At 40.3% G+C, this 144179-nt stretch overlaps 1 protein-coding gene across 1 annotated transcript; it reads left to right on the forward strand.

Moving 5' to 3' along the window:
• The first annotated feature begins 132771 nt into the window (after positions 1–132771).
• LOC107819218 (ribosome-binding factor PSRP1, chloroplastic-like) lies at positions 132772–136707 on the forward strand. Its single transcript, XM_075241479.1, has 5 exons — positions 132772–133331; positions 133703–133846; positions 133940–134206; positions 135981–136089; positions 136188–136707. The coding sequence occupies exons 1-5, from the start codon at positions 133062–133064 to the stop codon at positions 136313–136315; spliced, it is 918 nt and encodes a 305-aa protein (XP_075097580.1). The 5' UTR covers positions 132772–133061; the 3' UTR covers positions 136316–136707.
• The last annotated feature ends 7472 nt before the right edge of the window (positions 136708–144179 follow it).

Here is a 144179-nt window from a genome sequence, read left to right on the forward strand (position 1 = left end):
GTTTTGAAATTTGTGACCGAAATCTGATATTTGAGTTGCCTACATATCTCGGGTTGCACAAGAATCAGGTCGCGTGTAGTTCTGGAAGACTGAGTACTACTTATGAATCGTAGCCTCAAGGAGTGGGAGGAAAATGTTCGAGGATGAAAAGATTAGTGTGATCTTGACATTGCTACCAAGATTGCCCCAGTGTCGGACTGTGGTGACACTGGGACGTGGAAAGTGAATTGGCTTGAATGGATTTTGATGTGGGTACGGCCGGGCTCAGTGTTTAATTTTCGTAAATATCTCGATTATAACAAGAATCAGGCCGATTGTAGTTCGAGAAGGCGATGTGATAATTTTTGCATTTTGAAAGTTGCCCCAACGTCAAGCTGTGATGATACTGGGTTTATTATGAATATGAGGGTTCGGATTACCTATACACCCATGTCAATGGGACGTAAGAACGATACTTGGGACATGCTATCGATTGCTGTTTGAAAGCTCGACGTCCTTCCTCAAAATCTGCCCAGTTTATTTGCTAGAAGATAGTTCCACGTTGTGTCGCGTCTTTGAACAGTAGAGTCGACAAGGTGTGGACTATGATTCCGTTTGACTTAAGAAAGATGGATATGTGATTTTTGAACGAAATAGGGTCCCAGGTTGGAACTCTAATTCGAAGAGATCCGGGCTAGATAACAGTTCAAAGTGATCAGAGCACTTTGGATTTTGAAGAAAATACGGGTTGTGTACCGGTCCGAAGCGATATCAGAGCATTTTTATTTGAAGAAATCACGGGCTGTGTACCAGTCCGAAGCGATATCAGAGCATTTTTATTCGAAGGAAACTCGGGTTTTGTACTGGTCCGAAGCAATATCAGAGTATTTTTTTATTGAAAGAAATCCGGTCTGTATACCGGTCTGAAGCGATATCGGAGCATTTGAATGTAAAACGGAAATTCGGGATGTCTACTGGTCCGAAGCGATATCGGAACACTTTTATTTGAAGAAAATCCGGGCCGTGTACCGGTCAGAAGCGATATCAGAGCACTTTAGATTATTGAAGGAAATCTAGCTTGTGTACCAGTGTGAAGCGATATCAGAGCACTTGAAAACAAAAAAAATCCCATATTAGAAGGTGGGTGTGTGTAAAATTTGACTTATAAATGAAATGCCCATTGTTCAGGAACGCGCTTGAAAAAGCAAGAAACTATTTTTCCTATGTAAGAAAATTAATAAAAAATAGTTCTGCTATAATGACTCGGGCAGCCTACGTATCCAAATGGAATCATGCCAAAACATAGCTCAATTGCAATAGATGCAAAATGATAGAATTTTGAAATGATATGCCCAGGTCTAACTTAGACTGCCTACATATCCAAATGGAATCAGGCCAAAACGTACTTCGATTGCAAAAGATGACTGAATTCGATGTGGATTGCCTACGTATTCCTACCAAATAAAATCAAGTCGCGGTGTAGTTTCGAATATATAGAAATAGTTTTTTATTTTCTATTACAAGAGAGGGAACGGACCCTGCGTGGGTTGCTTATGTGGGAAGTCAGGTTGGGCATAATTCTATTACAACAAAATCTAACTATACCATCAAAGAAACTTGACTCTTTTGTTTTATGTATTTTTGCTGTTTTGTAGCTTTTGTAGAGAATTTTTGAAGATTTGAGAAGTAAAGAAAGACTGTGATTTATTGTCCGATCATCATTTTTTGACTTGGCTTTGGATGGTACCAACAATAGTTTTGTGCATAAGAATTTCCACCATACCTTCGAGGAAACTGAGATCAGCTTATGGGTAATTGCTATACTGCGAGTGATACCTCATGTATACCAAAGTATCGACAAGCTTTGTTCGTCTTTCTTAAATCAAAGGTTTTGAATTCTACCTATCCTCATGTTTCAAGTGCCCTCATCAAAATAAATTCCTAATTTCACACATTTTGAAGTGTTTTTCTATTTTGACTTTTAGGACATTTTTGAGAAGTGCACTCACTCAGAAAGATATTCAATGCATGCGTATGAGAAACCATATGCTTGACCCTTATGCGAGTATTCACTAATGTGAGAACACTTGGAGTAGGATCGTGTAGGGCTTGTTATTGGCTTGTAATGTAGGCTTGGGGACGAGTAGGATGTTTATTTGGTTTAAAAGTGACTAATCTCTCCTTGAGTTGCACTGTATTCGTGCCTTTGGTGTTCAAACCATGCTTCGGCGCTTGTTATTGTTCAGCTCGATGTCCCTTTATTTTGTTTGACTTCTTTTGAACTTGTCTTCTTGTTGGAGTTTCTTTTTACTTTTCAGAGATTTTTTTTTCTTTTTTTTTCTTTTTCTTTTGATGTTTCTCCTGCTTTGCAAGAGTTTTTCTTTCTTTTTGTTAGAGTTCCTCCTCTTTGAATTTGTGGAGTCTTCTCCTGTTGTGGGGCTTTTCTTCGAATTTGCGGAAGTTCCTCCTTTTGTTGAGATCCTCTTTTGAATTTGTGGAGTTTTCGCATCCCTTTTATTTGAAATCATCTCTTTGATTATCTTGGACTTTGCATCTTTTTCTTTTTCAATGCTTGTCGCCTTCGCGTCGGTCTTTGTCCGAAACTACACGTTCCCAGTGCGCTCAAGGAGGTCGGGCCAAGAGGGCGGGGGAGGGGGTAGTGCTCTTGAGCACAAAGAATGGGTATGGGTTAAGACGTGTTTGTCCAAGAAAAAGGCTTAAGGCTCAAAGGGATAATGCTAGGGATTGATGTCGTTTGGTAGGCTTGAAAGGCTCAAAGTAGTCAAAGAAGGCCAACAATCCTTTCACTTTTGCCTCAACAAACATTCGGGCCAAGTTCTAGATGAGTAATGCTATGAAGTGAATTCTAATCTAAAGCTCACCACATAACGCACATGAAACAATGAGGTCGACTTTGTTCTTATCCTGACTTTAAGCATGAGAATTTTTCGAGTGTCACTAAGGTATAACCTAAGAGGTTCCACAAGAATCTATGGTTTACCCGTAGCTGGTCCTCTCCATAATACCAATTAACATTTGTTCTTTCCCATGCACACTCCTAACTGTGTTGGTACCAACCAAGTCAAACTTCGATGATGATTTTTTCTTTTTTTTTTCCCTTTTTTCTTTTGAATTTTTGACTTAATAATTTTTTTTTTCTTTTTGTGTATGGATAGACGGGACCAAACCCGAGGAAAGGTTCCCATTTTTAGGATTTTGTTTATGGATTTTGACTTAATAAGTTTTTGTAATTTTTGATAAATAGAATCGAACCCAAGAGAAGTTCTTGTTCGATTTTTTTTATTTTAATTTTTCAGATAAGATATGTGACCGAACCCGAAGATTGGCTACATATCATGCTGAAATAAGAATTAGGTCAAGTGTAGTTCAAGAAGATAAATAAAAAGAAAATATTTTTAGATTTTCATTTTATATTTTTAAAAATTTTGATCAATCTTTTTGATTTTTGATAGAGAGCATTGAATGTAAAACGGGCTTTGTAATTACTGTTCCAAAGCGATATCAGAGCATTGAGTGTTACACATGCTTTGGTCCTGTTCCAAAGAGATATCAAAGCATTGAAAGTTAGACAGGCTTTGGTACCGTTCCGAAGCGATATCAGAGCATTGAAAGGTATGTAAGTCTCCACGCGATGGGATTGACAGGAAAGAAAATTTGAATCTCCACGCGATGGGAGTATTCGATGGGCTGTAATACCATTCCGATGGGATATCGGAGCATTGAAAGAAAGTAAATCTTCGCACAATGGGAGTGACCGGAAAGAAAATTTGAATCTCCATGTAATGGGAGTATTCGGCGGACTGTAGTACCATTCCGATGCGATATCAGAGTATTGACAAGGAAGTAAATCTCCGCACAATGGGAGTAATAGAAAAATAACTCTCCGCACGATGGGAGTGACAGGAAATGAAATCTCCACGCGATAGGAGTAACAAAAATGAAAAATCCCCACACGATGGGAGTAACTGAAATGAAAATCTCCACATGATGGGAGTATTTTTTATTTTTTCTAAAAATGAGATCGAACCCGGGAAGGGTCCTTGATTGATTTTTTTTTATTTAAAAAAAATGTGACCGAACCCGATGGTTTCCTACGTATCTCATTGAAACGAAAATCGGCTTAGGCGTAGTTCGGGAAGATCAGAGATAAAGGGAAGATATTTTGGATTTTTGAATTTCCTCACGGTTAGAGGATATTATTTTTGGATTTTGATGTTGATGTCTTAGGGGGAGACTTGTAGAGAAGCAACAGAGGAAGATGTATATATGTTTATTATTATTTTTTAATGTTTTTGAGAAATGATCTTTTCACAAAGATCTTTGGTCAATTGTGACCCAAGTGGCCAGAATTGACCGACTCGTCCAGCCAAGGAAGAGGAAAACTGAACCCATAACAGGTTGCCTACGTATCTTGATACACGGTCAAGCGTCAGGTACGCGTAGTTCGTGAAGGTTGGAGAGTATAAGATGTATGGTTTTCAACACTTCTTTTATGTAACGACTCGAACAGTCATTTTGAGTATTGTAGCCCCGTTCCCAATTTATTTCTTATTCTATGTTCATTTGTGGCTATTTGACTTGATTGGGTGGTTGAATTGGTTTCACAGAGGTTTCAGAGTGAATTGGGACACTTAGTCCCAAGATTGAAGGCTTAAGTTGAAAGAGTTGTCCGAAGTTTGACTTTTGTGTAGACGACTCCTAAATGGAGTTTTGATTTTTCTGATAGTTTGATATGGTGATTTTGGACTTAGGAGTATGTCCGGATATTGATTTTGGAGGTTCGTAGGTCGTTTTGGCATGAATTGGCGAAAGTTAGAAAGTTGAAGGTTTGGAAGGGTAAGAAGTTTGACCGAGAGTTGACTTGGTGGATACTAGAATTGGATCGTTGTTCCGGAAGTTAGAATAGGTCCGTTGTATGATTTATGACTTGTGTGCAAAATTTGAGGTCAATTGGAGTTGGTTTGATATGATTCGGAATTGGTTTTAGAAGTTAGAAATTCATTAGTTTCATTAGGCTTGAATTGGGGTGCGATTCATGATTCTGATGTTGTTCGAGGTAATTTGAGGCTTCGAATAAGTTCGTATCATGTTTTAGGATATTTTCGTATGCTTGGATGGGGTCTCGGGGGACTCAGGTTTGATTCAGATTGAAATCGCAGTGAGAATTGGACTTATACAATTTCTGTTGGCAGCAGTTCTGGTGTAACCGGACATGCGAGGTTTTGGCCGTAGGTGTGGAGCCGCAGAAGCGTCCATGAAGGAGCAGATGTGGGCAATGGGAAGGAAGCCTTTGAGCGTAGGTGTGGAGGAGAATCCGCAAAAGCGGACGCGCTCCTGCGCAAGAAGATCCGCAGAAGCAGTTTTTGACAGAAGGACTAGGGATCGCTGAAGCAGAAGGACTCCGCAGGTGCGATAGCGCAGAAGCGATGGAGTGACCGCAGGAGCCGACCCGCAGAAGCGGGGTTTTTGGCCGCATAAGTGGAAGGTCAGGATTTTAATTAACCTCGCAGAAGCGAAGCTTTTTCCGGAAGAGTGGAATCACATGTGAGCTTATTTTGTCCGAAGAAGTAGAATCGATGATCGTGATTTAAAATGGAGGGTTTGAGTCTTTCTTTCATTTTGGGAATTTTGGAGTTCATACTAGGGCGATTATTGGAGAGGTTTTCACCTAGATTGAATAGGTAAGTGTCTTTTAATCACTTTTGTCGATAAATATTGAGAAACCATTGATTATTTCACCTATTTCTCATGAATCTAAGTTAGAATTTGGGAATTTTTGGACTATGTTATTGGAGAGTAAGATTTTGTATTTGAGGGGCGATTTGTTGTTGGAATTGGATGATTTCGGTATGGTTGGACTCATAATTGAATGGGTGTTAGAAATTTGTGATTTTTGTCAGGTTCCGAGGTGTGTGCCCGGGATTGACTTTTAGATTTTGATAAAGATCGAAACTTTATTGTTTGAAATTGATTCCTACATCATTATTTGTTGATATTGAGTTATTTGTGACTAGATTGGAGTCGTTTGGAGGCCGATACGCATAGGAAGGGCTTGTTATAGTTGTGATTTGCACATTTTGAGGTAAGTAACACATCTAAACCATCTAAACTTGTATTTGAAGGTATTTAACCCTAAGGACTACGTTATATGAAAGATATTGGGGTGACATGCGAGCTTGGTGATGGGCGTGTGTGCGTGCATCGGCTTGTTCATGGTTTGGGGAGGCCTTTGGGTAACATCGGGCTTGTTTTGCTATCATATCATGTTATCCCCGCGTCCCTTCTACTTGTTTTTTTATTTGAATTATGAATCATGTTAGACATCATTTCTAGGCTATGTGCTAATTGTTGAGACTTGATATGGCTATTCTTGTTGTTTCTGAGTTATATACCTTAATTGCACACATTTCTCAGTCATGATACTATACACGTGTATGATATCTCTATCTCAGTACTTCTTACTTGATTCCTCACATGTTATTGATACCGCTTAAGGGTAGATTATTAAACTAAGTATTTTAGATGTGTTTATCTGAGACTTGAATGTAAATGAGCGAGTATGGGCCTTAGAGCCGGTTTGGTACTGATTTTGAGGAGACGCGTATGCTAGGCCCATATTGGGCTAAGTGTTATTGTATCGGGGCGACGCGTGCACCTGCCCTTATTATTGGGCTAAATGATAATAATTAGCGCTTGGGCAGGATCCGCCCTTCCGGAGTCTGACATGCCAGCTATGGGCGTAGGTTTTGATACCCAATTTTGCTCTCATATCTTTTCAAATAGTATATATACACTTTCAAAATATCATTTTGCATCATTATTTAACTAACAAGATTTATGCAAGTAGTTTCTATAATTTTTATAGTTTTTAAAGCTTTAAAATTAATTTTCTTAATTTTAAATTATTTGAATATTTATTTATTATCCCTTTAAATTACTTATGATGATTTAATCATCCAAATTTTATCATTTTATATCCATGTGTGTGTTTAATAATATTTTAGTTCATTTTACATAATTACATTTATATTTTTAGTTATTTACGTAATTTTTGCAATAATAGCCTATATTCATGCATAATTATATTTTATTTACATTATTTGTGCCAAAATAGCCTTTTTATATTTTATAATTATAAGTTATTATTTTCAATCATTTTAGTGTATAAAAAATATTTTTATTATTTATTATTTATTATATTTATTTAAACAATTTTGTATTTAAAAGATAGCCTAAGTTATACATATTTGGACCACATTACGGGCCCAAAACTACTCAAATCCCTTGCCCGATCTCCCCAGCCCAAGCCAAACGACCCCTTAACCTCAATCCAGTTGGTACTCGCTTAAACGACCCGTCCCACTCCCATTTCGATCCTGGCCGTTGATTTCAAATGATCAACGACCCATAATAATTCCCCCAACTTTCCTTATATCCCCATAACCCTAACCCTAGAGACCACTCATGTTAGCCAGCCGCCTCTATACTCTCTCAAACCTTCCCATTTCTTCTCCAAACTCTAGTATCAGTTGCCTGATTCTCTCCAATTCTGACCTAGATATGGAATCCACCTGTGATTTACTTACCTTATTAGCCCTGTCCCGTTATTGGTCGTCCGTTTACGGTATCACATAGGTACTTGCCTAACTATGCAAGTACCACTTCAAAGATCGGACTGGAATGGCTCGAATCTTTGGATTTTAGGCGGTTTTCCGTCTATATACACTCTACAATGGACGACTCTTGCATTATTGGTTCGATTCAAGACTGTTGGATCCAACTAGGGTTTGAGATTTTCCTTTTTCATTACTAATTTTGATTGCATTTGATATATTCTTACCTTTCTTGTGTTTGACTGATGAATTTTCATGTTCGTCCGCTCAATTTGAACACTAAATAAACCCCTCCCCAATTTCCCCTCTGGAGACGGATGTTTGGCTGCTATTACTCTCACTATACTCTTCTCTCGCTCGTTGACTTCTTCTGAGACACTAGAATATTTCTGGAATTGCCTTAAGAACTATCCCCTCACTCTCACTTATTCGATACTATCCTAAAATTGAGCCCTTGGCCGGCTACAAGCCAAGGCCACCATATTCTGTCGACCTTCTCCAGTGCAAGCATTGCTCGGGATCCATTTCGAGGACCTTGTGAACTCAGAAGCACTGGGGTTTGGGGTCTTTCATCACTCACTTGCAATTGCTACTGTTTTTGAGATTTTCTTTATTCATTTGTTTGCAACTGGTTAGTTCCCTGTCCTATGGTAACTTTACTCCTTTTGTTTGTGTTATGCGTACTAGTGTTGTTTAGATTTCTATGAGTTAATTATGATATTATGCTACAGCGTATACAATTCTGCTTATTCTAGCACCGCTATGCAATTTCACTAGCTTTAATGCTGTGCAAGTTTTGATCTTAACTTACATGAGGATAGCTAAGTTGATTTGTGATGATTGTCTTGCTTTGCTAAAACCCTTTTGAGACTATGTTTTTCTCTGCAAGTTTTGTGACAATGATGTCTAAGTGCTTAGCTTAACATGTCAGCCTTAGTGCATGCCCGTTATAAGTGTCCAACTTGATTAATTTCTCACCTCATGTTTAAGTATAAACTGGTATGTTGTTTGTCATGACTTAGATCCTCTTAAGGAATCAATGCATGCCTAGAACCCATTGGAGTGTGTCTTTGTCAAGTCTTTCATGTACAAACTACCACTTCTATAAAGTCACCATGGGATTATATGAATTCTATATGCTAATAGTGTTACAATTCATAGACAAACTTGTTACTTTGCTTTCGTGTGCTCACTGACCATTTCAAGACTCCTAGGTTAAGATCTAACATATGCCTAGTATATTCTATCTTTCTTCGTGTGATGCCTGCTTGCCTTATGAATGCTCATCTGTTGATTGTAAAACCTGGTGTGATGGTTGGTACTTACCTAAACAATCCACTTGCTAAGCCTTGCAAATTAGCTGTCCTTATTAGGCTCTTGCATTGAAGTTTCTATGTTAAGTCTATATAGTCTTTCCCATGACACTGTTAGGTTCCCATGTTTGAACCCTGTTTAAGGCTCATCAGGATAGTTCTAGACTAGGCTGATGTCTGAAACTTAGTTTGAAATAATCCTACTACTTTTAAACTCTATTTCCGGTGTGATAAACATGAGCTTGCCTCATATGTGTCTTATATGTTTTCCCAATTCAAGCATGATCTTGCTTATAATAGTTTGCTAATTACAATTTAAGACAAGTCCTGTTACTTGTGAGTTCGAACTTAGCTTCCCCTAGCTTAATCATTAGCATCATTTTGGCCTGGTATGTTGGGCCTGCCTTTGTTCTTGAGGTTTTCAAAGTATACTTGCTACGCTTGGAGTTTGGGCCTGCTATCTGCATGAAGTCTTGAGCCTATTCGAAGGCCCAGATGTACTGTTGGGTTATCCTATATTGTGTTTGGGCCAGTAATTATTTAATAGTGATCTGTAATAGCTTGTAAAATTGAATGATGGGGAAATTAGTAAAAAGGGAGCTGGGGTATTCTAATACTTGTATAAAAGGGTAGAGAATATGTCTATAGGGTCTATGTGCTCTACTTGTTGTTTAGCATGTTTTATTTCTATATACTGATAGACATCATGCCTATAGGAGTCATGCACACACTTCACTTAACTTGTCAAACATATTAGTTCTGATATCTGCTACACCTATTCCCATGTCTGCTATTCAACACTCTTAGATAACATGTCTATAGGGTGCAATAATGCAATATTTTTCACTTACCTAGATAGCATGCCTATAGGACATCAAATAATCTGTGTATCAATTACGTCAATTATTTTTGTGTACCGCTCATCTAGATATCATGTCTATAGGGTTCTAATACTCTAATCTACCATTCCCGTTTTTTTCTATTACACTGTCACCTGTTAAGATGCATGCTTATAAAACCAGCCTGAGTAATTCATAATTATGATTGTTTTCACTAACTTTTACACAAAAAACGATTGGATATCATGTCTATAGGACTTGCAACATTCAATTTGCCTATGTGTTATTTCAGAAATTACCACGCTGCCTATGTATTACTGGAAATTAGAATCATTTAGAGACCATGCCTATAGGATTTATAACAATTTAATATGTCCGTACATTAGCCTAAAAAATGCAGCATTACTTGTTTGATACTGAAATCACATAGAGATCATGCCTGCCGGACCAAAGGACTTTAAGTCTTAAGTTTGAAATATTCCACTGCTTAAATCTGAAAATCGGTCTGCGTGCTTCTTTGTTTATGTGTGAAGTCTAATATGAGCACTTTTTGCTATTATGTGCAGTCCTATTTGTTTTTGTATGCGCGATTAGTTTTTATCATTTTGAGCAACCTAAGTAAGTCTAGAATCACCCAAATAGAGGTCCAAAGCAACGTGGACCATAGGCATGGGACGAGTAGTGCACGTATAGGCCGCGACTTAGAACTGAATTAGAACGCTTTAGGTAAACAACTTCAACATAGTAATCGGTTAGCAGGAGATGATAGTCTGTGCCCGCTGGATAATATGAGCAACCCTATTTAAAAGAAGTTTGCGAAGTATTATTTATGTTGAACGGGGTGATCCTTTAGGCTAAAGGACTTAGGACCCCTCCCTTTATATACTTGCTATTCACACTTAGTCATTTAATGTAGATCATTGTAGTCGTATCCTTGTAGTCCTTAAGATGTGTACCAATTCACTTTGTGTTTTAATGAAATTCTTTGAATTTTATATTCCTTGTTTATCTGATCACTTAGCCTAATTACGTAATCCACATAGTTTTAAGTTTGGCCGGGATCCACAGTTGTGGACCTCAAAGAGTGCCTAACACTTTCTCTTTGAGGTAATTTGAGCCCTTACCCGACCTTTAGTGGCGTTGACTAGTCAAACAGAGGTATTTGCATAATAAGTGCCCAAACGCACCTTAAAACCATTAGGTGGTGACTCTTTTCATTTAACACCCTTCCTTTAAAAGAATTGTCCCACGTTGAAGCCTGCTTTCGCGAGAAAATGGGGCGCGACAGCATGGCGACTGTGCTGGGGATTTACACTTAGGATCTTACCATAATGAACTTGGTTTATGTGGATTACTTTCTTTGTTACATGCACATCCCTTCCCCTACTCACCTTTATTTGTTTAAATCTGCTATGACATGCACATCCCTTCCCCATATTCAAAATTGTTATATCATGCCTACTTCCTTAATTTATTACATTATTGCATATATTCTACGAACTAAACTGACTTCTTCCTTTTGTCTTTCTTTTCTATTCCTTCCACGATTACTTTTGCTATCTTATTTACTGCTTTTACATATTTTATCATGCCAATACTTGGCAATGTGTTATTATCTCTGCATAAAGCATGCTTTACATCATACTCCACTCGTGCATATTATCAACATAGCGGCGCTTGATGAGTGCCCGCGCTCTTCCAAAATTACCCTTGTAAAATCAGAAAGGCTTATTTGTGGCAGACTAGTCGATCAGCGGTGCAATCGACATTCCCGTGCCTTTCCCTATCAAGTTGTCTACTTTGGAGTACCAGTCTAGACCATTCTAGAAACCCTAGTCCAACTCAAAATGTACATGCATCATGCTAAACCTAGCACAGATTGGAACGTTATTAATGTAACAACCCGCTAAGATAAACCTTGTCCAAAGTCCGACGGGATTTCCACAATCCTAATGGACACTGTCATATTATGTGCATTCTTGGAGAAAATGAGCCAATGCATTGATCATTATTGTGTCAATAGTTAAATTTGGAGGGGGAAAGGGGCTAACTTTTGTTTGTTTGCAGAAAATGAGGCACGAAGTCCCCAGGTTCGATATGGTCCAAAACATTCCACCTTTGCAAATTGACTGGTGGAAAGACCTTGCACCTTGCGACAAGAACCATGTGAGAAGAGTATTGGGTAACCTGCCATCCTTGCTAAACATTCAGCCAAATAGGTCATTGATTGAGGCCGCTACCATGTTCTGGGATGAGAAAAAGGTCGTCTTTCGATTTGGCGACATAGAAAGGACTCATCTCCTAGAAGAAATAGGAGGCTTTGCTAAGTTGCCATGGGATAGTCCGGGATTACTAGTGCCAGAGAATCACACCCCCGTAGTTTTCTAAAGATGCTGGGTTTCAAGAAAAATGATGAGCTGCTCTGTTTAAAGAAGTCATACATCCCTTTCAAATTTCTTTACGAACGGTATGGGCATAGCAAGTCAGATCGTCTTCATCATGATGAACTTGCCATTACTTCCTTAGGTTGGATGCACCGTCGGGTTTATGTGTTCATCGTCTGCTTCTTCGGGTTGTTGATATTTCTAATGAAAGGGGGAAGGATCCATACTCGCTTAGCCATGGTCGCTAGGACTTTGATGGAAGTCATCAAAGGACAAAATTATACCATTATCCCAATGATCTTTGCTGAAATGTACCGCGCTCTAGATCGATGCAAGCAGGGATTTGGACACTTTGAAGGCTGTAATATGTTACTAAAAGTTTGGTTATTGGAACACTTTCAGAGAGGAGAATATCGTTAAGAGCTTCTGCGACGGCCGTTGAATAACTACATAGCTTACCATAACCCAAAGAAAATGACGTTTATCCCAGACAGGTTTGCACAACCTGGAAATGCTGTAAGTTGGGTACGTTTCTTCAGCAATCTCACGGACGAACAGGTACATTGGATGTTCGAGTGGTTTCCTGGCAGTAAGTTCATCATCAGGTCAGGGAGACTACTCATATGGTACTGATAGGGTTGCGATGCATCTATCCTTATGCTCCTATAAGGGTATTGAGAGAAGCGGGAAGAAAATAGGTCATACCTCGGGTTTCCAAAATGGTCCAATACAAGGCAGATTTCAAAGGGGACATCATTCCATTCAAGTTCGAGGCGCAACATATGTGGAACCAGAACATCATTGTGGAAAAGGAAACCATTAAGCCAGACAGGTTTTATGCCAATCATGTGTACTTCTATCCATCGTGGTTGGTGGACGATATAGCGAGAGACGTCAAGCCAGTAGTCAATCTGAAAGACATGATCATAGATGACGCTGCTGAGGCACATGTTAAGTATAAAAGGCTGTGCAAAAGGGTTTTTGAGTCTGAGGCCAAATATTTGGAACAACACAAAGTGAATATGGAAGCAATAAAAGAATGGAAATAAATTGCCACTAAGTCAACAGAGAGGATGGAATACTTGGAACAAGGATTGATGAAGCTTGAAGGAAAGATAAGGAAGCGACTCTCCGATTTTCAAAGCACGGATGGCATTGAAGGAGGGAATATAGCAAAGGCTTACCTACTATTGGATATGCGCGATCTGGGGAACCTGATTGATGGAGTCAAAAGAGCCAAGCACGGGGAAGGTCCTTCAGGGACTAAGTAGACTAGGAAATGATATTCTTTACTGCTTTGTAGCTTAGCTTTAGATTTCGATTGTATTAAGGCTAAATGCCATTAGTAACTTTACTATTATTGTTGATTTAGTAAAGGTTTGGCTCATTTTCTCATTAATAAAATGACACAATTATTGGCATCAATTTTCTCCAAGTCAATGTGTCGCTTAGGCCTACCTTAGGCATAATGAGGTGCCCTAAATTAGGACACGAATTATTACATGACTTTGCAAAACATGTTTTAATACCGCAAGCATTCTTTCAATATTTCTTACTAACTTGGATACCTTTTGTTTTGTTTTTCTTTCTTTTGATTATTCCCATTCCCCAAGGTTGGTTCGTGCATACTGGCATCGTCAGCATATTACACTAGATCTAGAGGTCCTCCACCTCCTCCTCCACCAAGCGATCCTAAAGGCAAAGGAAAAGGGAAGATGGATGATTTTAGTGGTATCAGAAAAGACAATGCTACCATGGCAGAAAATGTTGAAACCTCGGATGGTCGAAGTACTCCAGTGCAGAATGAATTGGTCTTACGTCTGGAACAGAAAATCTTGGAACTACAAGGAAAACTTGAGCAGGTCCAAAACCTGGAAAACCTTTCCCTTACTCTCAATGTCCCCGACATTAACCCACAAAATCCGACTACCCAGAACTAGACACCACCACAAAATACACAAAACCAAAACCCACCACCAAATCCTCCTGCAACACACCAGTATCCCACACCTCCTCAGAACCTTAATCTTCCACCAGTACCAACTCCTCAACAGCACCCTCATCATCCATCTCAATACCCACAAACCACTACTTATCACACTCCCCATAATGCACCACAACCTACTCCTGATCCCCAAAACTCAACCAATGACCACCCTTATACCCAAGTTCCCGGAGTCCACCGAAGTAATGCGATATATGTGGAAGCTTTACCCCATACTCCGCAACAAGCCCTATACATACCTCAATCGACCAAAAAAGACATGCTTATTAAGAACATGGCGGAGGAACTCAAAAATCTCACTGGTAGAGTTCAGAATGTTAAAGTCGGTAAAGGCGTTGAAGGTCTAAACTATGAGGACTTATATATTTAGCCGGATGTGGAACTGCCGGAGGGTTACAAACCTCCCAAGTTCGAAATCTTCGACGGGACTGGTGATCTGAAAGTGCATCTGAGAATATACTGTGACAAACTTGTAGGAGTAGGCAAGAATGAACCAACCCGTATGAAGCTGTTCATGCGAAGCCTCACAAGAGATGCTTTGTGTTGGTACATCAGTCAAGACCCGAAGAAGTGGTTTAGTTGGGTAAGCATGGCATCAGACTTCATGGAAAGATTCAGATTCAACGCGGAAAACACGCCAGATGTTTTCTACATTCAAAACCTCAAGAAGAAGCTAACATAAACCTTCCTCGAGTATGCTACTCGTTGGAGATCAGAAGCTGCAAAAGTAAGGCCAGCACTTGAAAAAGAACAAATGAATAAGTTCTTCGCCAGAGATCAAGACCCGTAGTATTATGAAAGGTTGATGGTTATTGAAAATCACAAATTCTCCGACATCATCAAGCTAAGAGAAAGAATAGAAGAAGGGATTAAGAGTAGGATGGTAACCAACTTTGAGGCGCTGTAGGCCACGAACAAAGCTTTGCAATCGGGAGATAATTCGAAAAATAAAGAAGTAGGTGCCGTAATGGTAGCCCAGGGTCCCATGTCTCCTCTCACATACCAAACACCTCCACCCACATACCAACCCTCACCCCCCCGGATACCGACAACTTGCTACCACCTATCATGCCTATAATGCTCAACCTTCATATTACCACTCTCCACCACCCTCCCGCCAAAACTACAAAAAACCATGACCAAATTTTGACCGAAGGCCACCTAGACAATACACCCCAATTGCCGAACCCATACACTAACTATACAAAAGATTGAAGGTTGCTGGTTATGTCACACCTATTCTTTCCATTGCTATGGAGAATTCTTCCTAGTGGATTAACCTCAACAAAACATGTGCCTACCATTCAGGCATGAAGGGTCATACCATTGATGAGTGTCGCACCCTGAAAGACAAGATTCAGTCACTGATCGACACTAAGGTCATACAAGAAAAGGGAAATGCACCAAATGTTCGTAACAACCCTCTCCCGGATCACAGAGGTGAGGGAGTGGATGTGATAGAGACTGGCGAGGAATGGGATCCAGAAGGGTCAATCAGACTCATTCGAGAGGGAGATGATCCTCAAACATCTCCGGTCACCCTCACACCAGTTGTGGTACAAACCCAAGCACCGTTTAAAGTCGAGGTAACCACACCCTTCACTATGATGGTAGCTCCCCCACCATCGTACAAGTTTGATGCCATCCCGTGGGACTATGTTGCGGAAGCAAGGAGAAAGGGAAAAGCAAAAATGGAGGAAATAGGTGCAGCACAAGGCATGACTAGAACCGGCATAGTTTATACACCTGATAACTTGGGAGGAACAAGCAAGGAAGTTGCATCTAAGCCGCCTGTTGTCGAGACTGGCACCGATGATCTTTGGAGAAAAGTACAAGCAAGAGAATACTATGTTGTTGACCACTTGAACAAAACTCCCTCTCAGATATCCATCTTGTCACTGCTGCAAAACTCTAACACACACAGGAATGCTTTGATGAAAGTGCTAAGTGAAGCTTATGTACCCACCAACATCACTAATGGAGAGATGTCTAACATGGTCGGGTAGGTATTGGAAAGCCACAAAATCACCTTTCATGAGGATGAATTACCACCATAAGGACTAAGTCACAATAGGGCACTACACATCACAGTGCAATTTGAGGATAAGTTCATCGCTAAGGTCCTGATAGATGGGGGTTCAAGTCTCAATATATGCCCACTGACTACTCTGAAGAGATTAGGTAAAGGCCTGCATGAGATACAAATGGGAAGCATGAATGTGAAGGCGTTTGATGGATCTCAAAGAGCCACCATCGAAGAAATCAACCTCAGCCTACAGATTGGCCCAACCTAGTTTGATGTCGAGTTCCAAGTGATAGATATATCTGCTACTTACAACCTATTGTTGGGACGACCATGGATACATGCTGCCAGGGCAGTGGCTTCAACCCTGCATCAGGCTGTGAAGTTCGAATGAAATCATCGGGAAGTGATTATTCATGGAGATAGAAGTAATCCCATCTACACCAATCAGACCGTTCCAGTAATCGAAAACAAGAAGAAGCTGGGTGGAGAAACATACCATCGCATTGAGCGAGTCAACACAATTGAAAAAGACCGATGGTGGAGCAACAAGATAGAAAGCATACTGCTATGGACAAGGTATGAAACTGGCAAAGGTCTCGGCAAAAACCTTTAAGGGATCACCAAACCCATACAACCACAACGTCACGGCACGACTTTTGGACTCAGATATGAATACATGTGGCAGGAATACCAGGATTGGTCACCACCATGGCATGTTCCTTATTATTCGCTAGAATAACCGGTACCACCTCTGCACCAGACATTCCATCAAGATGACATGATATGGGGATCTGAGGAAGATGAAGTCATAGATGGCATGAGGAAGCTGTTTCTAGATAAAGAAGATATGGATTGCAGCGCAATAGTTGAGGAGGAGGAGGAGGAGGAGGAGGAAGACCTTACCATTCAGACCGTGGAGAAATGAGCTATTCCCGAGAACTGGACTGCTGCACCATCCCGGGCCCGTCAAGTTCCTGGGTAGCTTGGCAAATTAGCATCAATTATTTAAAAAAAAATAGTTTTGAGCATTTGAGACATTTTCAGTATTTTGTTTTGAAATAATTGCTCGAGTCATCGAGCCGCACTTGTTGACGTTTTTTTAATATTTTACTAATGCATTAGCACTTTTCGTATTTGTATTATTCTCTATATTTTTTCTTTACAGCATTATTATTACCTATCCCGATGAACCTACGACTGTGACATGTAATGAGACAACGCAACATAAGGATAATGATTCAGAGGATCTGGAAGATGATATAATACCTGAGGAAATCGTCAAAGAAGTGGAAAACTTTGAAAACAAAACAAAGTCTAACTTGGAGGAAACTGAGTTAGTTAACTTAGGGGATTCCGAAACGGTCAAGGAAACACGTATAAGCATTCATCTATCACCATCAGAGAAGGAAAAGTACATCAGATTCCTAAAAGAATATGAAGATATCTTTGCATGGTCCTACGACAATATGACTGGTTTGAGCATGTCTATAGTGGCTCACAAGCTACCCACTAATCCCATGTGTCCCCCGGTAAAGCAGAAGCTCAGAAAGTTCAAGCCGGATATGATTTTGAAGATAAAACAGAGGGTCACCAAGAAAATCAAAGCCAAGGTTCTTAGAGTGGTCGAATACCTGACTTGGTTGGCCAACATTGTGTTAGTTAAGAAGAAAGACGGGAAGGTTTGAGTATGTGTTGATTACTGATATCTAAACAGAGCAAATCCTAAAGACGATTTCCCGTTGCCTAATATACACATATTGATTGACAACTATTCCAAGCATGAACTCCAATCCTTTGTGGATTATTTTGCAGGATACCATCAGATCTGGATGGATAAAGAGGATGCTGAAAAGATGGCCTTCATCACACCATGGGGGATATATTGTTACAAAATGATGTCGTTTGGTTTGAAGAACGTTGGAGCCAGTTACATGAGAGCCATGACAACAATATTCCATGACATGATACACAAGGAAATAGAGGTGTACGTGGATGACGTTATCATCAAAGCTAAAAGGAATTTGGATCATATAGCAGACATGAAGAAATTTTTCGACCGGCGTCAAAAATACAATTTGAAGTTGAATCCTGCAAAATATGCCTACGGAGTCCCTGCGGGAAAATTATTTGGATTCATCGTTAGTTGCCGAGGGATTGAGTTGGACCCATCAAAGGTCAAAGCTATCCAAGACCTACCACATCCGAAGAGTAAGAAAGATATGATGAGCTTTTTAGGGCGTCTATATTACATCAGCCGCTTCATAGCACATTCAACTTTGATATGTGAGCCAATCTTCAGGATGCTGAGGAAAGATGCTGCAACAAGTTGGACTGAAGAATGCCAGAAAGCCTTCGACAAAATCAAGGAGTATTTATCTAAACCACCTGTTCTGGTCCCACCAGAACCAGGAAGGCCTCTGCTGCTTTATTTGTCCGTATTGGATGGAGCTTTTGGTTGTGTTTTGGGACAACATGATAAAACTGGAAGAAATGAGCAGGCGATATATTATCTGAACAAGACATTCACGCCTTACAAATCCCGGTACTCTTTGCTGGAATGCATCTGCTGTGCTCTGACATGGATAGCTCAGAAACTGAGGCATTATATTTGTGCATACACTATGTATCTCATATCAAGGATGTATCCGCTAACATACATCTTTCAAAAACACATGCCTACAGGTAAGTTAGCAAAGTGGCAAATACTATTGAGTGAGTTCGACATCGTCTATATAACTCAGAAGGCGATCAAAGGGCAAGCATTGGTAGATCACCTGTCAGAAATTCCCGTAGATAGAGAATACAAACCATTGAAAACGTATTTCCCCGATGAGGAGGTGTCATTTGTGGGAGAAGATATCATCGAGGCATATGATGGTTGGATAATGTTCTTCGACAAAGCAGCAAACTTCAAAGGAGTGGGTATCAGGGCTGTCTTAGTATTAGAAATAGGCCAACACTATCCGGTATCCGCAAAACTCAGGTTTCCATGCACCAATAATATGGAAGAATATGAGGCTTGCATTTTGGGGCTTAGGTTGGCCATTGACATGAATGTTCAGGAGCTGTTGGTAATCGGAGATTCAGATCTTTGGTGCACCAGGTTCTAGGGGAATGGGCTACAAAGAACACCAAAATATTGCCATATTTGTACTATGTACAAGAGCTGATCAAGAGGTTCACAAAGATAGAATTCAAACATGTTCTGAGGATTTAGAATGAGTTTGCAGATGCGTTAGCTACTCTGTCTTCCATGATACAGCACCTAGAGAAGAATTTTATTGTGCTCATGTTGAAGCAGAAATAGACCGCTTATTGTGCTCATGTTGAAGCAGAGATTGATGGAAATCCATGGTTCCACGACATCAAGAAGTACCCGGGAAAGGGAGAATACCCAGAGACTGCTACCCATACTCAGAAGCGCATGCTTCGAAGATTAGCCAACCATTTCTTTCAAAGCGGGGGAATTCTATATAGAAGGACTCCTGACCTGGTGTTACTACGGTGTGTCGATGCCAAGGAGGCATCCAGATTGCTTGAGGAAATACATGCTGGAACTTGCGGACCCCACATGAATGGTTTTATCTTAGCCAAAAAGATACTAAGAGCAGGGTATTTCTGGATGACTATGGAAACAAACTGCATCAAGTATGTTCAGAAGTGTCACCAATGCCGGACACATTTTGACATGATATGAGTACCACCCAATAAACTCAATGCGACAAGTTCGCCCTGGCCTTTCTCGGCTTGGGGTATGGATGTCATCGGCCCAATCGAACCCGCTGCTTCAAACAGGCATAGGTTCATTATGGTGGCCATAGACTACTTCACAAAATGGGTTGAAGCTGCATCTTATAAAGCTGTAACTAAAAAGGTCGTGGTGGATTTTGTTCGGGACCACATCGTTTGTCAGTTTGGAATACCAGAGTCAATCATCACTGACAACACATCCAATCTTAATAGTGATCTGATGAAGGACATGTGTGAGACATTCAAGATCAAGCATAAGAACACCATATCATACAGGCCGCAAATGAACGGAGCTATAGAAGCTGCCAACAAGAACATCAAGAAAATATTGAGGAAACTGGTAGACAATTACAAACAATGGCACGAGAAGCTGCCATTTGGTTTGGTTGGATATCGTACCACAGTTCGCACATCAACTGGGGAAACTCCCTACCTACTGGTTTATGGTACTGAAGCGGTTATTCCTACCGAAGTAGAAATCCCTTCCCCAAAAATCATACAAGAAGCTGAGCTCAGCGATGCAAAATGGGTACAAAGCCACTATGAACAACTAGCTCTCATTGATGAGAAAAGAATGAATACGGTATGTCACAGTCAGCTCTACTAGAACAGAATGACGAGGGCCTTCAACAAAAAGGTCAGGTCAAGGCAGTTCACACCGGGGCAATTGGTGCTAAAGCCAATCTTCCTACATCAGGATGAAGCCAAGGGGAAGTTCTCACCCAACTGGCAAGGTCCCTACATGGTTCATCGGGTACTAACAGGAGGAGCACTTATACTTGCAGAAATGGGCGGAGAAATTTAGCCGAAACCTATCAATTCAGACGTAGTCAAGAAATACTATGTTTAAGATTGTTTGCATTTTTCCATTTGATGTAACTGAACTACGCTTGACCTGATTCCCGTTGAAGAGGGGATACGTAGACAGCCCTGTGCGTTTGGTCACATCCTAATAAAATCTTCATTTCTCCATGATCAGAAAATTAGGGCAAGATTGCGAGTTCGTCCGACTTCATCACATACAGAACATCCACGAAACGTGTTGTCAGGAGTATGCACTTAAATTGGGGCAGAATTTTGAGTAGGACCCTCAAAAGCTTAAAGCAAGGAGGTTGCAATGTCTCTAAAATGCATCACAGTCATCGGTTCATCTAAATTATTTGATCTCAGGCACTATCATACGTTTTAAACAACTACATTTCTACAAATAATTTGTCAAATGCATACATGTTTTTCGAAAAACTTTGTTTTTATGATAGCCAGGTGCTACCCAAGGTCACAAGGCAAAAGTCAAAGAAAAGAGATAGAGAGCACGAACTAACCGTCCCCCACAAAACTCACAATTTTTCTTTGAATACAGGCACAAAGAACACAACAGGAATATTTGCAAATAGATACACACAGCAAAATGACTAAACATTGTCTCCATTCTTGCATGAGGCTAAGCATTGCCTCCGTAATCGCATAAGACTAAGCATTGCCTCCGTAATTGCATAAGGCTAAGCACTGCCTTTCTTTGCATGAGACTAAGCATTGTCTCCATTTCTTGCATGAGGCTAAGCATTGCCTCCGTAATTGTATAAGGCTAAGCACTGCCTTTTATTGCATAAGGCTAAGCACTGCCTTTCTTTACATGAGACTAAGAATTATCTCCATTTCTTGCATGAAGCTAAGCATTGCCTCGGTAATTGCATAAGGCTAAGCACTGCCTTTCATTGCTTAAGGCTAAGCACTGCCTTTCATTGCATAAGGCTAAGAACTGCCTTTCTTTGCATGAGACTAAGCATTGTCTCCATTTCTTGCATGAGTCTAAGCATTGCCTCCGTAATTGCATAAGGCTAAGCACTGCCTTTCATCGCATGAGACTAAGCATTACCTCCATTTCTTGCATGAGGCTAAGCATTGCCTCCGTAATTGCATAAGGCTAAGCACTGCCTTTCATTGCATAAGGCTAAGCACCGCCTTTCCTTGCATGGGACTAAGCACTGTCTCCACTTCTCGCATGAGGCTAAGCATTTCCTCCGTAATTGCATAAGGCTAAGCACTTCCTTTCATTGCATAAGGCTAAGCACTGCCTTTGCTTGCATGGGACTAAGCACTATCTCTACTTCTCACATGAGGCTAAGCATTGCCTCCATAATTGCATAAGGCTAAGCACCACCTTTCATTGCATAAGGCTAAGCACTGTCTTTCTTTGCATGGGACTAAGCACTGTCTCCACTTCTCGCATGAGACTAAGCATTGCCTCCGTAATTGCATAAGGATAAGCACTTCCTTTCCTTTGCATGAGACTAAGCACGTCTCCTTTCCTTTTCATGAGATTAAGCATTATCTATATTCCTTGCATGAGGCTAAGTATTGTCTTTCCTTGTCAGAGACTAAGCATTGTCTCCTTTCCTTATATGCGACTAAACACTGTCTCTACTACACTGCATAAGGTTAAGCACTACCCACTTCCTTCGCATAGGGCTAAGCACTGCCCTCATCTCATATAGGACTAAACCTTGTCTTGTCTCGTCCTCGCATACAACTAAGCATCATATCTTTGCATTTCATAGGCTAAAATATCAACATATTATCCGAAGGCGTCATGGTCTGAGGGCATCATCCTTATAGCCCGAAGACATCATGCCATGGCCGGACGATATCTCAGTATTGCACATCATTATTCAAAGGTGTCATAGTGCAGAGGCACCATCCTCATAGCCCGAGGACACCATTTCATGGCATGCGAATCCCTTATCACATGCTTTATGGACCAGGACGTCAGGGTCTAAGGACATCATCCTCATCGTCCGAAGACAACCTTCACGGTCCAAAGGGAATTTGCATCATGTTTAAATTTTTGTAATAACCCATATATTATCGTATGTGCTGTGTTTTGAGTTTTACAAGTAACTCGGGAGGTAACTATTCTATAAACAGGAGCAATCTTCGCTCTGGTTTCCGTTCAAAACGTTCACATCCTTTGACTACCTCAAACGCAACCGACTACCAATAATTAACTACCTTTTCTATGACCGTTTGAATATCTGCCTCATACACCCGTAACATCCAAAATTCGCATTCATGGCTCCACCTAAAATTGTCTGTTACTTACAACACTATGCTACCCAAAGAACCTCTTTGAAATATACGACCATTCTTATAGCAACTGCATCGGTTTTGTTTGTCGTTGGATCCAGAACTACACACGACCTGATTCCCATAACACCAGGGATATGTAGGCAACTCAGGAACCAGGTTTCGACCCCCATTTTTCATAATCCCATCATTCCCCACTCAATTCGGCCAAAATTAGTCATCATTTTCTTTACCCGACAACTCTTTCATCATTCCCCGATAAAGAGGGGCAGCTGTTGATACCCAATTTTGCCCTCATATCTTTTTAAATAGTATATATATACTTTCAAAATATCATTTTTCATCATTATTTAACTTACAAGATTTATGCAAGTAGTTTCTATAATTTGTATAATTTTTAAAGCTTTAAAATTAATTTTCTTGCATTTAAATTACCTGAATATTAATTAATTATCCCTTCAAATTATTTACGATGACTTAATCATCCAAATTTTATCATTTTATATCCATGTGTATGTTTAATAATATTTTACTTTATTTTATATAATTACATCTATATTTTAGTTATTTACGTAATTTTTGCAATAATAGCCTATATTCATGCATAATTATATTTTATTTACATTATTTGTGCCAAAATAGCCTTTTTATATTTTATAATTATAAGTTATTATTTTCAATCATTTTAGTGTATAAAAAATATTTTTATTATTTATTATTTATTATATTTATTTAAACAATCTTGTATTTAAAAGATAGCCTGAGTTATACATATTTGGACCACATTACGGGCCCAAAACTACTCAAATCCCTGGCCCGATCTCCCCAGCCCAAGCCAAACGACCCCTTAACCTCAATCCAGTCGGTACTCGCTTAAACGACCCGTCCCACTCCCATTTCGATCCTGGCCGTTGATTTCAAATGATCAACGACCCATAATAATTCCCCCAACTTTCCTTATATCCCCATAACCCTAACCCTAGAGACCACTCCATGTTAGCCAGCCGCCTCTATACTCTCTCAAACCTTCCCATTTCTTCTCCAAACTCTAGTATCAGTTGCCTGATTCTCTCCAATTCTGACCTAGATATGGAATCCACCTGTGATTTACTTACCTTATTAGCCCTGTCCCGTTATTGGTCGTCCGTTTATGGTATCACATAGGTACTTGCCTAACGATGGCAAGTACCACTTCAAAGATCGGACTGGAACGACTCGAATCTTTGGATTTTAGGCGGTTTTCTGTCTATATACACTCTACAATGGATGACTCTTACATTATTGGTTCAATTCAAGATCGTTGGACCCAACTAGGGTTTGAGATTTTCCTTTTTCCTTATTGATTTCGATTGCAAGTGATATATTCTTTCCTTTATTGTGTTTGACTGATGATTTTCCATGTTTGTCCACTAAATTTGAACACTATATAAACCCCTCCCCAATTCCCCCTCTGGAGACGGATTTTTGACTGCTATTACTCTCACTATACTCTTCTCTCACTCGTTCACTTCTTCTGAGACACTTGAATATTTCTGTAATCGCCTTAAGAACTATCCCCCCACTCTCACTTATTCGATACTATCCTAAAATTGAGCTCTTGGCTGGCTGGAAGCCAAGGCCACCATATTCTGTCGACCTTCTCCAGTGCAAGCTCTGCTCGGGGTCCATTTCGAGGCCCTTGTGAACTCTGAAGCACTGGGGTTTGGGGTCTTTCGTCACTCACCTGCAATTGCTGTTGTTTCTAAGATTTTCTTTATTTGTTTGTTTGCAACTAGTTAGTGCTTTGTCCTCTGGTAACTTTAATCCTTTTGTTTGTGTTATGCGTACTAGTGTTGTTTGGATTTCTCTGAGTTAATTATGATATTTTGCTACTGCGTATACAATTCTGCTTGTTCTAGCACCACTCTGTAGTTTCACTAGTTTCAATCCTGTGCAAGTTTTGATGTTAACTCACATGAGGATAGCTAAGTTGATTCATGATGATTGCCTTGCTTTGCTAAAACCCTTTTGAGACTATGTTCTTGGTCAAATTACTCACTTCATGTTGAATCCTCCTATGTGTAATTTGCTATTTCTCTGCAAGTTTTGTGACAATGATGTCTAAGGGCTTACCTTAACATGTAAGCCTTAGTGCATGCCCATTATAAGTGTCCAGCTTGATTAATTGCTCACCTTCATGTTTATCATGACTTAGATCCTCTTAAGGAACCAATGCATGCCTAGAACCCATTGGAGTGTGTCTTTGCTAAGACTTTCATGTACAAACTGCCACTTTTCTAAAGTCACCCTGTGATTATATGAATTCTATATGCCAATACTATTACAATTCATAGACAAACTTGTTGCTTTGCTTTCGTGTGATGACTGATCATTTCAAGACTCCTAGGGTAAGATCCGACATATGCCTAGTATATTCTATCTTTCTTCGTGTGATGCCTGCTTGCCTTATGAATGCTCATCTGTTGATTGTAAAACCTTGTGTGATGGTTGGTACTTACCTGAACAGTCCACTTGTTAAGCCTTGCAAATTAGTTGTCCTTATTAGTCTATTGCATTGAAGTTTCTATGTTAAATCTATATAGTCTTTCCCATGACACTGTTAGGTTCCCATGTTTGAACCCTTGTTTAAGGCTCCTCACGATAGTTCTGGAGCAGGCTGATTTCTGAAACATAGTTTGAAATAATCGTACTGTTTTAAACTCTGTTTCTGGTGTGATAAACATGAGCTTGCCTCATATGTGTCTTATATGTTTTCCCAATTCAAGCATGATCTTGCTTAGAATAGTTTGCTAATTACAGTTTAAGACTAGTCCTGTTACTTGTGCGTCCGAACTTTAACATCCCTTAGCTTAGTCATTAGCATCGTTTGGGCATGGTATGTTGGGCCTGCCTTTGTTCTTGAGGTTTCGAAGTATACTGGTTGCGCTTGGAGTTTGGTCTTGCTATCTGCATAAAGTCTTGAGCCTATTCGAAGGCCCAGATGTACTGTTGGGTTATCCTCTATTGTATTTGGGCCTGTAATTATTTAATAGTGATTTGTAATAGCTTGTCAAATTGAATGATGGGGAAATTAGTAAAAAGGGAGCTGGGGTATTCTAATACTTGTATGAAAGGGTAGAGAATATGTCTATAGGGTCTATGTGCTCCACTTGTTGTTTAGCAAGTTTTATTTCTATACACTGATAGACATCATGCCTATAGGAGTCATATACACACTTCACTTAACTTGTCAAACATGTTAGTTCTGATAACTGCTACACCTGTTCCCATGTCTGCTATTCAAACCTCTTAGATAACATGTATATAGGGCGCATAAATGCAATATTTTTCACTTACCTAGATAGCATGCCTATAGGACATCAAATAATTTGTCTATCAATTACGTCAATTATTTTGGTGTACCGCTCATCTAGATATCATGGCTATAGGGTTCTAATACTTTAATCGACCATTCCCATTGTTTTCTATTACACTGTCGCCTATTAAGATATTTCAAAAACAACCTCTCTACCTCTTCGGGGTAGGGGTAAGGTCTGCATACACACTACTCTCTCTAGACCCCACTAGTGGGATTTCACTGGGTTGTTGTTGTTGTCTCCTGTTAAGATGCATGCTTATAAAACCAGCTTGAATAATTCAAAACTATGATTATTTTCACTAACTTTTACGCAAAAAACGATTAGATATCATGTCTATAGGACTTGCAAGATTCAATTTGCCTATGCGTTAATCCATAAATTACCACACTGCCTATGTATTACTGGATATTAGAATCATTTAGAGACATTGCCTATAGGATTTATAACGATTTAATCTGTCCGTACATTAGCCTAAAAAATGCAGCGTTACATGTTTGATACCGGAATCACATAGAGATCATGCCTGTAGGACCAAAGGACTCTTAAGTCTTAAGTTTGAAATGTTCCACTGCTTAAATCTGAAAATTGGTCTGCGTGCTTCTTTGTTTATGTGTGGAGGCTAATATGAGCCACTTTTTGCTATAATGTGCAGTCCTATTTGTTTTTGTATGCGCGATTAGTTTTTATCATTTTGAGAAACCTAAGTAAGTATAGAACCACCCAAATAGAGGTCCAAAGCCTCCTGGACCATAGGCACGGGACGGGTAGTGCACGTATAGGCCGCGACTTAGAATTGAATTAGAACGCTTTAAGTAAACAACTTCAACATAGTAATCAGATAGCAGGATATGATAGACTGTGCCCGCTGGATAATATGAGCAACCCTATTCAAAAGAAGTTTGTGAAGTATTATTTATGTTGCACGGGGTGATCCATTAGGCTAAACAACTTAGGACCCCCCTCCTTTATATACTTGCTATTCACACTTAGTCATTTAATGTAGATCATTATAGTCGTATCCTTGTAGTCCTTAAGATTTGTACCAATTCTCATTGTGTTATAATGAAATTCTTTGACTTTTATATTCCTTGTTTATCTGATCACTTAGCCTAATTACGTAATCCACACGGTTTTAAGTTCGCCCGGGATACATAGTTGTGGACCTCGAAGAGTGCCTAACACCTTCTCTTTGAGGTAATTTGATCCCTCACCCGACCTTTGGTGGCGTTGACTAGTCAAACAGAGTTATTTGCATAACGCACCTTAAACCTGTTAGGTGGCGACTCTTCTCTTTTAACACCCTTCCTTTGAAAGAGTTGTCCCACGTCGAAGCCTATTTTCGCAAGAAAAATGGGGCGCTACAGCAGACACAGTGTTTTCTTATATGTGCTTGATGATGGGCAGTTATGCCAGGCACCCATACAGTACTAAGTGTAAATACTAATGATGGATCCACTGTGATACTGTTGATTTACGTGTATACTTGACATGTAGGCATAGGGATGTATTTTCCTCATGCTAACTGATAATTGACCTTCTTTGTTTGTGTTGGGTTTTAAACTGTTATACTCAAAAACATTCCTAAATATCTGAAATGACAACGTGTTATACTTGATATCATTGAGCTAATGTTTCTACAGATTATCCTTTATATTCTGAACTATTATTTATTATTGGTATTGGCATTTGACTATTGTTCTGAGCTCGTCACTACTTTCAACCCAATGTTAGTGTTGTTACTTATTGAGTACATTGGGTCGGTTGTATTCATACTACACTCTGCACTTCGTGTATAGTTCTAGGTACATCCGGTCGAGGTGATTTTCAGACTTGAGTTGTTGCCAGCTTTTGAGAGACTACGAGGTAGATCCCATATCGTCTGAAGTCCTTTCTGTTATCTATCTTTACTGTTCTTATATTCAGACAGTTGTATTAGAGGACTTCGCTTGTACCTTGTTTTTCAGTAGTGCTCGTGTACTCGTTGACACCGGGTTTTGGGGTTGGTTGTTGTCACACCCCAACCTCGAGGAGCGTGACCGGTGCTCAAACGATGTTGAGTTATTAGACCATGTTATTACATTTTTATTGATATCATGTGACCGTTGACTTACCAATCGGGTTGGATTAGGTGCCATCACGACTTGTGGATTTTGAGTCATGACAAGTTGGTAACAGATCACTAGGTTGCTTAGGTTTCACGCATCACGAGCAAGTTTAGTAGATTCTTGCGGATCGGTATGGAGATGTCTGTACTTATAATCGAGAGGCTACCGAACCATTAGAAAACTTCACTTTCTTGCATTCTTATCATGCATATTTGTTAATTCCGAAGTTTGAACTTGAATTTTCTATTCTTTCACTGATGGTGAGGATACGTGCAATCGAATCAGGCAGACATCCACCAGTACCACCAGCTAGGGGCGCGAGAGGCTGAGGCCGTGGTAGAGGCCGAGGTGTGGCTCATGCTACAGCTAGAGTAGCACATGTAGAGCCACTAGTTGCTCCAACTGAGGAGAAAATACCAGATGTTGAGCGTGTGGGACCAGCTCAGGCACCAGTTGTGCCTATTGTGATTCCAGGCCATTAGGAGGCCTTATCCCAAATTTTGACAGTGTGCACGAGCCTAGCATAGGTGCTCTTAGTTCCAGCTACACCAGCCACTTCACAGGCCGGGAGAGGTGCTCAGACTCCCACTGCTCGTACTCAGAGCAGGTAGATCAGGGACTCCAAACACCGGGGGTGCTACCAGCCTAGCCGGTTTCTGCTGTTCGGGCTAAGGTTGGACCATCTATGATTGATGAGAAGCCATTCCGTGACAGTTCAAAAGATGATGTCATCCCTCCTACGTCCGAATTTGGGAGGTTTAAGCCTCCAGAGTTCAGCGGGGAGGAGTCAGACAATGCTCAGGATTTCGTAGACCGGTGTCAGCAGATTCTTCGCACAACGGGTATTTTGGAGACCAGTAGAGTTGGATTTACTACTTTTCATCTGATAGAGGAAGCCTATAGATGGTGGCAGGCCTATGAGTTGAGAAGGCCAGTTGGCGCAGCGCCACTTTCATGGCATGAGTTCTCCATTCTCGTTTTAGAGAAGTTTCTCCCACATTTTCGTAGGGAGGAGCTGAGTAGAAATTTTTAGCAACTACACTAGAGAGATATGACTGTGACCCAGTATGAGATGGGATTCGCATATTTGGCCCGTCATGCTATATGGTTGGTACCCACATAGAGAGAGAGGATCATCAGGTTCATTGATGGCCTCAACTATGGCCTACATTATAGTTTGGCCCGAGAGGCTGAGATGGATGCTAGGTCGAGATTTCTTGGCGCTTGGAGTCAGTTCGCAGGCTTGAGTGCAAGGGCAAGAGGCCCTGTGGGCTTGGTATTTTTGTGGTACCTCATCTGGAGGTCAGTCATATCATAACAGAGGTCGTGCTTACAGGCCTTCTTAGATAGCTCATCCAGCTTATCGGGGTGCATCAGCTAGTCATGGTCCATATAGTACTCACTCGGGGCACTCATCTCTCATTGCACTTCCAGCTCAGAGCTTGTATCGTTCTTCATCAGTTCAGGGTTCATCAGCACTGGGTTCTTCCGGTGGCTATTCTAGTTCCCGGGGTCCGATGCAGGCCACATCACTATTTTTGGCTCGAGAATGTTATGATTGTGGAGAGTTGGGGCATGTGAGACGGTATTTTCCCTGTTATCATAGAGGTCCAGTGCAGCAAGGAGGCCAGTTTATGAACCCTGCACCAGTTTCTACACCACCCGCTCAGTCAGCTCGGGGTGGAAGTCGTACGGGTCGAGGTCGCCCTAGAGGGGGAGGTCAGACAGGTGGTGGTCAGGATCGATGCTATGCTTTTGCCACTAAGCTAGAGGCAATTGCTTCAGACGTAGTGATACAAGCATTATTTCAGTGTGCCACAAGGATACTTTCATATTATTTGACCTTGGTTTATTCACATGTATCATCGTACTTTGCTCATTATTTGGATATGCCTCGTGATTCCTTAGTTATGCATATTCATGTATCTACGCCGGTGGGTGATTCTATTATTTTGGACCGTGTATATCGGTCGTGTGTGGTGACTATTGGGGGATTGGAGATGAGAGTTGATCTCTTACTGCTTAATATGGTTGATTTTAACGTGATTTTAGGCATGGATTGGTTGTCACCATATCATGCTATTCTAGATTGTCATGCTAAGACTGTGACATTGGCGATGCTGGGATTGCCTAAGGTTGAGTGGTGAGGTTCTCTGGACTATGTTCCCAGTAGAGTGATTTCATATTTGAAGGCCCAACGGATAGTTGGGAAGGGATGTCTGGCATATTTGGCCTTTGTGAGGGATGTTAGTGATGATACTCCTACCATTGAGTCTGTTCTGCTAGTGAGCGACTTTCTAGATGTGTTTCCTGCAGACATGTTGGCATACCACCCGGAAGGGACATTGATTTTGGTATTGACTTTATGCCGGGCACTCATCCTATCTCTATTCTTCTGTATCGTATGGCACCAACATAGTTGAAGGAATTGAAAGAACAACTTTAGGAGCTACTTGATAAGGGATTCATTAGGCTTAGTGTATAGTGTATCGCCTTGGGGTGCACTGGTTCTGTTTGTGAAGAAGAATGATGGTACTATGCGGATGTGCATTTATTATAGAGAGTTGAACAAAGTTACAATTAAGAATAAGTACCCACTACCGTACATTGATGACTTATCTGACCAGCTTCAAGGTGCTAGAGTGTTCTCTAAGATTGATTTGAGATCTAGGTATCACCAGTTGAAGATTCGAGATTCAGATATCCTGAAGATGGCATTCAGGACCCGCTATGGTCACTACGAGTTCCTTGTGATGTCTTTTGGGCTGACCAATGCCCCAACAACATTTATGCATCTGATGAACAGTGTATTCCAGCCATATCTTGATTCTTTTATCATAGTATTCTTTTATGATATACTGGTGTACTCAGGCAGCCAGGAGGATCATGAGCAATATATGAGGGTTGTACTCCAGAAGTTGAGGGAGAAGAAGCTTTATGCTAAATTCTGCAAGTGTGAGTTTTGGCTTGACTTTGTGGCATTCTTGAGGCACGTGGTGTCCAGTGAGGGTATCAAGGTTTATCCGAAAGAAGACTAAGGCTGTTCAAAGTTAGCCCGGACTAACTTCAGCTACTAAGATCCGGAGTTTTCTTTGTTTGGTCGGATATTATCGCCGTTTTGTGGAGGGTTTCTCGTCTATTGCTGCACCTTTGATTAGATTGACCTAGAAGGGTGCCCCATTCAGATGGTCTAATGAGTGTGAGGAGAGCTTTCAGAAGCTCAAGACTGCCTTGACCACAACTCCAGTTCTAGTTTTGCCTTCATCATTGGGATCATATACGGTTTATTGTGATGCTTCTAGGATTGGTATTGGGTGTGTCTTGATGCAGGAGGGTAGGGTGATTGCTTATGATTCACGCCAGTTGAATCCCCATGAGAAGAACTACCTCGTTCATTATTTAAAGTTGGAAGCCATTGTTCATGCATTGAAGATTTGGAGGCATTATCTCTACAGCGTGTCTTGTGAGGTATTTATAGATCATCGAAGTATACAACACTTGTTTAAGTAAAAGGATCAAAATTTGAGGCAACGAAGATGGTTGGAGTTTTTAAAAGACTATGATATCACCATTTTGTATCATCCCAGGAAGGCCAATGTGGTGGCCGATGCCTCGAGAAGAAAGGCTATGAGTATGGGTAGCCTGGCATATATTCCAGTTAGTGAGAGACCGCTAGCATAATATTTTCAAGCCTTGGCCAATGAGTTCATGAGGTTAGATATTTCAGAGCCTAGTCGAGTTCTAGCTTGCGCGGTGTCTCGGTCTTCTTTGTATGAGCTCATCAGAAAACGTCAGTATGACGACCCCTATTTGCTTATCCTTAAGGACAAAGTGTAGCACGGTGATGCTAAGGAGGTTTCTATTGGAGATGATGGGGTTTGCGGATGCAGGATTGGATTTGTGTGCTCAATGTGGATGGGCTGCGTGAGTTGATTCTTGAGGAGGCCCACAGTCGTGGTATGCTATTCATTCGGGTGCTGTGAAAGATGTATTAGGAATTGAGGCAACACTATTGGTGGAGAAGAATGAAGAAAGATATAGTGGAGTATGTGGCTCGATGCTTGAACTGTCAGTAGGTAAAGTACGAGCATCAGACGCCGAGCGGTTTGCTTCAGAGACTTGAGATTCCCGAGTGGAAATATTGCCTTCTCTGTGTTATACTGTGGTTACGTGACTTGCCGCGAGGTTTGGTTTTTGGTTTCGGAGTGAAATGGGACACATAGTCCATAAACTGGAAGTCTAAGTCGTAGGAGTTAACCGTAGTTTCACTTGTGTGGAGACGACTCCAGAATAGAGTTTTTACTGTTCCAATAACTCTGTAGGGTGATTTTGGTATTAGGAGCGTGTCTGGATGTTGATTTGGCGGTCCATAGGTCATTTTGGCGTTAATTGGCAAAATTTGGAAAGTTAGAAGATTTTGGAAAGTTTGACCTAGAGTGGACATTTTGTTATCAGGGTCGGATTCTGATTCCGGATGTTGGAGTAGGTCCGTAATGTCATTTATGACTTGGGTGCAAAATTTGAGGTCAATCGGAATTGATTTAATAGGGTTCGGCATCGAATGTAGAAGTTAAAAGTTTATAAGTTCATTAGGCTTGAATTGGGGTGCAATTTGTATTTTTGTTGTTGTCGGATGTGATTTAAGGCCTCGACTAAGTTTGTATCGTGTTTTAGGACTTGTTAGTATATTCGAACAGGGTCCCGGGGGCCCTGGATGTGAATCGGTTGGAAATCGGATCATTTTTGGACTTAGGGAATTTGCTGATGCTGGGCTGGTTCTGGTGTCTTTGCACCTGTGGAGGGATTGGCCACAGGTGTGGGCTCGCAAATGCGAGCCATTGGTCATAGGAGAGGATTTGGTATTGCCTGGCTGGGATCGCAGGAGCGATCATGTGTCCGCAGGAGCAGACTTGCGGATGCAGAATTTCCCTCGTAGAAGCAGAACTGGGGAAACAACCTTGGGGCTTGATCGTAGGTGCGATCCTTTTCCCACAAATGCGGTCTCGCAGAAGTGAACCCTCATTCGTAGAAGCAGAAGCCCTGGATTTAAGTTTGGACCGCACCTGCGATGGTTTTTCCGCAGGTGCGGGACCGCAGAAGCGACCCAAAGGCAGCAGATGCGAAAGTCGCTAGGCAGAAAAAAGGAAAAATGAGGGTATGATTTAATTTTCACTTTGAGAGCTCCGATCAAGGCAAGATTTTGAGGGATTTTCAGAGGAAGCATTTTTGTAAAATTCTTGACTCGTTTTTGATTAATTCCCATGAATCTACTGTTAATTAAACCTTTTAATTATTGTGTCAGAGTTTAAAATTGGGGAAAAGGTGTAGAAGTTCTTAGACCAAGTTTTTGGGTTTTGTAAGGCTAAATGAGGTCGAATTTGGATAATTCTTGTATGGATAGACTCTAGATTGAATGGGTGTTTGGATTTTATAATTTTGGTTGGGTTCCGAGACGCGGGCCCGGGGTGACTTTTTGGAGCGATTTTTCCAATTCTTGCAAAACTCGTGATTACATTATTTAAACTAGTTTCTTATAGTTATATTTATAGTATGAAATTATTTTGGCTTGATTCGAGCTGTTCGGAGTTGGAAAATTGAGGGAAAGGCCTTCTAATTGATTGATTGAGCATGGTTTGAGGTAAGTGACTTGTCTAACCTTGTGTGGGGGAAATTCCCCTTAGGATTTGGTATTTGGTGATAATTTGTGATATGTGAAGGCCATGTACATGAGGTGAATAGTGCATACCCGGGACTAAATGTTGAAATTCGGATTTTAGCTACGTAGTTTCCTTTTCATGCCTTAATTGAGTTACTTTAGCCAGTTTTGGTCATCATGTTTACCCTAATTTCCCATGTCTACTTGTCTTATCTTTTATTTGCAACTTGTATCACATGTTTAGTTGAATTATTTCCTTTTCTTGATTTTCGTATTCATTACTTAACCGTGGAAATTCTTTACTTGAAATTGCTTTACTTGAAATATCTTGCTCAAAACAAGCTCTCAGGGGATGTGGCTGCTGAGGCTGGCTCGGGCTTGATCGGCTAGACTGACCACTGAAAGCACCCCGTGCAGGAGGTGCACTAGATAATGGCGGTGCATAATAGGGAGCATGAGGCCTAGGAGTGGCCGGAATACCACTAGAAGCCGGAAGTGCGGAATGAATAGGACGACTCACATAGCCACTATCATGACGAGATGCAATTGGAGCACGGGTACCACTATATGTGCCAGACTCTCGAGACCTCTCCTCTCTCCCGGGTCAGAATACCCTCCAATCTCCTAGCGATCCCCACTACCTTCTGGTATGCGATATCCATCTCCAACTCTCGGGCCATGCTAAATTTGATACTGGGGTTGAGCACCTCGATAAATCAATGAACCCGCTCTATAACAGTAGCAACTAAGACTGGTGCATGCGTAGCCAAATCACTGAACTGGACCGCATACTCCGACACGGTCATAGAACCCTGGCGCAACTGTTCAAACTCTACGCACCATGCTTCTCTGATACTCTGGGGAACATTCTCCCTTAAGAACATATCCGAGAACTAAGTCCAAGTGAGTGAAGCTGCCTCAGCCGGACTACCCAACTCATATGCACGCTACCACTGATAAGCCACTCCCCTAAGTTGGAACGTAGTGAAAGCAACCACATTAGACTCTGCAATACCCATAGTACGGAAGGGGTTTGTGCTGCCCGCGGCCTGAGATATGGCAAGAGCAAGTAGGATCAACCATGCCTGAGCTAAAGTACCGAACATGCTCAGAAACTGGGCGAGAGTCTCCTGGAGAGCTGGTGCAGTAACAGGCATCTCAGGTGCCTACCCTCCAACTGGAGCTACTGGTGGCTCCTCTGTAGAGCTCGTAGGGGTTCTATGTCTGCACTACGTGGACGTCCTCAACCTCTACCCCGGCCTCGGCCTCTCGCGGCTCTAGCAGGGGCGCGGGTGTCTAGTCATCTCATTCAGATGTACATGTCCTCACCATCTGTGAGAGAATAGAAAGACAGAAATTTAGAATCCGAAGTTAAAGGTTTTGCATGATAAGAAATCAAAGAAGTGAAGCTTTTCCTAATAGTTCCATAGCCTCCGAGGATAAGTAGAGACGTCTCCGTACCGATCCGCGAGACTCTACTAAACCTGCTTGTGACTCATAACACCTATGAACATAGAGCTATGATACCAACTTGTCACAACCCAAAATCCCCTCCGTAGGATGTCGTGACGGCACCTAGTCTCTAAGACTAGGTAAGCCTAAAAATATGCGGAAACATCAAATAAAAACTTAAAATTTCAAAAACTTTAACAACTATATATATAAAGGAAATCTGCAACCCAACATGTACATCTCCCAAAATCTAGTGAAGTATAAGTCACAAGCCCTAGATATAGTACGGAACGCTCCTATACACCACTATCTACAAAATATAAAGGAACAAGAAAAAAATAGGATAGAAGGGGTCTTTAAGGCCTACGGACGCGGGCAGGTGTACCTTGAAGTCTCTACGCAGCAACACAATGCACTAATATCGAGGCTGATAGGATGTACATGGATTTGCACAAACATATGTGCAAAAGCGTAGTATGAGTACACCACAACGGTACCCAGTAAGTACCAAGCCTAACCTCGGCAGGGTAGTAACGAGGTCAGGTCAAGGCCCTACTGGAGATAATAAGAAACAAGATAAAAGATAGGATGATATAATGAAAATGACAGGGAAGTGAACAATAAAGAATTTACGAGAAATAACAACACAGAATCAAGGAAAGCTAATACAAAACGAAAGGAAAACAAGCATTTTACATGTTAAGGAAACAAGAACCAAACAATACAGCAAATAAAGAATATCAACGGGGCACTCCTGAGGTACAACCTCGTAGTCCCAAATCGTAAAAACAAATCACAGTCTTTCCTTATATCACCGCGACAGCCTTTATATTTGGTTTTGAAAATTATTTTCCCGAAATAACATCCCGCGTTTTAGCCCACCTTATCACACCTCATGGCTTCTAGTATTTCCCCTACTAGCCACACGTATCAAGCCCACCTTATCTCACCGCATGTGTTTGAACACCCAGACCCTATACTATCTCATGTGTATTAATAATCACAATGGCACGACAGAAACCCTGTGCAACAATAACAACCGCATGGCAAACACCTCATGCAACAATGATATGCGTTGCCGTTATCCTCATCTTTTCACCACTTCAGGTATGTCTCTATACTTGTTCGAGGATGAACATTTGTTTTAATAGGGGGAGGATGTAATGACCTGGCCGGTCGTTTTAAGTGTATTAGCCCCGACCCCCTATTTATTACCTTCTCTGTGTTATATTGTGGTTACGTGACTTTTCGGGAGGTTTGACTTTTGGTTTCGGAGTGAAATGGGACACACAGTCCCAAAACTGGAAGTTTAAGTCGTAGGAGTTGACCGTAGTTTGACTTGTATGGAGACGACTCCGAAATGGAGTTCTAACAGTTCCAATAGCTCCGCATGGTAATTTTGATCTTAGGAGCGTGTCTGGATGTTGATTTGGAGGTCCGTAGGTCATTTCGGCGTTAATTGGCAAAAGTTGGAAAGTTGGAAGATTTTGGAAAGTTTGACCGGGAGTCGACTTTTTGTTATCGGGGTCGAATTTTGATTCCAAAGGTTGGAGTAGATCTGTAATGTCATTTATACCTTGTGTGCAAAATTTGAGTTCAATCGAAATTGATTTTATAGGATTCGGCATCGAATTACGAGTTTATAAGTTCATTAGGCTTGAATTGGGGTGCAATTCATGTTTTTGATGTTGTTGTATGTGATTTAAGGCCTCAAATAAGTTCGTATCATGTTTTAGGACTTGTTGGTATATTCATACTGGATCCCGGGGGCCCCGGATGTGAATCGGATGGATATCAGATCATTTTTGGACTTAGGGAATTTGCTGATGTTGGGCTGGTTCTGGTGTCTTCGCACCTGCGGAGGGATTGGCAGCAGGTGCGGGCTCGCGAATGTGAGCCATTGGTCATAGGAGCAGATTTAGTCTAGCCTAGCTGGGATCGTAGGTGTGATCATGTGTCCGCAGGAGCGGACTTGCGGATGCGAAAGTTCCCTCGCAGAAGCGGAACTGGGGAAACAACCTTGGGGCTTGATTGCAGGTGCGATCCATTTTCCCGCAGAAGCGGTCTCGCAGAAGCGAGCCCTCATCCGCAGAAGCATTTAAGTTGGGACCGCACCTATGATGGTTTTTCCACAGGTGCGGCACCGCAGAAGCGGCCCAAAGGTCGTAGATGCGGAAGTCGCTAGGCAGAAAAGAGAAAAATCGAGGGTTTGATTTCATTTTCATTTTAAGAGCTCGGATTGAGGAAATAGTTTGAGGGATTTACAGAGGAAGCATTTGGGTAAGGATTCTTGACTCATTTTTTTATTAATTCTCATGAATCTAGTGTTAATTACACATTTTAATTATTGTTTTGGAGTTTAAAATTGGGGAAAAAGTGTAGAAGTTCTTATATTTATAGTATGAAATTGTTTTGGCTCGATTCAAGCAGTTCGGAGTTGGAAAATCGAGGAAAAGGCCTTCTAATTGATTGATTGAGAGTGGTTTGAGGTAAGTGACTTGTCTACCCTTGTGTGGGGGAAATTACCTTTAGGATTTGTTATTATTGTGATAATTTATGATATGTAAAGGCTGTGTACGCGAGGTGATGAGTGCATACCAGGGGCTAAATGTTGAAATTCTGGTTTTATCTACGTAGTTTCCTTTTCATGCCTTAATTGAGTTACTTTAGCATGTTATGGTCATCATGTTTAGCCTAATTTCCCATGTCTACTTCTCTTATCTCCTATTTTCAACTTGTATCACATGTTTAGTTGAATTGTTTGCTTTTCTTGATTTCCGTATTCATTACTTAATCGTGAAAATTCTTTACTTGAAATTGCTATCCTTGAAATATTTTGTTGTTGAGTTTGGTGTTGAATTCCAAGGTTGTGGTTCTTTTGAGGCAAGGTGTAAGTCGTGAAATATCATTTATTTAGTTGTTGTATTTTGGCTTTCATGTTATTGTTGAGGTGATTGTTTGGTTGTTCACGCGAGGTTTCTATCGTGCTGTTGTTATTGTTGCACGAGGTTTCTGTCGTGCCTTTGTTATTGTTGTCCGAGGTTTCTACCGTGTCGTTATGATTATTGATACGCATGCGGTGATATAAGGTCTGGGTGTTATAATGCATGCGGTGAGAAAAGGTGGGCTTGATACGCGTGGCTAGTAGGGAAACTACTAGAAGCCATGTGGTATGATAAGGTGGCCTGAAACGTGAGATGCTATTTCGGGAAAAATGATTTTCAAAACCAAATATAAAGGCTCCCGCGGTGATATAAGGAAAGACTGTGATTTGTTTTTACGATTTGGGACTATGAGGCTGTACCTCGGGAGTGCCCTGTTGATATTTTTTATTTGCTGTATTGTTTGGTTCTTGTTTCCTTAACATGTAAAATTCTTTTTTTCCTTTCGTGTTGTATTAGCTTTCCTTGATTCCGTGTTATTATTTCCCGTAAATTCTTTATTGTTCACTTCCCTGTCATTTTCATTATATCATTATATCTTCTATCTTGTTTCTTATTATCTCCAGTAGGGCCTTGACCTGACCTCGTCACTACCCTACCGAGGTTAGGCTTGGCATTTATACTGGGTACCGTTGTGGTGTACTCAAACTGTGTTTCTATACATGTTTTTGTGCAGATCCAGGTACATCCTATTAGCCTCGATATTAGTGGGTTGTGTTGCTGCTTAGAGACTTCAAGGTACACCTGCCCGCGTCCGCAGGCCTCGGATACCCCTTTTATCCTATTCTTTTCTTGTTCCTTTATATTTTGTAGACAGTGATGTATAGGAGTGTTCCGTACTGTATCTAGAGCTTATGACTTATACTTCACCGGATTTTGGGAGATGTACATGTTGGGTTGTAGGTTTCCTTTATATAATAGTTGAAGTTTTTGAAATTTTAAGTTTTTATTTGATGTTTCCGCATATTGTTAGGCTTACCTAGTCTTAGAGACTAGGTGCCGTCATGACATCCTACAGAAGGGATTTGGGGTCGTGACAATATCTTTCAAGTGGCGAGAAAGGTGGTAAAGTTGATTCGCGTCGTGCCCCGACGTTAAATGCGGTGCTTGGCGGGAGGTAACCCATCGTTTTCAAAATGTTTAGTCGTTTTTCAAATTTTCTTTCTTAGAATAGCTTAGTATATTATTTTTGACTAATATGCCAAGTTTTAGATTTTTTGGAGTTGAATTGAGGAGTTTGAGTTGTTGGAACAAGACAAAATAGTGGCTGCCCAGATCTGTCGCGACCCAAAACCCACTATAGGTCGGGATGGCGCCCAACGTCGCCGTTAGGCAGGCCAACGGTGAACTAACAACTTAATTAATCATTTTATTATTTTCAAAATCATAATTATAATTAAGTAAGGAGGCTTACAGCTCTAAAATCACGGGTACGTACATAACTAGTAGTCTGGAAAAAAAATGAAAGGAGATAATAATATACAAATCTTTAGTCATCAACTAGAATATCCCAAAACTCGGTGTCACAAGTGCATGAGCATTTACTAAGGAGTACAATAATAATACAACATCTGTCTGGAATATAAATAAGATTGGATAAAGTAAGTAATACGATAGAGACTCTATGCGCTGCGATACGTAGCCTGGAATTTGTAGCTCACCATACAGTCCCCTAAGAAGCTGCGCCTATGCGCCACGGTGACCACCAAATAAACTTGTTAGATCCTGCACATTTAGTGTAGAAGTGCAGCATGAGTACATAAATCAGCGCGTACCCAGTAAGTATCTAGCCTAACCCCGGAGAAGTAGTGACGAGGGGTCGACATCGACACTTACTAGAGGTCCAATAAAGCAATATAATAAATCATAAACAGATATGAAGCACACAACAATAATAGAGTAAATATGCAAGTTACATAATCTTTCAAAAATTTCTTTTAAAGGTATGAATTTCCTAGTCTTGTATTCTTCCTCAACAGCTCAGATGTATCAAGTACCAGTATCAAATAGATAAGAAATACCATATAAAATGCCAGGCATCACTGGAAGGATAATCTCGTGAATATTCGGACTGCCAGCGAAATAACGCATGATTATGCCGAGGTCGTTCGGCCCGATGCAGAATAATGTGTACACTACCGAGGGTCGAGCAGCACGAACCATAGATACATCTATTATACTGCTGAGGCATTAGTCCCGCTCCATAAGAAAGGAAGGAAATTATCGAATTACGAGACACGTGCTTACAATACAGTACATGAGCACAAAATGAATATAACCTTTACCGTTTCTCAAATACCTTGCCAACAACTCAAGGTGATAAGGCTCGGCCTAATGTGTGTGTGTGTGTGTATATATAATTAATTAAACCCACAGAATGAGTTCAAGTAATTCAAATATGACATGGTAAAGTCCTAAGTCTTGCCGGACATAAACATGCTTTAGGTAAGTACAGACTCTCATCACCTCGTGCGTACGTAGCACCCACAACTAGTAGCACATAACAATTACATCACCTAGGGGGTAGTTCCCCCCTCACAAGGTTAGACAGGAGATTTACCTCGCTCCAAAGTTCCATAACCGGCTCCAACGCCTATCTAACTCTTCAATTCAAAGCCAGACGATCCAAAACTAGTCAAACAGTGTACAACTCCATCAAAATATACTCCAAATGCGTATAATTTAGCAATTTATAATGATTCTCACTCCACTCGAAAAGTCAACAAAGTCAAACCCTTGAGCCCACGTGCCCGAATTCCAAAAATGCTTGAAGATTAACATTACCCATAACACGACAAACTCAATTATATAATTTATTCCTAATTCCATGTCCAATTTCGTGGTCAAAACCCAAAAATACCAAATTCTAGGTTTTCTATGAAAATCCCACAATTTCTACTAATTTTCATGTTACAATCCATATATAATTGAGTATTTAACTTGTAATAGGTAGGAATCACTTACCTCGTGCTGCTTTATGAAAATCCCCTCAAAATAGCTCCCCAAATTCGGCCAACCCAAGTGAAAAATGAATGAAGGAGAGCCAAATCCCGTTCTTAAAACAATTCTGCACAGCGATATTTTCGCACATACAGAAAAATACATCGCAGGTGCGGTCCCCCCTAAGCTCAGGAAAATCCTCTTCTGTGGACAAAATCCTCTCTTGCGGTCACACTTCTGCGGAGCATTGACCGCTCCTGCGAGCCCGCATCTGCGGCGTACGACCGCACTTGCGGTTTTGTAGCAAAGGCCCAGATTCCGCATATGCGGCGCCTTCTTCGCTTCTGTGGATGCGCATCTGTGAACCCAAACTCTGCACCTACCACCCTTCCCTTGGCTGGCCTTCTTCGCTTTTGCGATGACCTCCCTCGCTCCTGGGTGTCCGCACCTGCGGCCAAACCCTCCGCAGGTGCGATGACATAAGACCTTCAGCAACTCCAGCAATAACCTAGATCCAACATTAATCTGACTTAAAACCTACTCAAACCATGGGCCCCCGGGACCCCTCCTGAACATACAAACAAGTCCCAAAACACATGGCGAACCTACTCAAGGCCTAAAATCACATCAACAACATCAAATCTTATGAATCGACGGCCCAAACCTTTCTTTTAACTTTCAAACCTCCATACTTCGATGAACGCGTCTGAATCCTATCAAAACATTTTGGAATGATGCCAACCTTTGTGTACAAGTCATAAATCATGATACAAACCTGTTCCAAGGCTCAGAACTTTAAACAGATATCAATAACATCAAATTCCACTTCAAACCAAACTTATGGAATTCTTAAACTTTCAAAATGCCAACTTTCTACAAAAAGTGCCGAAATGCTTCCGGACCACCCGATACTCAAACCTAACATGCGCCCAAGTTCGAAATCATCATACTAACCTATTGGAACCTTCAAATCCTGATTTCGAGGTCGTTTACACAAAAGTGAAACCTTGGTCAACTCTTCCAACTTAAAGCTTCCCGAATTTAGAATTTTCTTTCCAAATCAACTCCAAACATCCGGAATTTAATTCCAACCACACGTACAAGTCATAATACCTGAAGTGAAGCTACTCAATGTCTCAAACCGCCGAACTACATGCTAGAGCTCAAAATGACCGATCGGGTCGTTACAAGATCTTTCCAGTAGAACTTTGGTGCAACCGCACCTGCAGAAAAATGCATGCAGGTGCATTTTCGCAGAAGCAGGGTATGGGTCACAGATGCGTATTTTGTGCAGAAGTGATCTCTTCGTCGCAAAAGCGGCTCCGCGGAAGCTCTTCTTTTGCCGCAGGTGCGTAAGTCGGGCAAATTTAATGAACCAAGCCCTCATTTCATAAGGTAACACTCTAACCCCTTCTTCCCCCAAACTCTAACTCCTCTCATCTCTCTCACAATATGTTGCTCTCACTCAAATGCGTGCACAAAGGCAACACAGGTATAATATTCATCTCCCCTCGTCTTCTCTCTTCTCCTTCTCTCATTTTCTTCCCTTTCTTCATCCTTATGTTCTCACATTACTGTCTTTCCCACAACCCTTGTTTTCCCTACTCGATCATTGTTAGCTTTAGGGGTGAGGGAAATTGGTTGAGTGAAATCGTGTGTGCTGAATCTTGTTGAATAACAGAATTTGGGGAAGTCTGAGTACCCATTTAATTTAAAGAAGTATAACATTCTCAGTGCTCACTAAATGTTCGACAAATTGTCCGAAGGAAATTGTATTGCTAAGTATTGTAAAATAATGTTTAATCAAGTCGTATAATCATGTAGAGCACAAATTTAGAAGTCTTGACTATAAATTTTGTGCCAAAAATGTGATTTAAATTAAAAAGAGTCGGCAGTTTCTGGGCTTTTGAACCCCCTGATGAACACCGCAGAAGAGAATAAATTGCCACAGATGTGGCCTCGTACCTGCGATGCGTCTTCCACATGCGCAAATTTTGTTCAGAAGTGATAGTTCGCAGAAGCGGAGCCGCACCTGCGGCGAGTATTCCGCAGGTGCGATGACTGGCAGCATTGTGCAATTCCAGTAGCTTTGTAACTGGAGCTTCAAGAGCCTGTTTGGCTCAGTTCTTTGGCCTAGTTTATGTGCTTATAATTGCTTAACATACTCTAGTGCCCGACTAACTTTGTTTTGATTTGTTTAGGTACTTTGAGCTTAAAATGGACCCAAACATGAACGAAAATACGGCGCTTGATCATGAAATTGAAGAAGTGGCTGAGGATTTGAACTATGATACCAACATATTCATATCTTCTGATTTCCTAAACCGGTATTATGATAATCTCCTCACGAAGAAGCTCAAACTTGAGAAAGGAATTGCCGAAGACAAAATGGTCGATCTTCTTTCGGATTTCCATGGCCGGCTAGTTTCAAACGGCTGGACCTGCTTCATCCCCACTCCATGCAATTCCAATATGGAATGGGTGAGGGAATTTTATGCTAACTTAAAGCGTACACATTTTCAAAACCATGAACTTACAATAAGGGAAAAGATTGTGAAATTTGGAGCTAAAGAGATAAATGATGTCTATGGGCTTCAAAATCATCCGCTCGAGCCAATGCGAGAAAGAGATACATGCGACACTGGTGATTGGCTAGTCTCAAAGCTTTGTCCTACATGTTAAACAGTGACTTGGGCCAAAAAGAAAAAGGGCATCAAATGTGGTGATTTCACAGCTGAAGAAAAAATGTGGTTGTATATCATTACGAGCAGAGTGTCTCCTTGTAGGAACATGTCTGATGTCACATACACTAGGGCCCTAATAATTTCTTGCATCCTTGATGGCATTCCAGTGAATGTTGGTTACTACATCGTTCGGGAGCTGAAGGAGTATGTGCTTCAAGGTGGCTCAACATTGATATTTCCATCATTGATTACAGAGTTATGCCGGCATGCGCAGGTTAAGGAATTGGTATGGGATGGAGATTGACAGGAGAGGTTAGTGTGCTAAAGAGCCAGAAGAGGAAGATGGAGATTGCTATAGGTGAGGGGTCCTTCTCACAAGCTACTCAGGCCGAGGTACCATTTGGGGTGCTAAATTCCCGGCTTGCCTCCATTCGTGACCTAGTGTCATAGCTCCCTCGTGGGCCCTCACACTCCTAGCCTATGCCCGAGTATTTTACTAGGGAAGAAATGAAGACCTACCTGGAGGCCTAGAAAAAGTAGGCAGAGTCTCATGAGAAATTGGCAGCTTCTGTTAGCAGGCTCGAGGCAACCTATGGCAATATGGCCAAGGCACATGTAGATCTTCAGGTAGAATTTCAAAAGGAGAAAGAGAGAAATAAGAAGAAGGGTAAGTTCATGATAAATATGTGGAGAGGCATCAATGTCATTTTCAAATGGGGGCAGCCGAACAGGAAGATACCGACCGAGGACAAAGATGATAGTGAAGAGTATTCCTTCTTGTCGAATATTGTTGATGCTGATACTGATGATACCGATGATGAGGCTGAGGCTGAGAGCTCTACACGACAGTGATGAGCCATTTCCCGCAGTCTAATAGTTTGATGCAAACCTCAGGGAGACCTTTAAACTACTCTTATTTTATTCTGATACTGTGCAGTGAGGACACGACGGTGTTTTCAGTTGGGATGGCTTTAGGGAGTATACTTTATTTTTACATTGATGCTTGACTTGTGCCCTTGCCGGACTTATGCTTTTCTATGGATATTGTGTACCCTTATCAAGCTTGTCTTACTATTGTTTATCAAGTGCTCTTGTGGGGCGTAATTTGTGATTGGTGATATATTTGTGGGTTAGTCGCTTTTGTTATTCTATTTTATTTTTCTCTATTTATTTATTTATTTTCTCTAGTAGTTTTTAGTTTATGTTATTTGTATTCCTTTAGTATTAGTTGCTTTTGTTATTTTATTTTCTGTAGTAGTTTTTAGTTATTTTATGTTTATTCCTTTTAGGGTTTATTTTATTCCTTTGTGCTGAACCAAGTGACTTTTCCCTATGATGGATGGCGTGACAACTTTCTCTTGGGAATTAGTCTTGTTTTGTTATGTGGAGACGTTTTGATTATTTGGTACTAATAAAATTAGTCTTTTGTATGTGATGTGTGAATTAAGAATACCCCTCCGAATTTCGGTTGTAAATTTAAAAAGTAAGTTGCATGGGGAAGAATAATTTTTGCGATCATGTTTTGGCTCATTTTGTGACTGTTTGCCCACTAATTGACATTATATTGCTCTAATTATTCTTACTAAGATGTAAAATTGATCCGTCTTGATTAGTTCATGTGCCATGTGTGTTAGTTTTTGTTAAAAATAATTCTTGCGCATACTTTTAACATCTAGAACTTTCCCAATTGGTCTTTCAATGCTAATGTTAATTATGTTTGGTTGGAGGGATGACCTTAGGCATTCTTTATGATCTTTGAAAAAGCCTCTTTAGCCTTTTGAGCCTACCATTCATAAATATTATCACTAGTTAACCCCATTTGTGCCTCTAACCTTTTCTTTGGCTAACACATTACAAATCTTTATCCCGTTTCTGAAATAATTCCCTCTTTTGAACACGTCCTTCCGTGAATGTTAAGAATGAGGCTAAAAGCCTAAGTTGGGGTATTGGTGTTAATTGGGAATTGGTGAAGTTGTACATTGTGTGTAGAAGCAAATACCTCAAAGTTGTATTTATGAAGATATTAAATCTCCAAAAGAAAAACAATATATATATATATATATATATATATATATATATATATATATATATATATATATATATATATATATATATATATATATATATATATATATATGGAGTCTTGAGAAAGTTAGAGAGGTACTTCAAGGTGGTTCTATGTTGATAACTAGATGTTAATAAGGGCTATGTGGTTTAAAAAGAAGCAAAGTGCAAAAAGAAAGACAAATGTGAGTAGTGTTCAAGGAGGGTGTAGTCACTTGTATCCCAAATGCTTATCCTACCCTTTTCTAAACTTACATTATAAGCTTAAAAAGTCCTTATGGGATCTCCAACCTAATGTTCTTAAATTGGTGGCAAATTAAAATAAGGGCAAGCTTATGGCATGATATTTGTAACACTTGAAATTCTTTGTTGAGAGTGAGTGTCTTTGTGCATTTTTCCATTTTGTTGTTATTGTAAATATGGTGATTTTGGGACGTTCTTTCTTGTTAGGGCACATGGATTATGATGGATTGGTGACATTGATATATTCCGAATTGAGTAAATTGAGCATATGTAGTAGACTAGTGCTTTTGACTCATTTCTTGAGGCTTGGTTGTTGTCACTTGATAAATTTGAAACTCAATTGCATTCTTGAGGTTAAGTTTTAAATGATGGGGTTATTTGGTTGAGTCACATGCTTGAGCCTAATTATTAGTACCAACCAAAGTTATAAGTTTTATGCTTAATTGGAAAATGTGATTTGAAAATAATAGCGATGCTAATTGTGCTTTAAATGGTAGAGCCTCATTGAATTTTTGGTTTTGATTTGCTTGAGGACAAGCAAAAACTTTAAGTTGGGGGTGTTGATGAGTGGTGATTTTGCAATTTATTCTAGTCTCTTTTCTTTAGTTTTTGCATCTGTTAATTAGAATATGAGGTTGTTTAAGGTGTGTATTGCTAGATTTTCAGTTAAATGATGTCTTGAAGAGAGTTGAGATCAAATGAATTGTAATTGTGCAAAAAGAGTAAAAGTAGTGAAAATATCTCCAGTGGAATCGCATCTGCACAGAATGGTCTGCATATGCAGTCTCGCGTATGCGAGAAAAGGTCCGCATCTGTGGAAGAAGGCATGTGAGGCAAAAAATGCATCTACGATTGATTAACCGCATCTGCGGTCGCGCTTCTGCGCTTGAAGACCGCTTCTGCGTCCTTTTGTCCGCTTCTGTGGATTAGCCATTTTCACCAAAAATCGCTTCTACGAGCAGGTATCTGCATCTGCGGAACTGCACATACGAGGATTGTTTTGCAGGTGCGGCCAATGGGTTACAACCTGGGTAAGTTAGGCATTTCAATTTTCTCCATTCCAAACCCACAAATACATGACCTAGCTTATTGGAAATAGATCTTTGGCTTATGTTTCAGTCTCTTTACTAAAGAAGACAAGTTATGGGAGCTAGGGTTCTTACACACACACACACTTGGGTCTTGAAGATTCGAAACTTTTGTTTGAGAATTTCTTACCCATTTATGTTCATTTATTCATTTCCTCGCTTTGTATTGAATCTCTAAGTGTGTAGTATTTTTTCCAACACTTGAAAAAAAAATGATTAAAAAAAAAGATAGAAAGAAAAAAAAATGAAAAACATTGTTCCCTAAGTACTTAAAGTAGGCCTTTTTACTTGGTATGATATTGATTCACTTTTGAGTTAAATACTTGGAAGGAGAATTTGTGTTTTGATTGCTTGAGGACAAGCAACAGTTTAAGTTTGGGGGTTTGATAAGTTGGTAATTTACCAACTTATCTCGTCTTTAATCATAGATTTTTGCTATTTTTGGTTGATAAAATAGTGTTTTTAATGTCGCTTACTTCTATTTTACAGGTTTTATATAATTTAGAAGTGATCGGGAAGAAACCAAGCGAAAACAAGTCAAAAAGGGGCTCAAAAGCAGAAATCTGGAAATTGGACTCATGGGTCGCAAATACGAGCAGAATCTCGCAATTGCGACGTCAACTAAGTCAAACATTGTTCGCTACTTCGAAAAGAGGGTCGCAAATGCGAAGTCAAACCAGACAGTCAACCTTCGCAAATGCGAAGTCCTCCATCGCAAATGCGATTCTCAACATAAAAGCCATGGTTCGCAAATGCGAAGATCGCGCTTCAGTTTTAGGCACTTTTGTAATTTTACATTTTTTGGCCCCAAACCCTTAAATACACGACCTAGCTCATCTTTGGCATATCTTTGGCTTGTTTTTCCGTCTCTTGACTAGAGAAGAGAAGTTTGGGAGCTAGGGTTCTTGCACACACTTGGGTCTTGAAGATTTGAAACTTTTGGTTTAGAATATCTTACCCATTTATGTTCATTACTTCATTTCCTTGATTTGTATTGAAAATATATGTGTGTAGTATTTTTGCAAACACTTGAATCTTGTTTATGGGAATATTCATATTTAAAGTGTGGATTAAATATCTTGTTGTGCTTATGTATTGAATGATTTTTATTTAAATTAAAGTGAGTTATTGTTTCTTTGATTATTCTTGTTCTTTAATGCTTCCAAAGGGATCAGATAACCCTATGACTCACCCATTAACTTCGAATTAATTTTGAAAAAGAAAATTTGGGGTTGGAAAAGATTAATTAACAAGAACTTGAGGCGTTAACCCTCACTTTATAGATTCTACCTAGGGATATGATTGAACTACTTGTAGCCGCATCGGGTGCTCTTATTCTCTTAATTGTTTTAGGGATAATTCAATTAGGAAGTCTTGTTAGTCTTCGGAAAAAGCTAATATAAAATTATTATCCAAGGCTAATTAACATAAACTCGCTTATATTTGTAAAATCGTGAAGTACATTGAATCATTACTTGAGTGTAATTCCCCATGTATCCATGCTTGTAGCCATTGATCATTTTACTTGCTTTCTAGGTTAATTTGTATTTTCCATTTAGTTATAAATATTTTCTCAAAACCTTTCTATGTGTTTGTCTTAGTATAACAAGCGATAATTTTGTTATACGCCTAATCGCCTACATATTATTCTCTGGGGGATTCGATCCGGACTCATAGTTGGGTATATTATATTACATGCGACCGTGTCTGTTTACTTTTTAGTAGTAGATTTGAACGCCATCAACGACCATCTCGCCCTCCAAAGGTCATTGGTTCATCGTGTTCTCCTCTTTTATTTTCCGATGTTTATCATCACCGCTTCTTTATTTTCGAGTCTAGTCCGGAGGGTCATTCGGGGCATCGTGGCCTCAAAAAAATTATTCTCATCGGCCTAAAACCCGATAGTATAGTATTTGTCCAAATAAATACTACCAATATCGAGGGGGACCAACTGACTACGTTCAGAGACGACTATCCAACCAACGAAAATCAGAGATTCAAGACCAAAAACGTTAACAACTTTGCTCAGCCAAGACCCAACAGTGGTCAAACTGTTTTCACCAAAGAAATAACATCTAAAGGAGGCACAAAGCATCGCCGGAGGTCCGGTCAAAGCCCGCCGGAGAGCTTATGGCTAGATTCCGGCCAACGAAAGTAGGGATGTTTTCCCCCATTTTTATACCCTATGAAGAAGCAGATAATGAGAAGAAACAAGAGAGTCGTCGGAAAATAACCTGGGGTCTGTCAGAAAATATATATCAACACAAAGTAGTAACCAACTGAAACAACAATAAACATAGTCCCGTGTGGGTCCAATAGAAATGATAAATAGGAATAACGACTGTAATATATAGCTCGCCAGAGTTTGATTTCTCCAGCCAGATCTGGACTATTTCAGTGAATCGCCAGTGATGAGGAGCCCCAACAGTAGCAATAACACCATGACGGGTGAGAGACAGAGCATTCAATCAAGACCAACCGGACGGCAGTCACCTCCGGCGATGGCTCGGTAACGGCAATCGCGATAGAACAAGAAGGGATGGGGAGAAAGATGTATCAAGTGAGATGGTGAGGGGGAAACTGGGATGGTGGCTGGCCAGCCGGTGGTCATATCCAGCGGCAGCCACCACATACAAGAGAGAGAGAGAGGCAAGAGGGGGGGGGGGGTAGGGAATAGGAGCTATGTCGGGTTATCTCTAAGAGAATGAGAGAGGATATATGAGAGTAGGGTTTTTGTTAGATACAAAAATTTGATGGATTTTTTTAGTGTGTGTGTGTTGTGTAGTGTATTGTAAAATATAAATGTGGGGTGTGTAAGAAAACATGTTGTGCCCATTTAAAGTTAAAAAAAAGGTTAAAAATATAAAATAAAACATATGGTCAAAAATGAAGGTCATGTCACATCAATGTCATGTAATGGCACATCAATGTCTAGTCACATCAAATGTATTATCACGTCGGATATTGACGGGACACTAATTTGACTGGACTAGATCCGTGTTTTGAAATAACTTCTACTGGCTTTCGTGTAATTAATAGACTCTGTTACAAATTGGAAGATGATTATCTAATTAAAAAATATGGCTTGCGTGTGATGACCCAAACCGAAGGGCCACAACGAGAACTCGGTGCCTTACTCAACCGAGTACCAATATAATGTGTCTTTCTTATCATACTATCATGCGTAAATGGGCCAGAAGGCCATCATGAGATAACTAGAATAAAACATAAGGGAATAGTAGACATAGGACGACCCAACATGATATACAAACTTATACATGTGACATATGGGCCTATAAGGCCGACTTGATCATTTGTACACTCAAAACATAGGCCGACAAGGCCATACAAGTATCCATATACATGACTTATTTCTGCAAGCCTCTAAGAGTACATGAACGTCATAAAGGACAGGACAGGGCCCCTCCACACCAATCATTACATGTCCAAGGCATACTGACCAAATATGCAACTCTGGAGCAAGTTGAGTGCACCAACACCTTCCGCTGAGCTGATAGCCTACTAGGAGGATAGTCAACCTGTCTATAGGGATTTGCGGGCATAAAATTTAGCGTCCCCATAAAAAAGAGACGTCAGTACAAATAAAGTACAGAGTATGCAAGGCCAGAGAGCATAAATAAGAATAGTAATGTAAAGGGAGATAGAGAAGACACAACATGTAACATCTGAGTACCTTTGAGGGCTACTGACATAAAATGCATACATACATATATATATATATATATATATATATATATATATATATATATATATATATATATATATATATATATATATAAGCTATATTCGATATAATATTAGCTAATGCACTAATACTTAATGCATAGTATAGTCGGCCGTAATAAGCACGGTAAAAACATACCCGACCATCATCAGGTTCAGTAGAATCGTACCCGGCCACATGGAGCTCAGTAAAACCCAACTGATCAGTGGTTGCACAATAGGTGTCGTACCCGGCCGACTATAGCGTGACTCGGTAGAGTAAAATAGATACACATATATAATGCATGCTGGACTCATGAAATCACGTTCTATACCTTTCGGAGTGACGTAAGGGCATTGCACTTTCGACTAATATTATGGACATCATACCATCAATATGAACCTCAATAGAATTCAAGCATCATACATACATGCTTAGAATAACTATATAAGGAAAGAACAACATGGATAGCCTTAGTTGCTAGGACTAGATCCATTATGTAATAGCGTATCATTTACGTTCATTTCACTTTAGATCATGTCAAAAGAAAGACGAAAATGCCTTAACATATATGTATGATATCTTTAGTACATCCCAAAGACCACTAAGGGTCATCAATAGCCCAAAAACAACAACTATAACCAACAATAGCAAAAACAACAATATAATCCAATATGAGCTTCTCCGATTATCTTAACAATCATATTGAGTGGCAAGCTCATTTTTACTAATAACAAATATAAATTGAATCCAACACCTATTCCATAAATTAGTTTACAACCTTCAAAACATCATACTTATATGTACTATATGATTCATAGTTCAAAACATCCACAGAATGGCTTCCAAAACAGCCCCATACGCCTAACACCTTAACTTTTATCGTCAATCACTTGTTTTTCATGTTTTCTTCTTCAATCAACTTAATTAGCTTAACAACAGCAAACACAACATTATAAAATTATTTCTCATAATTTCCAGCAACCACTAAATATATATTTAGCCACAAAACAGTCCAACAAAAAAGATAACCATATCCCATATTTTTTCAAGTGCTATCTTATGGTTTTTCACTCAAACAACACAACCAACAAAAGATTAACCTTAGGCACAATCAATAAGATGTTATAAATAACTTGGACAGAAGCTACAACTCGAAACCCCATCTCAACATAGCTCACAATAGCCCTCAATCACACCACAACATCATAGAAGCATTCTCTTGTAGTCTTTAACATTTTTGATGATGATTTGAGTTGATTTGAGTTGATTTTGGTTCTTGGATAATTGATATATGTTGGAGAGGGGTTTGGAGAGCTTTTTGGATGAAATTTGGGTGAGAAGTGACCCGAAATGAGGCTGAAACATCTTTTAAAAGAAGTAAGGTTGGTGGCCGTCTCAAGTGGGTCCCAATCGGAGCTGCTTGTGCAGTCTCGCAAAAATGCGAATATCTCCCAACTCCGATGTCGTATCGATGAACGGTTTAACACATTAGAAACTAGACTCGTAGAAATTCAATTTTGTGGGCATATAACCCTGTAATTCCAAGTACACTGAGAGAAAAGCTCAGTAACATCTGACCTAAATTTGATGAAAATTTATGAACGTAACTTGTGACGACTTTCGTCGACTTTTATTTCACAACTCGCTTGACTTCAAAACTTAAAACACGACTATTATGCGACTAAATTACCTCATAAAATTACGTTCTTATTATCTCATCACCCTAGTATCATGTCACAAGTACGGGTTATAACACTCCCAACTTGCCAGCTTTCGACGAAACTTATTTTCTTCAATTCGATTAGCGTCTTAACCTTCCAACCCTCACGATACTTCCTTAAAACTTGTCTTAACCCATCATTATCTTTATAAAGGTCCTTCAACTCTCCGACTCATATTGATTCACTTAATATAAATTCTAACATAAAAGTACGGGGTGTAACATCCTTCCCCCCTTTGGAATATTAGTCCTCGAATATAAAAGAGTCTTAGAGGAAAAGCTAACCCTTACAGATTTTGCGGAAATTTCGATAGAGTCTCTTCCATAAACATTACTATCCCATACCTTGTGTTCAAATAATTATGCTCTCGAAAATATTGTTAACTCTTCAATTCTGAATATCGGTTAGTCCTAGAATGAGTGTTAATCAAAATCACATGGCATGGGTTATGAAAACACATGACCGAGCTACAGTCGTCAAGAATCTTCTATCTGAACCAACTGAGGGTACTTAGAATTCATCTCTTCTTCGTCTTTCCACAACTTACCTTCAATGTTCATATTCCTCCATGATATTATTACAAAAGTCACTTTCTTGGTCCCCAACATTTGGACATGCCATCTAAAATAACAACTAGAACCTCTTCGTAAGACAAGTTCTCTGTAATCTGAACATCATTTTCTTCTGCAACATAGATTCCTGATTCGATAATAGCAACTGGAATCTTCTCGTAAGATCAACCCTCTACTACTTGTATATCATTTAATGCATTTATTCAATATTGGAACATGATAAATGGATGAACGATCCTAATTCTGAGGGAAAATTCAATTTAGTCCCTTTCCTAGGTAGTTTGGAGTGGCTTTATATATGTCTTGATTTGCATGTCCCATTATATTATTATGCTCTTCATGAGCGAAGTTTTCAAGAAGGCCTCATTATCAACTCGAGATTTTCTTAAGTCTCGTCATTGTGTGTTGGAGTTCTATATATGATGCTTCTAAGCACAAACACTCTTGAATAATGCTGACTTTTCTATAACTTGATACATTAAATCCGATCGAACAATTTTATCTTTTAAACTATCTTATGGGGAATCTATATTTCCTTCCGCATCATGCTTTACAAGGAGCTACTCCGTACAGTTTAAAATGTATCCTTATGATCCTCCCTCATGTGTAGATACTACTATAGTTATTGTTTTATGCTACTCAATAGTCGGTAATTGATTATCACATCTTTCCGTAAAATTTGGCATCTTAGCTTGTGACATGTCTTTGAGTGTCTGAATTGTACGCTTCATTTGCTAGAATTATATTATGTACCCAAATTTCTTGAGAGGATTTTCAGAAGTTATCTGTAATTAAGTACTTTTATTAACCATAATGTAGGCGGAAACATTATGTACCCGATATACCTTTTTGAACCTTTCCATTTTACATAACCTTTGGTAATTTGTCTAGTAAAAGTAAACTAATTTTTGTCAAACTAAACACAATAGTCCATGTGGAATCGAACTTCCTAGATTTGTAACGAATCTTATGTCAATCACTTCTCATTTCCATATTGGGTTACTTTATTCTGTGTCAATCCATTGGGTTCCTTATATTCTATTTTGTCCGATTAGCAACTAGAATATTAAGCCATGAGCCCTACAATGATTTTCTTCATGTGTCCTACCAATGTAATCCTTTGAACTCATGGTATATCTTTGACATTCCGAGATGAATAGAATAGCCTGAATAATGAACCTCTATCCTAATCTGTGGTCGGCCATGATATTTCAATATCCCTCCTTCCATAGACTCAAAACCTATAGTTTCCTCTTGCCGAATACCCCTTTTAACTTTCCCTTAAACGAGAATCTTCCCTATCTATAAGAGATGACTTTGCCATATTCCAAGCCATTATACCTTTATTACTGAGTCTGCCAAGCATATTCTGAACCTATTAATTGGTGAAGACCTCTAGTGAACACTTTTTTTCCTTTTAGGGCTTGCTCATTTATCAAACCACCCGTCACTTATGACTAAACGCATCCATTATAATCTTAGTTTCGCTCTTTTTTTTCTAGTTCTAAGTCGTATTATATGAAACATGTATACCATTATGGTTCTCTATTCCTCCTTATTTTTCTCACTGCCCCTAGTTGTCAACGGCTTCTTATTAGGCTTATATTATGATATTCCTTATTTGAAACTCTGATCTAATTCCCACACATTCAATCCCTTGTATATATAGTTCTGGACCTCATATATTAATTTTCTTATTCTTTTTACCGTATATGTTTGACGTATTTCATCCTTGGTTAAGTTTTTTATAGAAGAAACTTACGTTGTGAAACAACTTACCTTCATACTACGTCCTTCTACTTCGTCTTTTTCTTACTGTTTATCCGAAGTTTTCCTTGAAATATCGTACTAATTTCCTTGTTCTTGTTGTCATCTCGACTATCCCTCATGGTTTCAACATTTAGATATCACCATGGTCTGTCTTTAATTTCAAGAGTCATCGTACTCGGGTCCCTTTCTAACTCCTTATGACTGTTTTTTCTTCTACTTTCAATATCAACAATTCCATTTGGAGCCGTATCTACCAACTTTAACATATTCTTCAAGTCAACATTTCCATGTATAAAGTGTTTGACTATGTTTGTCGTCTATTTATAAACCAATTCATTTCTTTTCCACATCGTTTATCCTGTGTGTTACTTTAAAGTTATTTATACTCCTTTTTGTCCCAATCTTCCCATCGTTTCGTTGTTAAACAAATGTGCTCTCGACTTAGTGCTTACCACCTCGTCTCTCCCCTAGGGAAATAGTTCAATCTTTCATGCTTAAAGTACTACTCATCTTTCCGCCTTCTATAGGTACGTTATGTACTTACGATTGGCATATGGGTAACCTTTCTTCCTCTAAACAATTTATAGGGACCCATTACGTAGAGATTCATATGTTCTTGCTGACATGCCTTCTTTCAATGAGTTTAACTTTGATTCACGTGGCTTGTCAAGGAGATCTTTATAAATTACTTTCAGGGTTCTTCTCCAACTAATCCTCTTCCTCCTTCTACTCATTCACTCATTCTATTACTGTAATTCTAGCAAGCGTGAGAGTCCTTTAAATCTCTAATCAGTACCTTAGTTCTAGTTCATCCTATGTCACCCTCTGATATCGGCACCTCATATTTGTATGGTTAAATTGACCTTCCGATAATCCCCGTTAAAATTACTAATCCACTTTTAATGAAAATGGGGCCCTTACTACTTTATAACCTTAGAGCTCAGTTGCATATGAAACTTATTGTACTTTCATACTTTAACTTACGTCCGTTAATAGTCTTCTCTATTCAGTCATATTGCTCAATTTGGTTTCATAAAAACCTTTCACAACATTCCACTTCTCATTTCTTTCGAAATAATTTCAACAAAAGATCCTTGATTCATGACTTCTCATACCCTAATAGGCCCGATTCTTTAGTTGTGTAATATTGCTTTACTTATCTGATCACATGAAACTCACTATGCAAACCCAATATGCTATAACCTACCACAACCCATCAGTCCACTGTAATCATCTAACTATCCTGTCCCTCTTAGTCCATACCATAGCTTCATCATAATCATTTCTTTGAAATATAGACGGCTCTCGCTCTCTGAACTCCTAAGGTTTAGAATTTTCTGACCCTTCAAGGGCTCTATCACTATTAAGGGCCCTCAGGTGATGCCAATTCTGAGAGGCTACCAACTATGTCAATACTTGTACTGTTGTTCTTACATAGACAAAGTCGGTGGTGGAACTCATAGAGTTAATGATGCTGGAGCCTCCCTCAGCTCCTCTAGTGCTAGTGGAATCGGGGCTATCTGAGGGAGTGACTCACCCTGATCCTCAGACGGATTTGTCTCAATAGAGGGCATGCATCTCATACCCCCTCCCAAACCTTCCTTAACTTCCCAACTAGCCTCAGCTCTTCTAGGTAACGACATCTTTGTACAACCAATATCAACGCATACGTTAGATTCAATTCGCTATAACTCCGCTCTTTCACACGATCTAGAATATGGAAGGTAACTAACAATCCTAAATGTCCCGCAGCCTCCTATTTATAAGTGTGGCACACAACACACCCATAAACAAGACTCTACTAGACACGGGTACTAGACATCAATAGGATAGACCTGCTCTGATACCAGGTTTGTCACGACCCAAACCGAAGGGCCGCAATGGGCACCCGATGCCTTACTCAACCGGGTACCAACATAACGTGTCTTTATTATCGCACTATCATGCATAAATGGTCTAGAAGTCCGTCATGAGATAAGGGAAAACTCGACAAAGGACGATCCAACATGATATACAAACTTATACATGTGATATATTGGCCTATAAGGCCAACTTGATCATTTGTACACTCAAAACCTAGGCCGACAAGCCCATAAAAGTATCCATTTACATGACATCTGTCTACAAGCCTCTAAGAGTAAACATCATAAAGATCAGGAGAGGGCTCCACCATACCAATCAATACTTGTCCAAGGCATATTGGCCAAATAGGAAACTCCGGAGCAAGTGGAGTGCACCAACACCTTCCGCTGAGCTTATAGCCTACTTGGAGGAGCGTCAACCTATCTATGGTAACCTACGGGCATGAAACATAGCGTCCCCAAGAAAAAGAGACGTCAGTACGAATAAAGTGCCGAGTATGTAAAGCTGGAAAGCATAAATAAGAACAATGTCATGCCCCGACCTCGGGGAGCGCAACCACTGCTCAACCGAGATACCCCGGTCAAGAAAGCATACTAGATGATATCTACCCGACATTACCCACGAGTAAAGTGAAGATGTATGCACTTAATTCGACAGTGAGAAGATTACATGAACAACACCAATTTCATTGCCATTAGAGCTTCATTCAAGAGTTCCCAAAATATTATATTACACATTCATATTTTGTGGAACATGTGATACAAATACAACATTTCTAGTTTGACTTTCCCAATACCAATATACAACCCACACTATCTTTACGGAGCCTCCAATGGATACAAAAGAGTAGTATGATAATGTCAGCAACATGGCCCAAGCTATAACTCAAAACGTTATACATAAGGAACAAAAGATACAAGACCCCGAAATGAAGTAGGGCTCACCAAGTCAACTGGGAAGAGGGTGTACCACTATCGCTGATCGATGTCACCTGATGTGGAACACCTGCATCCATTACAGATGCAGCGCCCCCTACAAAAGGGATGTTAGTACATATGGAATAGTACTAGTATGTAAGACTAAACACCCTCTCAAAGAATCTAGTAACAGTACAAGGAGAAACAACATAGGATCAATGAAAGCCTCAAACAAAAAACATCAATTTAGGAGCAGGATAAGTTTTCAAGTAAATTTCAATATTTTAGGTTGGGAGATCTTTAGTATCGAAATACCACCGTATTGGTTTTGCACAGAGTCCGATCACGGCCCGATCATCTAAGCCGTCTTACCCAAAGACATCCAATCGCAACACCACCATGTGTGTGGCATAGAGTCTGATCTCAGCCCAATTGGCTAAGCCGCCTCCCCACAAAGTCGTGTGGGTCGACATCACATTCCGCTAGAAATCATTTTATCCCTAATAAGGGGAATAATCTCAACACATCAATCTCATTCCATTTAAAGGGAATAATCTGATCACTTCAATAGGGGGGTTTTACCCCTCAATCACTCCTATACCGGCATGTGTAGTTTCGGGGTTAGGTTAATTCAACTTACCCTTCCTCGGTGACTAATCGATACTCCCAAACCATTTATTACATAAAGAAGTTACAGTTCATTTCATAGTCTTCCACATATCCTCTTCATTCTATTGGAACTAATGCCCACAAGTGTAATTCTCATTCTTGGCACATTGGCCACATTTTATATCTCATATTCGCATCTTTCACTTTCAAGCATCATCATAGATTATCGTCAACAAGAGCATTTGGAACCAAGATTTAAAATATGTATATCAGCAGCATGAGTCTTAAGCACATTGAGTTTTCTTTCACAATTTGGCATAATAACTTTTATTTGAAAAACGAATTGAAGTTATAACATTTTAACACACAACCCATACTTGAACAAATTCCGGAAGTAGGGCATAATGTGATGGGAGCAATTGAAACACATTTTGAGCCTATAATTTCCGACATAACATTTATTTGGAATAATCAGATTTATTAGGACTAACTCGGAATGTGAGAAATAAGAACATGGGCCAATCGCACTTGAGACATACGAAAACATCATAGAATTCGATTCTATAAGAGAAGTTTAGCTAACATACCTCACTTTGAGCTTTCCTTAAATTACTACAATGTTACGGAAATCCTAGAGACTTTAATCTATTAGAGAGACGACAAAATCGAACCATAATTAGGAAAAAGTTCATGGGTTCAGCTCATTTAAGTATTTCACCAAACATTATGTGTGCAAATTTAACTACAATGTTCTTCTACAAGGTCTCCTTCACCCACAACCAATCCAACACCAAGATCTTAGCCACATTAGTTAGATGACCTCCCCACCATCCTTATTGATACATGCATGCACAAGAACGACTCCCATTCCCAAGAATCACATTCCCCATTACCCATCTTCTGCTCCAAATTCGAAATAGAAAGCTAGAGCTAGAATATTACCTCTTAGTAGACAATTTTTTGAGTTCTCCTTGTGAGTTCTCTAAGGCATGATCAAGGATTTATGAACAAAGTGCTTGGGGATTCCTCCTCTCTCTCTATAGCACTCCCCTCTCTCTAAGCTATCAGCTAGAACCTTCTAAAATAACCCCGAGGTCATTTTATAAAATAAGGTTGGGTAAATTTTTTCCCAAACTTCAGCCTACGAAACCGGGTCTGCGATCACAGACCGAACCTCAAAATGAATATGCGGTCCGCAAAGAGGATCGCAAAAATGGTCCCAAAACTGGGCAGGCCTGGTCAGTTCTGCGGCCCGCAGAACAGTTATGCGGTCGCATAACGTGCCGCAAAATCTCCCTCTGTAAATCTTCATGTCGGTGCTGGGATGGATGTGCGGCCCACGAAATGATTATGCGGCCGCATAATTAACTGCAAAAAATGTCCTTCAAAATTTGGCTTAGGTTTTGTAGCATTCTGTGGATGATCTGCAGTACGCGAAGAGGTTTTGCGGTGGCGTAGTTGACTGCAGAAATGCCACGTTCTCAAAAATTATTCTTTCAACTCCCCGACACACTGTACAACCCAAAAGTTCCGTACAACACGTATATAATCCAAACTCTTTTTAGCTTAATTCGGCACCACGAAACCCCGGGTTCTAGGTTAAATTTTATGAGGCCTTACATTCTCCCCCACTTAGGCTCATTCGTCCTCGAATGAGGGTCAAAATCCGCCATTAGCATCCAATGTGACTCAACTCTTACTCCACACACCATTAGTCCCAAATTTTGACTAACTCCCTAAATTTTCAAAACTTTTGCCAGAGTCTCCCCTGTAATTGGGCCTATCCACCTGTCAGAGAATCCTATAAACCAATCCTAACAACATGTATATAATCTAACGACGTAACCTAGCATGAAAAAATACCAATCGTGACCTCATAAGCATTATATTACCAGAAAGGAGCATCCTTAACATAAACATACAAGTGCAACATAATACATAGAAAGTCAGCTCTTAACATTTTCATAGAACACAACTACATGTCTATTCAAACAAATGAGGGTACTTCTTCTTCATGTCTTCCTCAACCTCCCAGGTGTCCTCTTCAAACTTTTGGTTTTGCCATAACACTTTCACGGAGGCAATTTTTTTATTTCTCAACTTTCAGACTTGCCTATCAAAAAGGACGACTGGAATCTCTTCATAAGTCAATTCTTCATTAACCTCAATAGCCTCAACCGGAACAATGAGTATTGGGTCTCAACCTATCTTCTTAAACATAGATACATGAAACACCGGGTGCACCAATGACATTTCTGGTGGTAGCTCAAGCCTATAAGCCACCTGACCAATCCGCTAAATGATTCTGTATGGCTCGATATACCTGGGGCTCAATTTCCCTTTCTTCCCAAACGCATATCCAATAAGGACTTCTGACGAATCTGAGCAATTTTCAACCATTGTTTAATGATCTTAACCTTCTCTATATCTTGATGCACGAGGTATGGCCCTATCAACTCTTCTTTCCCAATCTCGAACCGCCTAATGGGAGATCTGCATCTCCTACCATATAGAGCCTTGAATGGTGCCATATGAATTCTAGCACTGTAACTGTTGTTGTAGGCAAATTCTATTAGCGTCAAATGATCATCTCACCTACCCTTGAAGTCAAGAACACAAGCGCGGAACATATCTTCAACCGTCTGAATAGTCCACTCTGCCTGTCTGTCGGTCTATGGATGAAAGGTTGTACTAAGATTCACCTGAGTACCCAAACCTTGCTGAAATTTCTTCCAAAAATTACCTGTGAATAGTGCCCCTCGATCTGAGATAATAAAAATTGGAGTGCCATGCAACCTGACTATTTCCTTGATATACAACTAAGTATACTGCTCTGGTAAGAAGTGTGCTGATATTGTGATTCAATCCACAATCAACCAAATCGAGTCGAACGTGCGAGGAGTGCGAGGTAGTCCTACCACAAAGTCCATATTGATCATCTCCCACTTCCACATTTTAATTGCTATGTTTTGTGCCAACCCACCGGGCCTTTGGTGTTTGGCCTTCACTTGCTGGCAATTAGGACATCTTTCCACAAAGTCCGCTACATTCCTCTTCATGTCATTCCACCAGTAGACCTCCTTAAGATTATGGTAAATCTTTGTAGAGCCTGGGTGCACGGAATACCTGGAAGTGTGAGCCTCGGCCATGATTCTTTCTCGGAGACCATCTACATTAGGAACACATCATCGCCCTTAGTACCTTAGGTTACCATCATCCATGCTAAGAGAAAAAGCCATGGTCATATGTTTATGAATTCCCTCCTTCAACTGTACCAACAACGGATCGTCGTATTGCTTCTCCTTGACTTCTACAACAAGCGATGAATCAACCCTATTTTGCAAAATCACCCCTCCTCTACTAGAGTCCGCAAAACGAACTCCCAAACTTGCTAACCGATGAACTTCCTTGGCCAACGGCCATTGATATGCCTCAAACTAAGCAAAACTACCCATAGATATTCGGCTAAGAGCATCCGCCACAACATTAGCCTTCCCCGAATGATATAGAATATCGATGTCGTAGTCTTTGAGTAACTCAAGCCATCTTCTCTGCCTCAAATTTAATTCCTTCTTCTTGAAAATATATTGAAGGCTTTTATGGTCCGTGAATATATCCACATGGACCCCATACAAATAATGATGCTAAATCTTCAATGCAAAGACCACCGCCGCAAGCTCTAAGTCATGTGTTGGATAGTTCTTCTCATGATTCTTGAGTTGCCTAGAATTATAAATGATCACCTAGCCATGTTGCATCAATACACATCCAAGTCCGATCGTTGAAGCATCACAATATACCACAAACCTATTTGTACCCTCTAGTAAGGTCAACACCGGCGTCGTAGTCAATCTTGATTTCAACTCTTGGAAGCTCCTTTCACAAGTGTCTGACCATTGGAATTTAGTCGCCTTCTGCATCTATTTAGTCAATGGAGAGGCAAGAGTAGATAATCCCTCCAAACATTTCCTGTAATATCCAGCCAAGCCCAAGAAACTGTGAATCTCTGTTGGAGTTGTAGGTCTAGGACAATTCTTCACAGCTGCGATCTTATGAGGATCAACCTTGATTCCTTCACTGGAGACAACATGACCTAAGAATGTGACGGATTCAAGCCAAAATTCACACTTCAAAAACTTCGCATACAACTTGTGTTGATATAGAGTCTGCAGAACTCCCCTGAGATGATCGGCATAGTCCTCTTGACTTCGCTAATATACAAGAATGTCATCAATGAACACTATCAATAAGGAGTCGAGAAAAGGCTTGGAGACTCGATTCATAAGATCCACGAAAGTTATTGGGGCATTCGTTATCCCAAAAGACATCACCAAAAATTCAAAGTGCCCATACCAGCGTCTGAAAGCTATTTTCGAAATATCCTGCTCCCTGATCTTCAATTGGTGATACCCCAACCTTAAGTCAATCTTGGAGAAATACTTAGCACCCTATAATTGATCAAACAAGTCATTTATCCTTTGTAGTGGATAATTATTCTTGATCATGACCTTGTTGAGTTGCCGATAGTCAATACACATTCTCAGTGATCCATCTTTCTTTCTTACAAAGAGAATCGGTGCGCCCCAAGGCGACACACTAGGTCGGATAAAACCCTTCTCTAACAAATCCTTCAATTATTCCTTTAGTTCCTTCAATTCTGTCGGTGCCATTCTGTAGGGTGGAATAGATATATGTTGCGTGTCTAGAATCACATCAATCCCAAAATCAATCTCCCTGACTGGTGGGATCCGAGGGATCTCACCAGGAAAGACCTCTAGAAATTCAATCACAACTGGCATGAACTCAAGTGTAGGTGCCTCAGCATCGGTGTCTGTAACCCGAACGAAATGATAAATACACCCATTGTTTGTGGCCTTAAGGTAAGAAATAAACCTACCCTTCCGCACTACATCATCCCCCTTCCATTCAATAACTGGATCATTTGGAAATTCAAACCTAAACGGTCCTGGTCTGGCAATCAAGCTTAGCAAAACATGAATAAAGCCAGTCCATCCCCATTATTACATCAAAATCAACCATCCCCAATTCAATGAGATCGGCCATGGTGTCCCGACCATGTACCGTGACAACACAATCCCTATAAACCCGCGCGTCCACAATAGACTCACCAACAGGAGTCGATACAGAGAACGGCTCATGAACGTGTTCCAGTTCTATCCCAAATTCTATTGCAACATAGGGAGTGACATACGACAAAGTGGAATCGAGATCAATGAGAGCATATACATCATGAGATTGGACAGTCAATATCCCTGTGAAAATATCTGGAGAAGCCTCTGAACTCTAGCGACCCCTCATAGCATAGAAACGGATGGGTCCTCCCGAACATGTGCACCACCCCTAGTTGCACCACGCCCTGCGGGTGCTGGAGTGCCTCGAGCTGGAAGAGGTGTTGCTGATGAAGTAGTTGCAGAACTAGCCGGCTGTTTCGTACCCCTGTCGACACTCGGGCGGGACGAATGGTAATCCCTCTGAATGTGACCCCTAAAACCACACTCGCAGCATATGGGTAGTCCATGTAGCAAGCCCCTAAGTTCATCTTCCCACACCTAGGGCATGGGGGCCACCGCTACTGCTGGAATCTCCCACCATGCCGACCCTGATGGTAGGATCCCCTGTTGCCCTGACTTAGCTTGAAACGGATCCACTGCTGTTGATTGGGCCCTGATAGATGTGCACTAACTGAAGACTGAGCAAAGGACTAGGATGGACATGATGACCCTCCCCTGAATGCTGGCCTACCACCACCACCGGAAGAACCACCAAAGTCGCCCACGGACCGGGCCTTATTGCTACCCTCTCACTCTATTCTATTCTTCAATTTGCAAGTCTCCGTGTCTTGAGAAAATGCCACCATCTTCCCATAGTTCATATCGGAATTCAAAGCAATTGTAGCGGCCTCATTAATAACCAAAGGGCTGAGGCCCTGCACAAACCGATGCACCCTAGCCTCTATAGTGGGCAACACGTAAATGTCATACTTGGACAGGCGCGCGAATCTCATATGGTACTCCCACACACTCATGCTACCTTGCTTCAGGCTCTCAAACTCAGCAGCACGGGCTGCCTTAGTCTCAGCATTCAAGAAATGATCAATGAAGGCATCGACAAATTCACTCCACCTTGCCGGAGGGCTCCCCTCCTCACAGGACTCCTCCCACATTTCAAACCAAGAATATGCCACCTTTTTAGGCAGTATGAGGCCAATTCCACTACCTCCGTCTCCGTAGCACGCATAACTCGGAGAGTCTTGTGCATCTTATCAATAAAATCCTGGGGTCATCCTCAGGATTAGAAGACAAGAACATTGGAGGATCTAATTGAAGAAACCTGTTCACCCTGGAACTAGCAGAATCCCCTTTCTAGCTAAAAGAATTAGGTACAACATTCGATCTCTAGGCCTAGGAAGCCACTACCTAAGACAATATCTGCATAGCTCCCCTAAGGTCTCCATCAAAAATACTGGGACCAGAAACTGGGCTAGAGGTGGAACCGAAATATCAGTTGGAGAAGGAATCATTGCACCCTCAGTAGGTATAGGAATTGGTGTAGTCTGAGCAGGAGCAGTAGAATCAAGTAGTGTAATAGTCAAGGGAATAGCCTCACCCCTCGGGTGCTCACCCGCATCATCAGGTATTGGATCAACTACCACTCCTGGGGTGACATTGGATCTTTGGCCAGTTCTTGCTTTCTTCCTAGGTGCCATGTACTGAAAATTAGAACAATGCACGAGTTAAATAAGGAACAGTCATACAATTAGCTCTATCGCACGATCTAGATCATCAAAGAAAGGTGACATTCGTGAATGCCCAAGTAGCCTCCTAATTATAGATATGGACGACAACATACCGATAAGAAGGACTCTACTAGTCACGGCTTCGAGACATCCTAGGACACTTTAAAACCATAGGCTCTAATACCAAGCTTGTCGCGCACCGACCTCGGGGAGCGTGACTGGCGCGCAACCGAGATACCCCTGTCAAGCAAGCCTACTAGATGCTATCTACCCAACATTACCCACGAGTAAAGTGAAGATGTATGCCCTTAATTAGACAATAAGAAGATTACGTGAACAACACCGATTTCATTTCCATTAGAGATTCATTCAAGAGTTCCCAAAAAATTACATTACACATTCATAGTTTGAAGCAGAACATGTGATACAAATTCAACATTTCTAGTTTGACTTTCCCAATAACAATATATAACCCACACTATGTCTACGGAGCCTCTAACGGATACAAAAAAGTACTATGATAGTTCCGGTAACAAGGCCCCGGCTATTCCTCAAAACATTATACATAAGGAATAAAAGATAAAAGACCCCGAAATGAAGTGGGGTTCACCAAGTCAGCGGGGAAGAGGATCTACCGCTATCACTGATCGATGTCGCATACTGTGGAACCACCTGCATCCATTAAAGATGCAGTGTCCCCGGCAAAAGGGACGTTAGTACATATGGAATAGTACTAGTATGTAAGACTAAACACCCTCTCGAAGTATAGAGTAACAGTAAAAGGAGAAATAACATAGGATCAATGAAAGCCTCAAACAAAAAGCATCAATTTAGGAGCAAGATATGTTTTCAAGTAAATTTCAATATTTTAGGTTGGAAGATCTTTAGTATCGATATACCACCGTATTATTTTTGCACAGAGTCCGATCACGGCCTAATTGGCTAAGCCGTCTCACCCAAAGAAATCCAATCACAACACCACCATGAGCGTGGCATGGCATCCAATATCAGCCCGATCGGCTAAGCCGTCTCCCCACAATGTCGTGTGGGTTGACATCACTTTCCGCTAGCAATAATCTCATCCCAATTAAGGGGAATAATCTCAACACATCAATCGCACCCCATTTAAGGGGAATAATCTCATCACATCAATATGGGGGTTTTACCCCTCAATTACTCCTACACTGGCACGTGTAGTTTCAGGGTTAGGTTAATCAACCCTACCCTTCCTCGGTGACTAATCGATACTCCCCAACCAATTTATTGCATAAAGAAGTTACAGTTTGTTCATAATCTTCCACACATCCTCTTCATTCTATTGGCACTAATGGCCACAAATGTAATTCTCATTCTTGGCACATTGGCCACATTTTTATATCTCATATTTGCATCTTTCACTTTCAAGCATCGTCATAAGAGTAATTAAAGATGCAGAGCCCCCTGCAAAAGGGACGTTAGTACATATGGAATACTCAGTACTGCCGAGTCGAACGACCCGATCCCATAAGAATAGTGTTACCATACTGCCGAGGCAAACGGCCTGAACCCATAAGAGTAATTTACAACACTTCCAAGGAAAACGACCTGATCTCATAAGAGTAAAGAAATTACCTCGCTCAAGGAAGTACATGCGTGTCAAGAAGACACGGATCTATAGTTCATCAAATATTTCCCAATTTTCCAAAGTAAGAGGCTAAATGAATATTTTTATTCTAACCTCAATCTCAGTCATAAATTATGGAAATCAAATACATAGGATAAATACAAATAGCACAATTAAGGCATGATGTGAATCTAAGTCTACTCAGACATAACATAAATATAGCAACGTACAGACTTTTATCATCTCGTGCGTACGTAGCTCCCCACAAAAAGTAGAACACAACAATGAATACACCTAAGGGGATAAATTCCTTCTTACAAGGTTAGGCAAGAGAGTTACCTCGCTTCCAAGTCCTCTATCTGGCTTTACCTCACTAGAACTCCTCAAACGACACTGAGCAATCCAAAACTAATCAAAAGTCGTATAAACTAATAAATATATGTTGAAAAGTTCATAATTTAACTATTAAACTAATTTTCCAACAAAAATCGGAAAGTCCATAAAAGTCACACACCCCTCGGCGTACGTGCCCAGATTTCGAACATTAATGAAGACAAACGTCACCCATGACCTTACGAACCCAAATATATATTTTGTTCTAAATCCCACAACCAAATTCGTGATCAAAACCCATTTTTACTTAAACCCCAGGTTCTCCACAAATTTCCATGTTTATTCTACCCATAATCCATGTTTTAACTTAAAAATAGGTAGGATTTACTTACCTTGTAATGTAGATGAGAATCCCCCACAAATTTGCTCTCAAATTCACCCAAGACCAAGTGAAAAAAGTGAGGGAATATGCTAAGTCCCGAATTAAATGCACCCTCTTCTGCCCAGCGATTATCGCACCTGCGGTCACTTAACTGCATTTGCGGTCCTGCAGGTGTGGTCCAAAGATTGCATCTGCGTTCCCCCCTCAGCCATTGGATGCTCCTGCGGTCTCGCACCTGCAGCCATTTCCTCGCTGGTGCGGTTTCACCAGACCTGAAGCCTTCACCAATACTACTAAGTGCAAACATATTCCGCACCTCATCCGAATAGTACCCGATGCCCCCGGGACCCCGTCCAAACATACCAACAAGTTTCAAAATAGAATGCAAACTAACTTGAAGCCTTAATTCACATCAAACAACATCAATATCATGAATCACACCTCAAAACCACATTGGTCAACTTCTAAGCTCCAAATTCATTTCAACCAACTCCGAACTCGTCGAAACATACTTTGACAACTCGAAATGATGCAAAATTTACGCACAAGTCATAAATCATAATACGAACCTATTACAAGGCTCGAAATCCCAAACGGACATCGATAATACCAAAATCCACTTCAAATCAATCTCATAGGAAATTCAAAAACCTTCAAAATGCCAACTTACAACAATAAGCGTTGAAACGCTCACGGTCCACCCGAATCTCGATCCGAACATACACCCAAGTCCAAAATTATCATACGAACCTATTGGAACCTTCAAATCCTGATTATGTTGTTGTTTACTCAAAGCATTGATTCAAGTCAAACTTGGCCACCTTAGGTCACTATTATGGAACTAAGTGTTCCGAATTCAACCCGAACCCTTTCGAAACCAAACAAACTATCCCCACAAGTCATAAATAGTAAAAGCAAATACAGGAAGTCCTAAATAGGGGAACGTGGATCTATAACGCAAAATGACCGGTCGGGTCATTACATTTTCCACCTCTTAAACAAACGTTCATCCTCGAACGGGTATAGAATCATATGTTGGGTGCTGAATAAGTGGGGATATCTGCTCCGCACTTTCTCCTCGGCCTCCCAAGTCGCCTTCTTGACTAGTTGACCCCTCTATTGGACCTTCACTATTACAATCTTCTTAGTCCTCAACTTGCAAACCTGCCTGTCAATAATGGCAGTCGGATCCTCTTCATAACCCAATCTCTCATCAAGTTGCATTGTGCCATAATCTAACACATGCGACCTGTCGGCATGGTACCTCTAGAGCATAGACACGTGGAAAATTGGATGAACTCCGGATAGACTGGGAGGCAAAGTAAGCTCATAAGCAACCTTCCCAACTTGCCTCAACATCTCAAATGGGCCAATAAACCTCGAACTCAGCTTGCCCCTTTTTAAAACCTCATGATACCCTTCATCGCCGAGACCTTCAAGAGAACTTTCTCGCCCACCATAAATGATAAATCACGTGCTTTCTAATCCGCGTAACTCTTCTGTCTGGATTGTGTTGTGTGAAGTCGCTCCTAAATCAACTTCACCTTATCAAAGGCATCCTTTACCAAATAAGTACCATATAACCTAGCCTCGCCGGGCCTAAACCAACTGATGGGGGAACAACATCGCCAACCATTTAAAGCCTCGAATATAGCCATCTCAATGTCGGACTAATAACTATTGTATAAGCAAACTCGTCCAATGGTAATAATCTATCCCGCTACCCTCCAAAGTCAATAACACATGCTCTAAGCATATCCTCCAGAATCTAAACTGTCTGCTTCGACTGCCCGTCGGTCGACAATTGAAACGATGTACTGAGCTCTGCCCGGGTACCCAACTCACTCTGTCCTGCTCTCCAGAAGTGTGAAGCAAACTGAGGGCCTCTATCAGAATGATGGAAATAGGCACACCATTCAACCAGACAATCTTCTGAATATAAATTTTGGCCAATTTCTCTGAAGAGTACGTAGTCACCACCAGAATGAAGTGTGTAGACTTGGTCAGTCTGTCGATAATGACCCAAATAGCATCAAACTTCCTCAACGTCCGCGGTAAACCAAATACAAAATCCATGGTGATGGGCTCACACTTCCACTCCGGTATAACCATCTATTAAAGTAGGACACCTGACCTCTGGTGCTCATACTTAACCTGCTGGCAATTCAGACACCTCACCACATATTCGACTATGTCCTTATTCATCTGCCGCCACCAGTAATGCTGCCTCGGTTCACGATACATCTTCGTAGCACCTGGATGAATAGAATACCATAAACTGTGTCCCTCATTTAGAATCATCTCCCTCAGACCATCAACATTAGGAACACATAGTCGACCCTGGAGTCGTAGAACACCATTATCATCGACAGTGACCTCCTTGGCATCACCCCGCCGTCTCCCTGAGGACCAGGAAGTGAGGATCACCATACTAGCAAGCCTTAATCCACTCAAATAAAGAATACTGAGCCACAACACATGCAAGAACGCACCTGGGCTCTGAAATATCCAACCTCACAATCCTGTTAGCTAAGGACTGAATTTCCAAAGCCAATGACCTCTCCTCTACTGAAATGAATGCCAAACTACCCATATTCTCAACCTTTCTTCTCAAGGCATCCGCAACCACATTCGCCTTGCCCGGATGATAACGAATAGTGATATCATAATCCTTGAATAACTCAAGCCACCTACGTTGCCTCAAATTAAGTTCCTTCTGCTTAAATAAATGTTGCAAACTACGGTGATCGGTGTAAACCTCACAGGACACCCCATAAAGATAATGCCTCCAGATCTTGAGAGCATGACCTATCGCGGCCAACTCCAAATCATCTACGTGGTAATTCTTCTCGTAGGGCTTTAGCTGACGTGAAGCATATGCAATAACTCACACTTTCTGCATCAATACACAACCCAAGCCAAAGCATGAAGCATCGCAATACATAGTGTACATCCCTGAACTAGAGGGCAACACTAACATCAGTGTTGTAGTCAAAGCGTTCTTGAGCTTCTGAAAGCTCGCCTCGCAATCATCGGACCACCTACATGGAGCACCCTTCTGGGTTAATCTAGTCAAAGGTGTTGCAATAGACGAGAAGCCCTCCACAAACCGTCGATAATAACTTGCTAACCCCAAGAAACTCCTGATCTTGGTCACTGTGGTAGGACGGGACCAACTCTGAACTGCCTCGATCTTCCTGGGATCTACCTTAATACCTTCACCTGATACAACATACCCCAAGAAAGCCACAGAGTCTAACCAGAACTCATGCTTGGAGAACTTAGCATATAACTTCTATTCCCGCAAGGTCTGAAGCACTAACATCAAATACCGCTCGTGCTCCTCCATACTACGTGAGTAGATCAATATGTCATCAATGAAGACAATAATAAATGGGTCAAGATATGTCCTGATCACCTGATTCATCAAATCTATAAATGCCACTGGGGTATTAGTCAAGCTGAAGGACATCACTAAAAACTCATAATGCCATATCAGGTTCAGAAAGTCGTCTTCCAAAAATCCGAAGCACGAATCTTTAGCGGATGATACCCATATCTCAAGTCGATGTTCAAGAACACTCTAGCACCATGTAGATGATAAAACAAATCATCAATATGCCGCAACGGGTACTTATTCTTGATGGTGACTTTGTTCAACTAGCAGCAATCAATGCACATCTGCATACTCTCATCCTTCTTCTTCACAAATAACACTGGTGCGTCCCAAGGCAACACACTTGGTCTGATGAACCCCTTCTCAAGCAACTCTTGAAGCTGCTCCTTTAACTCCCCCAGCTCCTTTGGAACCATGCGATAAGGTGAATTAGAGATATGCTGGGTGCCCAGCACCAAATCAATGCCGAAATTGATATCCCATCTGGTGGCGTACCTAGTAGATCAATAGGAAATACATCAGAAAACTCTCGTACCACCGGCACTGAATCTATCGTGGGAGTCTCCACAATAGTATCCTGAACAAAGGCCAAATAGGCCAAATAACCCTTCTTGACCATATATCGAGCCTTCAAGAAAGAAATAACCTGACTGGAAGTACTAATAGACAAACCCCTCCACTCTAATCTAGGAAACTCAGGGATCTCCAAGGTAATAGTCTTGGCATGGCAATCAAGAATGACATGGTACGGAGACAACCAAGACATGCCTAGGATAACCTCAGAATCAACCATATCAAGCAACAGAAGACCCGCTCTAGTCTCGTAAATACAAAAAGTCACCACACAAGACCGGTAGACCCGATCCACAACAACAGAATCACCCACTGGCGTAGACACATATACAAGAACACCCAAGGACTCGTGATATACATCCAGGTAAGGAGCAAATAGATAAGAAATATAGGAATAAGTAGACCCTAAATCAAATAATGCCAAAGCATCCCTATGGCAAACAGAAATAGTACTTGTGATCACTATATCGGAGGCGACTGCCTTGAGCCTTGCTGGGGAAGCATAGAATATAGCCATAGCGCCACTGGCCTCCACCTCTAGCGAGACCCATACCAATATGCCCTCTACCTCTAGCTGGCCGGCTGGCCGGTGTGGTAGCTGGTGCGAAAATCATGGACCGATGGTCCTGCACTGCCTTGCCCCGAAGTTTGGGTACAAAAACTCTTCACGTGGGCAAACTCCCCGCACTCAAAACAACCCCTCGGAGCGGTGAAATGTTGACCCGAAGTATGACCCTGATGTCCTGAATACCCACTGGAGGAACCCTTAATAGCTGGCAGACAGTAAGTACTCTATGGAATAGCACTAAAGTAGGGTCACGCTGGAGCACTCCGAGTAGGCGGTGGTGCTCAATGCATGGGCTTGCTAGACTTGCCCCTTATGAACTGACCTCATCCCCTAGGTGGGGCGCCACTGAATCCACCAAACTGTCGGGGTCGCTTATCCCTCGATGCAAACTCTCTGCTGCGATTGCGGATACGCTCGATCCTCCAAGCTATTTCCATAACCTGATGAAAGGGATTCCCCATCTCTGCCTCACAGACTATAGAAACCTGTATCTTAGGGTGCAGACCTGTAATGAACCTCCGTACCCTCTCTACGTCTGTGGGGAGTATAATCGATGTATGACAAGATAAGTCAGTGAATCTTGCCTGGTAGTCGGTCACATACATATGACCCTACTGGAGTCGCTCAAACTGACCTTGAAGCTCCTCTCTCTCTGAAGGTGGTATGTACTTCTCCAAGAACAGATGCGTAAATTGATCCCAAGTCAAGGGAGGTGAACCTTCTGGCCTTCTAAGGAGGTAAGCCTGCCATAATCTGCGGGCCTTGCTCTCAAGTTGAAAGGTAGCGAAGTCCACCCCATTGGACTCAAATATCCCCATGTTATGTAGCCTCTCCTTGCACCGGTCAATGAAATCTTGTGGTTCCTCTAATCGCTCACCCCCAAAGACAGGAGGAAGAAGCCTAGTCCATCTGTCCATCCACTTTTGCTGCTCAACGGTCGCGACTGGTCTGGGCTCTGGCACAGCCGTTGCAACTACTAGACCCGCCCGCAGGTAGTGCACCTGGGGACTAATAAACGGCGGCAGCGTGCCCTGGAGCCTGAACGTTAGGGGTCTGTGCTCCCCCTCCCGCCTGAGATGTGTCTTGGTCCGTTGAAAAAAAACTAGCATACGTCATAGAGTCCATGAACTACAGTATACAGCCCATGACATCCTGAAATCCCAGTGTAGTCCTGAAATCTACCGGGGCCGGCTCAGCTGTAGGTGCCTCATCCTGCTCCTCAAGAACAGTATCCTCCACTGGATCCACTAGTGGTAAAACAGGAGCTACTCTAGGATGTCATTGTCCTCTAATAGGAGCAGGAGCCCTCCCCCGACCTTTGCCTCGCCTTTAGCAATGGGGGAGCAGCTTCTCTACCACCGGGTACATCTGTCGCACGCGTTCTCTCTATCTGCGAGAGAATAGTAGAAAGATACTTAGCAAAATGTCAACTGCACAATAAGAGATGAAGAAAGGGAGGTTTCCTAACACCCTATAGCCTCTTGAAGATAAGTACAGACGTCTCCGTACCGATCCGCAAGACTCAACTAAGCCTGCTCATGACTCGTAAGACCTATGTTAACCTAAATCTCTGATACCAAACTATCATGACCCAAAACCTATAGTAGGTCATGATGACACTTAATGCTACCGTTAGGAAAGCCCACACCTGAATCTCCAATTTAATTATCCCTTTTTAAAATTTAAAAATCAGAAGTTTCCTTAAAAACACCGAAATAAGTAAAATCTCATGCAACCATACGTACTTCTTTCTCAAGAAAAAAAAAATATCAAGTGTGAATAATACGTAAACCATGGTGATAGTGTCACGCCCCAAAACCGAGGAGCGCAACCGGTGCTCAACCAAGTGAACCCGACCGAGCAAGCCTGTTAGATTTCATTCTACCCAAACTCATCCATGAATAGAGATAATACATATTATCATTAATTAGACGAAAATGTGTTCATGTCTACAATACCAATTCATTTCCAATTGTTTCATCATTTTTAAAGTCTCAAATGGACAAGTAATACATCCACAACATAACATAGTTTGTCTTTCCCCAGCACCAATACACAACCCACACTATGTCTACGGAGCCTCTATAGATAAAGAAGAGTACAATGATAATGCCGGCAACAAGGCCCCGGCTATACCTCAAACCGAATACACAAAGTACAAAAGATACATGACCCCGGGATGAAGTGGGGCTCACCAAGTCAGCTGGGAAGAAGGTGCACTGCTATCACTGATCAATATCTCCTGTTGTGGAACCACCTGCATCCATTTAAAGATGCAGCGCCCCCAGCAAAAGAGACGTTAGTACCGTCGAATAGGACTAGTATGTATAACTAAACACCCTCTCAATAGAATGACAAATAATACAAACAAGATTATCATAATATCAATGAAAGCCTTAATCAACATCAAACCTCAATTTAGGATCAAGACAATGTTCAAATTAATTTCCATATCTCACATTAGGAGACTTTTAGTATCGATATACCATTGTCCACAATACCATTATTCACAAAACCAGTACCACCGTACTCTCAACATGGAGTCCGATCACGACCCGATCGGCTAGGCTATCCATTAAGGACATCAACCACAATTACCATTTCAATTACAATTTCCAGCACAATCACTAACATGTGTGCGGCATGGTGTCCGATCATGACCCGATCGGCTAGGCCGTCTTATTTGAGACATCAACCTTTTTATATCAATCATCGCATTTCATAATACTTTCACATCTTTTCATTTTATTGGTACTAGTGGCCATAATTATAAGATCATTCTTGGCACGTTGGCCATATTCAGTATTTCATCCTCACCTTATCAATCTCAAATATCATTATCATAATCAATAACAATTACAATTCAAATCAAGGTGTGTAGTACATATATGAGCAATTTAGAGTCCAAGGCAAATAGAGATATTTCACAAAACTTGGCATAATAGCCTTTATTTGAACTTGACTTAAAGTCGAAACATTATTAATGCACAACCCATATTTTAACACATCCTCAATTAGTAACATAACATGAATAAAGCATCTGGGATGCTTGTTGAACATATTTCTTTCAACCCAATCTTACTCGAAAGAGCTAGTTTCATAATGAATCACTCGGGACTTACATAATTTACATGAATATCGTGGGATTCAATTCTAAGAGAAGAGTTTAGCCAACATACCTCACTTGAGCTTCCTTACACTCTAAACGTTCCGGAATTCTTAGCAACTTCAATCTATTTTAGAAATATAACAAATTGAATCAAAATTAGGAAGGTGATCATGGTTTTAGCTCACTTGAGCATTTTATCAAACACTAGGTGTGAATAAGGTTTCAATGTCCTTTTTATGAAGGATTTCATCATCCCACAACCCAATCTTTACCATTTTTAGCTTAACAATTTTCCTACACCCGCTAATAACACATGCATGTAAAATAAACAACTCTCATGCCCAGAAATTAATCTTGCTAGTTACCCATTTTTAGAAAATTTTGAAATTAGGGTTTAGGGTGTAGAATCTTACATCTATGATGAAGACCTAGTAAGATTCCCTTCTTAATCTTCCAAAACTTGAGCAAGAATTGAAGAAAAATTATTGAAGAACACCTTCTCACTCTAGGACACTCTCTCTCACTCTAAAATATCAGATTATGTCTCAAAAATGGTCCAAAGAGTGTATTTAATAAAATAGGGTCGGGTTTTTAAAACCCAAAAATGGAGCTCCAGAACAAGGTATGCGATCGCATAACCGATATGCGGACCGCATAACCGTCGCATAATTGGTTACAAAATAGCCAAAAGAACTGTCTGTGTATGCGGTCACTATGCGGTCTCCATAACCGTTATGCGGTCGCATAATGCACAGCATAACAGTTATGCGATCGCATAGTCGACCGCATAATTGCTTCCAATTAGTCTAATTAACTGCCTTACTCTGCGGCCATTATGCGGTCCGTAGAGTGGTTCTGCGGTCGCATAATAGACTGTAGAAATGCACTTTTCTGTCAAACATTTTTCTTTACTTTCCGGTGAATTGTTCAACCCAAAAAGTTCGAGCACCATGAAACATTATTTTCTTTGCAAATTTTATCGGGCTTTACACTTAATTACTTCAAAATTTTCCGGGGGGTTACATTCTCCCCCGCTTACGATCATTCGTCCTCGAATGAGGGTAAAAATCCATCATTAGTATCTAATGCAACTCAGTTTGTTTCATACCACTTTCGAGCAGCCCCAAATTTTACTAACTCCCAAAATCTCCAAAACTTTCGCTAGCGTTTCCCTTGTAACTAGGCCTATCTACCTGTCAGAGAGCCCCAGAAATACATCCTAACAACATATACGTATTCCAACGATGTAACATAATACAAAACAACACCAAATATGGTCTCACAAGCAATATATATATATATATATATATATATATCCAGAAAGGAACACCCTCAATGCCAATTGTTCACATGATATAAAATTCATAAAAAGTAAGTCTTATAATTTGTTTCCTAGATCACAATTTTAAATACATGGTCATTCAAATAAATAAGTATACTTTTTCTTCATTTCTTCCTCAGCCTCCCAAGTAGCCTCTTCAACCTGTTGGTTTCGCCACAACACTTTCACGGAGGCAATTTCTTTATTTCTAAATTTTTGGACTTGCCGATCAATAATAGAAACTGGAATATCTTCGTAAGTCAATTTCTCATTTACCTCAATGGTCTCAACCGGAACAATAAGTTTCGGATATCTAACTACTTTCTTTAACATAGACACATGAAACACTGGGTGTACTAACGACATCTCAGGTGGTAGCTCAACCTTGTACGCCACCTCACCGATCCTCTGAATTATTTTGTACGGTCTGACATACCTCGGAATAAATTTTTCTTTCTTACCAAATCGCATTACCCCTTTCATGGGGGAAACTTTCAAGAATAGCCAATCATCTTCTTTGAACTCCAAATCCCTACGACGAACATCCGAATAGGATTTCTGATGACTCTGAGCAGTCTTCAACCGCTCCTTAATGATTTTAACTTTTTCCGTGGCCTGATGCATGAGGTATGGCCCTATCAACTCTACTTCCCCAATTTCGAACCACCCAATAAGAGATCTACATCTCCTACCATATAAAGCCTCGAACGGTGCCATTTTAATGCTAGCATGATAGCTATTGTTGTAGGCAAATTCTATGAGTGGTAAATGATCATCCCAACTACCTTTGAAGTCTAGAATGCAAGCACGCAACAAATCCTCAAGCGTCTGAATAGTCCGCTCTGCCTGTCCGTCAGTCTGCGGGTGAAAGGTTGTACTAAGTTTCACCTGAGTACCCAAACCTTGCTGAAATTTCTTCCAAAAATTAGCAGTGAATTGTGCCCCCCGATCAGAAATGATGTAAACTGGGGTGCCATGCAACCTGACTATTTCTTTAATATACATATGAGCATACTGCTCCGCTGTGTTATACTTAACCAGCAAAAAGTGTGATGACTTCGTGAGTCGATCCACAATCACCCAAATTGAGTCAAACTTGCGCGAAGTATGCGGTAATCCTACCACAAAGTCCATATTAATCATTTCCCACTTCGACATTGAAATTTCTATATTTTGTGCCAACCCACCAGACCTTTGGTGTTCGGCCTTCACTTGCTGACAATTCGGACATCTTGCCACATTCCTCTTTATATCATTACACCAATAGACTTCCTTAAGATCATGATACATTTTTATAGAACCTGGATGCAAAGAATACATAGAAGTGTGAGCTTCAGTCATAATTCTTTCCTGGAGACCATCCACATTTGGAACACATAGTCGCCCTTAGTACCTTAGTGTACCATCATCCATGCCAAGAGAAAAGGCCATGGTCTTATGTTTATGAATCCCCTCTTTCAACTGCACCAACAATGGATCGTTGTATTGCTTCTCTTTGACTTCCACAACAAGCGATGATTCAGCCCTATTTTGCACAATTACCCCTCCTTCACTAGAGTCCACAAGACGAACTCCCAAACTAGCCAATCGGTGAACTTCCTTGGCTAATGGCCTCTGATATGCCTCCAAGTGAGCCAAACTACCCATAGATTTCCGACTAAGAGCCTCCTCCACAACATTAGCCTTCCCTAGATGGTATAAAATATCAATATCATAATCCTTGAGTAATTCAAGCCATCTTCTCTGCCTCAGATTCAATTCCTTCTGTTTGAAAGTATATTGAAGGCTCTAATGGTCTGTGAATATATCCACATGGACCCCATATAAATAATGACGCCAAATTTTCAATGCAAATACCACCGCCGCAAGTTCTAAATCATGTGTTGGATAGTTCTTTTCATGATTCTTTAGTTGCCTAGAAGCATAAGCTATCACCTTCCCATGTTGCATTAATACACATCCAAGCCCGATTCTTGAAGCATCACAATATACCACAAATCCATCTATACCCTCTGGTAGAGTCAACACCGGTGCCATAGTCAATCTTGCTTTCAATTCCTGGAAACTCTTTTCAGAAGCATCTGACCATTGGAACTTAATTGCCTTCTACGTCAATTTAGTCAATGGAGAGGCAAGAGGAGAAAACCCCTCCACAAACTTTCTGTAATATCCAGCTAAGCCTAAGAAACTGTGAATCTCTGTTGGAGTTATAGGCCTCGGCCAATTCTTCACAGCCGCAATTTTCTGAGGATCAACCTTAATTCCTTCATTAGAGACAACATGGCCCGAGAATATAACCGACTCAAGCCAAAATTCACATTTTGAAAACTTTGCAAATAATTTGTGCTGATGCAGGGTTTGCAGAACTACCCTGAGATGGTCAGCATGGTCCTCCTGACTTCGCGAATATACAAGAATATCGTCAATGAACAATATCACAAAGGAGTCAAGGAATGGCTTAAAAATGCAATTCATAAGATCCATGAAGGCTACTGGAGCATTTTTTAGCCCAAAAGACATTACTAGAAACTCAAAATACCCTTACCGGGTTCTAAAATCTATTTTCGGAATAACCCTCTCCCTGATTTTCAATTGGTAATACCCGAATCGTAAATCGATTTTGGAGAAGACCTAGCACCTTGCAATTGATCAAACAAGTCATCTATCCTTGGCAGTGAGTACTTATTTTTGACTGTTACCTTATTAAGCTGCCGATAGTCAATACACATTCTCAGTGACCCATCTTTCTTTCTTACAAAAAGGACCGGTGCGCCCCAAGGCGACACACTTGGCCGGATAAAACCCTTTTTTAACAAAGCTCTCAATTGCTCCTTTAGCTCTTTCAATTCTGCCAGTGCCATTCTGTAGGGTGGAATAGATATAGGATGCGTGTCTGGCATCACATCAATCCTAAAATCAATCTCCCTGTCTGGTGGGATCCCAGGGAGTTCATCCGGAAAGACTCCCGGAAATTCATTCACAACAGGCACAGACTCAAGTGTAGGTGCCTCAGCATCGGTGTCCGTAACCCAGACCAAATGGTAAATACATCCCTTGTTGATCATTTTCGTGGCCTTTAGGTAGGAAATAAACCTACCCTTCGGCACTACATCATCACCCTTCCACTCAATAACTAGCTCATTTGGAAATTCAAACCTAACAGTTCTAGTTCGGTAATCAAGCTTGGTAAAACAAGAATAAAGCCAATCCATCCCCATTATCACATCAAAATCGACCATTCTCAATTCAATAAGATCGGCCACAGTGTCCCGACCACACAACGTAACATCACAATCCATATAAACCCGCGTGGCTAAAATAGACTCACCAACCGGAGTAGATACAGAGAACGGCTCATAAAGCTGTTCTGGTTCTATCCCGAATTCCATAGCAACATAAGGTGTGACATATGACAAAGTGGAACCGGGATCAATAAGAGCATATACTTCATAAGATTGGACAGTCAATATACTTGTGACAATATCTGGAGAAGCCTCTGAATTCTGGCGACCCCTCATAGCATAGAAATGGTTGGATCCTCCCGAACTCTGTGCTCCACCCCTAGCTGCACCACGCCCTGCGGGTGTTGGAGTGCCTCGAGCTAGAGGAGGTGTTGTGGATGTAGTAGCTGCAGAACTGGCTGGCTGTGCTATGCCCCTGCCCTTACCCTGGCAGGCCGAACGATAATCCCTCTGAATGTGACCCCTCAATCCCCATCTGTAGCATATGGGTAAGTCCATGTAGCATATTCCTAGGTGCATCTTTCCACACCTAGGGCATGGGGGCTTCCTCTGCTGCTGGAATCTACCACCATGACGACCCTGCTGATTGGATCCCATGTTGCCCTGACTGGGCCTGAAATGGCTCCACTGCTGCTGCTGACTAGGCCCTGATGGCGGTGCACTAGTCGAAGACTGAGCAAAGGACTGTGGTGGCCTTGACGACCCTCCTCTAAATGTTGACTTGCCACCACCTGAAGAATCACCAAAGTTGCCCGTAGACCAGGCCTTATTATTACCCTCTCGCTCTATTTTGTTCCTTAATTGGCGGGTCTCTTTGTCTTGAGCGAATGCCACCATCTTTCCATAGTTTATATCATAATTCAAGGCTGTTGTAGCGGCCTCATTAATTACCAAGGGACTAAGGCCCTGCACAAATCGGCGAACTCTAGCCTCCATAGTGGGCAGCATGTAAATAGCATATTTAGACAGGTACGCGAATCTCATATGGTAATCCCACACACTCAGGCTACCTTGCCTCAAGTTCTCAAACTCAGCATCACGGGCTGCCTTAGTCTCTGCAGGTAAGAAATGATCAATGAAGGCATCAGCAAACTCTCCTACCTCGTCGGAGGGCTCCCTTCTTCACGGGAATCCTTACATAGTTCAAACCAAGAATATGCCACCTCTTTCAGGCGGTAGGAGGCCAATTCCACTGCCTCTGTTTCAGTAGCACGCATAACTCTGAGAGTTTTGTGCATCTCATCAATGAAATCCTGGGGATCTTCCTCTGGGTTAGTACCCGTGAACACTAGAGGATCCAACTGGAGAAACTTGTCCACCCTGGTACCAGTAGAATCCCCTAGCTGACTGGAAGAAGTGGGTGCAACATTTGACCTCTGGGTCTGGGAAGCCACTATTTGAGCCAACATCTGTATGGCTCCCCTAAGATCAACATCAAAATTGGAAGCTGGAACTAGAGATGGAACTAGTATATTAGTTGGAGGAACTGCTGCATCTTCAGTAGGTGTAGGGACAGGTGCGGTCTGATCAATTGTAGTAGAGTCAGGCAGTGTAGTAATGGAGGAATATTCTCACTCCTCGGGTGCTCACCCGCATCATCAATTATACGATCAACTGACACTCCTGGGGTGACATTGGCTCTTTGGCCAGTTCTTGCCTTCTTCTTAGGCGCCATGTACTAAAAATTAGAGCAACTCAGGAGTTAAAGGAGGAACAATCTTACAACAAGTTTTATCGCACGATCAAGAGCGTGAAAGAAGGGTATTATTCCTAAATGCCCATGCAGCATCCTAATTATAGATGTGGTCGACAACACACCGATAATAAGGACTCTACTAGACACGGCTCTGATAGATCCTAGGACACTTTAAAACCTTAGGCTCTGATACCAAGTTTGTCACGCCCCAAAACCGAGGAGCGCGACCGGCGCTCAGCCGAGGGAACCTGACCGAGCAAGCCTGTTAGATTTCATTCTACCCAAACTCATCCATGAATAGAGATAATACATATTATTATTAATTAGACAAAAATGTGTTCATGTCTACAATACCAATTCATTTCCAATTGTTTCATCACTTTTAAAGTCTCAAATGGACAATTAATACATCCACAACATAACATAGTTTGTCTTTACCCAGCACCAATACATAACCCACACTATGTCTACGGAGTCTCTATAGATAAAGAAGAGTACAATGGTAATGCCGACAACAAGTTCCCGACTATACCTCAAACAGAATACACAAAGTACAAAAGATTTATGACCCGGAATGAAGTGGGGCTCACCAAGTCAGCTGGGAAGAAGGTGCACTGCTATCACTGATCAATATCTCTTGTTGTGGAACCACCTGTATCCATTTAAAGATGTAGCGCCCCCGGCAAAAGGGACGTTAGTACCGTCAAATAGCACTAGTATATATAACTAAACACCCTCTCAATAGAATGACAAATAATACAAATAAGATTATCATAATATTAATGAAAGACTCAATTTAGGATCAAGACAATGTTCAAATTAATTTCCATATCTCACATTGGGAGATGTTTAATATCGATATACCATTGTCCACAATACCATTATTCACAAAACCAGTACCACCGTACTCTTATCACGAAGTCCGATCAAGACCCGATCGGCTAGTCCATCTCATTAGAGGCATCAACCACAATTTCTCTCAATATCAATACCATCATCTTTAACACAGAGTCCGATCACGACCCCGTCGCCTAGGCTATCCATTAGGGACATTAAGCATAATTACCATTTCAATTATAATTTCTAGCACAATCACCACCATGTGTGCGGCATGGTGTCCGATCACGACCCGATCGGCTAGGCCGTCTTATTTGAGACATCAACCTTTTTATATCAATCATCACATTTCATAATACTTTCACATCTTTTCATGTCATTGGAACTTGTGGCCATAATTATAAGATCATTCTTGGCACGTTGGCCATATTCAGTATTTTATGCTCACCTTATCAATCTCAAATATCATTATCATCATCAACAACAATTACAATTCAAATCAAGGTGTGTAGTACACATCTGAGCAATTTAGAGTCTAAGGCACATAGAGATATTTCACAAAACTTGGCATAATAGCCTTCATTTGAACTTGACTTAAAGTCAAAACATTATTAATGCACAGCCCATATTTTAACAGATCCTCGATTGGTAACATAACATGAATAAAGCATCCGGGATGCTTGTTGAACATATTTCTTTCAACCCAATCTTACTCGGAAGAGCCAGTTTCATAATGAATCACTCGGGACTTACATAATTTACATGAATATCGTGGGATACAATTCTAAGAGAAGAGTTTAGCCAACATACCTCACTTGAGCTTCCTTACACTCTAAACGTTCCGGAATTCTTAGCAACTTCAATCTATTTTAGAAATATAACAAATTGAATCAAAATTAGGAAGATGATCATGGTTCTAGCTCACTTGAGCATTTTATCAAACACTAGGTGTGCATAAGGTTTCAATGTCCTTTTTATGAAGGATTTCATCATCCCACAACCCAATCTTTACCATTTTTAGCTCAACAATCTTCCTACACCCTTTGATAACACATGCATGTAAAATAAACAACTCTCATGCCCCGAAATTTATCTTGCTAGTTACCCATTTTCAGAAAATTTTGAAATTAGGGTTTAGGGTGTAGAATCTTACCTCTAGGATGAAGACCTATTAAGCTTACCTTCTTAATCTTCCAAAACTTGAGCAAGAATTGAAGATAAATTATTGAAGAACACCTTCTCACTCTAGGGCACTCTTTCTCACTCTAAAATATCAGATTATGTCTCAAAATGGCCCAAAGAGTGTATTTAACGAAATAGAGTCGGGTTTTAAAAACCCAAAAATGGAGCTCCAGAACAAGGTATGCGATCGCATAACCGATATGCGGACCGCATATCGGTCGCATAATTGGTTACAAAATAGCCAAAAGAACTGTCTGTGTATGCGGTCCGTATAGCCGTTATGCGGTCGCATAATGCACTGCATAACAGTTATGCGGTCTCATAGTCGACCGCATAATTGATTTTGATTGGTCTAATTAATAGCCTCACTCTGCGACCATTATGCGGTCCGCAGAGTGGTTCTGCGATCGCATAATGGACCGCAGAAATGCACTTTTCCGCCAAACATTTTTCTTTACTTTCCGGTGCATTGTTCAACCCAAAAGGTTCGAGCCGCGAAGAATTTCTACAATCCTTAAACACATAAGCCTAGTCCGGCACCATGAAATATTATTTTCTTTGCAAATATTACCGGGCTTTACACTTAAGTACTTCTAAAGTTTTCGGGGTGTTACAGAAAGTAATAACAAGTAAAACAATGCATAATGCTAGAAGCCCCCAAAACCCGATGCCAAAAGTGCATGAGCAAGCTAGAGAATAAATAAAACTAATACAACTATTATCTGAAGATTAATAGACAGAAATAGTAAACAAGGTAGAAGGGGACTCTCGTGCTGCAGATCGAAGCAAGGCAAGCAGCTCACCACTAAGTCTCTGTCGAAGTGTGTCTACGCGTCCGTGTGACCATTGGTAGTACCTGTCTCAGTACCTGCACATTCAGTGAAGAAGTGTAGTGTGAGTACATAAAACAACGTATACCCAGTAAGTATCTAGTCTAACCTCGAAGAAGTAGTGACGAGAGGTCGACTTAACACTTACTAGTGGTCAAATAGTAACAAAATACATAAAGTAGACATGGAGGATGTACAACAAGTACCAACGAAACAGACAAAGCGTTAATAATAAATCTCCAACATGAACCTATATCAAATAACTAAAATGTAATAACCGGCCTCGAAGGCACTAACCCGACCAATCTCAAGTATTAAGCACGAGTCTGCCCAGGCGAATGGCCCGATTCCATAGGAACAGATATACTCAGTACTGTCGAGTCGAACGACCCGATCCCATAAGAATAGTGTTACCATACTGCCGAGGTGAACGACCTGATCCCATAAGAGTAATTTACAAAACTGCCAAGGAGAATGACCCGGTCCTATAAGAGAAGAGAAATTACCTCCCTCACGGAAGTACATGCGAGTCGAGGAGACACGGATCTATAGTTCATCAAATATTTCCTAGTTTTCCAAAGTAAGAGGCTAAATCAATATTTTTATTCTAACCTCAATTTCAGTCATAATTAAGGGAATCAATACCCAGGATAAATACAAATAGCACAGTTAATGCATGATGTGAATCTTAGTCTATCCGGACATAACATAAATATAGCTACGTACAGACTCTCGTCACCTTGTGCGTACGTAGCTCCCCACAAAAAGTAGCACACAATAATTAATACACTAATATGATAAATTCCCTCTTACAAGCTTAGGCAAGAGACTTACCTCACTTCCAAGTAGTCTATCCGGCTCTTTAACCTCACTAGAACTCCTAAAACGACGCCAAGCAATCCGAAACTAATCAAGTTGTATAAAGTAATAAATTTACGTTCAAAAATTCATAATTTAACTATTAAACTAATTTCCCAACCAAATTCTAAAAGTCCATAAAATTCACCCCTCCCCCACCCCCCGAGCCCACGTGCCCGAATTCTGATACTTTTGGAAGACAAACATCACCCATGACCTTACAAACCCAAATATATATTTGTTCTAAATTCCATAACCAAATTAGTGATCAAAACCAACCTTTACTTAAACCCTAGGTTCTCCGCAAAATCCCACAAATTTCCACGTTTATTATGCCCATAATCCATGTTTTAACTTTAAAATGGATGTGATTTACTTACCTTGTGATGTAGATAAGAATCCCCCACAAATGTGCTCTCAAATTCGCCTGAGACCTAGTGAAAAGTGTGAGGGAATAGGATAAGTCTCGAATTAAATGCACCCTCTTCTGCCCAGTGATTATCGCATCTGCAGTCACTTAACCGCATATGCGGTTCCGTAGGTGCGGTCCTAAGATCGTATCTACGATCCCCCCTCAGCCACCAGCCTTTCGCATTTGTGGATAAAAATCCATTTCTACGACTCCGCTTCTGCGGACTTTCTCCACTTCTACATGTCCGCTTCTGCGGTCTTCAACCCATCGGTCCATTTTCACTTCTGCAGAGCAGCCACCGCATCTGCGAACTCGCAGATGTGGATAAACCTCCCATATGTGGCCTCCCAGCTTTAGCCCAAAATCCGCTTCTGCGACCATGTGGTCACTCATGCGGTCTCGCACCTGCAGCCATTTCCTCGCAGGTGCAATTGCACCAGAACTGAGGCCTTTAGCAATACTACTAAGTGCAAACATATTCCACACCTCAAAAACACAATGCGAACTTACTTGAAACCTCAAATCACATCAAACAACATTAGTATCATGAATCGCACCTCAAAACCACATTGGTCAACTTCTAAGCTCCAAACGCATTTCAACCAACTCTGAACGCATCGAAACATACTTAGACAACTCGGAATGACGCCAAAATCTACGCACAAGTCGTCAATCACAATACAAACCTATTCCATGGCTCAGAATCCTAAACGGGCATCGATAATACCAAAATCCACTTCAAGTCAAACTTAAGAAATTCTAAAACCTTCAAAATGTCAACTTTCAAAAATAAGCCCAGAAATGCTCCCGGTCTACCCGAATCTCGATCCGAACATACACACAAATCCAAAATTATCATACCTACCTATTGGAACCTTTAAATCCCGATTCTGAGGTTCTTTACTCAAACTGTTAAATCAAGTCAAACTTGGCCACCTTAGGCCACTATTATGGCACTAAGTGTTCCGAATTCAACCCGAACCCTTCCAAAACCAAACCAACCATCCCTGCAAGTCATAAAAAAGTAAAAGCACATACGGGAAGTCCTAAATTGGGGAACGGTGATCTATAAAGCAAAACGACCGATCGGGTCATTACAATACAATATTATTCGGATAGAGAATTGTACATGCTAAAACATAAGGGAAGGAATCCAAGGGACTGCGACGATCAAAGCAGCTCTACCTTGAATCCTCACAATCTAAGAAACTCGCACAGCTTGGGTCTGCTATCTCCAACACCTGGATCTGCACCAAAACGTGCAGAAGTGTAGTATGGGTACACCACAGTCGGCACCCAGTAAGTATCAAGACTAACCTCGGTGGAGTAGTAACGAAGTTCAAGTCAAGACACTCACTAGTCAAAAAATATGTCCATAATATCAAAGACTGGAAACAGGAAGAATAACGGAAGGAAATAACTGTAATGTCATTAGAACAAGTGATAATAACTTCATACAAGTAAAGGCTATGTTTCAACAACAAGTCATCAAGTAGAATCGCACACATAAAACATCTCGTGGTCACATTATCAATCACCCTTGCACGGCAAAGATCTTGTGCCACAACATAAGTCACACTCTGCACGGCAAAGACCTCGTGCGAAAATATAAGTCACACTTGCACGAAAAAGACCTCGTGCCACATTATAAGTCATACTTGCACGACAAATACCTCGTGCCACATAATAACCCAACTTCATATCAATTGCCAATTAACACTTTAAAGAGAAATTTTTAGGAATCAACATAGTAATGCATAATAACAACTTTCGTTTACTTCAATCCATTATGCTATCAACAACTCGAAAGAATATGAGATAACAACTCTACATAGGTAAATCCAGCTTGGCAACCAAACCATCAAGTAATAATAAAGACACAGTTTAGCATGTTAGGAACAGCGCAACAAAACATGTAAAAATATGTGACACACACAAAGAGGTCATAATCACAAACAAAAATGCCCCTTTGCACCACCACACAAACATCATCAACAAAATGTCCCCAGGCCATCACATGTCATCCCCAAAATGTCATCCTTATCTCACCGAAATAAAGTAAATGCCCGCCTTGTCTCGCCATATGCGTTTTAACAATCATCCCACATTATCTCGCCACATGTGCAAACCCGATAAATAGCCCGCACTGTCTCACTACATGTGCAATATCAATAGTAATAATATCACGGTAGAAACCTCGTGCCAACACCCGAACAACTTCCCAACAATTCCACAAGTGCCATAATCTTAACAACACAACATCCCAACAATTGTCACCAAGATATAAATTTCACAATCTGCCAACGCAGTGCACAAGGACAATTCAATAAGGAAACGTGGATGAGTGTCTAGTATATAAGCATGAAAGCTAACTCAAATTAGCAACAATCCCACAAACGCCCAACTTGGCCAATTAAGGAATTAAAAATCCTAAAACATGATCTCTAGTGTCATGCCCCAACCTCGGGGAGCATGACCGGCGCTCCACCGAGTGAACCCGGTCGAGCAAGCCTAGTAAACCTTTCCTACCCAACTCATTCATGATCCAAAAAGGGAATGCATCACCATTTGCAAAACAGGGGAGAGATCAGTTATATAAATATATAAACGTTGCTAGTTCTTTTTTATTCCATTATATGCATTATGCCATAGTTAAGTTTCCAAAATACAGCTCAATCCAACGACCGCCCCAACATACATACATGACCCACAAAAACATCTACGGAGCCTCTAAGGATACAAAAGAGCAACATGACAATGCCGGCAACAAGGCCCCTGCTATACCTCAAAATGTGAAGACTTATACAAAAGAAGGACTACATGACCCCTGGGAGAAATGGGGCTCACCAAAACTGCTGTGAGGAGAGAAAGAGAGCACCACTATCTGCGATGGAACCACCTACATCCATTCAAATATGTAGCGCCCCCGGCAAAAGGGACGTTAGTACTGTCGAATAGTACTAGTATGTAAGGCAAACACCAATCTCAGTAGAATGAACAGTGAAACAAAGAGAAGGCAGTCACAATAATCAATAAGTACTTCATGAAAATACAAGAAAACACCAAATAAGGATTACACAATTCCCAATTCAATCTTTTCATATTTTTAGGTTAATAATCTTTAGTGCCAAGCCACAACTCACAATGCCACCGTGTTTTTACACGGAGTCCGGTCTCGGCCCGACCGGCTAAGCCATCCCAAGTGAGACATATCCATATCCACAATGTGAATCAACAATTCCAACACAAATGCCACCATGTGTACAGCATGGCATCCGATCTTGGCCCGATCGGCTAAGCCATCTCACTTGAGACATAACCTCTGTCAATTGTCCACTCAATTCACATTTCTTTCCCATCTCCACTACATGGCACAAACAACCTCATTTATTAAGTAGTTCTTGGCACTTGGGCACATTTTACAATTCAAATCTTTCCCCTTTTTATTTGTTCGAATAACATCATCATTCATGTCGATAAGTACCATCACATAAGGCATTTCACACATAAGGGAAGGAGCTTGGAAAATCATAATTACGTTCTCAAATAGCATGATGACATGGTAACCATTTAAAACAATGAGGGAACATGAATCTTTCAATCAAACTCACTAAGGCAAACAATTCTAGTATAATCAGATTGGAACTTACACCAATTATTCGGACACCAGGAGTTCGATTCTAAGAAGAAGAGAGTTAGCCATACATACCTCAATTGCGCTTCTTTAGACTCTACAATTATTCGGACACCAGGAATTCGATTCTAAGAAGAAGAGAGTTAGCCATACATACCTCAATTGCGTTTCTTTAGACTCTACAATTATCCGGAACCCTTAGCAACCTCAATCTATTTTTGCAATATACAAATTGAACCCAAAATTAGAAAAATATTCATGGTTCTAGTTCCCTTTTCCACACTCTTTTTACCACACATGAATGCAATATAAACAACCCTCATACCCATGGACCATCTTATTAATACCCCATTATAACTATGTTCATGAATCTATTTTTGCAATATACAAATTGAACCCAAAATTAGAAAAATATTCATGGTTCTAGTTCCCTTTTCCACACTCTTTTTACCACACATGAATGCAATATAAACAACCCTCATACCCATGGACCATCTTATTAATACCCCATTATAACTATGTTTGAAATTAAGAGTTGGGGTGATGAAGTCTTACCTTTTTGGATGAAGAAATTGAGTGCTCTACTTGAGTATTTCCAAGCTTTGAGTGATGGATGAAGATTGATTGATGAAAATTAGTTCCTCCCTCTAGAACCCTCTCTCTCACACACTAGAAATATCAGAAATGAGCTCAAAATAAACTAAATGGGGTGTTTAAATGGAATGGGGGTCGGGTTTTAAATTAAGAAAATGGTGCCCCGACACAGGTCTGCGGTCGCATATACGACCGCATAATGGTTATGCGGTCCACAAAGTGACCGCATAAATGGCCCTCAAGGGCCTGAACTTACGGCCTAGGTATGCGACCAGTATGCGGTCCGCATACTCGTTCTGCGGTCACATAATACACCGCAGAACTCCCTCCGCAAAAAATCAAGAGAGATTATGTAATCGATATGCGATCCACATATCGATTATGCGGTCGCATAATCGACCGCAAAAATGACCTCAAGTTGGCCAAACTTACTGCTTCACTCTATGGCCATTATGCGGTCCGCAAAGTGATTATGCGGACGCATAATGGGCCGCAGAAATGCGTTCTTCTGTGAAATATTTTCCTCTCAGTCTGTAGGGTACTGTTCAATCCAAAAAGTCCGAACCGTGGCGAGCAAGCTTGCCGCGAAGAATTTTCTACTATAATAACGCAGGAATCTAACTTGGCACCACTAAACCCCAAGTATTATTTTTTTTTTGTTTAAATTTTTACGGGTCCTTACATCTAGCATGGAACATAAACTCAAATAAACAACCAAAATGAAATCATGTAGTGCAGAAACCTTTCAAACAAAATAAAGCAATAAAAGCAACCTAGGGTCAAGTCCGGTCGTAAATCACACATACGATCGTATACATACTCGTCACCTCGTGTACACGTCGTTCACACATATCACAAATAAGCAACGAAACCCAAATCTTAAAGGATAATTGCCCCACACAAGGGTAGGCAAGATACTTACCTCAAAAGGCTGAGTCAATACTCTAAGAATCCTTTCCCACGTGAAACAACCTTTGGACAGCTCGAATCTAGCCAAAACAACTTAGTAATATCAATAAAAGCCATAGGAAACAAGCCCAAACAAGAAAGTAACAATCTTTGTTCAATTATGCAAGGTCAACCCAAAAGGTCAACCCCGGGCTGGTACCTCGGAACCCGACAAAACTCACAAATATCAAACACACATTCAAATACGAGTCCAACCAAACAAATTTAATCCAATTCGGACCTCATATCGATCTTCAAATCATCAATTTACATTTAGAAATGTTTTTCTAAAATCCCCAATTTTCCTCACTTAGATTCATCAATTAAATGCTAAAACAATATGGAATCATGAATAATAACCAAATCCGAGTAAAAAACACTTACCCCAATCCAAATTATTAAAATCCCCTCCAAAATCGCCCATATCCGAGCTCTGTAACTCAAAATGTGATAAAATTACTTAAAACCCTCAAAATGAAATATTATATAAGTCTGCCCAAGGGTCCCCTTCGCAATCGCGGGACCTACTTTGCGATCGCGAAGAACAAATCGTAAACTGGCCAAAATCCTTCTTCACGAATGCGGTCTGGAGCACGTAATCGCGGCCCTTACCTACACTGGCCTATGTGAATAGAGCCTCCAGCACACGAACGTGAAGGCCAACCACTAGGTGCCCCCTCCAGCTCTCCCTCTACGCGAACGTGACTCAACAAATGCTAATGCAATGAACACATCCCCTCCAGGCTCTGCGAACGCAGCCATCTCTTCACAAACGTGATGACTAAAACATCAGCCACCCAAATAACACTTCACGATCGCGATGCTTCATCCACAATCACGATTAACACCAAAACACCAGAACAATCTGCAACCCAAACTTGAGAGAAATGATTTGAAACTCATCTGAAATACCACCAAAGCCCCCCGGGACCCCGTCCCATCATACCAACCAATCCTAGAACATAACGCGGACCTACCCGGGGCGTCAAAGTCACAAAAAACAACATCAAAACTATAAATCTCACATCAATTCAAGCTTAATGAACTATAGAACTTTCAACTTCCAAAACTCACGCCGAACCATATCAAATCAAGTCGGAATGACTTCAAATTTTGCATGCAAGTCCCAAATGACACAACGAACCTATACCAACTCCAGTAACCACAATTCAAACCCGATGTCAGCACAGTCAATCGGTCAGACCTATCAACCTTCCAAACCTTTAACTTTCCAAGTTTCGCCATAGAGAACCAAATCAACCTAGGAACCTCCAAATCCGGACATATGTCTAAGTCCAAAATTACCATCCGAAACTAACGAAACCATCACTCACATCCGAGATCAAATATGCAAAATTCAAACTTGGTCAACTCTTCCAACCTAAAGCTTCTAAAATGATAATCATTCTACCAAATCAATCCTGAATCACTCGAAAACTGAAACTGACCATACATGCAAGTCATAATACATCATATGAAGCTACTTGCAGCCTCGAACCACCAAACAGAAATGCAAATGATCAAAACGACTTGTCTAGTCATCGTAATAAGCTTGACTAATGTGTAGAAGCCAAATCAACAATTAAAAAGCCATCTCGCTCATATATCACAATAGGGTCTAATCATGTTCACTAACATGTGAATAATCAAGTGGTCTCACAATCCACCCTAACATAATAGAATGAGGTGTGGAGAAACAAAGGTATGAACAAGACTAATTCTCTGTGATAATGCATCTGTAGTAAATTCTGCACTGAATAAGAAAATCCAGTCCGGCATAGAATGCACATTCTCGTAAGTCTATCAATAGGTCCCCAACGCATTCAAAACCATTATGAAACAAGTAAATAGACTTTCAAAAATCCACAATGACCCTATCCATGACACATACAATCAACTGTCTAACCATTAACACATTTCCACAGTCCGCCACCAAAGGGATAGTCTGCCTCTAAGAAAATCCGATCTCTAAACCTTAAGAATACAAGAATCTTCATACTTGATCTCTAACTATTCCACTTAAACGACTGCCACATCACACATACACAAACACCTCATGAAGGATGCTCCCATCAATGTTTCGCGTCAAGTAGAAAAATCCAAATATGAACAGTTAACAACCACGTGATTTTTGTGGTACATAGCCAAAGCATCTGCATATGACTACGCAATACGTCTTCTCTAACACACAACCTTCTAAGGTGATACAAAATAGTTCTAGCATTCTCTTAAACATTTAAAACCTCTCATGCTATCTAGAACTCACGACCTTCCTTTCGAAACTAAACTGCAACCTTATCCATTCAATCTCAATCCCACACGGCTTATCGCACCTATCATGATATTATGTGCAAATATGACAATCTCAGTCCTCGTCATAATTCCATGTCGATCATAATTGTAAAAGTAAGCAAAGCATTCGGTCAATCCTCATGCATCACATCCTGAAGCTCAACCCTACAGGAACTATATTTTGAAATTCAACCACTCTACTCTAGTGGCCCAATACATAACTGATCATACTAAACAATATGTGTCCCATTGCACATCATCACATTCAGAAGAGGTAACCTTGCCTATAGATAACGGAGTGAATATATCCCATTTCACACAATAGCTACAATGAATGTCAAAACTAATTCATTCAGCAATCCACATACATCATTCTGGCGTAGCACATCACATATCTAAAACATCCATATCCGGGCCAACCTCGATGCCACTCTACTCAAGTCACAACAAGACCACAAATGCATCTCAATCCAGAGACTATAACGACACATGCCCACGTGACCCAATCATCGACGGTAAGCTCCCCAACTTAGCTTAAAGCCATAATCACATCATCCGAGAACACCCAATAACCTCATAAGTAAACCGCACAACCTCGAACCTAATCATGGAAGATAACCCACATGTTAAACCTTAACATGATATCTAACTGCAACCTCACCATGACTACAACTTCTATATGATCAATTACTCCTCTTGGGTCTACATTCGTCAACTAGGTGCAAGAATATGTTCTATCCCCACTAAAACTACTGAAGGTCCATCAATACATCGATACCTTAGGAATGCACAACACTCCGAGATAATAATCAAGCATCTATACTTCATAGCATCTTCACAAACCTTTCCCGCCATATCCCAAGATCTCTAAATATAGTCCTTTAACACATAGCACTTATCACATAGCTATCTTGCAGCTCTTCCACGATATCATCACAAGCCACCGGTGCCCAAAACATAACATGCTCTCAATAACGCATATGAATAAATAGAGAGAAATCAAAGATTAGAAGCTAAGAAAATAAGGAAGGTGAAGTTTTTCCTAGATTCCATGTAGCCTCTCGAAGATAAGTATGGATGTTATCATACAGATCCACAAGACTCTACTAGACACTTGCTCATGACTCATAGAACCTAGAGCTCTGATACCAACTTGTCACGACCCAAAATTCCACTAAGTCGTGATGGCACCTAACCCAACCCGCTTGGTAATCCAACTAACACACACTACACCTCAAACCGAAGAGCATTAGCAAAAGAATTAAGAATGGAAAAATTAACTCAACTAATCCCAAGAACTGGTGGTACAAGCGATGAGCAACTAAGATTTGAACTACAATGTTGGCTAGAATAAATACATCACCTGCTTGGAAGTTACATTAATAGAAATACAAGTTCTATGCTACCAGGAACAAGATGACAGTAGATGGCTGAAATAATGTAGTGTCCATACTCTCCCCCGAACTCTACAACAGCTTAGCTCCAACTATCTGCTCACAGGTGCAGAAGTATAGTATGAGTACAACCACTCCATGTGCTCAGTAAGTATCTTGACTAACCTCAGTGAAGTATAACCTGTGCAGTTTATAAGCACAGAAAATAATAGAAATAAAATAACCAGAAACAAGTTATGAAACAATGAATATCAATGCTAAAGTACACTTTAAGGGAGAAGATGGCAACACAATTTTCCAACGTCTCAGTAAAAGACATATACCAACTATACCAAATCCATATACCGAAGAATATATACACCAGTAGCACTAACTCAATACTCCTATGTGAATGTGAAGAGTCTATACTTGAATAAGATCTAATTCTACATCAACTACCAATTAGCGTCATGTATGCCCTTACATGAGTCCGGTATTTCAAGAAATGAAGAGCACTTTTTCTTTACATCAATCTGACACCTTCCAAGTACCCAACAACTCATTAACAAGTCCCAACCGTACGTAAGGAAATATCAAAATTTATAATGAGATAGATGCATGTAGGTTACATGTATGAATGCATTAATATATACAAAACAAGTCAATAACAACAAATCACAATACTATTGTGGCACGCAACTCAATCCGGTCATAATATTGTTACAGCGTATAACCCGATCATATGGCCAAACTACGCGGCGGGCACCTGATCCAATTATAATAGAGTGCGGCGTACGCCCGATCTAATTATAATGTTGTGCGGCATGCACCAGATCCAACTATATCAATCCGCACCAAAACAGAATCAACCAAGCCAACAACCCTAATAAGGTAACTATAACAATTAAGGCGAAAGGCATATATGTAACAATAACAAACAAGGTAACATACACAAGTTTAACAGTAACAATCAAGGTATCAGACAGATATATAACATTAATAAACCAAATAGAAAGCATAAATGTAAGGGCAACAAATCAAGGAGGAAACATATATGTGATAATAACAAACCAAGTAGGAAACATAGATGTGATAGTAACAACTAAGTAGGCCAAATAGGAAACATAGATGTGATAGCAACAAACAAGATAGGAAACATAGATTTGATAGTAACAAACCAAGTAGGAAACATATATGTGATAGTAACAAATCAATTAGGAAACATAAATGTGATAGTAACAAATAAGATAAGAAACATAGATGCGATAGTAAACCAAAGTAGGAACATAGATGTGGTAGTAAAAAACAAGATAGGAAACATATAGTAGCAACCAAGGTAGAATGCATGTATGTATCCAACAAATGAATATTCATAACGTGAAGTTCAACTCCCATCCTCTCCGCACAATGACAACCAATGTGCCAATCTCATATCAAACCTCATAGGAATAACTATCGTGCCAAATATAATATCGACCGCACGAAAATACCCATCGTGCCAAATATCCCCAAGGCCCCAATCATGATCTTTATTATGAATAAAGAAGCTCAAGTAGCATAAGAATAACATGTATAGATATGTGTTCGTGATATAAGGTATGAATATAATCAAATCAAGTATATCAACAATTTCAAGAATAGCCATTCATGCTCATTTAAGATGCCATACGCCTAAACATGATTTATAGCATGGATAATTACACTCATATAGTTTTAGAAGCAAATGAAACATAAGTCAATAAGATCACAAAGTTGAACAAGGCACAAAAAAGCATACAATCTACCCCGAGCATGGATAACCCTAGCACATGAATATATGCTAGTCACCTCGCATATGCATCACCATCACATGTAGCAAACAATATCATTTATTACAAAAAATTTCTTAAAACCAAAGCTAGGCAAGATCCTTAGCTCATTTCGGAACAAGTTCAACAACCCAATACCGCTTTCCTTTGAAATAATCCTCAAAACAATCAAAACCTAGTCAAATATCATCTAAGGAAGTCAAATAATGCTAAAAGAAATATCCCCAATCAATAAAGGTTTAATCTTTGATAAAATTCCAAAAGTCAACAAAAGTTCACCTAGGCCCACATTGTCCAAATTCAAAATTAAGACCAAATCCCAATGACCCATTCTACCCTGAGTACAAATACATAATTAGTTTTAAGACCAGACCTGAAATCGAGTTTTAAATCTCCAAAATACATTATATTAAGTTACTAGCTAAAAACCCTATTTATACTGTGTAAAATCCTAGATTTTTGGGTAAGAATCTCTAAGGAATCATGATATGTAATCAAAACTAATTAAAAATACTAACATTAGAAGTTGGGAAAAAAATATCTCAAAAATCGACTCCTTATGAAACATAGGTATCAAAAAAGGAAACTAACAAATAAATCCCGAAATCCTTTTTTTAACACAACCGCAGCTGTTGCAAATACGAACAAAAGCAATGCAAATGCAAAGCTCGCAAATGCAGTCATGTGATCAAAATGCGTTCTACCGCATACCCTGCCCAGTCGCAAATGTGACTCCACCATCGCAAATGCGACCACGTGATCGCAAATGCGAACTCCCAGCTGAGCCTGCCATGTCGCAAAAGCGACTCAACCTTCGCAACTGCGAAACACAACATCGCAAATGCGACACTATGAGCTCCCCCTTTTATCGCAAATAGGAGGTGAAATTTGCAAATACGACCGCCACATTTGTGGACATGTTATCGCACATGCGATAACAGAAGCACCAGCAATGGAAAACTTCCCAAAATTATCTGAAACTATCCCGAAACTCACCTGAGCCCCTCGAGACCCCATCCAATCACCCCAACAAATCTATATACCTAACACGAACTTGCTCGAAGTCTCAAAACACCAAAAATAACATCAAAACAAGGAATCAACATCAAATCAATAATTTCAAAATTTCTAAAGTTCAAATTTCTAACTTTTGACTAGAAGCGCTGAAATGGCCTTGGGTTATCCAAGACCCAAACGAAACATATGCACAACTACAAAATCATCATACGAAGCTAACACAACCGTCAAATCACCAATCATGGATTGCTTACTCAAAGTCAAATATTGGTCAACCCAAACAACTTAAAGCTTCCAAATGAGATTCCTTCTTCCAAAACACTCATGAACCTCTCAAAATCAAAACCAACTACCAATGCAAGTCATAAAATATCAAATGAACCCACTCAAAGTCTCAAATTGTAAAATAGAGTGATGTAACTCAAAATGACTAGTAAGGTCGTTACAGCTTCTTCTCGAGCTCCAAAACTCAAAAATGGTGAAAATTGAACTAAACTCGACTTATATCACCTTCCAGGCTTTCGCACCTATGGTCCATAATGTGCGGATGCGAGCAACGAAGTAGGGCTATTCATTTGGATTGGCTATCCGAAATACGAACCGATCTGTTCAATTTTGGATTGGATCGGATTTTAGATTGTGTTTATTAAAATTTTGGATTTCGGATCAGAATCGGATTGGTATAATTTTAATAAGATCCGATCCGATCCGAAATCCAAAATTATTAGGGTATGTATAAATACTAAACTTTAATTTCGGATAATTAGTGCTTCTTTTACATTTTCCTCCAAGTTATTATCTTTACAATTGATGGATTTAGCTATATTGGCACCATAGTGCTCTCATAATTGTAGAAAGATGAATTTTTCTTAATGTATTGCCTCTATTACAAAGAAAATATGCATATGAGTTTGCAACTTTGAAGCATAATAATCCGATCCGAAATTTGAAAATTCGATCCGATCCAAACTTTAAAATCCGATCCGATACGATATTAATTCAGATCGAATTCGGAGCATTTTCTAGAATCCGAAATTAGATCCGAAATGTGCTAAATCCGATCTGATCCGATCCATGCACAGCCCTAGAACGAAGGTGCGGCCCAAGCTCCACATCTGAGAACTCCTAAGTCTAGGCTTAACTCCACTTCTGCGAACCATCATTTGCATCTGTAATTGTGCAGGTGCGACAAATCCTCGCTTCGCAGATGCGCTTCACCTTTCTATCGCAGGTGCGCCCTTCGAATATACGGTCCCCTGAGTCGTAGATGCAACTACTGCTTATCCAATCCAACCTTGCAAATGTGATCAGCACTCCACCTCCGCTGCCTCAAATTCAAATCCTTCTTCTTGAACAAGTGTTGAAGACTTCGATGATCACTATGAATCTCACATGACACACCATACAAGTAATGACTCCAAATCTTAAGTGCATGCATAATAGTTTCTAACTCCAAATCATGAATTGGATAATTCTCCTCATGGGACTTCAACTGTCGTGACGCATAAGCAATCACCCCCACCATCCTGTATCAACACCGCGCAAGACCAACTCATGAAGCATAATAATACACCGTGCATGGACCTGAACCTGTGGGAAACACCAACATTGGGGATGTAGTCAAAGAAGTCTTGAGCTTCTAAAAGCTCTCTTCACATTCATAAGACCATCTAAAAGAAATACCTTTCTGAGTCAACTTCATCAGTGGGGTCGCAATGGATGAAAACACCTCTACAAAATGACAATAATAGCTGGCCAAACCCAAGAAACTCCTAATCTCTGTAGTTGTAGTAGGTATAGGCCAACCCTGAACCTCCTCAATATTCTTCAGATCGACCTTGATATTATCACTAAACACTACATGACCAAAGAATGCTACCGAATCCAACCGAAACTCACGCTTGGAAAACTTAGCATACAACTTCTTATCCCTCAGAATATGAAGCATGATCCTCAAATGTTACTCATGCTCCTCCTTACTACGGGGACATACCACGATATCATCAATGAATCCAATGACAAACAATCCAAATATGGCTGAAACACATTGTTCATTAAATGCATGAAAGCTTCTAGAGCATTAGTCAAACCAAAAGACATCACCAAGAACTCACAATGTCCATAATGAGTCGTAAAAGCCATCTTAGGGATGTCACAAGTCCTAATCTTCAACTGATGATAGCCATATCTCATATCAATCTTCGAGAAGATTTTGGCACCCTGAAGCTGATCAATCAAATCACCAATACAGGGAAATAGATACTTGTTCTTGATAGTGACCTTGTTCAACTACTAGTAATCAATGCACATCCTCATAGAACCATCATTCTCCTTCACAAACAACACTGGCGCACCCCAAGGAGAAATACTCAGCCTAATGAATCCCTTGTCCTATAACTCCCACAACTGCTCTTTCTATAGCTTCAACTAAGTTGGAGCCATACGATATGGGGAAATACATATGGGCTGAATGCCCTGCACCAAATCAATACCAAGATTAATATCCCTATCGGGTGGTATGTCCGGCAGGTCTATAAGAAACATGTCTAGGAACTCCCTCACTACTGGGACTGAATCAATAGTAGGAGTCTCAGCACTATTATATCTAACAAAGGTCAGATATGCCAAACACCTCTTCTCAACCATCCGTTGAACCTTCAGAAATGAGATCACCCTACTAGGGGTATGACCAAGAGAACCCTTCCATTCTAATCTTGGTAATTCCAGCATAGCCAATGTCACAGTCTTAGATGACAATCAAGAATAGCATGATATAGAGACAACCAATCCATCCCAATAATCACCTAACAATATACCATATAAAGAAACAGGAAACCAATCCTAGTCTCATAACCATCAATTGTAACCACACAAGACTGATATGCTCGATCTACCATAAAGAATCACTAATAGGTGTAGATATATGAACATAAATATCAAGAGAACCACGAGGTATTTTCGTATAAGGAGCAAAAATTAATAAAATATATGAATAGGTAGACCCCAGATCAAATAATGCATAAGCATATCTATGACTGACTGAAACCAAACCTATGATCACAGCATCTGAGGCCACCACCTCTGGTTTACCCGGGAAAGCATAACAATAAGCCTGACCGCCACTAGTCTGGCCTCCACCTACCTGGACCCATCTTGTAGGACAACCTCTAGCTGCATGTCCTCCTATCGAGCCGATTTGGAAGGGGATGAAGGAACTGGTGCGGGAACCACTAACTGATAAATCTATGGAGATGCGCCCCTAACAAGCTTGGGGAAATGCCTCCTAACATAGCCAAACTTTCAACACTCATAATACCTCATAGCTGACTCATGCTGCTTAATATGAGTCTACCCTTGATGACTTGAATACCCACTGGAAGAATTCTAAGAGACTAAGCATGGTACAAGCTCACTAGAAGAGCACTAAAAGATGATGGAACTAGAGTGCTAAAAGATGATAGAGCCACTACACCACGTGCCACATGTTGTGTATAAGGAGATGGCCTACTATGATGGACTCTACCAAAGTAACACCTACCTCTAGATGAGGTGCCACTAAAACTACCGTAATGATGAGTCCTCGTATCCTTTATCATGGCCTCTCTCCCCTGACCCTGAATACGCTCGATCCTCTAAGCTATCTCGACAACCTGGTGGAAAGTAGTGTCAATTTCTGGCTCTCGAGCCATAGCAATCTTGATGCCATAATTCAAACCCTCTATAAATCTACTCACCTTCTCAGCCTTAGTGGGGATCAAGAAAGTGTCATGACAAGACAACTCTATTAATCTCGCCAATATTAAATCACAATCATGTGATCCTATTGAAGATGCTCAAATTTTCCTCTCAAATCATTCCACCTAGTGTGTGGGATGTACCTCTCCAGAAACAAATGTGATAATTAAGTCCAAGAAAGAGGGGGTAAACCTGATGGATTGCCAAGCTCGTAGGTCCGCTACTATCTCCTAGTAGCTCCTCTCAACTGAAATGTCGTGAAGCAGCATGCCCAAGTTTCAAAGCATTTGACGACATCTATCTAGAAAATCTTGTGCATTCTAATGCATCACCATCAAAGTGTGGGGATGCAATATATGAAACCTCTCTATCCTCTTCTACTTCTTCAAAGACATAGCAGGCATAACCACGAGTTTAGATGCTACAATGGGCTGCTTTTCGCCAACTAGCAACACTACCGACATCTAAAACATCGCTACTACCTGCTCTGGAGTACGAGTGGTAGAGATCTAAACTCCCACTCCAACCTGAGATGTGGTTAGGGCCACTAAACCTACTCTAGCTTAAGTTAATGCATTAATAGAACTAACCATCTTGGTCATGGCCTCCTGAAATACTGGTGAAAAACCAAAACCCTCTAGATGTTGAGCTGGCACTGGAGCCTCAACATGATCATCCATGATCTGATCCTTCCCCTGATCTGCTGGTGGACCACTAGCACTGCCCTAGTACTTTCACGGGCTTCGGTGGGTGCTCTACCCCTAGTCGTAATTGTGAAACCACTGGTGGAAGCCTTGGCCCTACCCCGAGCCCTTCCCCTCACGACTAAAACTGGTGGTACTTCCTCTCTGTCACGTGCCGCTACTACTGAAGCATAAGTTCTCACCATCTGTGAGAGAGTTAAAGAGAACGTTTTAGACTTAGACAATAATCGACGCATGATAAGGAATCAAGAAACAGAAAGTTCTTAAAGCCCTATAGCTTTTTGCAGAAGATACTGACTCCTTTATATCGATCCACAAGACTCTACTGGGACTTCTCGTGAATTATGAGACCCTGCAAACCTAGAGCTCTAATACCAACTTGTCACGATCCAAAATCTCACCAATAGTCGTGATGGTGCCTAACCTGCTTGCTAGGCAAGCCAACACTCAACAATAATAATATAATCCAATTATTAATTCATTGACAAAGTTACGATATAAATACAAATGCGGAGTAAGTCTCAAAATAGCATCATGAATACATATATCAAAATAGGGTCTAAACACAACTATGACTATCTCGCAGAACGCCCAAAACCCGGTGTCATATCATCATGAGCATCTATCAAGAGTAAATAATCCCAATCGAACAACATCTGTCTGAAAAGTAAAATACATATATAGACTTGTGTAGGGAAAGAGGACTTCATATGCTGCGGATCGAATCAAGTAAAGCAGCTTACCACAAAGTCTCCAAACAAGCTCCTAAACATGTAGATGGGTACCACTAGTACCTACCTCAAAATCTACACAAAAATATGCAAAAGTATAGTATGAGTATAAAACCACGGTACTTATTAAGTATCAAGTCTAGACTCAAAGAACTAGTGACGAATGGTCGACATTAACATTTACTAACACTCTAATAAGAAAGTAAAAACATAATTAGAACATGGAATATGGCATGATATCATCAATCAGGTCCAAAAGTAGAAGCACGGTAGATCTGGAATTTAGATATAATTTTCAGACAAAGAGATAGAATATAATATTAGATGTCTCAATTCTTTTCATAGCACAATCCATATACCTGTCATTGTCCAAGTGTCCAAACTAAAAACCAATCTCGGTGTTTGGGCTCATAAGGCCCAAGGTTACATGGGTAATCACCTGACTCCTGACGGACGAATGCATATCCAAGTGTGGTTGCTGCGTGCAACCCGATCCAATCATAATATCATCAATAATCAATAACCAATATCCGCTCAAAATATCCTTACCAATATCCGCTCAAAATATCCTTAGTACCAAAATCCCAACTTTTCTCTATATCCAACTCTCTAACTCATGCATATGCATATAAGATGATATGGTCAAAGCGCACTAGGACATAGTAAAAAAAAATGCGGATGATTATTTACATAAATAAGAGGTGGCTATGGCAAATTATATAATTCCACTCTTCATAACAGTTCAACATATTTTTTTTTATATTCTTAAGTCCGATCATGGCATCAAACATGAGCAAAGTAAGACAATAGCCACTAAATCATATATCTTGTGAAGCAAGAATATGACTACGGGCAAATCAACAAGCCACAACCCCAAGCAGGTTTCTAATCATAAATAAGCTTCATCACGTAGTCATACAATAAAATAAATATGGATAAACAATTGATATAGTTCAAATAAGGCATATTATAAGACTAAATCTATCCGGCTACGCTTATAACCTAGTTACACATATACTCTTGTCACCTCGCATATGCTTGGCCCATAAGTCAAGTAACAAGTAGGAAATAAATCACATATGGGGATAATTTTCTCTTACAAGGATAGATAAGAGACTTAGCTCCACTCAGGAAAACCTTCAACCTCCAAAATTGCCTTTCCTTTCAAATCCACCACCAACCAACTCGAATCTAGTCAATATTACTCAATAAAGTCAAATAATGCTATAGAAATCAACTCCAAATAATAAATCTCCAAGGTTTAATCAAATCTCAAAAAGTCAACAAAGTCAACCCAGGTGCACATGGTCAAAACCCGAGTCTTGGGGTAGATATCGATTACTCATAAACTCACAAGTCCAAATATGTGATTATATTACAAATCTAAGTCCAAATCGACCCTCAAATTCCTAAAATACACCCTCTTATGTTATAGATAAAACACTGAAATGTCTCTTTAGAATTCCATATGTTAGGTGTAGAAATCCATGGGGAATCAAGATATATAATCAATTCCAAGTAGAAATTATTTACCCTAAAAAAATATAGTGAAAATATCTCCAACAATCGCTTCTTCCCGAGATCCAAAATTCTAAATTGGTCAAAAATGAGCTAAACTCGACTTATATCACCTGCCAGGCCTTTCGCACCTGCGGTTAGTAATGCATGAATGCGAGCATCGCAGGTGTGGTCCAAGCTCCACATCTACGAACTCGCAACTCTAGGCCTAATTCCACTTTTGTGAACTATCATTTGCATTTGTGATTGCGCAGGTGCGACACATACTGTCACTCCCCAACCTCGGGAAGCGTGACCGGCGCTCAACCGATTGAACCCGGTCAAGCAAGCCTATTAAATACTTTCTACCCCACTCACACATGATCAAGAAGAAAAAAAGGACATGATTTCATTAATTAAATAGTAGGAAGTTCATACATAAAATATTAAACTGTTTCATTAGCTATTTCGCCTTTAAGTCTCGAAATACACATATTCTTATAGTCTGAGTGGAACAAGTGATCAAACACAACATGACCTGTTTAGCATTCCCAATCGGAGTTAAACATTCCCATGTTTGCAATTTCACTCATAATACCACCGCGTTATTACACGGAGTCCGATCTCGCCCCGATCGGCTAAGCCATCTCATTCTAGACATCAACCATTTTCAATCGATCATCTTACTTCATATTACTTTCCCATCTTTTCTGCGCATTGGCACAGGTGGCTTTAATTATAAAGTCGTTCTTGGCACTTGGCCTTATTTCATAATTTGAGTTCTTTTCCACAATCCAACATTATTATTATCATCAATGACAACACAGTTTTCATTCAAGACTCTTGATTTCACATGTGAGCAATTTAGAATTAAAGGCACATAGAGGCTTTTTACACAATTTGGCATAACAGTCTTTAATCAAATTTAACTTGAAGTCTAGGCATATTAGCACATATTCTAAGTCTTGAACATTTCCTCAGAGGACGAGATAACATGAAGAAAGTATGTGATTACATATTACACATATATTTGCAAAGCGAGCACATTCGGGATAGAAATTTCTAGGACGTTCAATTTGGGACTTACGCGGATTGCATGAATATCGTGGGATTCAATTCTAAGAAGAGGGGGTTTAGCCAATGTACCTCAATTGAGCCTCTTAAAACTCTAAGACGTTTCGGAATATTAGTAACTTCAATCTATTTTAGCAATATAGAAAAATTGAACCCAAAATTAGGAAAACGTTCATAATTCTAGCTCACTTGAGCATTCTATCAAACACTATGTGTGTATTAATGTTTCATGGACCTTTTTATGAAAGACTCCACCAAGCCACACTCCATTCTTTTCTATCTTTAACTCACAACCTCCCCCACATACCTAAGGATCACATGCATGCAAGGTAAGCACTCTCATCCCTATGAATTACCTTACTAATGGCTCATTCTAGTTACATTTTGAAATTTAGAGTTTGGGTGATAGAATCATACCTCTTAGGAAGAAGACCTAGGTGCCTCTCTTGATAATCTTCAAGGTTTTAAGTAAGAATTGAAGATCAATTTGATGAAGATCACTTTCTCCCTCTAGGACCCTCTCTCTCACTCTAAAAATATCAAAAAATAAGTTTAAAATGGCCCGCGGTAGGTGTTTTAATGGAATAGGGTTAGGTTTAAAAACCCCCAAAATAAAGTTTCGGAACAGGTTCTGCGATCGCATAATTGATATGCGGTCCGCATATCGGCCGCATAATTTGGCCTCCAAAACTGGGCATGACTGACCCGGTCTGCGATCGCATAATGCACCACATAAGGGTTCTGCGGTCGCATAGTGCACCGCAGAACCTCCCTCCGAAAAATCCCAAAGCGGGACATGAGACAAGAGTGCGGCCCGTGAAGTAGTTATGTGGTCGAATAATGGCCGCGACATTTGATATCAAAATGACCCAGAAAACTGACCCACTCTACAGCCATTCTGCGGCCCGCAGAGTGGTTCTGCGGTCCCAGAATAGGCCGTAGAAAGGCCTACTTCTACCCTACATTTTCTTCAACTCCCCAGCACACTGTTCAATCCAAAAAGTCCGGATGAGGATCTATTAACCTCTACGCCTATTTCGGCATTACGAAAATCCCAGTTTTTAGGAAAGTTTTTACGGGGCCTTACATTCTCCCCCAGTTAAGATCATTCGTCCTCGAATGAGGATCAAGGTCCACTATTAGCAACTTATGCAACTTGGTTATCATACCACACACCAGCAGCCCCAAAATTGACTAACTCCCTAAATTTCCAAAATTTTGCCAGAGTTTCCTTTGTAACTAGGCCTATCCACCTGTCAGAGAGCCCCAAAAACATATCTTACAAACATATGCACAACCCAACAACGTAACAAAACTCATAACAATACCAATCGTGGCCTCATAAGTAACATATAATCAAAAGGAACACCTTCACATTAACTGAACAAGTGATACAAAATTCATAGGCGACAACATCATAAAAAGAAAGGATTACACAGCTATTCAAAAAAGTAAGGATATTTCTTCTTCATTTCTTCCACGGCCTCCCACATGGCCTCTTCAACCTGCTGGTTTCGCCATAACACTTTCACGGAGGCAATTTCTTTATTCCTCAACTTTTGGACTTGTCTACCAAGAATGGCAACTGGAATTTCTTCATATGACAATTCTTCATTAACCTCAATAGTCTCAACCGGCACAATGGCTGACGGATCCCCAACTACCTTCTTCAACATAGACACATGGAATACCGGGTGGACTAATGACTTTTTGGGTGGTGGATCAAGCTTGTACGCCAATTCTCTGAATGAATTTGTACGGCCCAATATACCTCGAACTCAATTTCCCCTTTTTCCCAAACCGCATAATACCCTTCATGGGGGAAACTTTCAAGAATACAAAATCATCTTCTTTGAACTCTAAGTCTCTGCGATAGATATCCGAATAGGATTTTTGATGACTCTGGGCAGTTTTCAACCGCTCCTTTATGATCTTAACCTTCTCCATAACCTGATGCATGAGATCTGGCCCTATCAACTCAGCTTCCCCAAACTCGAACCACCCAATGGGAGATCTACATCTCCTACCATACAATGCCTCAAATGGTGCCATTTGAATACTCGCATGAAAGCTGTTGTTATAAGCAAATTCTATGAGTGGAAAATGATCATCCCATCTACCCTTGAAATCAAGAACACAAGCACACAACATGTCCTCAAGCGTCTGAATAGTCCTCTCTGCTTGTCCGTCGGTCTGTGGATGGAAGGTTGTACTAAGATTTACCTGAGTACCCAAACCTTCCTGAAATTTCTTCCAAAAATTGATCGTGAACTGAGCCCCTTGATCGTAGATGATAGAAACTGGAGTGCCATGCAACCTGACTATTTCCTTGATATACAACTGAGCATACTGTTCCATTGTGACGGTAGATTTGACTGGCAAGAAGTGTGCTGATTTCGTGAGTCGATCCACGATCACCCAAATTGAGTCAAACTTGCGCGGAGTGTGTGGTAATCCTACCACAAAATCCATATTAATCATTTTCCACTTCCACATTGGAATTTCTATGTATTGTGCAAACCCACCAGGCCGTTGATGTTTGGCCTTCACTTGCTGACAATTCGAACACCTTGCCACAAAGTCTGCCATATTTATTTTCATGTCATTCCACCAATAGACTTCCTTGAGATCATGGTACATCTTTGTAGAACCTGGATGCACGGAATACCTAGAAGTGTGAGCCTCGATCTTGATTCTTTCCCAGAGACCATCTACATTCGGAACACATAGTTGCCCTTGGTACCTCAGTGTACCATCATCCATGCCAAGCGCAAAAGCCGTAGTCTTATGTTTATGAATCCCCTCCTTCAGCTGTACCAACAACGGATCATTGTATTACTTCTCTTTGACTTTCACAATAAGCGATGATTCAATCCTATTTTGCACAATTACCATTCCTTCACTAGAGTCCGCAAGACGAACTCCCAAATTGGCTAGCTGATGAACCTCCCTGGCCAACGGCCTTTGACATGCCTCCAAGTGAGCCAAACTACCCATAAATTTCCGGCTAAGAGCATCCGCCACAATATTGGCTTTCCCTGGGTGGTACAGAATATTGATGTCGTAATCCTTGAGTAACTCAAGCCATCTTCTCTTCCTGAGATTCAGTTCCTTTTGTTTGAAAATATATTGAAGGCTCTTGTGGTCCGTGAATACATCCACATGGACCCCATTCAAATAATGACGCCAAATCTTTAATGCAAAAACCACTACTGCAAATTCTAAGTCATGTGTTGGATAGTTCTTTTCATGATTCTTGAGTTGCCTAGAAGCATAAGCTATAACCTTGCCATGTTGCATTAACACACACCCAAGCCCGATCCTTGAAGCATCGCAATATACCACAAACCCGTTTGTACACTCTGGCAGGGTCAACACCGGCGCCGTAGTCAATCTCGATTTCAATTCCTGGAAGCTCATTTCACAAGCATTGGACCATTGGAACTTAACCGCTTTCTGAGTCAATCTAGCCAATAGAGAGGCAAGAGTAGATAACCCCTCCCCAAACTTCCGGTAATACCCTGCTAAACCCAAAACACTGCGAATCTTGGTTGGCGTTGTAAGTCTAGGCCAATTCTTCATTGTTGAAATTTTTTGAGGATCCACTTCAATTCTTTCTCTGGAGACAACATGACCCAAGAATGTGACAGATTCGAGCCAAAATACACACTTTGAAAATTTTGCGTACAATTGGTGCTGATTAAAAGTCTGTAACACTGCCCTGAGATGATCGGCATGGTCCTCCCGACCTCGTGAATACACAAGAATATCGTCAATGAACACTATCACAAAGGAGTCGAGAAAAGGCTTTAAAACCCGATTCATAAGGTCCATGAAAGATGCTGGGGCATTTGTTAGCCCGAAAGACATTACCAGAAATTCAACGTGCCCATACCGGGTTCTGAAAGCTATTTTCAGAATATCCTACTCCCTGATCTTCAATTGGTGATACCCGGATCGTAAATCAATTTTGGAGAAGTATCTAGCACCCTGTAACTGATCAAACAAATCATCTATTCTTGGTAACGAGTACTTATTTTTTATTGTGACTTTGTTGATCTACCGGTAGATAATACACATCCTCAGCGATCCATCTTTCTTCCTTACAAAGAGAAACATTGCGCCCCATGGTGACACACTCGGTCGAATGAAACCCTTCTCCAACAAATCCTTCAATTTCTCCTTTAGTTCCTTCAATTCTATTGGTGCCATCTTGTAGGGAGGAATAGAGATAGGTTGCGTGCCTGGCATCACATCAATCCCAAAATCAATCTCCCTATCTGGCGGAATCCCAAGGAGTTCATCAGGAAAGACCTCTGGAAATTCATTCACAACTGGCACAGACTCGGGTGTAGGTGCCTCAGCATCGGTGTTCGTGACCCGTACCAAATGATAGATACACCCCTTGTTAATCATCTTCGTGGCCTTAAGATAAGAAATAAACCTACCCTTTGGCACCACATTATCCCCCTTCCACTCAACAACCGGCTCATTTGGAAATTCAAACCTCACAGCTCTAGTTTGGCAGTCGAGCTTAGCAAAACATGAATAAAGCCAATCCATCCCCATAATTACAACAAAATCGACCATCCCCAATTCAGTGAGATCGGCCACGGTGTCCCGACCACATACCGTGACAACACAACCCCTATACACCCTTGCGGACACAATAGACTCACCAACCGGAGTAGATACAGAGAATGGCTCATGAAGTTATTCCGGTTCTATCCCAAATTCCATAGCAACATAAGGGGTAACATGGGACAAGGTGGAACCGGGATCAATAAGAGCATATACATCATGATACTGGACAGTCAATATACTTGTGACAACATCTAGAGAAGCTTCTGCACTCTGGCGACCACCCATAGCATAGAAACGGCTGGGTCCTCCTGAATTCTGCACACCACCCCTAGCTGCACCACGCCCTGTTGGTGTTGGAGAGCCTCGAGCTGGAGGGGGTGTTGAAGATGTAGCAGCTGCAGAACTGGATGGTTGTGTTGTGTCCCTGCCCGCACCCTGGCGGGATAACCGACACTCCCTATGAATATGACCCCTCATTCCGCACCCGTGACATACCGGCAGGTCTTGGTAGCAGATCCCCATATGCATCCTACCACACTTGGGGCATGGGGGCCTCCACTGCAGCTGGAATCTCCCTCCCGATCGGCCTTGATGATGGGATCCCCTGCTACTCTGATTGGGCCTGAAGCGACTCCTATTATGCCCCGCTGGCGATGCATTGGCTGAAGACTGAGCATAAGATTAGGATGGCCTTGATGACCCTCCTCTAAAAGCTGATCTCCCACCACCAAATGAATCCCTAGGGTTGCCCACGGATCGGGCCCTACTGCTACCCTCTCGCTCCATCCCGTTCTTTAACTTTCGGGCCTCTGTAGCTTGAGCAAATGCCACCATCTTACCATAGTTCATATTAGAATTTAAGGCAGTTATGGAAGCCTCTTTAATAACCAAAGGGCTAAGGCCCTGCACAAATCGACGCACTCTGGCCTCCATGGTGGGCATCATGTGAATAGCATATTTCGATAGGCACGCGAACTCCATGTGATACTCCCACACACTCTTACTCCCTTGCTTAAGATTCTCAAACTCTGCGGTACGGGCTGCCCTAGTCTCGGTAGGAAAGAAATGGTCTATAAAGGCATCCGCAAATTCACTCCAACTCGCTGGAGGGCTCCCCTCCTCCCGAGAGTCCTCCCATAGCTCAAACCAAGAATATGCCACCCCTTTCAGGTGGTAGGCTGCCAACTCCACTCCCACCATCTCAGTAGTGCGCATAACCTAGAGAGTCTTATGCATCCCATCAATGAAGTCCTGTGGGTCCTCCTCGGGATTAGCACCCGTGAACACTGGAGGATCCAACTACAGAAACCTGTTCACCCTAGAACTAGTGGAATCCCCTGGTTGGCAAGAAGATGTGGGTGCAACATTCGATCTTTGGGCCTGAAAAGCCATTATCTAAGTCATCATTTGAATAGCTCCCCTAAGATCCCCATCAGAAATACCAGAACTGGAAGCTGGGGCTGGAGGTGCAACCGGAATATCAGGTGGAGGAACTGACGCACCCTCAGTAGGTGTAGGGACTGGTGTGGCCTGGTCAGGTGTAGTGGAATCAGGCAGTGAAGCAGTCGGGGATTATCCTCACCCCTCGGGTATTCACCCGCATCATCAAATAGAGGGTCAACTGCCACTCTTGAAGCAGCATTGGCCCCTTAGCGAGTTCTTGCTCTCTTCTTAGATGCCATGTACTAAAAGTTAGAGGAATGCACGGGTTAGTGGAGGAATAGTTTCACAATCCGTTTTATCGTACGATCCAGAATATCAAAGAAGGTTATTATTTCTAAATGTTCAAGTAGCCTCCAACTTATAGATGTGGTCGATAACACACCGATAAGAACGACTCTACTAGACATGGCTCTGAGATATCCTAGGACACTTTAAACCTTAGGCTCCGATACTAAGTTTATCACGCCCCACCCTCGGGAAACACGACCGGAGCTCAACCGAGTGAACCCGGTCGAGCAAGCCTGTTAAATACTTTTTACCCCACTCACCCATGATCAAGAAGAAAGAAAAAAGGATATGATTTCATTAATTAAACAGTGGAAAGTTCATACATACAATATTAAACCGTTTCATTAGCTATTTCGCCTTTAAGTCTCGAAATACACATATTCTTATAGTCTGAGTGAAACAAGTGATCAAACACAACATGACCTGTTTAACATTCCCAACACCCATATACAACCCACAGTGTCTATGGATCCTCTAAAGATAAAAAGAGTGTGAAGAAGGTGCCGGCAACAAGGCCCCGGCTATACCTCAAAAAGTACAATAATATAAACAAAAGATATATTACATGACCCCGGATGAAATGGGGCTCACCGAGTCCGCTGAGAAGATAATGCAGCACCTATTTGTGATCAACACTGTCTGCTATGGAACCACCTGCATCCATTTAAAGATGTAGCGCCTACAGCAAAAGGGACGTCAGTACTGTCGAATAGTACTAGTATGTATAACCAAACACCATCTCAATAGAATGAATAATAATACAAGAAGAACAATCAAGAATTCAATAAGAGCTTCAAATAATATTAAAACATCAAGTTAAGGGTCACATAGCTTTTTAGTGCCAATATACCACAGTCCATAATACCATCGTATTCTTACACGGAGTCTGATATCGGCCTGATCGGCTAAGCCATCTCATTTGAGACATCAACTAAGTTTACAATTTCACTCACAATACCATTGTGTTATTACACGGAGTCCGATCTCGGCCTGATCGGCTAAGCCATCTCATTCGAGACATCAACCATTTCAATCGATCATCTTACTTCATATTTCTTTCCCATCTTTTCAGCACATTGGCACAAGTGGCTTTAATTATAAAGTCGTTCTTGGCACTTGGCCTTATTTCATAATACGAGTTCTTTTCCACAATCCAACATTATTATTATCATCAATGACAACACAGTTTTCATTCAATACTCTTGATTTCACATATGAGCAATTTAGAATTCAAGGCACATAGAGGCTTTTTACACAATTTGGCATAACAGTCTTTAATCGAATTTGAAATGAAGTCTAGGCATATTAGCACATATTCTAAGTCTTGAACATTTTCTCAGATGATGAGATAACACGAAGAAAGCATGGGATTACATATTACACATATATTTGCAAAGCGAGCACATTCGGGATAGCAATTTCTAGGACGTTCAATTTGGGACTTACGTCGATTGCATGAATACCGTGGGATTCAATTCTAAGAAGAGGGGGTTTAGCCAACATACCTCAATTGAGCCTCTTAATACTCTAAGACGTTCCGGGATATTAGCAACTTCAATATATTTTAGCAATATAGAAAAATTGAACCCAAAATTAGGAAAACGTTCATAATTCTAGCTCACTTGAGCATTCTATCAAACACTATATGTGTATTAAGGTTTCATGGCCCTTTTTATGAAAGACTCCACCAACCCACACTCCATTATTTTCTATCTTTAACTCACAGCCTCCCCACATACCTAAGGAACACATGCATGCAAGGTCAGCACTCCCGTCCCCATGAATTACCTTACTAATGGCCCATTCTAGTTACATTTTGAAATTAAGAGTTTGGGTGATAGAATCTTACCTCTTAGGAAGAAGACCTAGGTGCCTCACATGATAATCTTCAAGGTTTTAAGTGAGAATTGAAGAACAATTTGATGAAGATCACTTTCTCCCTCTTGGACCCTCTCTCTCACTCTAAAAATATCAGAAAATAAGTTCAAAATGGCCCAAGATAGGTATTTTAACGTAATAGGGTCGGGTTTTAAAACCCCAAAAATAAAGTTCCGGAAAAGGTTCTGCGATCGCATAATTGATATGCGGTCCGCATATCAGCCGCATAATTTGGCCCCCAAAACTAGGCGTGACTGACCCGGTCTGCGGTCACATAATGCACAAAGCGGGATATGCGACAAGAGTGCAGGCCGCGAAGTGGTTATGCGGTCGCATAATGGCCGCGAAATTTGACATCAAAATGACCCATAAAATTGACCCACTCTACGGCCATTCTGCAGCCCGCAGAGTTGTTCTGCGGTCGCAGAATAGGCCGCAGAAATGCCTACTTCAGCCCAACATTTTCTTCAACTCCCCAGCGCACTGTTCAATCCAAAAAGTCTAAACCGCGGAGAGCAAGCTCACCGCGAAGAATTTCTACTACTATTAACCTTTACGCCTATTTCGGCATCACAGAAATCCCGGTTTTTAGGAAAACTTTTATGGGGCCTTACACATACCCGCTTGTGCGACCTTTGTAGATGTGCTTCGCCTTCTGCGTCTGCGAGTTTCCCGCTCCCAGTACCCATGCGCAGGTGTGACCCTCCTTCCGCTGGTGCGTCTTTCGTATCTGTAGTCCCTAGAGTCATAGATGCGACTACAGCCTATCCAACCCAACCTGACAAATGCGACAAGCACTCCGTAGGTGCGCCCTTCGCACATGAGCACATAATCATCGCAGGTGCGACGCACCAGATACCAAAAAATTTCAAACAACTCATAAATAATCCGAAATCATCCGTAAACACACTCGGGCCCCCAGGACCCCTTTCTAATCATACTAACAAGTTCATATACCTAATTTAAACTTATACAAAGACCCGAAACACCACAAATAACATCAAATCTAAGAATAAAATATCAAAATCCATTCCTTAACTTCCAAACTTTCCAACTTTGCCAAACGCGTTCGAATCATACTTAAACATTCTGGATCACAATCAAACTTTGCAGACCAGTTAATATCAACTATTGGGGAACATCCAAGGTCTCAAAAGTACAATCGGAGTCCAATAACATTGAAGTCAACTTTCGATCAAACATGTGAACTCTCTAATTCTTCACATGGCCAACTTTCAACAAATAGAACCAAAACCTTCTAGGGACCTCTAAATCCTAATCCGAATATACCCCAAAGTAAACCTATTGAAACCATCAAATCACCAATCTAAGGTCGTCAACTCAAAAGTTAAACATTGGTCAACTCTTAAAACTAAAGCTTCCAAAAATGGAACCAAGTGTTCCAATTTACTCTCAAACCTTCCCGAAACCAGCCTAACCATCCCCGCAAGTTACAAAATATCAAAACAAACTACGAAAAGCATCATGATAGCTAAAAATTGATTGGTAAAGTAGTCGACTACAAAATATCTAACAATAATCCATGTATTTAACTCAAGAATTAGTAGAATTCACTTACCTTGTGATGTTGATTAAAATCCCCCTCAAAAGAGCTCTTAAATTCGTCCAAACCAAGTAAAAATGTGAGAGAAATGGGCTAAGTCCCAAAATAAAAAGTAGTCTGCCCAGGGATTTCTTCTTCGCGACCGCGAAAGGTCCCTCGCGGTCACGAAGACCAACTGTTCTAGTTGACCGAAAATTCCTTTCACGTTCGCGACAGATCGGTTGCGTTCACAATGCACCATCTCCTAGCTTTCCGCGGTCGCGATCCCCCAGTCGTGTTCCCGAAGACCAATAACCTTCCAGCCCAACTCAACCCCTCCCTTCTTCACGTTCGTGAAAGGGGATCCGCGTTCGCAAAGAGAAACCAGATCCTCCATGATTGCGGGACTACCTTCACGGTCGCGAAGCATACCAGCAATTTCAGCCAACTTTAACTTTGCTTTGGGTGGTTCGAAACACACCCGAGCAACCCGGAACCTCGTCCAAATGTACCAACAAATCCATAAACATAAACATCAGAACCAAGAATCGCACCTCAAAACCAAATTAATCATCTTCTAAACTTCAAACTCATTTCAATCAACTCCGAACGTGACAAAACATACTTAGACAACTCAGAATGACGCCAAATTTTACGCACAAGTCGCAAATCACAATCTTACCTATTCCAAGGCTCGGAATCATAAAGGGATATAGATAACACCAAAGTCCACTTCAAATCAAACTTAGGAAATTCTAAAACTTTCAAGATGCCAACATTCAACAATAAGCGCTGAAATGCTCCCGGTCTACCTGAAACTCGATCCGAACATAGGCCAAGTCCTAAATCATCATACGAACCTATTGGAACCTTCAAATCCTAATTCTGAGGTCGTTTATGCAAAATGTTAACTCAAGTCAAACTTGGCCACCTTAGGCCACTATTATGGAACTAAGTATTCCGGATTCAACTTGAACCCTTTCATAACCAAACCAACCATCCCCGCAAGTCATGAAACAGTAAAAGCACATACGATAAGTCTTAAATAGGGGAATCTAGAAAGCAAAATGACCGGTCGGGTTGTTACATTCTCCACCTCTTAAACAAATGTTCATCCTGGAACGCGTTTAGAATCATACGTGAAGGTCCAAATAAGTGTGAATATTTGATCTGCATGTCCTCCTCGGTCTCCCAAGTTGCCTTCTCAATTGGTCGGCCTCTCCACTGGACCTTCACTATTGAGATCTTCTTAGACGTCAACTGGTGGACCTACCTATCAATAATGGAAATTGGCTCATCCTCATAACCCAAGCTCTCATTAAGTTGCACTGTATTGTAATCCAACACATGTGACCTGTTGGCATGGTACCTCTGAGGCATAGAAATATGGAATACCAGATGAACTCCTGATACTCTAGGAGGCAAAGCAAACATGTATAAAACCTCTCCAACTTGATCCAACACCTCGAATGGACCGATGAACCTCGGACTCAACTTGACCCACTTTCTGAACCTCATGATACCCTTCATCGGCAAGACTTTCAAGAGAACCTTCTCGCCCACTATAAATGATAAATCACGTGCCTTATGATCCGTGTAACTCTTCTGTATGGACTGTGCTATGCAAAGTCGCTCCTGAATCAACTTTACCTTATCTAAGTCATCCTTTACCAAATCAGTATCATATAACCTAGCATTCCCATTCTCAAACTAACCGATGGGGGAATGACATCGCCGATCATACAAGGCCTCAAATGGAGCCATCTCGATGCTGGACTGATAACTGTTGTAATAAGCAAACTCGGCCAACGGTAAGAATCGATCCCACTGTCCTTCAAAGTCAATTACACATGCTCTGAGCATATCTTCCAGAATTTGAACTGTCTATTCCAACTGCATATCGGTCTGCGGGGGAAAGTTCATGCTGAGCTCTACCTGGGTACGTAACTTACTATGTACAGCTCTCCAAAAATGTAAAGTGAACTGAGTGCCTTTATGTAAAACGATGGAAATAGGCATGCCATGTAACCAGACAATCTCGTGAATATAAATCCGGGCCAACCTCTCTGAAGTGTAAGTAGTCATCATCGGAATAAAGTGTGCAGACTTGTCCCATCTGTCGACAATGACCCAAACGACATCAAATTTCCTCAACGTCTGCGGCAAACCAACCACAAATTCTATAGTGATGCGCTCCCACTTCTATTCCAGTATTACCATCTACTGAAGTAGGCCACCTGGCCTCTGGTGCTCGTACATAACCTGATGGCAATTCAGACATCTAGCCAAATACCTAACTATGTCCTTCTTTATCTGTTGCCACTAGTAATGTTGCCTCAGGTCATGATACATCTTTGTGGAACTTGGATGAATAGAATAACATGAACTATGTTCCTCGTCTAGAACTGTCTCCCTCAGGCCATCAACATTAGGAACACATAAGTGACCCTGGAGTCGCATAACACCATCATCACTGATCATAACCTCCTTGGCATCACCGTCTAGCACCGTCTCTCTAAGGACCATCAAGTTTGGATCATCATACTGACGAGCCTTGATATGCTCGAATAAAGAAGACCAAGCCACAACATATGCAATAACTCACCTAGGCTCTGAAATATCCAACCTCATAAGTCGGTTAGCTAAAGACTGGATGTCCAAAGCTAATGGTCTCTCCTCCACTGAAATGAATGTCAAACTACCCATACTCTTGGCCTTTCTGCTCAAGGAATCCGCGACCACATTCGCCTTGCTTGGACGATAGAGGATGGTAACATCATAGTCCTTCAGTAACTCAAGACACCTACGCTGCCTCAAATTAAGGTCCTTCTGCTTAAAATAATGTTGCAAACTGCAGTGATTGGTGTAAACCTCGCACTACACCCCATAAAGATAATGCCTCCAGATCTTGAGGGCATGAACTATTGCAGTCAGCTCCAAACCGTGCACAGGATAATGCTTCTTGGGGGGATTTAGTTGATGTGAAGCATATGCAATAACTCTCCTCTCCTGCATCAATACACTACCCAAACCAACGCGTGAAGCATCTCAATACACAGTATACATCCCCAAAATGGAGGGCAAAACCAACACTGGTGTTGTAGTCAATGTTGTCTTAAGCTTCTGAAAGCTCACCTTGCAATCATTGGACCATAAGAACTGAGCACCATTTTGAGTCAATCTAGTCAAAGGAGCTGCAATAGACGAGAAACCCTCCACAAACTGGCGATAATAATCGGCTAGCCCCAAGAAACTCATGATCTCGATCACTGTGGTAGGAAAAGGCCAACTCTGAACTGCCTCGTTCTTCCTGGGATCCACCATAATACCCACACCTGATACAACATGCCCCAAGAAAGCCGTAGAATCTAGCCCCAACTCATATTTGGAGAACATAGCATATAGCTTTTGTTCCCGCAAGGTATGAAGCACTATCCTCAAATGTTGTGCGTGCTCCTCCATACTACGCGAGTGGATCAATATGTCATCGATGAATACAATGAAAAATGAGTAAAGATATGGCATGAACACCCGATTCATCAAATCCATAAACGTTGTCAGGGCATTAGTCAAGCCGAAGGACATCACTAGAAACTCATAGTGCCTATATCTAGTCCGAAAAGCCGTCTTTGAAATATCCAAAGAACAAATCTTGAGCTGATGATACCCATATCTCAAGTCGATCTTCGAGAAAACTCTAGCACCCTGTAGCTGATCAATCAAATCATTAATTCACGGCAATAGGTACTTATTTTTCATGGTGACTTTGTTCAGCTGGCGATTGTTGCACACTATTTTGCATGAGTCAAAACAAGATTCAACTAATGGTTTCTATGTTGATGATGAAAGAGAGTTGTAACCTAATATTTAAAGGTATACTAGGATACCTATTCAGTTGTTAAATCATTATCCTATTAGTCTGCTAACTAGTGAGATTTGGGTAAGGGTTCTTGTTCTTCTAAGGGGAAGATGTTAGGCACCCCCTAGAATCTACCTAAGGTAGCTCCATAGGACTTAGACTAGGTTTAGGGAATTAAATATCTATATTCTACTTAATTAGTGCTTAAAAGTGTATAACTTACTCTATGTCTTATTTAAAGCTTATCGTTTTGAAAGAAGGATAGTATATGCATTGAAAAGAGTATAGGTTTCATAAAGTCTAAAATGTTTATATCTATATGATTGAAAGGACTTTAGAAAGTATTTCCATAATGTTAATACTTGCAAACTTTGTAAGATATGGCTAAATTTAAAATACTTTACCTTTGAAATAAAATAGCTATCTGTGTAACCTTAGTAAATTAAAGGCTATTAGAAAAGTGGGTTTAGGTATACCTTAAAAGCTGATCAAATCTTGTATCAATTTTCAGAAGAAAGACTCATTGAGGTATCCTTGATTGCAGTCGCATTTTATTTTGTAGAAAAACTTGATTTTTAAAATCGTTTTCAATTCCAACTTTTAAAAGGAGTGTTGCTCACTTTCAAATCTGTTTTAAACTTTAAAAAGAACTTCCAAAAAATGGTTAGCATGAGTGAGGATGAAATTCATATAGAAGAAGTAACTAAGTATGTTTGAAGTTATTTAACTAATGTAAGAGATAGTAATTTTTTTTAGTTACCTATGATTTTTAGCTTGTCTATGTTTTTAAAGTAATTCAAAGATGATAAAAGAAAAGGCATTCACTTAATATTGTCAGTGTCATATACACATAAGAGCAACAACAAATTTATGTAAAGTGATAAAGGAAGGGAAATTGGACTCATAGTTTGAGTCTGAAGAATGTTAGGCCTAACAAGTAACGATTAGCAGCAGAAGCTTCAGTGACTTCAGACTCAGGGCTGGAATTTGGGCCTTAGTTCTTGAGAACTCAATAGGCTCAGTTCAATCATATGTGCAAACAAGAAAGGAAGACATTAGAGATAGAGCCCAATATAATACTTAAATACAAATAAGACCAATGTAAGGCCCAAATTAAACTCTAACAAGTGCTGGTGATTAAGAAGGCAATAAAACTAATGTAAGGTCAAATAGAGTAAACAAATTCACAATGAAGCCTTTCTTTCATTTAGAACTAATCCTAAAGAGATTAATAAATGTCAATGATTAAGAGCATAAGGTAAAATTTCATTCATGGCCAAGACACCCTTTGGATCCCTCGCACTTTAGAGTTCACAAGGGTCTCAGGAACCCCGAGCAGTTGTTGTGTCAGGGAGGGTATCTCAACCACAAACTAAATCGTATTCCTAAATACCCTTAATCACTCACACTTACTCTTCCATGTAGGCTTAAATGCTAATGAGGCATTTACTCTAACTTTCCAATGTAACAGTAACATTAACACAGAGATTCAAGTATGTATACCTCGCATAGAAACTATATAGAATACTATTATGAGCATGAGACAACAAATTACACCATTGAGACCACAATCCAAACACAAGTGTATGGTAAACTGTCAACATCTTCAATATACTCAGTATTGCTCAAAGAAACCAATTACACATACAAACAAAGAGAAGGAACACTAGCAGCTTATTTTAGAAGTTCAAGCATTGAGTCATGTGACATAAGAAGTAGAGAAGATACACAGTTCAAGTTTACAGAAGTCCTTAATTGAGTTTGCAGTATTTCACAACTTATTAGACTATGCCTGAGTTCATCAGGGATTCATATACATAGATTAAGTCCGAACTTCTGAGTTAACAACCTTATTTAGGATCCTTAAAGGAATTAGCAAGGGTATTTATGCAAGTTGACAGGTCAATCTTAACTTAAGAAAATGACATGATCACTTTCCCTTTAAAAGCTCCTAGTCTCATACTCATACCAATATTATTAAGAGTTAAGGCACAATATTACACTCAAAGAAGGGCAATTAATCATTAGAAGGTTTCTCTTAAGCCTCATTGGTGAATCACAGTTAACTTATGTAAGCGTAGCAAGGTTCGGTGATAGTGAAAGCATAGGCATAGGCATGAAAGACAAACAGGATGTTTGTTTAAGAACAAGATGAGTGCAGAAAAACAATGAGATGGCACTTAGACACATACATGAGATATTCTTATAGAATTATAACATTACAAACATGCTTGAGTATCAAATAGCATGGGATCAGACCAACAGTTTCATTATAAAAGCCCAGAACAATGAAAGTTTCATATTAAGTAGGCATGGCTCAGTTATACAGGTTAAGTGAGATAACTTAGCCAGTATGAAGTTCAGCTTAACATAACCAACCCAACAGATGATACTCAAACATAAAAAATACAACTTTAATCAAGTTTCTGGGCATAGCTTAAGCTAGGTGGGTAGCAACGACAAGATACACACAAGACTAACTGCAGAAACTCATTAGAACTTAGTCTAGTTACTTCATGGCATTATTTTATATAGTGAAACTCATAGATGTGATCAAACAGTTAAGAAAGTTGACATAAAACCTTTACACTTATCTCTCAAGAGGCCTCACAATCACAGAAAAACATGCTTGAAGAGAGAAAGCAACTCAGAAAATATAAGCTAATATACTTTAACTACCATGACATCCTTTAACCCTTAAGTGTTCATAACTACTACAGTCTTAATTTTATCAGAAAAGTGACTCAAGTACATGACACAGATTAATAGATAACATTAATGTAGAGTTATTAGAGCAGACATGAAAGTCTTAGCAAAACATCATGAAATCCAAAGTCAGAACAAGTGTAGAAGATCATTGAGGTTATTTAGAAAGTTATAGAAGCTTTAACCAACACATAGACTGTTCATTCATTAAGATTACAATGGTAGTTAACTAATATTGGTTTAATTTCAGATTATTAAGGAAAACAATACCAAAGCATAATGGTCGATCATAAACTAATAACAACACATTATGAGCAGAGATAATCAATTATAAACTAACAATAACACATCATAAGTAGAGATAATCAATAGAGGATAACAGAGCATATACGATTTCAGTTTAAACAATTAAAAGGGAGGAAGGGTCGATGTACACTGACCTTCCTTTGAGCAGCAAACCAAACAAAGACTCTTTTTAGCCTTTTATGAACCACAAACTCAAACAATTACTAGTGAATAGATCTCAGAACCTAAAAGAGAGAAAAGATGAGCAATCAGTTAGAACCTAGGTTTTTTTATTGTGAATTGATTATGTAAGCTATTGTGTACTCGTCTTAGGTTGTGTTAGGTATGAACATTTAAGGCCGTATTTATAGTGGCATTCAATGCCTAGGGTTTCAACGGATTCAAACAATGATAGTGGAGAGTGACGACTACCAGGTGATACAAGATAAGTGAAAATCTAAGAAACAAAGGGAAATCAGATGAGTGAAAATCTAAGAAACAAAGGCAAATCAATAAGGATTTTTACCTGAGAGGAGAGAGGTTGACTGGTGAAGGCGAAACTCATCGGACAAAGCTTCAATGTACAGAGGTCATTGCATTTGACCTCTGGACCTCGAATAATCATGATGAAGCTTTGAGAATTGTTCATGCATGCTCCAATTTGATAGAGCACAAGAGAAATCTGGAGACTCGAAGTTTCATCTTTTAAGCTAAGGTTTGGATTTGGAGTTTTTGAATTTGTGTGATGAAATGGGGAAGAAACCGGCAGGATTTGCGGTTGGAGAGGATAAAAAGGATAATTTGAGGTTGATTGTTTGACCTTGCACAAATTTGTGCAAGGTTTAAAGATTGATGGGAGCTGGGCAAAAGAGAGAGTAGAGAGCAAAAGCGGAAAAGGGGCGGATGGTCTAAGGTAAAATGATTTAGGGTTTTGGATAGACCAAGCTGGTCTCTGAGGGTTAATAAGGGTGAAGGAGATCTGGGCCCTTGGATCATTTGATCAACGGCCTTGATAATTCAGGTGTTAAAAGGTTTTTCGAAAAAATATGTGAGTCGTCGAATCCGTGTGTTTCAATGGCGGAGATTGGGTCTGGCCAACGTTAAAATTAAAGGAAAAATAAGATAAAATGTGGACCGTTTATAAAATGGATTAACGGCCCAGATGGGTGTGTGCTTCTTGTGTGAGTGCTTTGAGAACGGTGACGTGGTGAAGTTTGATTGGCTCAGGGAGGGTGGCATGGATTGCCAACAGGGATTGAACGGTTGATTGGACTGAGTCAGATGTGCATTGGGCCTCTGTATTGGGCCTGTTTAATTTAAGAGATGGCCAATTCGTGTTTTAAGAGTGCAATTACAATTATAGCTTTTAGCTTTTAACCTCTTTACAATTAATTTATTTAAAATTAATTAATTCCAATAATACATGATAGAAATTATAATCATAAAATACACTACTAATTATTGTAATTAATTAATTATTAAAATACCTTAGTTTCTAATTTATGACATTAATTTCGGATTATTTTGAAATAGTAAGCTAATTAACTAAAATTAAGGAATAACTTCTAAAATTAATTATAAGACCAACCTAATGAATATAAAGGTTATTTTAATAGTCTCAAAAATAGTAGGAGTAACATATTTTATAATTATATAATACTAAATTATTAATTTCAACATTATTGATTACTAATTTATATGTATTATTGATTAGAAAATATTTTCAACATATTTATTGTAAATCAATAAGTATAAATAAATTAATTTTAAAAGAGAGTCAAAATTGGTCGTCAACAGCGGTAATCAATGCACATCTACATACTTCCATCCTTTGTCTTCACAAATAATACTGGTGCACCCAAGACGACACACTCGACCTGATGAACCTCTTCCCGAGCAACTCCTGAAGCTGCTCCTTCAACTCTATCAACTCCATTGGAGCCATGAGATAAGGCGAAATAGAGATAGATTGGGTGCCTGATGTCAAATCAATGACGAAATAGATATTTCGATCTGGTGGCATGCCTGGTAGATTAGTAGGAAATATATTGAAAAACTCTCGCACCACAGGTATTGAATCGATCGTGGGAGTCTCCAGTGGTATCTCGAACAAAGGCCAAATAGTCCAAACAACCCTTCTCAACCATATATCGAGCCTTCAAGAAAGAAATAACCCGACTGGAAGTACCAATAGATGAACCTCTCCACTCCAGTCTAGACGACTTAGGCATCGCCAAGGTAACAGTCTTAGCATGACAATCAAGAATGGCATGATACGGAGAGAACCAATCCATGCCTAGGATAACCTCGAAGTCAATCATATCGAGCAATAGAAGATTTACTCTAGTCTCAAAACTACATAAAGTCACTATATAAGACCGGTAAACCAGATCCACAACAACGGAATCACCCACTGGCATGAACACATATACAGGAACACCCAAGGACTCAGGAGATACATCCAAATAAGGAGCAAATAGATAATAGGAATAAGTAGACCCTGGGTCAAATAGTATTGAAGCATCTCTACGGTAGACAGAAATAGTACATGTGATCACTGCATCGGAGGAGACTACCTCTGGCCTGGCTGGGAAAGCATAGAATCTAGCCGGAGCGCCACCTGACTGGCCTCCACCTCCAGGGCGACCCTTACCCACCTGCCCTTCACCTCTAGCTGGTCGGCCGGGCGCTGTGGTAGTTGGTGCGATAATCATGGGCCGATGGTCCTACTGCATTGCCTTGCCCCGAAGTTTGGGACAAAACCTCATCACGTGGCCCTACTCCCCACACTCAAAACAACCTCTCTATGTGGTGAACTACTAACTCTGAGTTTGGCCCTGATAGCCTGAATACCCACTGGAGGAACTCCGAATAGTTGGCTGACGGTAAGTACTCTCTAGAATAGCACTGAAGTAGGGTCGTGTTGGAGTACCTCGAATAGGTTGTGGTGTTGAATGCATGGGCTTTCTAGGATTGCCCCTCATAAACTGACCCCTGTCCCTAGATAGGGTGCCACTGAACCCACCAAAATGTCAAGGCCACTTATCCCTTGACGCAAACTCTCTGCTCTAGTTGTGTATATGCTTGATCCTCTGAGCTATCTCCACAACCTGAAGGAATGAAGTCCCCATCTCTGCCTCATAGGCCATAGAAACCTGAATCCTAGGGTGCAGACCTTCAATAAACCTCTGCACTCTCTCTACATCCGTGGGGAGTATGATTGCTGCATGATGAGACAAGTCAATGAATCTCGCCTCGTAGTCGGTCACAAACATCTAACCCTGTCGGAGCCGCTCAAGCTGACCCCAAAGCTCTTCTCTCTCTCTCTCTGAAGGTGAAATATAGCTCTTCAGGAAAAGGTGTGTAAACTGATCCCAAGTCAAGGGAGGTGAACTTGTTTCCCTAATCTAGAGGTAAGACTGCCACCATCTACGGGCCTTTCCCTCTAGCTGAAATGTGGTGAAGTTCACACTTTTATACTCTAATACTCCCATATTATGCAGCTTCTCCTTGGAACGGTCAATGAAATCCTATGGGTCCTCTGACCGCTCACCTCCAAAGACAGGAGGATGAAGCCTAGTCCATATGTCCAGCCGCTTTTGCTCCTCAACGATCGCGGCCGGTCTGGTCTCTGGTCTAACTGCTGCAACCGGCTGAGCCTCACCCCTAGATAGTGCACCTGGGGTCTGATACATGGCAACAGCGTACCCTGGAGCATGAGCGGTAGGGGTCTGTGCTCCCCCTCCCGCCTGAGATGTGGTTGGATCTACTAGAAATAACCCAGCTTGGGTCATAGAATCCATGAACCGCAAAATACAATCCATGACCTCCTGAAAGCCCGGTGCAGTCATAAAATCTGTTGGGGTCGGCTCAGCTGCAGGTTCCTCATCCTGCTCCTCAATAACAGGATCCTCCACTCGATCCACTGGTGGTAATACAGGAGCAACTCTAGGATGCCCTCGTTCTTTAATAGGAGAAACTCTAGAATGCCCTCATCCTCTAACAGGATTTGCGGCCCTCCCTCGGCCTCTGCCTCTAACAACCGGGGGAGCACCTCTTCTTCTATCGAGTTTAGTCGTAGTGCGCATTCTCGCCATTTGTGAGAGAATAAGAGAAAGATACTTAGCACAACATCAACTTCACGATAGGAGATGAAGAAAGAGAAGTTCTTCTACCACCCTATAGCCTCTCGAAGATAACTGCGGATGTCTCCGCACAGATCCGCTAGACTCTACTAGGCCAGCTCATGACTCGTGAGACCTATGTGAACCTAGTGCTCTGATACCAAACTGTCACGATCCCAAATCCCATAATAGGTCATAATGGTGCCCAACGATGATGTTAGGAAAGCCAACAGTGAACCTCCAATTTAATTATCCATTTTTAACTTTTAAACTTAGAAATTTTATTATATAAATAAATTTTAAATCTATTACTCATGGAAACATACGTACTGCTTTACCAAAATAACGAGTACGAATAGCACATAAAACAAAGTGATAATAATAATAATAGATACAATTGTGAAAGTCCACTGAAAGCCCCCAAAACCCGATATCACAAGTGCATGAGTAATATAGGGAATATACAAAACCACGACAGCTACTATCTGAAATGAAATAGACATAAACAATAAATAAGGCAAGAGGGAGACTTAGGGTGCTGCAGATCGAGGCATGGAAGACAGCTCACCACTAATTCTCCATGTGATGCGTCTACGCGCCCATATGATTATTGGAAGTACTTGTCTCAATATCTGCACAATCAATACATAAGTGTAGTACGAGTATGTAAATCAATGCGTACCTAGTAAGTATCTAGTCTAACCTCGAAGAAGTAGTGACGATGGATCGACTTGACACTTACTAGTGGTCAAATATTAAAATACATAAAGTAAAAAGATATGAAACATAACAAGTAGCAACGAAACAGATAAGCTTTAATAATATATTTCCAAACATGGATTGTTATGAAATCTCTAAAATGTCATAACTGGCCTCGAAGGCACAAAATCAATTGATAACAATACCAAATCAACTCTAAAGTGTTACACACGAGTCTACCGAGGCGAACGGCCCGATCCCATAGGAATGGTATTATATAATCCTGTCGAACTAAACGGCCCGATCCTATAAGAATAGCTCACAATACTGCCGATGCAAATAGCTCGATCCCATAAGAGTAATTTAAAATCCCGTTGAGGCAAATAGCCTGATCCCATAAGAATAATGTTACACAATACTACCAAGGTGAACAGCCTGATCCCATAAGAATTATTATTAAACCTACCGAGGTGAACGACCCAATCCCATAAGAGTAATTTATAATCCTGCTGAGGCGTACATCCCGATACCATAAGAATAATGTTACACAATGCTATCGAGGTGAACGACTCAATCCCATAAGAGTAGAGAAACTCTCTCCGCTCGCTAAAAATACATGCGAGTTGAGAAGACACAGAACTACCGTTCATCAAATATTTCACAATTTCGAAAGTAAGATACTCGATCTATATTTTATTCTAGTATTAATCTCAGTCATAAATTAAAAATAATAAAATACACAAGATTAATACAAATAGCACATTCAACACATGATCTGAATCTAAGTCTACCCGGACATAAACATGAATTTAGCTACGTATAGACTCTTGTCACCTCGTGCATACGTAGCTCCTACAACAAGTAGCACACAACAATTAATACACCTAAGAGATTAATTTCCTCTTACAAGATTAAGTAAGAGACTTACCCCGCTTCCAAGCTCACTACTCACCTCTAAAACCTCACTAGTAGTCCCCAAACGACGCTGGGCAATCTAAAACTCGTCAAAAGTCGTACAAACTAATCAATATATGCTCAAAAGTTCATAATTCATATATTAGAGTAATTTCTCAACCCAATTCGGAAAGTCCATAAAAGTCACCCCAGGCCTACGTGCCCGACTTACGAAAATATTACGATATAAATATTACCCATGACATTACGAACTCAAATATATAATTTGTTCCCAATTTTGTGGTCATATTCCATTTTTACCAAACCTTAGGATTCCAACAAAATCCCACAATTATCACTAATTTCTATGTTACAAATCTAACAATAATTCATGTATTTAACTCAAGAATTGGTAGAATTCACTTACCTTGAGATGTTGCTGAAAATCCCCCTCAAAATAGCTCTCAAAATCATCCATACCAAGTAAAAATGTGAGAGAAACGGGCTAAGTCCCGAAATAAAAAGTAGTTTGCCCAGGGATTTCTTCTTCGCGATCGCGGAAGGTCCCTTGCGATTGTGAAGACCAATTGTTCCAGCTGAGCAAAAATTCTCTTCGCATTCGCGAAGGGTCGGTCGCGTTCACGATGCACCATCTCCCAATCTTCAGTGTTCGCGATCCCCCAGTCGCGTTCGCGAAGGCCAATAACCTTCCAGCCTAACTCAGCCCCTCCCTTCTTCGCGTTCGTGAAAGAGGATCCGCGTTCGTGAAAAGAAACCAGTCTTTCATCGCATTCACGGGGTCCTCCTCGCGTTCACGAAGAGTAAAATCCCAGGCCCCTCACCAGCCTTCTTCGTGATCGCTGGACTACCTTCGCGATCGCGAAGCACACCAGCACACCAGCAATTTCAGCCAACTTTAACTTGCTCTGGGTGGTCCAAAACACACATGATCCACCCGGGACCCCGTCCAAATATACCAACAAGTCCATATACATACTACGGACCTACTTAAAGTCTCGAACACATAAAATAATATCAAACCAAAGAATCGCACCTCAAAACCAAATTAATCAACTTCTAAATTTTAAACTCATTTCAACCAACTCTGAATGCGACGAACCATATTTAGACAACTCGGAATGATGCCAAATTTTACGCACAAGTCAAAAATCACAATACAAACCTATTTCGAGGCTCAGAATCCCAAACGGACATCGATAACACCAAAGTCCACTTTAAATCAAACTTAGGAAATTTTAAAACCATAAAGACGCCAACTTTCATCAATAAGCGTCGAAACGCTCCCGCTCCACCCGAAACTTGATCCGAACATACGCCCAAGTCCAAAATTATCATACAAATCTATTGTAACCTTCAAATCCCAATTCCGAAGTCGTTTACTCAAAGTGTTGATTCAAATCAAACTTGGCCACCTCATGCCACTATTATGGAACTAAGTGTTCCGAATTCAACCCGCATCCTTCCAAAACCAAACCAACCATCCCCGCAAGTCATAAAACAGTAAAATAACAAACGAGAAGTCTTAAATAGGTAAAGGGGATCTAGAAGCAAAAAAATCGGTCGGGGCATTACACGATTTCTACCAATACTTTTATTATAGGGCGGTGGATTCTTCATATTCTGGACACGGGGGAACCTTAGGCAGAGTTTCAAAGTAGGGGTCCATGTTTTCACCGTTGGAGTTAGGCTTCAGAAGCTACAACCCTTTCGGAAGATCTATGGTCGCCTTATCAAAATGATCACTTAGAGGTATCATAGTCGCCTCCTCCGCTACCATCAGCTCCTTGCCGGACCTCCGCCTTAAAGGCAACTCCGGTAAGTCATCATCCTCAACCATAAAAGTCGGAGGATTGGACAAAAGTAGAAGACTATATTCCTCGCACTCATCTCACAGCCGAGAAAGGGAACCTGGAGTCAAGACTCGAGGACTGCTCTTCTCCTTATTCTCTTGAGACTTCTTTCTGGAACTCCACTTTTTTTTGTATTTTAGGCTTTGGGGAAGAAGGCCCCTTCTCACTGACTTTCCTCTTGAGCACGGATAGTTGTCGTACAAGTTCTTGGTGCATCTCAAGATCCAGGACCTCAGCCCGAGCTGATGATTTCCTAGATCTGGTGCTTGCTACAGCAACAGAGGAATGTCAGAAATGAAAACAAATAGGAACGGCTAAAACATTATCGGGTTAAAGTGCTCATACCGTGGTATTTCGACTCCCATACCTAACAAGAGAAATTGCTTTCCACGTCCTCACATCTATGGTCATTGACTTCAAAATTTTATCAACCCACTCCTCCATATCCGGGAGCACGCCTATGATGGATTACAGAGTTGTTGTTTATTGCATAAATCAAAAAATCTCACTCAAAAGCGAATAATGATAAACAACTAAGAAGTGGGGGACTTACGCTTGAAATTTCATTCTTCTAGGAAAGGAAGATCACTTTCGCTCAAGATGTTCAGGATAGGTACTTTAACAAACCTCGCATACCATCTCCAGTCAAAATCATCATTCGCAATGGCCAGAAGAGCACAGATGCCTCGGCTCACTAACGTCAACATTGACCCCTTGTAAAGTTTGGGGAAATAAATTTAAGTGTGATGCTTGAAGGAAAAACCTTCTCCCACTTTCTCGGCCAGGAACATCAGGAAAGCTACTGGTTGTCACATACCTGGTCCCAACTAACCCAAGCAGACATTGAAAGTCTTGCAAAGGTCCTTGATTAATGGGTCAATGGCCAGCTTGAACCCGAGAGTGAAGAGTAGGTGAACACAAACGAGCAACCTTCCCCATGTGTGGTAATGTTCTCTCCTACTTCAGGAAGGGAAGCTCGAACCTTGCCCTCCTAGGCATAGCCTCTCAGCACTACGAAAAGGTGCTTCTCTTGTAAAGTCAATGAAAAAGTTTCAATCGGACTTGCCAGAGTATTATTCTTGTAGTCAACAAGACCGATGAGTTGCAGCATCTTCAAAAGAACCTTTGGGGTTGTTGGTTCTTCTTGTTCCTATTTCCCTTTACCTCAGGCTTTGACAGCCTTGAAACTTCTTAGCAGGGGCTGGAGCCAAGACCATAGGGGATGAAGTGTCCGAAACTGCTCCACTCGTGTCGGCGGAGGCCGATGATCCTTCTCCCGCCGATGTGGATTGCTGCTCCTACTCCTTCTAGTGAGGACAGGTGGTTCTTCCACCACCGTGTCTTCCATAGCCGCGATGGTCGCAAGAAGAGGAGCAAAGATGGTGACCTCTGTAGTGGCAACTATCTCTTGAGCATTGATTTAATCATTTGGAGAAGCCATTTGAAGATAATTTGGGAAGAAAGTGAGAAAGCAAAAGGATAGAAGATTTTTATAAAAGTAACAATGGAGTTTGAAAATTTTCAGAAAAGAAGTTCAAATGCAAGGTGACAAAGACAAAAAAGGAGGACCGTCATGACCTTGGTAACCGCTATAGTGTAAGAATATGTCAACGCCCGCCACATGTTCGGGTGCTTTTAATGAGACTGACTAGACGTTTTTTCAGATTCAAAAGTAGTAACGTTAAATGGAAAATCCTGCCAAGAATATCTTTGCAATACGCCAAAGATCATGCCACTTTCCGGACACTTCTGAAGAATTATCCAAAAAGTAAGTGGGGCGACTATCTGTATTGATAAAATATTTGACTCTGATATATGAATAGATCGCATGACGAGGCAACATTATTGGAGATAGGTTTTAACCCCGGAAGAGGATAGCGGCGTAATTCGATCTTCACAGGAAGTACTTACGGTTTAATTCCCCCTCCGCGGAGAAATAAGTGTCGTGTCTCGGTAAAGCATCCCAAAAATGGTTACAAGGGCTAACCAATGAAGTCATGATCCAGAACTTAACTTGGTCCTCAACTGCCCCTGTAATGCAAGTGATACACTCATGCCTACTATACTAGATTTTTCACCCACAACTGGCGAGTATCTCGGCGGTTATTAACCACTTGGAGCAACGTGTGAAAGTGGGATGATCATGTGAATACTATACTTAGGCTATAAATACCCCCATTCTATTTACTTGTATACCCATTCACAATCTACTGAACTCATGTTTTACTTAAAGCTACTGTACTGTTGCTGGGCAAACCTTTTTTATTTTGCGAGCATTGTGGCTCACGGCGATAATCAATAAGATCCTTCTTATCGTTTATTTGTTTTATTTTATCAATTTATTCGCAACACTATTAACTTGATTCTACGGTTCATTCAATTAGACTTCGATTCGAGCCGATTGCTAGTAACCTCATTAAAAATAAATTTAATTATTTATTCCTAAAACTATTTTTGGATTAAACACCAAGGTCTTCTTTGTCTATTGAGACCTTGACTTCGAAGTCTTAAAGTATATGTTTGGTTGTTTGACGTTGAATAGCTATAATTAGTTTACCACTAGTGACATAAGTAGAGAGGACATATGTGACAGAAGGAATGATAATTGACCTCATTTCTTATGATTCCACTTGAACCCGAGCCATCCTATAATAATTGGACTGCTGCCTGTGTATACAACTGAATTATTTGAAATTTTTTTGTTTAAATCAACAGTTCATGTAGAAGTCTACAGCATAAATTCTTGATACGCGCACTCCAAAACAAGAAAATAAAAGGGATTGTTACACAAATAGTCGTCCAGTTTTAATGTTTACTTTTTCTAGTCGGTATACATATATTATACATTGATTATACATAGTTATACATATATTGTACATGAATTATATATATATATTATACATCCGCCGACTATTTTAAGTTTAAGAGATTGGGTGGACGGCTGTTTGGGTTAAATCTTCAAAATAAAATAATAAAGGAACAAGTGTTTCTTTCTTCCCACTTTTGAGCGGAGCAAGTCTCTCAAGTGTTGATTCTTCAACATCAATCGGTTAGACCTCCACTTAGTTTCACCCAAATTTCATCCTGGTCATAGATAGATCACTCAGGCCGGGTCCATAAACAGTGATAATTTTCCTATGAAAACTTGCTTTCGCTACGACTCCGCTCTCTAAAAGATTTGCTCGAAGTATTTTTTTTTTTTTTCACTTGATCGGCTGATATCTGAAACCTCTTTGCTTGCGGGGGCAAGAGTGAAAAGAGCGCTTCGCGAAAGTATCGTGTGGCGCGGTAAAAGGAAAAAAAATCAACGATGGGCTGGGGCCCTCCAACATGGGTATAACGATCAGTATTATCCATTTTCTTGCATTGTGATCAAACCCAGACACGTCAACTAGGATATGAGAAATGAAATTGGGTTGGGGGACCATACCTAGAAATCATGCAGAGGTCACGTGTCAACCATCATCTGAAATCGGATAACGCATTCTCTTCTTCTTCAGTCCCTAGCAATAAGTACTGCAATTGCTACTCTCTTCTGCTTATTCCAATCCTTAATCAAGAACCCAGATAATACTAACTGAATTCATCGCAGCACATCATATTTTACTATTGATCCAGAAATCTCAAGCAGCTACCCTTGTGCAATTTACAAGAATGGTGACTCTTTCCCTTTCACCAACAGTTGGGACAACTTTTCCTTGCCCCCATAGCTACCCACCTGGTTCCTCTTCGTACACTTCTTCTTCTTCAACTTTGTCGCTAACATTGTCAGCAAGCAGTTCAGGATTTTTAAATTCAGCTTTCAAGAACAATGAAAGTAGTGCTCCTATGAGGAAAAGGGGGACAAGATCGTTTGGGATTCGAATGTCCTGGGATGGTCCACTCTCTTCGGTCAAGCTCATTCTCCAAGGCAAAAACCTTGAGGTTACTCTGTTATTTATATCCTAAAGTACTTCAAGATGAACTAGGGTCATCTGAAATAGTTGTTTCCACAGTTGATTGATTTTGAGTCTACTCCTCTGTCAGATTAATTATAGAAATTGTGACTTAGAGTAAGTTATTTAGGTTTTTTAAGTATGTAAGTTTAATTAAAGAATCTGATGTGTAAATTGAGACCACAAAAAAACTTACTTGTTTGACTCATATTCGGAACCCCATTAGGAAGTACAATAGTTACTTCACAATGAAACTAGAAGCTTAAACAGATTGATCGTTCAACTGGAAATCTTGTTTCCTTGCTTAAACATGTTATTGAATGTGAAATATGGTGACTTATTGTTGTAGCGCAATTACAGTTAACGCCTGCTGTGAGGAGCTATGTGGAAGACAAGTTGGGTAAGGCAGTTCAAAAGCATAGCCATCTAGTCAGGGAAGTCGATGTTAGGCTGTCTGTTCGAGGTGGAGAGCTAGGAAAAGGCCCAAAGATTCGAAGATGTGAAGTATGCACCAAAAAATTGAAAATTTATTATATCGGATTCTTATTATTGTTGTTATTGTTTAAAATTTACTTGATCGGCATTCATGAACTATAGGTTACTTTATTCACGAAGAAGCATGGGGTGGTTCGTGCAGAGGAAGATGCGGAGTCGGTCTATGGAAGTATAGATATGGTATCATCAATTATACAGCGAAAATTGCGGAAAATTAAGGAGAAGGATTCAGACCGTGGAAGGCATATGAAGGGCTTCGACAGGCTGAAGGTCAGGGACCCAGAATTGCTGGCAGTTCAAGATGATTTGGGGACACTTCCCCAAGAGGAGGAAGTTGAAGATGAAGAAAGTGAGGGCTTTGTTACTGAGGTTGTCTCTGGACTTAAATGTTTTGCCAAATATTTTTTCTTGCACTCAATATATTGGTTACTACTGCTTTGACATGGCCTTTCTAGTTTAGAGTTAATTGAATTCCTAGCAACAGCAAGGAGATATATGATATCTTCCCAATTACTAATATTCAACGGAGTTGAACATCTTTGATGTGCTTTGCCTCAGTGGTAAGTGTCATGTGTCAGATGTCATTCTCTCGTCCTATTATTCTTCCATGACAGTGGAGTGGAATTAGAACCGAACGGTGGAATAACATTTGTGTAGCACACCCTAGGGATGTTAATAAATAAGTCATTTCATGTGTCAGTTTGTTTAATTCTAATTCCACTGTCTTCAAATTAGTAAGGTTCTTGAAGGGAACAAACTGATAGGTGTTGTAGAGTTTGGTTACACGCTTCAATGCTTCCTGTTAAATGAAGAAAAAACTTTTTAAAATTGTATGGTAAAATGGTTCACCTAGAAAGCATTTAAAATAACATTTAGGAATTAAGATTTGGTTGCTTTTACAGCACTATAAATCTTCAAGCTTGTGCTTTGATGCAGTTGTATAAATTAATTTAGGGGTAAAAAATATGATGTAATGAGTTAATCCGAAATGAGGAAAAAGAGCATTTAGAGGCACTTAATTCCAATTTGTTAGGAATGCCGGATAGTCTTAACAGGTGAGACCTATGCCATAAACATCCTGATTAGGTAGTTGGTAAAATTCTAGAATAGAGTAGTAAATACCCCCACTGGATCCTCCATCACCACCTACAAATAGAGGTTGTTCATTTTAGTTGTATGTGCTTAAGCAAGCAAGAAAGGAAGAAGTGAGTGGTCAAGAGAGAAGTGTGAGAGCAAGTGAGAAATTCAAAAGAGAAACAAAGAGAGGTGCTAGTGTGTGAGTGAAGGAGAAAAATCAAGTGTAAAATATTGCAAGACCGAAGCTGGTTCTTACTTTATAATAATAATAAAATTCAAGTGGCGAGCAAACAATTGTGCTCAACAATTTTCAACAACTTTTGCCTCTGTTAATTTTGGAAGTTTTCATCTTCCTTCTGTTCTAATTTTGAGATAATTGCACCTTTCTACTTAACTTTTCCAAGCAATTTTGTGTCTATCAAAATCTTTTAGATTTGTTCTAAAACTTTCTATATGGCTTAATAGTGCATGAGCCTTTAAGCCATCGTCTATGCATTTTCTATACTGAAGTTAGAGCTCTAGCTTCCCTTTAAAACTTGAAATCGTCCCACTGCCTATCAAGTGCTTGGTTGTCTTTATTCAACCCAAACCGAGTAGCCTGTGTTGTAGCCAGATATTCTTAATCTCTGCTTCACTTAAATGTCTCGGTAGCTTCCTTATCCACAGCATGGTTTCTCCTTAGATCTATCTAAGTATTGAAACGGTCTTTCATCTCTTTTAATTGAGCAAATTCTTTATGGCTGCTGTGCGGGTGTAAGGGACCATGTTGGACTCTTCTCCCCTTTTGTGCTTTTAACTGCTTGTCCCCAGTCTCAATACCAAACGATGCTCCAAGTCAATAACAGAATTAACTTGAAATATAATGATCTGATTGTGAAGATTTTTAGTATTCGTTTGAAATATAATGATCTGATTGTGAAGATTTTTAGTATTCGCTTAAATGAGTATAAACAGCCATAATAATGTTTTAGTTATAGGTTTATTGGGTCTTTGGCTAATGTTTCTACAACACTACTCATGTATGTTTTAAGCACAATGTCACACTTAAGTTCATATTTTCGTTCAGATTGTTCGTGAGAAGCTCTTTGATATGCCACCTTTAACTGTCACTGAAGCAATTGAACAGATGGAAAATGTCGACCATGACTTTTATGGTTTTCGGAATGAGGAAACTGGTACTGAGAAATGACTCTAGTCTTCAAACACAATTTTTTGTTTGCTTCATTGATCATTTTTTGTTTCATTTGGTTTATGATTTTATGTGTTGCTGCAGGTGAGATTAACATTGTTTACAGAAGAAAAGCAGGGGGTTATGGACTTATTATTCCCAAGGAAGATGGTAAGACAAAGTTAGAGCCTGTGGAGGTTGAACTAGAGAAAGAAACGTCGATGGCAGAATAGAAGGAATTGATGAAAAGTGATTAGTTAGTGACCGAGTACATTTACTTTGCATTACGATCACTTTTGTAGAGAAGGTTTTCTGCTTGAGGATGTTTTTGCACCTATCATCTGCAACATACTTACGGATCTACTAATGTTCAGAAACAGCAAATGTGAGTTGACACAGAGCCAATATCCCAAAAGGAGCTTCTACATGAATGTAGATGTTTCTACCTTTATGATTTCTGTAAAGATTGTAGTTATAATTGAAAAAGAAAAAAAATGTATGCACATGTTCCTGGACTGAATTTACATCCTAGTATGTCTGTCTTGGATCTGTTGGTAAGGAGCCAAAACACTTATCTTGTAAAAACTTATGTGTTGTTGAAATGTTTCGTGATCACTTGTTTGTACATCGGAGTCTGGGACTCTTTCTCACATAGTTATGATAGAAATTGATAAAAGAATTCTACAAGGTTAAATTCACATAAAAGTTCTTGATACTGTCACTATATTAAACTTTAATTTATTATCATTTCCTAATAAACAGTTAAATTAACTTTTATATAACCAAATAGTGTCTCAGTTTTTTTTTACTCTATCTGTGTATAGAAGAGGCTAATTCACTAATATAAAGACCATATCTGCGTAAACAGTGATTTGCAGAACTGGAGAATGCAATGCCTGTGTTTATACTTGTTCTTTGAACAATAACAAAATAATAAAGAAGATAAGTTTTGTTGTCTCGCAAGTAAACGCTAGCAGAGATTGAGTAACATAAAAGGTGTCATTTGCTTGCTATAGGTTGACCCTCACAAAGATTATGAGTTTCTTAAAACGTATGATTTGCTGTTATTATTCCACATTCATGTTACCTCATGAGAATTTAAGGGTCCTAAAGCAATGAAATGCAGAATCAAGCAATAAAAAACTCACGGTCACTTATCTTAAGACATGATCATTATAATGTACTAGTTTTTTCCTCCCAAGTCATTAACAAATATAACTACGATTATTTATCATCCACTGCAATGATTTTCGACACAAGGCATGGTTTTCATTTTATTTTTATTTTTTTGGTCAAAAGAAACTAGTTATATTAAAATAACAATTGTGTAGTACAAGGAGCCAAAGTTAACATAGGCACAGGGCGATGCTGGCCTTTAATAGTAGAGAACCTACGGAGACGACCTCGCGATGGGTCGGGACAAAGGAGGGGTTGAACTAGAACTAGTTGAGTCCATGACAAGAGTAGTACAAAAAGGGGCGCCAGGTGGATGCGTGACACATCCAGAAAATGGTACTATGTGTCTAACAAAAAGAGTTCCTAACTTATCTTCCTCCAAAGTCGTCTAACAGTGAAGTCTCACTACAAAGAAAAAGGCTGAGGATTTGAAATAGATAGAAAGGATCCAATCTACCTGCCTTATTAGTCATCCGTAAGTTAAAGGAAATTTTTTGAAGCCATTCCCATTCCCACACACCAATACCAACCAGGGTGGATGTTCAGCAAGTCCTACCCCTAATAGAATGGATAAAGTAGTTGTCCATAGTGCATGCAAAGTACTTTGCAAGTAGATCAACAACCTTGTTTTGCTCCATGTATGTATTTAGTATGGTGAGATCACCCAGCTACCAGAGCAGGTATGTAAAGCACCGTAAGATTTTGCAAATGATTCGGTTTGATTTCAAATTTAAAGAATACAATTTAGATATAACGCGAGACTAGTACGAGTGGAATAAGTTCATTGGAATAATCGGAAATGAAGATCATGAGGGCCATAGGTCCCTAAGTTAAGTGTCTAAGAAAATAACTTTGGAAATTGAATAAAGAAGATTAGAAAAATCACTGAATAGGGGCATGGCCAAGATGTGTGGCCCGCGCAGGTGTAACAACCTGACCGGTAGTTTTTGAGAATTAGCGTCTTGTTTGGTGGCTTAAGGTCTCGAGAAGATTTGTATTATGTGTTATGAATTGCGTGTGTGGTCGAGTTCGGTTTTCGGATGATTCAGGGTCAATTTAAAAGAAGGATTCTTATTTTAGAAGCTTAAGCGGTAAGAGTTGACCGGAGTTTTGACTTTTGTGTCGACGAATCCGAAATGGCGTTTTGATGATTCCAATAGTTTCGTCTGGTGATTTTGGACTTAGGCGTGCGTCCGGATTTGGAGGTCCGTAGGGTAATTTGAAGCATTTCGGCGAAAATTAAAAAATTGAAGTTTTGGAAGGGTGAGAGGTTTGACCGAGAGTTGACTTTGGTGATATCAGTGTCAGAATGCGATTCCGAGAGTTAGATTAGCTTTGTTATGTCATTTGTAACTTGCATGCAAAATTTGGCGTCATTCCGGGTTGATTTGATATATTTCGACGCGAGTTTTAGAAGTTAGAAGATTTGAAAATTTATAAGTTCGATTCGTGGTACGGTTTGTAGTTTCTATATTGTTTGATGTGAGTTGAGGCCTCGATCAGGTCCGCGTTATGTTATGGAACTTGTTGGCATGTTTCGACTGGGTCCCGAGGTCCTCGGGTGTGTTTCGGATGGGCTACGGGCCATTGCTTCAGTCTTTTGAGTTGCTGGTTTCTAGCATTGTTGTTGCTCCTCGCGATCGCGAAGAAGAAGACGCGATCGCATAAGGTTTCTTGGAGTTCAGGGATTTTTTTCATCGTGAACACGATCGTGGTCACGCGTTCGCGAAGCTTATGCAGTCACATGTCTGCGTTCGCAACTGTCTCTCCGCGTTCGCGTAGTGGAGCTGGGCGCTGGTGGTCATTTCTTCACCGCGTTCGCGAGCCTCTTTGTGTGTTTGCTTAGTTTGTTGTCTTTATTCATTGCATTCACAATGTGTTTGACGCGAACACGAAGCATTATTTGTGTTGGGCAAAATTTAGTTCTTCGCGATTGTGAGGAATGTTCCGTGATCGCGTAAGAGGAATCACTGGGGCAGATTATAAGAACTCTATTTCGAGGGTTTGGCCATTTTTATCACATTTTGAGTTGTAAACCTTGGATTTGAGCGATGTTTCATGGGTTTTTCAAGCAAATCTTTGGGGTAAGTGTTCTTCACTCAGAATTGATTATATTTCATGATTTTATCTTTATTTTTATCATTAAATTAGTGTTTTGAGTTGAGAAAAAATAAGAATTTTTGAAGAAATATGTCAAAATGTAAAATGAGGATTTGAAGGGCGATTCAATATCGGAATTTGGTAATTCTTATGTGGTTGAACTCGTATCGGAATGGGTGTTCGAGTTTTGTGAATTTTGTAAATTTTGTCGGGTTCCGAAGTACGAGCCCGGGGGTTGACTTTTTAATTCTTGTTAAAGATTGAAACTTTATTATCCGAAATTGTTTCCTATGAGTTTTATTTATGATGTGAAGTTATTTTGGCTAGATTTGAGCCGTCCGGAGGTTGTTTCACTCAAGAAGGTCATTTTAAAGTAATGGTCTAACTTCCTTGAGGTAAGTATCTTGCCTAACTTTATGCGGGGGAACTACCCCTTAGTATTTGAGTCTTTGGTGCTAATTGTGTCATGTGAAGGCCATGTACGCAAGGTGACGAGTACGTGCTCGGGCTTATTTATGGAAATTTGACCGATTAGGGCTCTTAGGTTCTTATGTCCATTAAATATGAAGTTGTTTTGTCATGTTAAATTCTCCATTTACTAAATTCATCCTTACGTGTTTCATTTGGAATTAATTTCTTCATGTTTTACCCTTATTGCCGATTAAACTCTTATGTGCCTTAACTGAAGTTGTTGCCTCTTTTATTGCCATGCTATCTTTTTCGTAATTATTTATCCTTGATTGAAATTATTATTATCTTTTCTGTAATTGCCTATCATTAGTTGAAGTTATTATTATCGTTTCCATAATCTGTTTATCCTTAATTGAATTTGTTGTATCTCTTCCGTAATTGCTCAACCCTAAATGAAGTTTTGTTATCCCGTATCATTGTTGACTTATCCTTATTTGGAATCATTGATTCATGTTATCCCTCTTATCGGTGAATTATACTTTTATGGAATCATTGTTACACATTATCTCTTCCTTGTTGAGCTATTCTTGTTGAGACCATTATTCTATGTTGTGTCTTTCTTTGTAAGCTCGTTCTTCCGTTTCTTCGTGTTTTGAAGTTCCTGAGTTGATATACTTATCGTATTCTCGTATTATCGTCGTTGTTGCTGTTGTATTCAGTGTTGTTGAGCTGAGGGCTATGCGTGGTTGTGATATTGAAACTGTTTTGAGGAGATGTTGTGGCATCTGGGCACATATTGTGAAAGTCATTTATTTGAGTTATTATGTTGTTTGCACGAGGTTTCTGTCGTGTTGTTGTTATTGCGTTTGCACGAGGTTTCTGTCATGCCATTGTTATTGTGTTTTCACAAGGTTTATGTCGTGTTATTGTTATTGTGTTGCACGAAGTTTCTGCCGTACTGTTGTTATTATTGATACGCATGCGGTGGTATAAGTTTTGGGTGTTGAAACGCATGCGGTGAGATAAGGTGGGCTTGAAATGCGTGGCTAGTAGGGGAACTACTAGAAGCCATGCGGTGTGATAAGGTGGGCTAAAATGCGGGATGCTATTTCGGAAAAATGATTTCAAAACTAAATTTAAAGGCTCATGCGGTGATATAAGAAAAAGTTGTGATTCATTTTATGATTTGAGACTACGAGGCGGTACCTCGGTAGGGCTCCTATTATCATTTTTCCATTCTTTTGTACTTGTCTTTGATTGTTGTTTTCCTCAGCGTACTTTTAATTGTCTTCCTCCGTATTGCAATATTTGCTTAGTTCTATGTAGTAAATCTTGTTGTGCTTGTCGTTGCGTTTACTTCATTGATGTCTTATCTACACTATACATTTCATGGTGATCGTTTATTATGAGCTATTCATTGTCTCTTCTCTTATTTGTTGACTTGAATTGTGGTAGAACACTTGCACAAGTATACACATAATTAAATCACCCATATCGATTTTAGAAGATGAATCATGGCGTTATTGTCCATTGTACGTACTCTTGTCTACTTGCCTTCTGTGTGAGGATTGTTCTATTGGCAAGTGAGTCGTCCATGCGGTTATGAGTTGTAATGTGGGCACAAGATGCCAAGTGATTAGGGTTCATGAATTGGGACCTGTGAATTGTGATTATGAGGTTCGGTACCTCGTGGAAATGCTTGAACAGATCTGGTGTGAAAACACTGGTTCTTATTGAGTTGTTGCTGGTTTTCTCTTTATTTGATTTCACCGGACTTAGACTGTGTTTAGCTTACTCTACAACATTATTACCTGACTGTTTCCTGTTAAATATTATTGTTACTAGTGTATCATTGCAAGTATTATTTTGTATTCTTTATCCTGCATAGCTTTATATTAATATTGTTTCTCTATTAGTTCACCTTCACGCTTGTTCAGGTTATTTAGTCCGGTAGGTGTCTTGACTGTCCCTTGTCACTACTCCACCGATGTTAGTCTTGATACTTAATGGGTACCGCTGTGGTGTACTCACACTACGCTTATGCACATATTTGTGCAGATCCAGGTGCCTCGGTTGTTGTTGATTACTAGCTGGCTGGTCGAGCATCTATGTGGAGACTCAAGGTAAACCTATCGTCGCGTTCGCAGGCCTCAGAGTCACCTTCCGATATTGTACTTGTACTGTTTAATTCTATTTTGAACAATTGTATTTATGGATTTTCTAGTAAACTCAGTAGAGCTTATGACTTGTACCACCGGTTTTGGGATTGTAAGTTGTGTATAAAGATTTCGATTTCATATTTATCAGTTGATGGTTGAATTCTTCGATTTAAAATCTAGGTACCGTCACGACATCCTACGGAGGGAAATTGGGGTCGTGACAGCAGGCTACGTGGCCCATTCCAGAAAAAGGGAGGAAGAGGAGAAGAGAGGGCTCAAGCTGCATGGCCAGGTTACGTGGCTCACATAGGTTGTGTGGCCAGTATGCATGGCCCACGTAGGCCACCCATACCGACCTCTTTAGTATAAAGTAGGGGGAGTTTAGGGAGAGAGAAAGAGATGATATTTTTGGCTAAGTTTTGGATTTTAGAGAGAAGGTGGAGCATCCCCAACCCAAATACACTTCAAAGGTGAGTTTCGTGATATTTTTATGATAGATTATACATTGATTAATGCTAGTATTAACATCTACATGGATTGAAATCCATAGGAATTGGTCCAAATTTTCAAGAACATCCAGTGTACCCTAGTTAGGGTTTTGACTTCAAGAGGTAATTTCTCTACTCTATACTTGCATACAATTATAGATTAAGTATGCGGATGAGATTATGGTTTAGTAAATGCTATTTGTTTGGAGTATTACATGAGTCTTGAAAATGGGTATTGTGAGTTAGGATTCTTGAAAGAGAAGATGGTGAATAATGATATTGTGAATTTTGTTAAGTTATTTAGTGTGTTCTTTAGTTAGAAATACTAAAGTATTTCATGGATTGATCAAGACTTAAAATATATAATTCTTTACCATTGTTGAGCTAAGCGAAGAAGATGATAAATAGTGTTGAATTGGTGATAATGAGTTAAATACTATTCTTTATAATCTTGTGAGCAATTCACCATTGAATATTGTTGTTTACCTTAAAATGAGAGAATTAGAGTTAAAAACTCAAGTATCGACGTCTGTGGTGAGAATATGAATTTTTACTAGACTTGTGAAGTTGGACCTAAGTGTTGGACACTTAGTTGACTTAATTGGTGTTATCATAACATGTCTATATATATATATATATATATATATATATATATATATATATATATATATATATATATATATATATATATATATATATATATATATATATATATATATATATATATATATATATATATATATATATATATATATATATATATATATATATATATATATATATATATATATATATATATATATATATATATATATATATATATATATACTAGGTAAGCTGATTATAATTACAATTCAAGCCATTTTTTTTAAAGAAATTTAATACAAGTGTCGAAGCCAAAAGCGGAAACAAATATAATAACCTCTCAAGACTGGTAATACTGAGTCACGAACTCTAACTGAATACATGCAATGATCTCAATGATCGAATATACAATATTGTTCGAATAAGAGTTGACAGTACAATAAAATAGAAAGACTCCAAGGGACTGTGACAACCAAGCAGCCCTACCTTGAATCCTTGTGATCACACTTAACTCTTCTCAAGTACGATATCTCCAATACCTGGCTCTGCACAAAAATATGCAGAAGTATAGTATGAGTACACCATAGTCGGTACCCAGTAAGTATCAAGACTAACCTCGGTGGAGTAGTGACAGGGTACAGTCAAGACACTCACTAGTCAAATAACCTGTGCAATATAGCAGTATACAATAGTACTGGAAAACAACTAGCAATGATAGCAACAAGAACACCATAATTAGTGCTCAAACGAATAAGGAATACAAATACAACCAATTAATCATAAATCTTTCACAAATAATTCTTTGAAATAAATATCTTTCGAATATATTTCTTTCAAATAAATATCTTTCAAATATAATTCTTTCAAATAAATATCTTTCGAATATAATTCTTTTAAATAAAAGTCACTCTGTGACACCTCATTTCAAACTTATAAAACACGGGTCTCAGCCCACTTTCATATTTTTGTAACACGAGTCTCAACCCACTTTCATATTTCCACGGCTAACCGCACGGACTACTCATGTGCCAATAATAAAAATTATTATATTTTTCCGGCACCTCGTACCCATATTTCATATCACATCTGCATGAACAGTTCACGTTCCAATAACATAATCATTATATTTCCATGACACCTCATGCCCACATTTCATATCACATCTGCACGGACAGTTC

The sequence above is a fragment of the Nicotiana tabacum genome, chromosome 21 (assembly GCF_000715075.1).
Source record: "Nicotiana tabacum cultivar K326 chromosome 21, ASM71507v2, whole genome shotgun sequence".
NCBI classification, from domain to species: domain Eukaryota; kingdom Viridiplantae; phylum Streptophyta; class Magnoliopsida; order Solanales; family Solanaceae; genus Nicotiana; species Nicotiana tabacum.

What these genes read in the sequence shown, in the direction of transcription:
- LOC107819218 (XM_075241479.1), top strand. Translation starts at nt 133,062, where the DNA reads ATGGTGACTCTTTCCCTTTCACCAACAGTTGGGACAACTTTTCCTTGC. An exon ending in TCCAAGGCAAAAACCTTGAG is followed by an intron (nt 133,332 to 133,702) that starts GTTACTCTGTTA and finishes GCGCAATTACAG; the next exon opens with TTAACGCCTGCTGTGAGGAG. An exon ending in CAAAGATTCGAAGATGTGAA is followed by an intron (nt 133,847 to 133,939) that starts GTATGCACCAAA and finishes CATGAACTATAG; the next exon opens with GTTACTTTATTCACGAAGAA.